This window comes from Oncorhynchus kisutch, linkage group LG11 (assembly GCF_002021735.2).
Source record: "Oncorhynchus kisutch isolate 150728-3 linkage group LG11, Okis_V2, whole genome shotgun sequence".
In the NCBI taxonomy this organism is placed as follows: domain Eukaryota; kingdom Metazoa; phylum Chordata; class Actinopteri; order Salmoniformes; family Salmonidae; genus Oncorhynchus; species Oncorhynchus kisutch.
Window position 1 is genome coordinate 41,001,718 of NC_034184.2, and position 122,527 is coordinate 41,124,244.

At 42.5% G+C, this 122,527-nt stretch overlaps 3 protein-coding genes across 6 annotated transcripts; all 3 read right to left on the reverse strand.

Annotated features, from left to right (window-relative positions):
• Window positions 1–11,648: 11,648 nt before the first annotated feature.
• LOC109899682 (uncharacterized) lies at window positions 11,649–47,696 on the reverse strand. Of its 3 annotated transcripts, none has more exons than XM_020495121.2 (8): window positions 47,296–47,696; window positions 32,731–33,566; window positions 26,825–26,986; window positions 18,203–18,368; window positions 16,120–16,253; window positions 15,834–15,955; window positions 14,107–14,208; window positions 11,649–13,876 (listed from the first exon to the last, which is right to left on the reverse strand). In XM_020495121.2, the coding sequence occupies exons 1-7, from the start codon at window positions 47,372–47,374 to the stop codon at window positions 14,112–14,114; spliced, it is 1,596 nt and encodes a 531-aa protein (XP_020350710.1). In that variant the 5' UTR covers window positions 47,375–47,696; the 3' UTR covers window positions 11,649–13,876; window positions 14,107–14,111. The 3 variants fall into 3 exon arrangements, with proteins under 3 accessions (XP_020350710.1, XP_020350708.1, XP_020350709.1); XM_020495119.2 differs by having other exon boundaries at window positions 14,103–14,208; XM_020495120.2 differs by having other exon boundaries at window positions 11,649–13,900; window positions 14,103–14,208.
• An 18,460-nt stretch (window positions 47,697–66,156) lies between these two features.
• Window positions 66,157–68,247, reverse strand: calhm3 (calcium homeostasis modulator 3). Its single transcript, XM_020493908.2, has 4 exons — window positions 67,697–68,247; window positions 67,436–67,563; window positions 67,137–67,264; window positions 66,157–66,882 (listed from the first exon to the last, which is right to left on the reverse strand). The coding sequence occupies exons 1-4, from the start codon at window positions 67,981–67,983 to the stop codon at window positions 66,430–66,432; spliced, it is 996 nt and encodes a 331-aa protein (XP_020349497.1). The 5' UTR covers window positions 67,984–68,247; the 3' UTR covers window positions 66,157–66,429.
• Window positions 68,248–68,635: 388 nt separating this feature from the next.
• Window positions 68,636–87,023, reverse strand: LOC109899681 (lymphocyte-specific helicase-like). Of its 2 annotated transcripts, none has more exons than XM_020495117.2 (23): window positions 86,892–87,023; window positions 81,657–81,757; window positions 81,388–81,506; window positions 81,147–81,269; window positions 80,797–80,838; window positions 80,679–80,703; window positions 80,502–80,563; window positions 80,369–80,410; window positions 80,013–80,237; window positions 79,733–79,915; window positions 79,438–79,581; window positions 78,968–79,164; window positions 78,765–78,861; window positions 78,509–78,670; window positions 78,249–78,391; window positions 77,744–77,888; window positions 77,457–77,540; window positions 77,191–77,310; window positions 72,332–72,448; window positions 72,060–72,219; window positions 70,193–70,289; window positions 69,967–70,043; window positions 68,636–69,743 (listed from the first exon to the last, which is right to left on the reverse strand). In XM_020495117.2, exons 1-23 carry the CDS (start codon window positions 86,897–86,899, stop codon window positions 69,658–69,660), a joined length of 2,559 nt encoding a protein of 852 aa, XP_020350706.1. In that variant the 5' UTR covers window positions 86,900–87,023; the 3' UTR covers window positions 68,636–69,657. The 2 variants fall into 2 exon arrangements, with proteins under 2 accessions (XP_020350706.1, XP_020350705.1); XM_020495116.2 differs by having other exon boundaries at window positions 81,388–81,509.
• Window positions 87,024–122,527: the final 35,504 nt, after the last annotated feature.

Here is a 122,527-nt window from a genome sequence, read left to right on the forward strand (position 1 = left end):
TTGCCATAGATTTTCAAGCCGATTTAAGTCAAAACTGTAACTAGGCCACTCAGGAACATTCAATGTCATTTTGGTAAGCAATTCCAGTGTATATTTGACCTTGGGTTTTAGGTTATTGTCCTGCTAAAAGGTGAATTAATCTCCCAGTGTCCTAGTCCTTGCCGATGACAAGCATATCCTTAACACGATGTAACACTCGTCTGAAGAAGAGGGAGTGGACATAAGCAAAATGGACCAATAACAAAGAGCAAAAGGACAACGACCAGTTCTGTCAGGTGCAGAAACACAAAACAGAAAATAACTACCCACAAAACACAGGTGGGAAAAAGCTGCCTACGTATGATTCTCAATCAGAGACAACTGATTGAGAATTACACCCGGCCAAAGATACAGAAATAGAAAACATAGAAATAAAGAAACTAGAATGCCCACCCTAGTCACACCCTGGCCTAACCAAAACAGAGAATAAAAGCCTCTCTATGGCCTGGGCGTGACACATGATGCAGCCACCATCATGCTTGAAAATATGACGAGTGGTACTGCCCCAAACATAACACTTTTTATTCAGGACATAATGTACATTTCTTTGACACATGTTAGCAGTTTTACTTTAGTGCTTTATTGCAAACAGGATGCATGTTTTGGAATATTTTTATTCTGTACAGGCTTCCTTCTTTTCACTCTGTCATTTAGGTTAGTTTTGTGGAGTAACTACAATGATCCACCCCCAGTTTTCCATCACAGTCATTAAACTCTGTAACTGTTTTTAAGTTACCATTGGCCTCATGGTGAAATTCCCTGAACGGTTTCTTTCCTCTCCGGCAACTGAGTTAGGAAGGACGCCTGTATCTTTGTATTGACTAGGTGTATTGATACAACATCCTAAGTGTAATTAATAACTTCACTATGCTCGAAAGGGATATTCAATGTCTGCTTTTTAAAAATCCATCTGGATTTGATCTCGACTTCGTCTCAGGCATAACACCCATGCCAATATATCCTTCAAACATCGGCTTCTCGGGCATTATCAGTTAAATATTTAATCCAGCTTGTTTGGTGAAAACAAGCATTAATAATTAGTTCACATTATTCCCAAAGGGGGCAGTATTTAGGCATAAAACATGAGAACCCGGGGGTTACGTGCGATAACGCCCTCCGAAGGGCTGTTCTTAGGCCCGAAAAAAACAGCACTTAGGAGGGCATTATCACATGACAATTCCCGGGTTCGAGGACCTTATTACTTTTATAAAACGGTTGCAAACATGTATATTTTTAAGATGAACAGCATGTTTTCAGTAAAACTTTATTTTATTTAGTAAATTTGTTTTATTTCATCCTTCCACCAGACAATATAGTCTGGACAAGTCAGTTTTAAGTTCGGCAGTTGCTAACCAAACAGACTGGTCATTAATACTCATGTTTTGAATCATTGGCATGGAGCTAGCTAGCTGAGGTTGCATGATAACGAGAGAGACAATAACTAACAATAAATCATTATTTAGTAAATCAATTATAAATAGGCAACAACTTATATTGTTGAGTAAATAAGATAGCTATGGAGGATAGCTAGGCTAACGTTACTTCTGTTTTACTAGCTAGCTAGCCAACTACAGGTAATACACAATGACATTAAACAGCTGAAATGACAATAAACCATGTGTATTTTTGTTTGTTTTACTTTGGTTTATTTAGCTAATTCTTTGGATATATCCATTATAATGATCCTGATAATCATTGAGTTCATATGCATGGCACAGTGGATATCCACCCCAAAAAACAGCTTGCATAGGCACACATTGAGGCGTATATGACTGCATTTAGAGAGGCAGTCCAATTCTGATATTTTTTCCCCCACTAATTTTAACCAATCACATTAGATCTTTCACATCAGCTCTTCATCAGAGCTGTTCTGATTGGTTAAAAAAACATCAGAATTGGGCTGCCTGTCTAAACACAGCCGATTAACCCCCTGTACCAAACCAAATGCTAGGGTAGTAGCATGGGGAAATATTGTTGAGACACTTTTTTTCACGGGGGTAGCTAAAGTTTAAAAATTGATGGGCTGTGGGACAGTGGATGCGCATTGATAAATGTAATGGAACTGTTACAGGCATTACCCGTGGAATTCATGGATTATGGTGCTATAACTCTCTGCTATCAATCAATCAGCATACAGGATCCAAACAACCCGTTTTATAAAGTTAGTTAGTTGAGTAATTTAACTGTAAATAAAGTATGGCATTTGTACAATTGTATCACTAACTGATGGCAGTCACTATGGTTGTAAATAATCTGTAAATGAAAATGCATTGTAGATGCAAAACAGAAAGCTAGGCACTATTGGTTTTACCCCGGACAATCATTTTGGGCATGTTGCTTTGAATGTGCCGAAACACATTTCTGAGGACCGGTAATTTTAGATGGATATATTTCCCTTATATGAATGTAATGCAGCATTAATGTATTTGAATATAATGCAGAATGTTACATAACTCCAAAAAAGTATGTGCACCCTTAACTTATTGAGAAAAGCTCTATCGCAGCATATGGATTTGTAGATGTTACCAAAGTGAACCCAATATTTTTTGTCTTTATAATTAAACATATTTTCAACACCTGATACCAGTTCAACATTTTCAAGGTTGTTGATTTTGGAAGTAGTCACACCATTGCGATGACATTCTGTCAGGGGCAGAACAACAGATTTGTACCTTGTCAGCTCAAGGATTTGATCCAGCAACTGGCCCAACGCTCTACCTGCCACCCATAGGTAAGGTATCTGTGTCAAATTGTGATATCTAAAATATGAGAAATCAGGGATACACAAAAAGAAAATGGTGACCTGTGATTGATGTTGCTTTGGAGGTTCTCAGCCTGTGGTGCAGGTTCTATGGCACATAGCCCTGGGGGAGATGAGGCTCTCTGTTTGGCTCTGATTGGCTCTGAAAGAGAAGGTATTGTATACAAGTCAAGTCCTAATAGCTTTATGATGGTAAGTTATGGGGTCCCGTGTGGCTCAGCTGATAGAGCATGGTGTTTGTAACACCAGGGTTGAGTGTTTGATTCCCACAGGAGTACAAAAATGTATGTGTTCACTACTGAAAGTTGTTCAGGTTAAGAGCACCTGCTAAATGTATGATGGTACACTTGGCAGTCCCGTTCTGGGAGCTAGTGTGGCCTACCACTTCTCAGCTGAGCCATTGTTGCTCCTAGATGTTTCCACTTCACAATAACAGCATTTACAGTTGACCGGGGACGCTCTAGCAGGGCAGACATTTGACAAACTGGCCTGTTGGAAAGGTGGCATTCTGTGACGGTGCCACGTTGAAAGTCATTGAATTCTTCAGTAAGATCATTCTACTGCCTGTTTGTCGATGGAGATTTCATGGCAGTGTGCACGATTATATACACCTGTTAGCAATAGGTGTGGCTGAAATAGCCAAATCCACTCATTTGAAGGGGTGTCCACATACTTTTGTATATATAGTGTATTTCCCTTGCTATGAGATAAGATAAGTCAGTTGGTCAATAGACACTTGATACTGGATTTATTCAGGGGATCTTCTGTTGTGACCTTAAATGACTCCTCTGTAGGCTACACAGATGTGAGAATATTCCAAAACTGGAGGTGAGCGCTCTGCATAGACTTAGAGTTCAATATGTGCAAAGATGACATACCTTGTCTCCGTGACAACCAAGCTGACCAGTCAAGGAACATTAACACTTGGTGAAACGTCCCCCTGTACTCTTATCATAGCCCCTACCTGCCAGAAAGAGAGGATGATGCTTTCATCAATATCAAGTTCAATGCGATCCATCACGCATTTGAGGTAAGCAATCCCCTTACTGGACATGTGTCAGGCAGAGAACGACACATAAGCTGAATATTGTGCCACTCATCCATGTCTGTTTCCTGCACCACAGCACATTCTCAGAGACCCATGGGCCAAACACATCCTGAAGGAGACAGGAAAGAGCCTGGTATGAGGGCTGCTAACTTTAACAGGAAAGTTATGTAGCTAGTAGTATACCCACCTCACCCACTCGAAAGAAATATGTACTGCGTGGAGAATAAATGCTTTGGTAGGTATTCAATACTTGCATCCATTATATTAGCTGGCATCAAGAATATAATTTTTCACATCTACTGTAAGAGCTTGGCATTTATCAAGACAAGCCCTGAAGGTTTTGAAGTTGTAAGTCTCCCTGCTATGTGAAGCGGTGGGTTTAATAGCCCTGTATCTCTCAGTGGGTTTGTACAGTACACAATTCTCTATGCATCGCACGTTTTTTCCTGAATTCCTCTGGAGGTAGGCAATAGGAAACAGCCTATTTTCCTCAGAAACTTCACACAGTAAATATTATATATGTCCCAAGTTAGAATTATGCCATTAGACGCCTCTGAGTGTTTGTTTGGGTGTTGATCTCTGAAGGGCTCAGTGGGTTTTGGTCTGGTATGAGAAAAGCTCATGGCATTCACTGAAAATCCAACACTCGTTAACGAGTACCAAGAGGCAGGGGTGAGCTGCTGTCATAGAGACACATTATATCAGTACCATCCGGGAATACATTTTTCCGTTGATGATAGCAAGCTGTCCAGGCCCTGAGGTAGCATAGCAGTCCCAAACCATGATGCTCCCTACACCATCCTTTACACTGGGGATGAGGTTTAGATGTTGGTGTGCTGTGCCTTTTCTTCTCCACGCATAGTGTTGTGTGTTCCTTCCAAATAACTCAGCTTAAGTTTCATCTGTCCATAGACTATTTTGCCAGTAGCGCTGTGGAACATCCAAGTGATCTTTTGTGAACTTCATACGTGCTTCAATGTTTTTTTTCTACAGCAGCGGCTTCTTCCATGGTGACGTCCCAAAAGGACGTATTGTAGACTCGTCAACAGAGATGTTAGTATCTTCTAGAGATTTCTGTAAGTCTTTAGCTGACACTCTAGGATTCCTCTTAACCTCATTGAGAATTCTGCGCTGTGCTCTTGCAGTCATCTTTGCAGGACAGCCACTCCTAGGGAGCATAGCAACAGTGCTGAACTTTCTCCATGTATAGACAATTTGTCTTACCGTGGACTGACTTTTAGAGATACATTTGTAACCCTTTCCAGCTTTATATAGACAGGAAAAATACAATAATTTGTGTGTTATTAGTTTAAGCACACTAGTTTAAGCACATTAGTTTAAGCACACATTGTTGTGACTTAGATCATGTCAAATTTATGCAGAAATCCAGGTAATTCCAAATTCACATACTTTTTCTTGCCACTGAATCTCTATGGGACATTGTTCATCAAAGCACCATGTGAACCTACACAGTATACTAAAGCTATTAGAGCTACCTGTATTGTTAAAAGGGTCTGGGGAAACGTGATTTAGACATAAAGGGAGCAGTACGATTTTCCCTGCAGTAAATCATCCTTACCAGAAAGAATTTCCTCCATATTTCACTGAACAATGGCTCTGCTCCCTGCCTGCTATCTTTAGAAGCACATGTTGGGCTTTTATTACATCGTTTACGAGTCCATTGTCCAGGAGCACATTCTTAAAGCCAACTCTATGCACCCCATAGATCTCAGAGGGCACCAAGAAAACAGTACACTTGAAAAAAAAATCTCATAATCAATAACGCATACATTTTTAAAATCATATGTGTACTCAGCATTGATTCTAATGAGATTTCTACAGATGATTGGACATACTTTCACAATGGTAAAATGTTTCTTACGGTAAACAGGTGAATGTCAAACCTTTACGTTCTGGTCACATTCAGCACGTAATAAGGTGAACCCACAGTCACTGTCTGTTGGAAAATGTCTTCACAGTCTGTGACGTTCTATGCCTGGTCACAAATTAAGAAGAAGATGGAGTGTTTAATGGTAGGATGAAAAAAAGGAGGGTGTAGGCAAAATAAATTCAATAGTATCAATATTTTTCTTTTATCATACATGTATTACCACATATTACCAGAAGATGTCAGGATGGTTCTGAGGTAATGTATCCATGTGTCTGTGGAGGCCTGGCCTGGACTGTACCATCCACCAACTGTATGAGGTGTTCAACTACACAGACCCAAAGATTTATGTGGGCAGCCTATGGACCACAGAGCAAAACCAAATAATTATACATCCTTCTTAGGGTATGTGACTTTTTGTTTCCCTTCTCTCAACTGTGAGTGAGTTCGCTTGCTTCCTCCCCGGTAGTTCTGTATGCTGAAGTAATTTACTATTGTGCAGTATCCTTTCTATGCCAATAGATCCAGTTGCAGTATTTGTATTTGATACAGACCTACTTAACCATGACGTGACGATCAAATACTTTTCCTTTGCCTTCAGATACCATTCTCTAATTCTGTCTTTTTATCCGACAACATTTCAGCCTGGACAGAAAGAGGTATGAATCTCTGGAGTCGCTGGCTGTGAAGGTCCTTTCTGTTTGGAAAAGGGCTTTTCTGCTTACTATAGTCCTACCTGGATGAAGATCAGTAGTCATTACCTATTAGTGTTGTGATAAACTGAGTTTATAGATGATATGGCCACACATTGATTAATTCAACTGCGCGCAGCTAACTAGGGGGGAACTGCACAGGTGCGCGTAGGACAGGATAGGAAACCCAGTTCTCTGGTGTTGGGAGCAATTGCCTTGTGGACGCTGCAAGGAGAACTCCTTCTTGTGGTAAAGCTACAGCAAGAGCTGTTACCAGTATTTTTGGGCAGAGCCCAAAGAACAGTGGGTGTATAGATGCACAGACTGAGTGTTGGGTATTAGACCGAAGAGTATCGCACTAGCTGACATAGGTTAGCCTGGTTTATGCCGAAGATGGGAGTGTGCGAGCTAGGACAGCGTTTAGTCATTTAGCAGACGCTCTTAGCGACTCTTATTAGTAAGTGCATGCATTTTCATACTTTTCCCGTTGCCAGCAACATGCCCTAACAACTGAGCCACACGGGTATTTGTTTGAAGATTTAGGAGCTGCGTAACCATTTCACACAGACTTTGTTTCTGGTCCTCGGCTGAAGAGTGATTAGTACTAGGTCGGCTTCAGCCGAAGGGGAGGGGTGCTCACATGAACTTTGTTAGGACTTTGGTCTGAAGAAGAGTATGGTTTGCACTGTTCAATAAGAGACGGAACCTGGGTGGAGCCAACAAAAATCATTGCCTAATGGATACAAACATTGCCATTGGCGTTCCGGCTAGGGCTGTTGCGATGACTGGCCTCTATTAAAAAGAGGAGGTTCCCATGAGCTTTCTATAGGCTAGGCTTCCTATATTTCTCAACTTTCCTAATATTAAGCACATTGTTTATCTTTACAACAGGAGTATTGTCTACCTGGCTGGCATGAAAATGAACCACTGGATAAGCTTCCTCCATTTGCTATTTAATAGATGACATGTATTTTTTCCGCTGCCCCTGTTTAGAGACAGGTGCATGATAATGGTCCATTTGAAATCAAGTTTCACACATATATTATTTAGTATATGTAAAGACGAGATTGCATCAAGAATAGTCTGATGGATGACAATATTAGCCTATTTCTTGTGAATTATATATTATCACTTGTGAATGATGACCAGCTTAAGGCAAGAATCCTAGTCACACACCTCATGTAGCCTAGCCCATAGGCCTACATTGGGGCAAAAAAGTATTTAGTCAGCCCCCAATTGTGCAAGTTCTCCCACTTAAAAATATGAGAGAGGCCTGTAATTTTCATCATAGGTACACTTCAACTATGACAGACAAAATTAGAAAAAGAAATCCAGAAAATCACATTGTAGGATTTTTTATGAATTTATTTGCAAATTATGGTGGAAAATAAGTATTTGGTCACCTACAAACAAGCAAGATTTCTGGCTCTCACAGATCAGTATAAAAGACACCTGTCCACAACCTCAAACAGTCACACTCCAAACTCCACTATGGCCAAGACCAAAGAGCTGTCAAAGGACACCAGAAACAAAATTGTAGACCTGCACCGGGCTGGGAAGACTGAATCTGCAATAGGTAAGCAGCTTGGTTTGAAGAAATCAACTGTGGGAGCAATTATTAGGAAATGGAAGACATACAAGACCACTGATAATCTCCCTCGATCTGGGGCTCCACGCAAGATCTCACCCCGTGGGGTCAAAATGATCTCAAGTACGGTGAGCAAAAATCCCAGGACCACACGGGGGGACCTAGTGAATGACCTGCAGAGAGCTGGGACCAAAGTAACAAAGCCTACCATCAGTAACACACTACGCCGCCAGGGACAAAAATCCTGCAGTGCCAGACGTGTCCCCCTGCTTAAGCCAGTACATGTCCAGGCCCGCCTGAAGTTTGCTAGAGAGCATTTGGATGATCCAGAAGAAGATTGGTAGAATGTCATATGGTCAGATGAAACCAAAATATTACTTTTTGGTAAAAACTCAACTCGTCGTGTTTGGAGGACAAAGAATGCTGAGTTGCATCCAAAGAACACCATACCTACTGTGAAGTATGGGGGTGGAAACATCATGCTTTGGGGCTGTTTTTCTGCAAAGGGACCAGGGCGACTGATCCGTGTAAAGGAAACAATGAATGGGGCCATGTATCGTGAGATTTTGAGTGAAAATCCTCCTTCCATCAGAAAGCACACTGCCCGGGCAACCAAGGAGTGGCTTTGTAAGAAGCGTTTCAAGGTCCTGGAGTGGCCTAGCCAGTCTCCAGATCTCAACCCCATAGAAAATCTTTGGAGGGAGTTGAAAGTCTGTGTTGCCCAGCAACAGCCCCAAAACATCACTGCTCTAGAAGAGATCTGCATGGAGGAATGGGCCAAAATACCAGCAACAGTGTGTGAAAACCTTGTGAAGACTTACAGAAAACGTTTGACCTCTGTCATTGCCAACAAAGGGTATATAAACAAAGTATTGAGATAAACTTTTGTTATTGACCAAATACTTATTTTCCATCAAAATTGCAAATTAATTAATTAAAAATACTACAATGTGATTTTCTGGATTTCTCATTTTGTCTGTCATAGTTGAAGTGTACCTATGATGAAAATTACAGGCCTCTCTCATCTTTTTAAGTGGGAGAACTTGAACAATTGGTGGCTGACAAAATACTTTTTTGCCCCACTGTATATGTTTTGATAAGGTTTGTATCACAACTAACGTGGCCAAATAACTTCTTAAAATTAAGCACATAAATTAGCTTTACAAGTGGTGTAGAGTCTAACTGGCAGTGAGTCTAATAAGCAGTGCGAGTTTCAAGTTTGTGAAAGATAATTTTCACAGTAAAAAAATGCACCTTTATAATAAAAGCATTACATACATAATCGCATTTGCAGTCACTTTGATAATGATGTTTTCCCGCTAATGGAACATTTGTGCTTATAGCCTACTGCCTTGTGCACATTGCTGTGCTTGTAATGTGAAGAAATAGCCTAATAGTTTATCAACATTTTAAGCTAAACGCTCTGATCTGTTATGTCAGCCACATTGTGTAAAAAAGTTTTTTTTGGTGCTAGTAATTGTATTCATTTGGGATCTATCACATCCCACAACTGTCTCAGACTATGCTTGGAATATTTATTTCTCGCACAGAATAGAATGGGTACATTTTTGTACTATGGGGGATAGTAGATTGACATAGGCTAGTGCTTTTGATGTTTGTTAGGCCTACTCATCTTGTTAGCTGACAAAAAATAAATGTGGACAGTTCATCCAATATCTTCAATATGGACCTTGGAAATGGATAAGGACGCACGCAGTTGCGTCCCCAATGTCTGTCTTCACTTGTAGCCTGTGAGAAAGACCCATCATGCAAAAGGCATGGATTATTTTAGGGTGCATTACGGCCACACAAAGGGGATGCCACCGGGAAAAGCCAGGCATTAGTAAGTGCTTGTTAAATTGTGAATGAGAGACAGATGATGTGTACAGCCTGCGCAAAAAAGCAGAGCTCGTGCTTTTCAAGCAACTTTTTCCAAATCATCATTAGGATCGAATCATGCAGTCTTACAATGTCTTAAAACTCTAAACATATAGCCCAACATTTGTAGAACAACTCAAGTTAAATTAATAACATTAATAAATAATTAAGCATATAGGAGTACCCATTCTTTTGTTAAGTGCTCAACACAGAATTCCGCATGTGCGCACTCCCTCAAATCGTTTGGTGAAAATATCCTTTCTATTTTAATATCAGCTTTGTTCAATTGTATTCTTTATATTATAAAGTAATGCCACAGAATTGTAAGCAAATCTTGTCTGCTAAAGGAAGTAGTGTAGCCTACAGCCATTTGGAATAGCCAGATCAGGGTCTAACATAAGGACAACTCAGAGTATGTGATTCTGTTCTCCTGAAATAGACTACATTTTCTTCATATCATGTTTCTTTAGACCTGTCTAAAATAAATAATGGATTTATTGTGAAGGTGTCGGCTATTATATTACATGGATTTATTAGACTTTTTTAAAACGTATATGTTTTTAAAAAGTGTGTGGAAGCCAGGAGATGCTAAATGTGTTTATGTTAATTAACGGAAAATTACCATGAGACCGATTCCAGCAACAAGGATTACAGGAACAAGCGCTCCATCTAAATATAGCGCTCTCCACACCACTTCCAATTTCACTCATTTAATAGACCCCCCCCCCTTCCTTAACATTCATAGATAATATCTGATGTCCCTTTGCTTTGTCATTTTATTTTTCCCCCTATGTTTAGTTAATTTTAGACTGTTTAGGGATTACGGTAGAGTGTTTAGGGATTAAGGTGGAGTGTTTAGGGATTAAGGTAGAGTGTTTAGGGATTAAGTGCAGGGACCGGGTGAAAGGCAGGGTAAATTAGGGAAAGCGTAAGGGTACTGGGCTGTCTATTCATGGGTTCTGCTAGCTTTGCTGGGTGATTGGTTGATATTCTATGTGTTTAATAAATGGATTACTGTGAACTACAAACTCTGTGTTGTTTACCAATGCACACTCTACCCTGTGATGGAAAATGTTATGTTTGTGCTTTTCTAATTACCAATTTCTGTGTTCTGTGTTTGTGCTGTTCTAATAACCAATTTCTGTGTTCATGCAAGTGATTGATTGAACGTGCCTGGGACGAATTCTCACTATCAGTAGAGCACTTTGGTAGTACGCCCAGAACCTTGTTTTGAGAACGCAAGGGATATCTCAGTTTCAAGGTCTCAGCTTGGAGAGGAAGTCTTGTGAGGTATTGGTCGGTCACATGCATGAACCAAACGTTAATGATGAATTAATTATGAATAATGAATAAGCTAAATCGTGCAAATATAACTTGTCTGTGTAAACAGTATATAAGAGAACTAACGGGACTGCCCCGGGAGAGTTAACTTCAGACCGGTACTTTATGCATCTAAGTTTGACTGTGACCTCTTCAGCATGCTGTTAATGAACAATGATCCATTTCAGTGTGGATATCGATTGTCCCTGTGTAGAATTTCCAAGAAAACCGCATAGTAGGTTTTACTATAGAATGAATCATAAAGAGAGGGGAATCTCTAAGGGCACACTGTTGAGTGTATCTTTCCACTTATTTGTAAACTCTAGTTTCTAGTGAATGATCTTTACATCTTTCTTTCCATGAGAAACACAATTTGCTTTATATCCTGCAGGACTCGGTGAGTGGTATAAAATTACTAAAAGCACAGCATTTCATGTCATTGAAAATGTCAACTTTATTTCGAAAAATAACTTTGAATAATGATACATTATGCATATTGAGATATTCCATCCATGTACAACTTACTGTGACTCTACAATATACAGATATCACAATCTTTAGTCTTTAGATCCCAGTCCTGACAAAACATGTAGGCCTATCATGCATATTGAAAGCATTTACTGCCTCTCAAGTTGCAACAGATGTATTTTCTACTTGATTAGAGTATTTAGAAGTACATGAATTCCGTATGATACAGCTACAGCTGTGCTACATGTACAGTACTACAGAGTACATTATTATTTTAATAGGAGTACATGTTGACCATGATGAATAACTCATTGGTGTTGTACTATACTGTTGTTCACATTGCTGAAGTACATACTGGATAACTAACTGTTTTGTTCTTTCTGTGGGATTAGTATTTTCAAAAAATGTGATGACCTTCATTCCTGTTGTAAACAACACTGGACAGTTTTGAGCATTTGGAATTGACTTCTGCTGTATTTCAATTAGATGTCAAGGCTTTGAAGTTTCTGTGTTGATCCTTCCTTCTGTAGTTACCCAGTGAGATTTCCAAGGTACCATGGCACTTGCCTGTCTGTTATCAAAGGAAGCTCATAGTGACGTAACTAAGGTTGCAAAATTCCAGTAGCTTTCCCAAAATTCCCAATTTTTCAAGGAAGCCTGTTGGGAAGATTCATTACGAGGGAAAAGCAGGAAATATTCCAACCAGGATTTCTGGAAAATCAGGGAATGTAACCGTGATGTAGAAAAGCTAAAATCACCGTTAGCTTGTCAAACCAGACTTGCATGTCACAATACATTTTTTTTAAATGTCTTGAAGATGAACATGTGCAACAGCAGCCTCTGATAAAATACTGTACATGTTGCAGTGATGCGAAATTATGGGTTTTTTTCTTCACTGTTTTTTTTTTTTACATAAATGTTTGAGAGGAACATTAAAAAACCTTGCGGCAATGCATCACAAACGTTTTCTAGCATCCTCAAAGTGTTTTTTTTTTTATCATAAGGGATCTGGAACCCCTATCTCCAAAAATTATACATTTCCATCATATAAACATAGGAATTTACAGGGGCATAACTCCCCTCCTGTACATACACAGTGACTGTACACAATTAACTTTTGTTATATACAGCACATTCACACAACATCACCACGATCTATTATCCCTGTATAGTGCATGCACACACATCCTCTTAGGCCTACACTCAAAACAAGAAGAGAATTCATACAAAATGTGTTGAATAGTTAAGTACAATCCTCATATGTATGATATGTGTATGTTTCACATTTGTTCAAGGGGGCATGATAACCAAAGCGATTAGTTCACCCAAACACCAAATTACATATTGGTTTCCTTACCCTGTCATGGGACCGAAATTAGTATTTTTCAAGCATCATGTTCAAATAATCTATGTGACTTTGTTGAGTTTGACAAGCGACTTTAGATACTTTCGAATTATTTTTACATTTACATTTTCATTTTAGTCATTTAGCAAACGCTCTTATCTAGAATTTAAATCATGTATTGATTTGGGCATGATGCGCGAATAATATCGGTCCCATGACTTGAATGGGATTTGTGCCACAAATGCTAAAATGCTAGCATTTTGAAACATTTGCAGGGAAACTAAACCAAAGGATGCATTGCTGCCATAGCTTGTCCATAGACGGCTTACAGTGTAAGGAAACCAATGTCATTTTGTAATTTGGGTGAACTATCCCTTTAATTTCACCCCAGAATATTGTCTAGGCTATTTCTTAGTTGGAACAACCATGTCAAAGAGTTGTTGTTTTCGCCATCAACACATAGTACTGAAATGTCACTAACATAACACATATTTAGAGAAAGCATTACAATATGAATTGAATAGAAAAACTATTATAGTACAAGATTAAATCATTTGTATCGTATTCATGTACATTGTGGAGTACATGCATGTCTGTTCTCATATAAATACCAATGTTCCCTTATCTGAAACAATACAATCCCTTAGTTTAGAATTGTATCTCAAGAGAGATGTCTATGACCATCCCTCTTTTTGTTTTCTTTTCACTCCTCACTTAAAGTTTTGTCATCCATCACAAGTGTTATTTCTCACATCCCTCCTTTCACACTACTCTCTCAGTCCAGTCGAGAATCTGTGCGACCTCACCTTCCGGGCATTCTCTTCCCACTTCGGGCCGTCTGTTTCATATCTGGGTAGAAAACAAAGATCATATCTGGGTAGAAAACAAAGATGTTCAGTGTGGGCAGTGTTACAAAAGTGTTGCCTCTTCACCTCTATGGATATCTTTATTACACATGTACGCTGAGAATAGATCGCACGACAGCTGCTAAATCAGTTGTGCTTGTACATGCACAGCATCCTTCCAACATGTTTCACTACGCATTAGCAATATTTTGCGTCAGAACTTTCTGTACCAACAATGGTTATCTGGGCCACTGGAAGTCCAGTTTGTTCTGATGGCCCAAGGCGATCATGGAGTTCCTGTTTCTTCCTGGTAGGTCCACTGGTCCCAGGTCAGGGCTGTAGGGAAATGGGTTATTGTTATTGGTGTGCTCCAATGCTATTACAATGAGCAATGCATTAGTTTGCACAACGCTTGAGAACAGGATGGTTTTTCCACATGCATTTCTTTCCAAGAGAGGGTCTCCCTTTTGATAAATTATGCATATCTCTATATATCATTGGACCACTCTGAAATACATGTGGAATTCTCCAACTCCTCCTTGCATACCTCAAACCTGACACTGCAACCCCTCCGCTATTTTTCTGGGTCCGTGCCCAGCTCCCTCACTCTGAGGAGTGCCCATCCAAGTTGTGGAATACGTTGAAGGGCACAACAAATAGCTGTTCTTTCCTCAAGCTCTTCAACTCCCACCAGATCCTTATGTTCTACAACCCTCAAACAGAATAATACCACAATTCATCCACTGACACAGCCATCTCGCATTAACAAAATAAAATAAAATCTTGAAGTGCCAAGAACCTGTCATAGTTTGGTATTCGTCTAAAGTCGCTAAGGCTGTCAATACTTTCTAACCCAAAATATCCACGTCTTTTTGTCTACTCCAAATATGTTGGCGTAGATTCCTGCTTAGTAGAAGCTGACATACTGTTAGAGGGGGCCAATTGTGTTTTGTTTAACAAATGAGGGAGGTTGGTTTGTTTTCAGTGGTTTTGAGCTTAGGCCATTTAAACCCAGCAGAGCTAGTCACCATTTACCACCAGTGGAGAGAGCCAGTGAACTTGGGAAGTATAATTTTACAAGCTTGTACTCAGATAAAAACACTTAAGCTTATCATATTTGCCTCAGTCATATTGAAATAAACGGTGCGTAGTCGCTCCCTGACACTGAAGAGTATCTGCTTTGTGTACAAGTCCGTTTTTTTGCTTCATTTTGACATTTTCGGGACGCTATTTAAGATAGATTCCAGTGGTCGTGGGCTAAGTTCTCCATGGCGTATGCTGAATGTTGTAAAATATAATATTAAAGCCGTGGTTATTACTCAAGATAATTTGTCAAGGCACATACTTCTGACAGTTGTGTTGACTGAGTAACAATATATTCTGGTTAGTGGTACATTTTATTCTCAAAATCCATTTGATTTTGACGTGTTTAGCTTGGCTGATAATTTGTCACAGAGGAAAGTTAAATCGCTACTTACAAGTGATGTGTTATAACTGCATTTTAAAAAGCAATATAAAAGTAATTTAATTTAAGTAATTATCTCTAAATGGTAAGATGATATGAGTCGGTGTCTATATTCTTCCTAGGAAGCAGTTGAATCATTCTGCAAACACAACCCATGACCTACTGCCAAAGACAGTCTTAACTCCTCTTTCTGCTAAGACTAAATTATCTAGAAATAATAGGCACCTACAAAATATGAAACTAAAGCGAGCTGTGATTAATTACAACTTAACCTCTCCTTCCTTGTAGCATGATTAGCTCAAGATTTTCAAACATCCTTGAAGGAGCAACAAGCGCCAACTGTTATTTTTTATTTTATGAAGTTAAAGGTAATCCTAGTGTTAGTTGCGTGTTTGTTTACAGATACTGTAGTAAGAGATACAGTATTTCGAGTAGACTGAGTGTTTCCTTCGCAAGAGAGCGAAAGAGAGTGGGGGTGGGTGGGGAGTGTCCTCACCGGTAAAGCTGTGGACAGGATCTCTTGAGGAAGGTGGATGTTTGTCCCAGTCTGCTCTGGTTCCTCAGCTTGGTCTTCTTCACCAGATCCTTCACTCTGCCCCATGTGTAGTTCTCACTCAGCTACACAACCAAACACACATCTCTCAGCATTAACGAATAGGCACTTTACCCATTGTTTGGTCGGGTATCATCGAGTTGCGCAGATGTAGATATTTGCACCGTAAACAGGGGTTGAGGGTATTATGCAGAGCCAGTGATTCAGAGGAGGGATGTTAGTGACTCACCCGTCTGTGTGGGGCAGAGAGACCCTCTGTACTGTCAGAGAGATAGGAGCGCGTATCTCCCTCTGTGTAGCTCATCCGATTCAGGCCCCTCTTCCAAAGGGGCACCAGGGGCTGGCATCCACCCTGGTCACTCTCTATAGAGAGTGAATAAATGAATCAGAAGATCTGTTTATACCTGGTTCTAGCATGCATACTTTGTACTGTGTAGACTGGAGATTATTAAAATACGCATTGTGATCTGATTGAGATTTTTCTGACCACCTACGAAGGTAGTCAGGCACGCATTGTGTCTGGAAACCTTACAAGTGTAGACGGATCTGGACAGTGAAACCGTTTCATTCATCATTATCCCACCTTCTTAACTCATTGACAGGTGGCACCATTTGACTTATGGCATCAATATGGGTCTTAAAATAAATAAATACATACATTTTTTAAAGAATAGTTGATCACAATGCAAACACAGTGAGACACATTTTAATACCATGTGTAGACATATTTCTGAAAATGTGGGCACAATCAGAATGTGGGCAAGATCAGGACAAAGGACGCATGTTAGCGCCAGGTATAAATGAGGCTAGAGTCACAAGGGTTGGAACCACTCGCTGCTCATAGTGGGGGGAAACTGTTATGACACATGGTGATGTGAATCAGCAGTCCCAGAGGAACCCCTTCTTTCAACCTGCCGCCACTGCCCACTCAACCTCCCCACGTCCTCAATCTGTTATCGCAGTACCATTCGCCATCCTCCTACTCCCCAGCTCCAATTTCCTGAATCCTGCTTATCGGAAGAGCAAGAAATTCCTGAATCCATGGGACTCAGAATAGAAATGTATATGTTCCCTCCATTTAACTACCTAATCAGTATGTTTTTTTTAAACATTAGATCTTTATCAATCCAAACGCACAGATTTTTGTAGGCTGGAACCCGCTCGATGAGAGAGCTGTCCAATGAGTGAATATGTAGCCCTTTCGAGATTTTTTTTGTGAATTAAAGAACAACATATATTTAGTTTTGCCCGCATTAAGTACACGTTTTAAATCAACGAGGGCTTTCTGTAAATGCAACAAAATCAGATTGCAGCTCTAACATAGTCCGGACAACACTCAGCGCAATGGCATACATAACCGTATTGTCTGCATAGTGATGAATATTACAGGATTGCATAGACCAATATTATTTATGTAAATAGTAAAGAAAACAGGTCCCAATACCGACCCTTGCGGTACACCTTTCGTAATATAGTGGCAACTAGACTTGACACCATGAGAGAGCACACATTGTGTCCTGCCGCAGTGTTCGTTAACTCTTGAGATCCAGCTTGTATTCATAAAGTTTAGTAAATCTGCCTTTAGTTTTAAAGCACCACAGTTACGGAATATCTTACAAAACAAATTACACCTGGATTCCCTGGTGCCTATAAGGAAGTTTAAAACTCTGTTGTTAAATTAGTTTACTGAAGTGTGCAATCATTTCAATGGACTATTATAACTTGTTGTAATAACCTGATGTAATGTATTCATAGCTATCTTGTGTCTTATCTTTTGTTGTTGTGTTGATGGAATCTCTGTCCTCAGGGCACCATTACAAATGAGACACTGGTTTCAATTGGTCTTCCCTGAATAAATAAAAGTAGATAATAATAGTCAGCCCACCTGAGGGAACGTGAGCCACTCTGAAAACAGGAGAGTAAAAACATGATGAAAAAGTGAACATTGGGCGAAATCACACCTGGGGTCGTCGCCCGGTCACATTTTGAAAACCCCTAATGATTTTTAAATAAACCCAGAAAATCAATTTCAGGAAAACTTTGGGCAAACATTACTATAAATTGGTCTTGTGACTGAATGATTACCGCAGGAGCAGGTTATGAAGTGCTAATCTACCTGCCAATGAAATAATACACTATGGTTTTCTGAGGGAAACAAAAGGATTGGGATGGAAAGATTTGATGAGATTACAGTCAAACTGGGACAAAATTACTTTTGGAGAATTTATGGAATATCCATTGGATTTTGAGTGAGGAGAGATGCCTGGATGTAGACTATGGGTTGTTATCATGTTATTAAGTAGTTAACTGACCTCCCCTGGCTGTGAGTCCTGTGTGGTGTGTGACCTCAGGGATGGTGGAGAGGTCAGAGAGGGTGCCGCTCACAGAGGTGGTCAGGAACTCACTCCTAGAGTGTCTTTTCTGTTCATGGAAGGCCAGGCCGGCCGTTCCACAGCTACAGTGCTGCAGGAAGAAGTCCTGGGGGACAGACAGGAAGAAAAGGTACAGGACTGTGAGTAGGAGGCACATGAAATGTATTTTACAATATCCAAATCTAGTTTTGTTGTTTTTCTCACTCGTTGGTCAAGAATGGCCCTCCAATACTGCATACTTGGCTCAGCCAGCAACCATCTGTTACAAATTCAGGAGAGTGAAAATGTGTTATGGCCATCACACTCTTGTATTTCTTGGCCTTATATGCTACCACATTTTTTACAAGAGTCTTTGGGATATCTGAATTTATTGTTATTGTTTTAAACCTACTTCAACTTAATAACTTACTTTAATTATTGTTTTCATACATAGTGTGTATTTACTATTTATTTTCCAGATTGAGTTGGGTTTATGCTAACCTAACCTCAAACTTCTGAACTCAACATTAACTTGTCCAAAGTAGGCCTTCCAATCTATGTGCCATGCCGATACATGTATGGTGATTCAAAGAACAATGAGAGACACTTTCCGAGTCATTGTGTAAAGTTGGAATTTGTCAGGAAAATGTTCACATCCGTTTATCCCAGCTGAGGAAACTCTGGATGTCACATCCACGCTAATGTAAAAAAAATCTAATTTATAACTCAAACAACGCAGGCACCCAGCAGTAGCATAAACAGAATAAGATGAAAGCCTGGAGACGAGTGTTGTTTTTTCCTGCTTCATAGTTAACATTTAAACGTGCCGTGTCACTTCTACAGTAGGGGGATTTTTCATCACGTGAAGGTTACACACACTCGCCACTTGCACAACTTCAGAACCCAGGACCGATACTCAGGAGGCTCATTAGGTGAAGTCACTTCCTAATCTTGTGCAAAATAATTTCCTTCTCCGCACTGAAGTTACCTCTAACCTGGACACAAGATGCAAACTCTACACTAGAATATAATCATCTCTGGGCTTGTTGTTCCTTGTTGGAACTCTGAATAGCCTGTTACGAAACCACTGGATGTTTAAACATAAAAAGGGGTAAATAGCATGATGAATGACCACTGAAGTCACACTCCATGGCTTTGTTTTTGTCTCACGGGACGTTGACCATCGTCTGACTTCCCCGCTGGAACCACGACCACACTCTCCCCTCGGTGAAGACACTGCCTCTACTGAGAAGGGGCTAGGCCCAGGTTCCTGGCCCTGGTTCCATGGGCGAAAACAGTGTGGTCTTTGCACTCTCCAAGGACCTACCCCATCTGTGTGTGCTTAGCCCTTATTTTATTTTATTTATTTTTTATTTTACCTTTATTTAACCAGGTAGGCAAGTTGAGAACAAGTTCTCATTTACAATTGCGACCTGGCCAAGATAAAGCAAAGCAGTTCGACAGATACAACGACACAGAGTTACACATGGAGTAAAACAAACATACAGTCAATAATACAGTATAAACAAGTCTATATACAATGTGAGCAAATGAGGTGAGAAGGGAGGTAAAGGCAAAAAAGGCCATGGTGGCAAAGTAAATACAATATAGCAAGTAAAACACTGGAATGGTAGTTTTGCAATGGAAGAATGTGCAAAGTAGAAATAAAAATAATGGGGTGCAAAATAAATAAAATACAGTTGGGAAAGAGGTAGTTGTTTGGGCTAAATTATAGGTGGGCTATGTACAGGTGCAGTAATCTGTGAGCTGCTCTGACAGTTGGTGCTTAAAGCTAGTGAGGGAGATAAGTGTTTCCAGTTTCAGAGATTTTTGTAGTTCGTTCCAGTCATTGGCAGCAGAGAACTGGAAGGAGAGGCGGCCAAAGAAAGAATTGGTTTTGGGGGTGACTAGAGAGATATACCTGCTGGAGCATGTGCTACAGGTGGGAGATGCTATGGTGACCAGCGAGCTGAGATAAGGGGGGACTTTACCTAGCAGGGTCTTGTAGATGACATGGAACCAGTGGGTTTGGCGACGAGTATGAAGCGAGGGCCAGCCAACGTGAGCGTACAGGTCGCAATGGTGGCTAGTATATGGGGCTTTGGTGACAAAACGGATTGCACTGTGATAGACTGCATCCAATTTGTTGAGTAGGGTATTGGAGGCTATTTTGTAAATGACATCGCCAAAGTCGAGGATTGGTAGGATGGTCAGTTTTACAAGGGTATGTTTGGCAGCATGAGTGAAGGATGCTTTGTTGCGAAATAGGAAGCCAATTCTAGATTTAACTTTGGATTGGAGATGTTTGATATGGGTCTGGCGGGAGAGTTTACAGTCTAACCAGACACCTAAGTATTTGTAGTTGTCCACGTATTCTAAGTCAGAGCCGTCCAGAGTAGTGATGTTGGACAGGCGGGTAGGTGCAGGTAGCGATCAGTTGAAGAGCATGCATTTAGTTTTACTTGTATTTAAGAGCAATTGGAGGCCACGGAAGGAGAGTTGTATGGCATTGAAGCTTGCCTGGAGGGTTGTTAACACAGTGTCCAAAGAAGGGCCGGAAGTATACAGAATGGTGTCGTCTGCGTAGAGGTGGATCAGAGACTCACCAGCAGCAAGAGCGACCTCATTGATGTATACAGAGAAGAGAGTCGGTCCAAGAATTGAACCCTGTGGCACCCCCATAGAGACTGCCAGAGGTCCGGACAGCAGACCCTCCGATTTGACACACTGAACTCTATCAGAGAAGTAGTTGGTGAACCAGGCGAGGCATTTGAGAAACCAAGGCTGTCGAGTCTGCCGATGAGGATGTGGTGATTGACAGAGTCGAAAGCCTTGGCCAGCCTTAGAAGGAGGCAGCCCTCATTTGGGGACTCAGAGGGCCGGCCACTCAAGGCCTTTGACCTCTGACCTCTGAGAAGAGGATTAAACTGTTAAAGGCATTATGCCCCTGTGCACTCGGGAAAAGGGAAGGTCCAGAAGACTCCGGCCCTGGAATGTTCCCTCCATCAAATCCCGTTCCTCAATAACCCATGGACAGCCTGCAGATGGCTCCATTGTCTGAGGTAGTACTGCTTTGAGGATAGGGAAAGGGGGAGCTTGAGTCCGTAAGAGTGAGCTCATGTTCATTGTTCACATTAGAAACTTGATTACAAGTCATCTTCCACTCTAGTATTGACTCTTTCTTGCATCTCAGTTCATCACGAGAAACCCCAAAGCACGCTGGTCCTGGTAGAGAACAGATGAAGCTAGAAAAGAGGGCTCTATGTAGGTGGTAATTGGCCATTGTCTCATTGATCTCTGTGTTTATAGTGAGCCCAGCGGTGACCCTGGTGTTGATTTGAAAGGTGGGGTAGATGTGTGTAGGCACAGGGAACCATGGGTGTCATTCATGGAGCTTAGATGTGCCCCAGCTGACTTGCTCCTCCTTTTGATGTGTCATCTATGGGGTTCAGCTTGTGGCGTAACCATAGAAACACTCACAGCAGGGGAAAGGACCAACCGCTTGGGAGGCCAGCCGGTGTGGTCCTAAAAATCTTCTTTCAAGTCAGGGTTTGGCCCAAAGAGAATAACAACACCAAGTTATCTGGACAAATATCACAATCAAGGTGAAATCATGTCAGAATTTGATGACCTCAAAGAATAGTAAGTTCTGCTAAGAATGTTAAGAAATAGCTTTTGTAAGAGAGGATGCGTTTTCTTTGAATGAGCACTTTTTGGGATCTCTCTCTCTTACTGTGCCCCTTTCCCCCTCTCTCCTTCTTTTTCTTTTCCTCTCTCACTCTCTCTCCGCTATCTCTCTCTCTCTCTCTTTCTCCCTCTTTCTTTTTTTTTCTCTCTCTCTCTGTCTTTGAAGACTTTGTAGTGTATGCTCCTGCTGGGCTCACCCTTTGCTTCAGTGGAAAGCTTTTCCGGACCCCAGGCCCAAACTGACAGGGATAGTTTGGAACCAGCTCTCTCTGAAACCCCCTGAACATAGCCGCTCCGGTAATGTGCCAAAGTCTCAAAAGGAAAGGGAGGCATCCACACAATGCCAAAGTTATTTTCTTTAGAAGCACAGGCAACTGTCACAAGAGAGGGGGCAAAGTTGAATACAATGCAATAGGGTTGGGATAAATCTTGTGCCAATGTTGTTATTTTTCATATTCAAGGTCAGGTTTTCTTATGATGTTGAGCTGAAAACAAAAACGTAAAATTGAAGTAGCTTTGGGACTCTGTGAACTCTACGAGCCTCATTTTCTATTCAAGTGTGTTAAAATGCCACCCATGTGCCCATGTTTTACCATACTGATGTTTTTTAAATGACAACAATGCCACAACTTTTAAAAAGCCATAAATAATAAAAAATGTCTCTCTGGCGTTGGTAAGATAACATTCAGAGCGAACACATTCATCCTGTTTGGGAACGGAAAGTGAGCGCAGGGAGAGCTGGCCTGGGGATTTTATAGGTTACACATTGTTAACTGAGCAGAATTGTAGTTATTTTATGAGAGTTTACTGGAATACTACTCTAAAATGGTGCTTACTACAGAAAAACAAGAAATGTAATTTGCCCTATTTTACTGCTGACATTGTGCTTGCATTTGTACATTTTCATAGACAAAGGTTTAACAAACAAATGTGGCTATCTAATTTTGGACAGCTGTGAGAGAGTGATGTTACAGATACAGTACATGGTTAGCAAACATGGAGATTATTTCAGATATAAACAGATAATTATTTTTTATTTACACCAATTCTGGTAAACCGTCTCGTTTGCACGATGTTGTTTGGGTTCAGATGTAGATTTTTCAGGTTATCATCATGAATGATGCATCATTGGCCCAGCCACATACTCTAACTTCTCTTCTCTCTCTAAACAGGTGACTGGAAAGCCCCTGATGTTTGTTATTAATAAACATAAACATACACGTGCCCCTTTGCCATGCTATAACAAACCCTTTACCGTGCTATAAGGACCACTTTACCAGGCTATAATAGACCCTTTACCATGCTATAAGGACCACTTTACCGTGCTATAACGACCCCTTTACCGTGCTATAAGGGCCACTTTTTCTGTGCTATAAGGACCCCTTTACGGTGCTATAACGACCCCTTTACCGTGCTATAACGACCACTTTACCGTGCTATAACGACCCCTTTACCGTGCTATAAGGACCCCTTTACCGTGCTATAACGACCCCTTTGCCATGCTATAACGACCCCATTGCCGTGCTAGAAGGACCCCTTTGCCGTGCTATAACGACCCCTTTGCCGTGCTAGAACGACCCCTTTGCCGTGCTAGAACGACCCCTTTACCGTGCTATAACGACCCCTTTGCCGTGCTATAACGACCCCATTGCCGTGCTAGAAGGACCCCTTTGCCGTGCTAGAACGACCCCTTTGCCGTGCTATAACGACCCCTTTGCCGTGCTATAGCGACCCCTTTGCCGTGCTAGAACGACCCCTTTGCCGTGCTACAACGACCCCTTTGCCGTGCTATAACGACCCCATTGCCGTGCTACAACAACCCCTTTGCCGTGCTACAACGACCCCTTTGCCGTGCTATAACGACCCCTTTGCCATGCTATAACGACCCCATTGCCGTGCTAGAAGGACCCCTTTGCCGTGCTATAACGACCCCTTTGCCATGCTATAACGACCCCATTGCCGTGCTAGAAGGACCCCTTTGCCGTGCTAGAAGGACCCCTTTGCCGTGCTATAACGACCCCTTTGCCGTGCTATAGCGACCCCTTTGCTGTGCTAGAACGACCCCTTTGCCGTGCTAGAACGACCCCTTTGCCGTGCTAGAACGACCCCTTTGCCATGCTATAAGGACCCCTTTGCCGTGCTACAACGACCCCTTTGCCGTGCTACAACGATCCCTTTGCCGTGCTACAACGACCCCTTTGCCGTGCTACAACGACCCCTTTGCCGTGCTACAATGACCCCTTTGCCGTGCTAGAACGACCCCTTTGCCGTGCTAGAACGACCCCTTTACCGTGCTATAACGACCCCTTTACCGTGCTATAAGGACCCCTTTACCGTGCTATAAGGACCCCTTTACCGTGCTATAACGACCCCTTTGCCATGCTATAACGACCCCATTGCCGTGCTAGAAGGACCCCTTTGCCGTGCTAGAAGGACCCCTTTGCCGTGCTATAACGACCCCTTTGCCGTGCTACAACGACCCCTTTGCCGTGCTTTGCCGTGCTATAAGGACCCCTTTGCCGTACTACAACGACCCCATTGCCGTGCTACAACGACCCCTTTGCCGTGCTATAACGACCCCTTTGCCATGCTATAACGACCCCATTGCCGTGCTAGAAGGACCCCTTTGCCGTGCTATAACGACCCCTTTGCCGTGCTATAGCGACCCCTTTGCCGTGCTAGAACGACCCCTTTGCCGTGCTACAACGACCCCTTTGCCGTGCTATAACGACCCCATTGCCGTGCTACAACAACCCCTTTGCCGTGCTACAACGACCCCTTTGCCGTGCTATAACGACCCCTTTGCCATGCTATAACGACCCCATTGCCGTGCTAGAAGGACCCCTTTGCCGTGCTATAACGACCCCTTTGCCATGCTATAACGACCCCATTGCCGTGCTAGAAGGACCCCTTTGCCGTGCTAGAAGGACCCCTTTGCCGTGCTATAACGACCCCTTTGCCGTGCTATAGCGACCCCTTTGCTGTGCTAGAACGACCCCTTTGCCGTGCTAGAACGACCCCTTTGCCGTGCTAGAACGACCCCTTTGCCATGCTATAAGGACCCCTTTGCCGTGCTACAACGACCCCTTTGCCGTGCTACAACGATCCCTTTGCCGTGCTACAACGACCCCTTTGCCGTGCTACAACGACCCCTTTGCCGTGCTACAATGACCCCTTTGCCGTGCTAGAACGACCCCTTTGCCGTGCTAGAACGACCCCTTTACCGTGCTATAACGACCCCTTTACCGTGCTATAAGGACCCCTTTACCGTGCTATAAGGACCCCTTTACCGTGCTATAACGACCCCTTTGCCATGCTATAACGACCCCATTGCCGTGCTAGAAGGACCCCTTTGCCGTGCTAGAAGGACCCCTTTGCCGTGCTATAACGACCCCTTTGCCGTGCTACAACGACCCCTTTGCCGTGCTTTGCCGTGCTATAAGGACCCCTTTGCCGTACTACAACGACCCCATTGCCGTGCTACAACGACCCCTTTGCCGTGCTATAACGACCCCTTTGCCATGCTATAACGACCCCATTGCCGTGCTAGAAGGACCCCTTTGCCGTGCTAGAAGGACCCCTTTGCCGTGCTATAACGCCCCCTTTGCCGTGCTATAGCGACCCCTTTGCCGTGCTAGAACGACCCCTTTGCCGTGCTAGAACGACCCCTTTGCCATGCTATAAGGACCCCTTTGCCGTGCTACAACGACCCCTTTGCCGTGCTACAACGACCCCTTTGCCGTGCTATAACGACCCCTTTGCCGTGCTAGAAGGATCCCTTTGCCGTGCTAGAAGGACCCCTTTGCCGTGCTAGAAGGACCCCTTTGCCGTGCTATAACGACCCCTTTGCCATGCTAGAAGGACCCCTTTGCCGTGCTACAATGACCCCTTTGCCGTGCTATAACGACCCCTTTGCCGTGCTAGAAGGATCCCTTTGCCGTGCTAGAAGGACCCCTTTGCCGTGCTAGAAGGACCCCTTTGCCGTGCTAGAAGGACCCCTTTGCCGTGCTACAACGACCCCTTTGCCATGCTATAAGGACGTTACTAAATGTGTGCCCCATATGTGTTCCGGGCGGCAGGTAGCTTAGTGGCTAGAGCGTTGGGCTAGTAACCGAAAGGTTGGTCGATCGAATCCCTGAGCTGACAAGGTACAAAATCTGTCGTTCTGCCCCTGAACAAGGCAGTTAACCCACTGTTCCTAGGCCGTCATTGTAAATAAGAGTTTGTTCTTAACTGACTTGCCTCGTGAAAATAAAGGTCAAATAACTAAATAAATGTTTGAAGACTGCAGTGGGCTGGACCCAGCTGTTCTATTTATTAAACACACTTTCCTCCGGCATGACTTACAGCTCCTACTACCGTTCTGAAACCCGCTGGATTAGCACTGGGACCTAATGGTGAGTAATCAGTCACTTCAAGGCATGGCTATCTCTGCACCACCTGGACAGCAGTCAGCTGCAAATCAAAGATCAATGGTCTTAGGTCTGCCCTGCACGACCTACAGCTACGTTCACAATGTTTTTACAACATTTGTAGGAGCTTTGTATCGCTGACAAATTAGCTAGTAACTGAGATAAATCATAATACCGCAACATTAGAACATTCACACTGTTAAGGACCCCTTTGTTTGCTATAACTCATTGAGAGAGATGGTTTGACCATAAGCAAGCTTTGTCTCAGTACTTACTCTCTTCGCCCTCCCTGATCTGACAAGACTAGATATGTCGTGCAAAAGCTACGTGGCGGAAGCCTATCTTTAATAAGACACACAAGTCCAATCCAGATGTTTTAACCTGGGATTCTTCCCAGGGTGCTCACCAATGACCAGCAGACACTCACTGTGTGAGTATGCTGATGAGGATGATAGTGCATAGTATGTGTCTGTATGTGACTCACCTCTTTGGTCTTGGTCATCCTTCCATCCTTTTGCAGCCCACAGATTTGCTTCTGCAGCCTTAGGTTGTGTTCCTGGAGCTGCCCAATCTTCTCAATGAGCTGGCAGATGTGCTCCAGGTAGCCCAGTCCGGAGCCCAGGGGGTTGGAGCTGGCCTGGTGGACCTGAGGAAATAGAGACCATTTGGTTGGTGAGTTTAGTCATTAGGGCTCTGTAGGGCTACAAAAATGAAACTTTACTGCTGAGAAGTAGTGGTCAAAGGTATTTGGTCAAATGATTCCAGAGGTTTATATCACCCTGTCATTCCTGATAACCAGATTAAAGAAAGGGCTACTGATTTACTGAATGGTGCCCCATATATCGGTGGATTTAACAAGGTGACGTTTGATGAATGATGTAACCTGCCAGGCAGGTTCTCCATCCACTCTGATATTCAACACATTTTCATTTTATTCCATTTTTATCATAGTCCTGTTTTTTTGTGGGATATTTTTTGGGGACTTACAAAACACTGTTACATGTGAACCATGTTGACGGAGTCTGTTTTACTACTCCGAAATCATTGTTCAGACTCGCAAATACATTCCCCCGCTGCCGCGTGGGCCACTCGTCTTCACCTAGCTTCCTGTCATCGTTGACCGGGAGGAGACGAGTCAGAAAGTCTGAAAGGGATTACGTGCGACTCATATGAATTCATCTTAGGGTCTCGCCTCATCGTGACGGTATTGCATAATCTATCGACATACCATAGTGGCAGTGGATACGTTTCTAATCGTCTGATGGATGGTAACGGCGAGTGGTTGTTTTATTCCCATGGTAGTTATGAAGATGTTCAAATTTAAACATCAAATTGCCATTGGCTGGAGATGAGTAGGTGAAAGGTCTGCGATGACAATGTGAGATAGAGTGCCTTTGGAGGGGGGGAACAGAGGTTAAGTCATTGCCATTGGTGTGGGAACACAAAGTCAGGTGTGTGCCATTTATTTGTTTGTTTGTTTTCTGGTGTGACTTTTAGCCCGAGAGGCGCAGATGCTCACGTTTGCAGAAATATGAAAAGGACATTTTGAGCCAATATTTATACACTCGTCCACCATTCCACAGTGTCCAAACAAAAGCAGGAAGTAAGCTCAGGTCGAAGCCCAGAAGGCTTTTCCGTGCCACTTCTGTGAAACTCCAGTAAGGGCCATGTCCACTAATGGAAACGCAGGCCAAACAATGGGACAAAAAGTCATAACAGTCAGGAGAACTGACATCACTCATTTCCTCCGACGGAGAAATTAACCTTCTACCCATGACACACGGTCTTGACTTACTACTCATTTCCCAGACAGTGGTTTTGAAGCATTACATTTTGTCAATGGCTCATGGAGACGTCCAGTACTGTCCTAGCTCTCCCGTTATCTCCTCAGATATGCAGGTGTCTGGCCAGGGCCTCAGTGATGATATGTCGGGTGGACAGTGAATTGGTGTCTGTTCCTCGAGCCTGTAGCCTGGTCATCCCAGCTCTGTTTTACAGGGGTTCAATTAAGATAAGGAGGAGATTCCTCCTCACACACAGTAAGTCATGGGCAGAGGATATGAGACAGGCAGTCATTAGCAGTCTTCCTGGCAGAGGCGGTGATGGAAGCAGGTTGGGACTGATCTTATCACCCCTCCATGGCCCTCCTGGTCCCCCGTGGGTCAGGGAAGGGGACTAGAGGGGAAAAGAGAGAGGGAAGATATGCCCCCACTCCCTTCCTCAGAACTTCCTCTGGCCCCTTATGTTGTGAGGGGGTAACAATGTTTCAGACGTGGGAATCGCTGACGTGTGGAGGAAATGTCAGGCTTTGGCCTAGTTAGTGAATTACTTTTCACTTGGCTCTTTCCTTTAAAGTTGTGAGAGTGTGAAATGGAGAGAAAGGAGAGGTGCATGTGCTAAAATGGCATTTATGGGCAGGTCCATTTTCCAAAGCAAATACACAAGACCATCCATTGCCTTGACAATGAGAAACATGTATTTAAAAAAATAACTGTGGATTATTTTTCTATTTTTCATATCATACAGTATCTAATGATTTTATTAATTTAGCAGACATTTATCCCAAGCGTCAGCATACATGGGAATCAAACCCACAACCCCGGTGTCGCAAGTGCCATATGCCCTACCAAGTGAGCCAGACGCAACATAGAAAATATGAGCATGATATGCCAACATATCAAAGTTGTGGAAAACTGAGACTCTCCTCGGGTCTTGGTTCTGGACATTCCACTGCGTCTACTGCATCAAAAAATACTTTCTTAAACAGGACAGCGTTGAAAAGGAATTAGTCGTCAGATGTGGGATGCACACAGAGATAGATTGAAAGACAGAGATTGGGAGAAAGACAGAGAGAGGGAGAAAAGTATGTGCTGTACACGTTTACTCGTTTTCTACCCAGAAAGCCCCATTTATTTTCAGCGCACAGTCCGCGGAGAGAGTTGAGATAATATTCTTGCCTCTCTGCTTTGTTGTTTATCTCCCAAGCCACTCTCTGGGGAACACTATGTGTGTCAGTGCTGGCTCTGTCAAACTTTGACAGGAAAAGGGGATCTTGAGGATTTACAGAGAGACAGAATGTATGACGTAAGGTAAAAATGCCGACAAGGTAAAAATCTGTCGTTCGGCCACTGAACAAGGCAGTTAACCCACTGTTCCCTGGTAGGCCGTCATTGTAAATAAGAATTTGTTCTTAACTGACTTGCCTAGTTAAATAAAGTTAAAATCAAAACATTTGATTGGTTCATGGTGAGATTAATAACCCTAATGATGATAGCTACCTGTCTCAATTAGCCACCAACCACACCTTACCAAAACGCTGGTCTACCTCAGTAGCTCTTACTACCTGCCAACAATAACCAGAATAAGTCCTTGGATGTCTTGCATCAATTCAGCAGCTATACTTCTCATGTACTCTACAGATGCCTTGAGCCAAAGGGCATAAAGGAACGAGCACCACAATACACACAGACCGGCTCATCATAAACAGACGAATCAGTGGAATGCATCTGAAGCCCCTAGGAAGTGTGCTTGGTACTGTACATCATGTGCATGTTTATGGGCTGCAGCTGGGGAATTCGACAACACCGCCATTTTAATTAACCCGGAGTTGCCGTCTTCCCCTGGTCTTCATTATTTTATGACACCATATTTTCCACAGTGTTCCACACATCCTTCAACGGAGGGGAAAATATCCTTTGAATACCCTGTGGTTCCTCCTTTGGATAGAGGCACGCTGAAGATCAGACGGATAGCTAAACACATCCATATGATAAACCTCTTCTCCTCATGGTGAAATATGTCTGCGCTGCACTCTGCACTCTTACGCTGCCCTGCAGCCCTGTTGCTATAGTAGAAGGCAGTGTTATTGGTTACTAACTGACATTACTGTTTTCATGTTCAGCATGAATGATGTTCTTTTCAAAACATTTGATTGACAGACCATCTTGAGGCCATCATACCACTTAAAACTATAAAACAGGGGCAGAGGGAGAGAGAGAGAGAGAGAGAGAGAGTCTTTGATGTTTTTGACTGAGGGTGGGGTGGGGGGGCTTCCAATATCTAAATTCCTGGGGCCACAGAGCCCCATTTGGCAGGCAAAGGAATGGCATTATTAGCTGTGGTGACAAGTGATGATGATGATGATGAAGAGGTTTACCGCCGGACTGCCTGTCAGCAATACACCTCTAAAGTAAGCCACGGAAGGGCCCCCAAAAATAACCGCCACCCGCTGGTAGCCGACTGTTCCCTTAAAGGGGCCCTAGAGGCTATCAAAGGGGCTTTATCTAGGTAAATATGTGAGTAATTTGAGCAATTTGACACCTGTTTGATGCGTCCAGGTAGACCGTCCATCTCTGGGCCCAGGGAGCGGCAAGACCCAGATGAGAGAGAGGGGAGCTGGCTGGCTGGCTGGTTCTCCGGGACAATATCACCACAGTCATCTGCACAGTCACTCAGCACAGATGAACAGGTGCTGTTTGACATGCGGCAGCATGAAATAGGCCCCCGCACTGTAACACATGCCCTCTCCACCTTTCCTTTCAGTCTGTAAGCTACTAGGCCCTGTGTTAAGAATCCCCTGCTGTATGCCATAATACAGCCTTGTCTTCACTGGGTCTTTGAACGTGACATTGTTGTGAAAGGTCTTTGAGGGAGAGATGGGGAAGTATGTGTTAAGAGGTGCTGGCTTTGAAGTATGGCCTAGTTTTTCTAGTTTGGCCACCTCAAATTCTTTAACAGATTAGTTTGCTCATTAATATTGGATTGTTGAACATTTTGTGTATCGTGTAAAGGATGTGAGATCAACTAACAGCTCGTGTGTCATCGAAGATAGGATCTGAGGAGATACCCATCTGTGTCCTGGGAAATTGTCAAAAGGTCACAGATGTCATGGGCATCACTTTCACCTTGCCTTGCTTGACACAGCACACAGCACACCAAACTTTTATAGCTCACGTATCCCTTATTGCCTAAATAAATTGATGACTAGGCTACTTACAGTGAAATAAATGTTACGCAGATTTTTGGGGGAGAAGATCAAAGCATCTCAGACGAAATGCTCACCTTCAGTCAAAACCAAAATTGACCAGACATTCAGATGAGAGAGCATTTGACGCCGTATCAAAGACAGAGCTGAGAGCTGATAGTGATGTGTACAGCAGCACATCAAACAGGTTATTATCGGTTGGCAAACCTCTACAGCTGTCAGGTGCAGCTCTACAAGACAACACTGTTTTCTCGTTTGGAACATGAAAAATAAGATATACATTTTTTCCAAACATGAATGAAAGCATAGCTGTCATTCACAAGCTTTCATTAGGGAACGTGCCTCTACTGGTCCTTTTGAACGGGTAAAGTAGCTTTTTGTTGCTCAGCTATCTCACTAAGGACAAGTTGAGGTCATAGCTATCTTTTTATTTGTACCTTTATTTAATGAGGCAAGTCAGTTAAGAACAAATTCTTATTTTCAATGACGGCCTAGGAACAGTGAGTTAACTGCCTTGTTCAGGGGCAGAACGACAGATTTGTACCTTGTCAGCTCGGGGATTCAATCTTGCAACCTTTCGGTTACTAGTCCAACGCTCTAATCACTAGGCTACCTGCCGCCCCTATAATGGAGGTTCAGTATGAGAATACTGTATTTATTTATTTTTTACCCATAATTAGAGATTTAAGCTGTGCTGTTTGTAAAATCAACAAGCACTTATGATGCTTGATGTTATCTTATTGCAATAATGTGATGCGGTGGTCCACACCTCTATTGGTTTGATTCTAATCTAGCACACTAAACGCAAAGACAAAGTTGAGTCATTTCTCTCGAAATACACCCAAATTCCCTGAAATACTCTCCTGCCCACAGAGATACTTTCCTAGAGCCGTGTTGTCATTAGAGGTTCCATGATTAGCTGCTGACATAGAGACTGGGAAGGGTTGGTAATCAGGGATAATTAGGGAGCATAAAGATCTTTGTTGTCCACCACTCAAAATCCATCAAACTACTGAGGGCATCATGTTTAAATTAGTGAGAAGTCACTAAAGTATCCCTGGTTTGAATCATTTTAAGAGATGTGTGTTTTTCAATGAATGAAAAATGAGGTCCTTGATTCTGTTCAAGTAGCCAACACACTTAATGCTGCAGATGAAAGTACACAGATGGCATAGCTACAACACATTTCCCCATCAATAAACCTTCATCTTTTATACATAAAACAGAATATAAAACATTGGGAGTGCTTCTACACCTGCATTGCTTGCTGTTTGGGGTTTTAGGCTGGGTTTCTGTACAGCACTTTGAGATATCAGCTGATGTACGAAGGGCTATATAAATACATTTGATTTGATTTGGATTTGATTTGAGTAGATACCAAGTGTGGGGGGTGGGGATATCTTTACCTCACTCAGTCTACAGCATTCCTCCATATACTCCTCTAGGCTGTCGCTCGTCGTGCTTTTCCTCAGAGGCCGCTGCTCAAAGTTAACTCCTGTCATATCATCACAGGCCCCTGTAGAGCACTGGCTCTTGGACCTTGTGTTTTCTGAGTTGATCCCGTCAGTCACAGCCCTGTTCTCACCCAGCTCCTCTGAAACCCTGTCACTGTCCTCAGCAGTGTCCTTCAAGGCCCTGTGTTGGGCCCTCTCCATATGTATGTCCTTCTCAGTTATATGAAGGTCTACCCTCTCAACCTCTGTGTTGAGTTCAGCCCCCAACTCCACAGTATTACACTCCAGCACAGCATTGTCTACAGTCGTACATGGTGTGTCTCTTATATCCTCTGTTTGTTTGGTGTCAGAGCACTGTTCAATGGTGAGGAGTGGACCTGGGGTAGGGACAGGAGTATTGAGGTTACAGGAGTCATAGGAGGGTTCCCGGCTGTGGACCACAAAGCTCTGCTCTGAGCCGGTGGGTGTGGAGGGAGAGTTGGTTCCACTGGGCAGTTCCACTCCAGAGTCCTCCGACTCAAACTTGTACAGCATGGGAAGCTGAGAGTCTGAGAAAATGTCAGAGAGGTAGCCTGAGTTTGACTCCATCAAGGGCTTTCCAGGCATGTTATCCAGATCAGCATTCACCTTCAAGCCTTTGACAGGCTCTGAGATGTCCTGCTCAGATACTGACATGGAGATAGTGGATGAAGAATCATCAGCGTTGTTGAGGAGCTTCTCATGGAAGTTGTTGAAGAGCTTCATCTTGGTCAAGACAACCTCATTATCCAGCACATTGTCCCCCTTCCCTGTGAATAATGAAAAGCACAATTAGTAAAGCAGTTTTTTTTGCACATTACCCAAGTTGCCTATTTCGAGTGTTCCCACAAGTGACTTGAATTTCACTCACAATTATCCCCAATGAAATAAAAATGTATGTGAGTGTACGCCGGTTTTCAAGTGTTGCATAGCAGTCTACTCTAAGGGCTACAACAATACCATATGCCAGAAAGCTTCAGGTGCACTAAAGGGATGGTGAAGCAAAAAGTTAACTCTTTCAGATTACAAAATGTACTTTTCTTGACCAGAGACATAGAATACCTGAGAACATCACTAACATCGAATTACAACATCTCTTTCTTAAGGGAAGTGGATGTCAAGAGTAAATGTAAGACTGGAGCCGCTCAGGTATTTGAAATATTCTCTCTTCTTGTGTAAGCAGGAGGATGGTGTTTTTGTTCCAAAGGACTCACAGTTGCATGTCCAATTCCTTTGACCATGAATGACAGATGTACTCTCAAAATATACATCTAAGAGGTATTTGAGGATCTTCCAATGAAACCTGAAGACTGGTTTTATACAAACCAGCATTCTTTAACTCGGGCGTACACAGGACACACACTATTTAAACGTGCCCCACACTGGACTGTCCAGTTTGTCCAGCTTAATACTATGATGGGGTGCATTCATATGTGACATCTCCTCTTTCTCGACACGGGCAATCTGATACTCCTCTGTGTCAATCAAACATTTTCCCCCCTTACTTTGAATTCCAAAACAACAAACTTACATAACACCATCTCCTAGAGTTCTTCATGGGTCCACCCTAACCCGAATACCCGAGACCCAACCCGAGCTGGTCCAAAATTCTAACTTTTCCTTCCAGTCAACGTCGGGTCCTGTTTGATTGTCATTGGGTCTATGTAACTACAGCTGATAGACCTGAATGGCCCCGAATGAACCAGAACACAGCTCTGCATAGCCTATAGCATATTTATTTGACGCTAATAGGGTGAATGTATTGACTTCTAAAAGGCTTAGCCAACATATTGTTACGTTCCCCAGTTTCTGTGTTGTGGTTTGTGTATTTGTATGTATTTCAGGAAATGGCTTCCTGGAAACCCCCAAGCAACTGATTGGTCGACCTCATGGCTAATTGGAGCTGACCCCGCCCCCCCCCCCCCCCCCCATCAGGATACAGCTGTATCCCATTAGACTCATTCTACAGTTATAAAAGCCAGTGTTCTGTTGCTCAGAAAAGGAGGTGATTGCTGAGCGAAGAGAGATGAGGGTGATATCCTGTGTTGGTTGTTGTTAGGAGAGCGATGACTAGTGTGTCCTGTGTTGGTTGAGTGAGAGAGCTGATTGGTTGTCTGTTATGTGTCAATAGGATGCAGTGTTTTGATTATTGAAATTGTTTTTGTTATTCTGTTTTTGTTCCCAGGGGGGAAGGCACCTAGGGAGTGCTTAGGCAAGAGGCCTGCGGGCATACATGACCTGGGTGGACCAGCCCTTGTATTTTGGTTAGTGCACCAGGTGGTGTTAGTTAGGTAAGTAGTAGGTAGGCAGGTAAGGTAGGACAGGGGGCTTTGATATTTACTTTCTTTGCTTAGGTTCCGTCCAGCCCCTTTTCCACAAAAATTACAGTGTGACGGAATAAATTCCCTGTAAATGGTAATTCTCTGCCTTTTGTCATCCTTACTCGCACCTACAGTCGCATACATCTTTCACTTCACGGGGAGTTGAGTTGTAGCAGGGTGTTGCGTTCCCTCTTCCTAGAGGCGTACGTAACACATATTAAGACCTATTCATTAACCAGAAGAGCAACTTGGCTGATAAACATAGTTTTTGTCACTCGGGTCTAAGTCAATGGATTATATATATATATACTCTAGATCACTAATAGGGGCCGCTGTGTTGAAGCCACCATGCCTCCATCTTGGCATACTTTTAAAGTATATTATGTGAGCTAAACATTATTTTATTTTTTTATATATGAAGACATTAGAGATTACTAATGTAACTGTTCCCACGACAACAAGAAAAATACTTAAATACATGTAATTTTGTCTTCAAAACATTTCATGGAAAATACTGTAGAATTCCATTCTTTCCAATGGAAGACTGCTCCTACTGGGGAGTGCCAATATGGCCGACCTGTGGCTTCAAAGCCTCTCAGTGAACACGTTTACATGCGCACAGTATTCTGCATAGTAGCTGGACCTTTGATATCCCGCTCATGAGTTTCCCTGTATCCAAAAATAAACAAATATTCTTAATTTAAATGAATATGGGTTAAATGGAATAGTAACTGAAATCTGGACACTGACTGTAGGTCTATAACCTCTCACATGTAGCATAATATAATATAAACTCCTGCAGAATTATTATGCACTTCTCTCAGTAAAATGATACAACAAATGTTAATTGTGTTTCAGGAACAGGAGTGGAGAAATGTGATTTCTTTCTTTCAGTATCCCCTAAGAAAATGTGAATGCGCACATGTAAATGTGTTATCTTTGACACTGTTATGCAAGCAGACAGTATTTCAACCACATAAAATATGCACCCAAGATGAGCTGAAGTCCTATCAGAAAGGTATTTCATAGTTTTCTCAGCTTTTCATTTCCTTAAAACCGGTCAAACGTATGACATTTGGACATTTTACACAGGACCAATCTGTTTTGGAGTTATTGCTTTTTCTCCCCGGTGCCTAAACGAAACAGTCAACTTTACAGGTGTTGACAAGATTTCTAATGCATTCATTCTATCGATGTAAGATATTATTCTGGTGAGCACTACTTTATTTAGCCTTCTGGGTCAACAAGTTGTGACAGAAGAAAAAATTGAATGTATCTAACTGTAGCGGACAATCAAATGGCCTGCCTAATGTCAGAAATTATAAATCAGAAAGTTGTCTAGATATGGGGTGAAAGTAGCCAATAGGCTATACGGTCCAGTAAGGAGTATCAGCAAAATCAATTATGGAATTATAGGGGATGGAACTGCACAGGTAGCCTACTTTTTAAAGTGATTTCTTTGACAATCAGATGAAAACATCATCACACAACACCCATGTTATGCGAAACTGAGCCTGCGAAAAACAACAGTAAACGAGATAAGATGTTTACATGCCACAGTATCCCCTCTAAGATCAATATATCCCAGGCATCTTAGCCGGGTTTCTCATAACCGGGATACAATCTTTTTCGAGTTATTGTAAACGGGATATGATGTTTACATGTGTCAACTCAAAAACAAAATACTTGAGTATCCCGAATAATAACAGGATATTGGTGTGCATGTAAACGTGGTCAGTGAACAATACATAGTATCAGCAATCCAGGGCAATCCATACATCATTGGTCTAGGTTTGGTTGTCGTCGGATCCATTCGGATTCGGGTCTGATTGTTCTCGGCTCGGTTTGGTTCCGGGGTCCCACCTTTTTTGAAATTATCGTGTCCGTTCGGGTCCTGGTGTGATTGTCCTCAGGTCCCTTCGGGTTGGACCCAAGAAGACCTCCACCATCTCCTTGAGCATCTCATATGTTTGAATTAAATCTGAGTATTACTTTATTCTATTTATTTAGTCCTGTGCTGCAAATCTAACCCAAGCATCTTACGTAATAGCAGATTGTTAGATAAAACTTCAACAATAGAGGCTATTATAGAGGCTATTTAAATTGAAGATCTGGGCAAGGCAAATGTGAGATTAAAAAGGGCTTTGAAGATGTAATCCAGTGCTTTCATTCACTTTAGTGAGGGGAGTTTTTGAAGGAAACATTTGTGAGAGCTAAAAGAAAAGTAAAACTGAATTCATTTGAATATAAATACTAGTTGAATCCCATTACCACCTTACCTCGTTACCAAACAAAACAAAACTTCCTAACATGATGCCTACTTAAATGATGCCTACTTAAGGAGTTGTGGTAGGCCATTTTAAATATTTTACTGCAGTGGGCTGCAGGAATATATAAACACTTCCAGGGGAATTCCATAGCTGATTGTTACGAAATTAGGCAGGCAGAGTTTGTGATTGGATTGGAGGGGACATGGATAGAATGATGGATGATCAAATTCACAGGTGCTCAGGCTGAGTGATGATCCTAAATCCTAATTGGCAGGAAGTTGGTCACTGAGATGAGCACACAAAACTGATTGGAATAGGTGTAACCGCCATGTTTTGTTATAACATTCTACTAACAAACTATTTGGAGATGGTGACGTGTCAGATTTAAAAGCAGCCAGTCAATTACATCTTAATAAATCATATTACAGTGATACTCTTCCCTCATTTTTGAAGTTGAATGAATTTTCTTAGTATGGAATTGCATTTGAATATTAGTGGGGGTTGTGAGGTGGAGATACTTCCACCCTGTTTGCTCGCCTGCTTTTTCTCACAAAACAAAACCCATTGTTTTACTATTTCACTGTGAATAACAGCCACGACAATGGAGGCACACCCATGTTATCCCTGAGAAAACAATCAGTTGTGATAATACTGTTTTGGGGTTAGATAGCAGCTCCTATCAGCCTTGGTTCTGGCTCAGGTCTCTTCCCATTTAAAACAATGGCCTTGTTTTCCCAGTTAGTTCACATTTACCGATTCTGGCCAAAGCTTGTGAATCAAGATGGCGGAGCAGTTACGTGGGTGTTTCCAGACCACAACGTTGGCCTCTTGGAAATATTATAAGATTCAGAAATTCCACTGGTGGACAAATAACTTCAACATTAGTATCAGAAAGCAATACTTGCTAGCATATACAGTCAAATGTAGCCTACATGTGTTTTTCTCTTTCAAATTCTGAGTTCAATGTGTTCAACTGAAGTACATTCAGTCAAAATTCCACTGTTTATTAAAGTAGATATCATGAATGAGTTTTAATGGACAAAATTGCATGTGGTGTACATGTGTCATTTGGTATGTCTCACTTAATTGGAATGAGATGTGTACTTTCTACATGACATTCCCGTAGTGCTAATGTTACATGTGGAAAGAATTTCACTGGCTTAACTCAAGACAGTATTCTCAAAACAAATTATTGCAGTAGAGGCAAGGGAATGTATTTCCTGTTTTCCTCAAACGCCAGGAAAATGTAGCACAACTGTTTCCACTGTGGTCAGAGCAAAAGTACAACTACAGTGCCTTCAGAAAAAAAATCTGTGGAAAGACTTGAAGATTGCTGTTCACCGCCACTCCCCATCTAACTTAACAGAGCTTGAGAAAATGCCCAAATCCAGATGCGCAAAGCTTATACAGACATTCCTAAGATAACCCAAAGCTGTAATTGCCCCCATAGGTGCTTCTACAAAGTGTTGATTCAGGGGTGTGAATACTTATGTAAATGAGATTTCTGTATTCCAATTTCAATACATTTTCAAAAACATATTTTCACTTTGTCTTTATGGGTATTGTGTGTGGATGGGTGAGAGAAGAAAAAATATTTAATCCATTTTGAATTCAGGCTGTAACGAAACAAAATGTGGAATAAGTCAAGGGGGTATGAATATTTTCTGAAGGCACTGTACTACAACACTGTTTATGCCCTATTGTGTCAACGATTACCTAGCAACATCAGATGAAAGACTTGTCCAAGTGTGAGTTATGTCTGAGGTAAGTCTTTCTTTAGCATGTCTCCGGAGTCTGGAGTATACAGCCTTTGATCAAATCAAATCAAATTGTATTGGTCACGTACACGTGTTTAGCAGACGTGATTGCGGGTGTAGCGAAATGCTTGATCTAGCCTGAGCCCTGAACAAAAGCGTATGCAGGATCACATGGTGCTTCCCTTAATAGAGGTTTCACCAATACAAACAACAGCAAGACTGCAAATAAAAACACACATTTAACCAAGCCCTATTGCTCCCAGATGAACACATAGCATGGACACTCCTGAATCCTGAGCAGTCCAATCAGAAGTCTGGGAAATGGATGTCTGGGATGGTCCTCAAGGTTATGACTGTACACTAAAGAACTAGTAAATCTCATATGTATACCCATTTACAGCAGCTTCCTAAGCCTTGATAAGGCTGTGGTCCCTTAGGGGAGATATGGGAGACTGCAGTCCATGTGTAACCCTCTCGCAGTACCGCTCTGACTTTCTCTTCATTGTCTTTATCAGGTCAGTCTATGGTCAGTCATGTGTTATCAATACGAGTGTAATGGGAACTGGTGTATCTCACACGATGGCAACAGACCAGAAGGAGTAGATAGTTAAAGAGCAACATTGATGATCTCCTACATAACAGCTACCAGAGCTGGTTCCATGAGCTCAGTCGAGGTCTCAACTTACTATTGAGAGTAAGAATAGTCAAATAGACCGCACAATTTTAAAATGTGGTTATGCATCAGCGTTTTTTCTCTTGCTATGTCAGTCACTGACAATCACTCAATTAGCCACTGACAGTCACTCAATCAGCTAAACCATTTTTTATTGGTAGTTAGTCTAGCCAGCTAAATAAACGTGTAGTAATCATGGCCTGGTCCAGGGGGCCCACAATGATTTGTTAGTCATTCTCACTCAGATAACATATTAACATGGCATAAGTCATTACAAAATGGGTGGAATTGCAAAAAATTTGCTGTACAACTGCACGTTTATTCTCTCTGCCCCATGGCAAAAGGACTAGAATTGCAGGAAATGTATTATGAAATTGCAGTTTTCTCTTAAAACAAAACATTTTCTCTCCACCATCAAGAAGGGGGCCACTAAAATGTTTTGCCGTGAGTTGGGGAGCCCCTAACCCAATTTTGCTTAGGGCCCCAATGAGACTATAGTCGGCCCTGACAACTAGTGTACTGCACTTCATCCTATAGACAGACACACTGCACAACATGTAGGCTGTTGTATTTTGGTTGAAAGTTACTAAATGTTTGCATCTGCTACTGTAAACTAAAGTCCCCAACTGTCCCACCAAAAATAACTAATCTGAGTTTTCTTTAACTTCTTAGGGCTAGGCCCCTTTTTTCTCAATTTCCGCCGAGTTTTCTTTAACATGCAAGCAAATTGTAAACTGCATTACCATAATGTTTATGCTAGCAGCCAAAGCTTTACTCTCACAAGGTGTGATTCACCTTGTACTTCGAAGTTCACTGACATCCTAGGAATTGATATGCACTAGTATTTAAAGCAGTGCTGGGCTTCTAATTGAGCACAGGGATTTGCTGATGAGGGGGCATTTTTTTCTGTTGTCCTGAGAAGAAAGCAATCTGCATCCAAATCCCTTTGGATTTTCAATTAATGACCTAGAGACCTGGCTCCCTGTTCAGAGAGATCAAACAGCACCTCACCCAGCTCCAGGCAGCTTGGAATGTGACTAATGCAATACAATGTAAGTGCCCAGGAGTATGAATAAAGTGGAGGTATGTGTTTTGTAAAATACAAACAAGAGAAATAGGTCAATGCCTGTGTTTGCAGAATATGTAGAGACCCTATTTCCCAATCAGTTTTCTTCCATAACCTCGACCACAAACTCTTTATTCAATTCCTTATCTTTCAGCAGAAGTACTGGAATGACTTAGTTGGAGAAGTTGACCTGGTTTTGGTCAACTGGTTTTGGCTATAGGTTCTCACTCAATAGCAAACCAAAGAACTAAATGTTTGCTGTGTTTCAGGTTGTCTACACAGAGCAAGCTTAGAGGAAATCATTTCTGAAGTCCATTTATCCAAGCCATCTTTTTTTAACATCACCAATTGACAATTTGATGTGCAGAGTGCTCTGTGAACGCCTTAGGGTCTCATGCCTTATAAAGCCAGGAAGCCCCGTCTGTGTCAGGTTTCAGAAGCCACATTTGCATAGGGAGTAACGTGTTATGTTTTCTGGCCTATCCAGACAAATAATCTATTCCCTCTGAGTGAGTGAGCCCAACCTGTCACATAGGGCGGCAGGGTAGCCTAGTGGTTAGAGCGTTGGACTAGTAACCGGAAGGTTGCAAGTTCAAACCCCTGAGCTGACATGGTACAAATCTGTCGTTCTACCCCTGAACAGGCAGTTAACCCACTGTTCCTAGGCCGTCATTGAAAATAAGAATTTGTTCTTAACTGACTCGCCTGATTAAATAAAGGTAAAATAAAAAACAAAACATGAATGGTGACAGTCTAGCGATTCTGCTCGTTATGGTTTCATCTGGCTGTAGGGTTGTTCCACCTAAAAAAAGATATAATTTGATCTCTGATAAACTAAGATAATTGATTGCACCTAAATTGGCTATTTTAATTTATAGGATTCATTTAATATTCAATTAATATAGTACCTAACATTTGATTTGGACCAAAGTCGGAGTATTGTTTCTTCGCCATTTGTTATGTATTCTCAGTGAATTCAGTGATGTTTTTCCCACCTGTTCACAGAAATTAGTCATTGAAGTTGTTAGGTCTATGTCTTATCCGACATCCTGATATGACCAGGTTCTGTCCACTAGATGGTGCTGTTCCTGCTGTTAGGTGATTTCTTTTTAAAGACCCCCCCCCCCCCCCCCCCCCAATGTTAAAGTTCACCCAAATTACAAAATAACAATTTATAACTAACTATTACCAGAATGGTGAGTTCCAGACCTTTCTAAAACTATGTTATTGTTTATGGCCATCTCATGAAAAATAATTATGTTTGTATTTAGGAGGAAATAGAAGAGGTTTTAAGAGAAAACATATTTTTCTGGGACTGAAGAAACTAGGAACCTATTTTCAAAACCAAGAATGTGGAAATTAATAAAAGGTGGAGATTGTTAAAAATATTATTTTGTGGATTAAAGTTAATCAAGAAACTGGTTCAAGAAATTAGAAAAACAAAAATCTTGCTTTGTGAAAAAAAATGTTTGACTCTTTTCTTCTCTGTTTATGCTATCTTATCCTTACTCATAAATGCAGTAATTGCCAGCTCCTCTGAATTAGCAGCAGACAGAAATGGGACCAGATTGACATGAAGTCACCTTGCTTATTCAACCATGTAATCCAACTACTACCATTGTGATACAATCTGCTTGGCTTGATCCCTCAAATGATCTGGTATTGCACCCAAGCAAGTGTCAACATCATCCAGGTGTCATCAACGGAAAGACAAAACAGATCTGAAATCCCACACTGTAGTTGAACAGACAGCTGAGTCTGCCTGTTTTCAGTAAGGCTGAGTAACCCCACAACATATAATTAGGCTACACACTGTCCGCCCCCCTAGACTCGTCTTTAGCATCCTTTCTGTCATAAAAGACGGAGTCAGGTGTTTCCCTTAACATTAATTTCACATTCCAGACACACAGTTGATTATTGTCAATCAGCTTAGCCAACAAAAATAAGCCCCGGATAATCAACTTCACAGTGATCTCTTTAAAGGGGAGTTCAGATAAATGGATCGCCCTCCCAAATGCCTGGAGCCTCCACTCTACTGTGAGAACAACGGTTTAAGCTCCTGGATGGCTGTCACTCCCTCACAGGGAAAACACAGCCAGTCAGCCAGTTGGCAGAAGCTGGTCGGATTGGGGAGGGGCAAAAATATGTGCTGTAAGGAGGGGTAATATCCATTCCTCCCCTCTTCAGTGTGTGTGTATGTGTGTGTGTGTGTGTCCTTCATTAGATTTCACGGACCCTCCCTGAGGTGTGTTGACCTGTGTATGTGCAGACTCAACATTCCACTACTGCTCTCGCAGTAGGGTGGAAGCTGAGATCCCAACAAACAGATGATATACAACTAGAGAATGACAGATGTTGTTAGGTTGAGCATGTACAGTATATTTTTACTGAAATGCTCCCATTAATTAAACTAGGCCAAGAAGAGTTTCAAATAAACTTTTTTTTCTACTCACTGGAAAGGGTGTTTTCCTGCTTAGTGTTTTTGGAAGTGGGTTTTATCTCCCCACGCAGGTGTGCTTCCCCGAATGCTAAAAGGCGGGCTCCAGTAGCTCAGGCTCTGGGCAAAGGCATGTGAAATCCCCGGGCAAAACTATTAATTCAGTTGGCCCCTTGGATCCTAAGTGGAAAGGTCATAAACAGGTTGTGACAGGCGTGCTATTTTTACGGCCGGGGGGCTTTGGAGAATGTCTGTTCTCTGTTAGCACTTTGAGTGGTTAGTTGGACTGACCATAAGTCTGCTGGTAGAACTTCATGCCCATTACTAGTCACTGTCATGAAATGTTTTTTAATACATGTTTCAACCTCAAGTTGTTATGGATGTAATGATAACTGGAGGTGGATATGCAAGAGACACATTTATAATTCAAGGAAAACACCATTGTGATCCAATTGACCCGAAAGAAAACTAAAAAACATATTTTCCAACATCATTTCAACTGCAGTTCAGGTGACAGAAACAAGATGCCCTGATGAGGTGTGAAATATCACGACACACCTTCCCTCTCAGCCCTTCCCCATCTCTCACCTCATCCCCCAAGGAAACCCACCAGGGCACCTCTCAGCTCCATGTCTCTATCTTTTTTCCCAATTCCACCTCTTCCTTGGACATAATGTCGACCCTAAGTAGGATTCCCAGACTGCGAGCTAGATGCTAGCAGAGACCCCGCTCCCCACTGCTCCACTATAAGACGCCATTAGGATAAGGCAAGAGTGAGTTAACTCAAGTCAAGTCTCCTTGGGGCTAGTTTCCTCCAACAGCTTAGGTCTGGAGTTTGAATCCTCCCACAATCCCCCTCACCAACCAACCCTGATGTTTCTAAATAACACATATTACTTCAACATTGAACACAAATCATGTTTAAATAGGCCATTCCCAATCTTGTTGGAGGTGTGATGAAGGAATCCTACATCGACACTGCTATTGGCTCTTGATTATTGTGATGATCATGAATTATTGTGGCAGGATCACACTGGAAAAAACTAGGGCATCAAGACACAGTTGAACTTCACACATAGTTGAAGTAAATCTGATGTTTAACATGTAAAGTACTCCCCTTACTCCCTCCAGGTGCTCAAATTCCTCAGGATCTGAATCATACCTGTCAGCCTGTCCTCACAGGATGATTCCATTCCATATATGAGTGAATTCCACTGTGTGCCGTTCTGCCTGGTTGTTTATGAGTCAGGGTGATGAATACGGGGAGGCAAGTGGGGACTCTTTTCATTTGTTTATCGCTATAAAGTGGACATTTTAAAACACTGCTGATGTAATTCCTTACTATGTGCTCAAGGAAACGCTATGCACAGAGGGTGTGTTCGTAAATGCATCAGTTATTCTGCGCTCTGGCACACTCAGACGAGAGTGCTCTGAAATCGGAGTAGATAGCCAGAGTGAATGTACAAAGTAAGAGCCCAAGGATGTTTCTGAATGTTTGCTCTCTCACACCCTGATCTGTTTCACTTGTCTTGTGCTTGTCTCCACCCCTCACCAGGTGTCTCCTATTTTTCCACATTATCCCCTGTGTATTCATACCTGCGTTTTATGTTTGTCTGTTGCCAGTTCATCTTGTTTTGTCAGGTCTTACCAGCATGTTTCCCATTTCGCCAGTTCTCTAGTTCTTGTTTTTTAGTCTTCCCGGTTCCGACCTTTCCTCCTGTCCTGAACCTGAGCCTGTCTGCCTTTCTGTCCCTGATTGACTCCGCCTTGGATTACGAACCTCTGCCTGCCCTCGACCTGCCCTTTGCCTGCCCCTTTGTTATAATAAATATTCTGAGAACCAAACTATCCGTCTCCTGTGTCTGCATCTGGGTCATATCCTGAGTTGTGATAAACTCCTTTTACCCAAAAATAATTAGTGTCATTGTATTTCACCTCCTCTTGCAATCCTCGTTCTGTGAACTTAACAGGGATCGAAGACAACAATAGGGCCACACAAGAATACACTAATAAATGCCTTGCCTTGATGTACTGTACACAAAGTGAGTGTTATCTTTACAATGGTTATTTTCATCCAACCCAAGGATCATGGCAAACAACATGATTCCTGCCAAGGGGAATCTAAGCTCTTTCACAACTACAACAATGCTGGAAATTCTCGGTCTCAGGACAAAACAAATTGAGGATCTGAGGGGGGACAATCCTTCCCAACATGTGTTGGTCATACTGTACATAAGCTGAGATCGTTATCTGATAGAGGCGGATTCTTGGAATGTCGACAAACCTGTAAGCTACAGAATAGTCCCATTATAAAGGAGTGGAAGGAGAATGATAAGTTACACTGTATCACAAGAGCCCCATAGATTCTGTGACTATTAACAGGCTAAACACAAGATGATGTCTATGTTTTTGAGTCAGGATATTTCAGACTTTTTCCCCCCTTAAACATGCAATATGTAGCTATTATGCTTTATCAGATGTGATTTGTCAAAGCACTTGGTTTTGCATTGTCATATAATATAAAGCTTTTTGTCTGTTGATTACCATATTTAATGTAATATGATATTCTTCAATTACCACAGACATGAGGATGTGGATTGATATGAACGTGTTTCACAGCTTTTTTCAGAACGGCTCCACAGCACCGACTATTAATGTCCCTTCCTCTTAGAGTTTGGTTATTTCATGACACTGCCGAGTTTTGAAGAGTCAATCTAATTTTTGGTAGCACGTCTGTACAATATGCTTTGCTTTAGCTTGGATTTGTATATAACAAACAGATGGTACATAAATGAGAATCATAAAAAATAAAAAAATGTCTCACTCCCCAATGGTATAGTAATTAAATATATTGCCATTGGAAAGCAAAAGTAATTGTTCTGTCTGGGCTCCAAATTAAAACCATGCTAGGCTATATAAGAGCATATTGTTGCTTATTCTAATCAAGAGACCATTACACTGTATCAAGTCCAGTTCTCCTCAATACATTCTATTGGGACATACAGCAGGAAAATAATCCTTCATCAACAGGAAATGCAAATTATTATGTGGATTATAGATAATGGACATTTCTCTAGGGGTTGATACATTTTTCATGAGGGCAAATATATTGGAAATTTCAAAGTGGAAATTACACATTTAGAAGACTTTAAAAAATCAAATACACTAGAAGTTTGCATTTCCTGCATTTCAGGAAAATTCTCAGCGTGATCAAATTAAGTGATCAAATTAAGATCCTACATCTGTATTTTTTAAATATATTTTTTTATTTAACCTTTATTTAACTAGGCAAGTCAGTTAAGAACAAATTCTAATTTACAACGACGGCCTACCCTGGCCAAACCCGGACAACGCTGGGCCAATTGAGCGCCACCCTATGGGACTCCCAATCACGGCCGGATGTGATACAGCCTGGAATCGAACCAGGGACTGCAGTGACCCCTCTTGCACTGAGATGCAGTTCCTTAGACCGAGAGGCAACAATACTACTTTACTCTCATCTGTTCACTGAGAAAAAGTCCATGTGGATATGAGTCAATATATGTTTGTTTTTGTCTATGTTAGTGGTTCCCAACTCTAGTCCTCGATTACCCCCAACAGTAAACATTTTTATTGTAGCCCGGACAAGCATACCTGATTCAACTTGTCAACTAATCATCAGGCCCTCAATTAGTTTAATCAGGTGTTTTTTGTCTGGGGCTACAACAAAATATGTGTGCTGTTGTGGGTACTCGAGGAGTTGGGAACCGCTGGTCTATGTGATGAGACTATCAGTCTCCTAAAATCCTGACACCATAACAACCCAATGCTAAAGACACCCTCTACTTTCAGACTGAAATTACACCTGTCTCAAACCACAAACACACATCCATCAGACACTCAAATTACAACTTGTGCTGGCAAATCTAGCTGTTAGGATGAGACAACATGATGGCACAAGGGACAGAGACAGGTTCAACATGAAGCATACTGTACCTTTCCTCCAGGGGTTCAGGATGGCAAAGGACTTCTGCCAGCTGAATACCATGCTGGCTTTAGTCCTCCCCTGACTCATAGATGTAATTCCACAGGTTCAGCAACTACAGAAAAAGTGTGTAAAATACCCCCTCCTCCTCAGCATAAAAAACAGCAGTCAAGAACTCCTCATCCCGTCTTGTTATTTGTCTTATTTTCTGCTTATTCCAGCTCCACTGAGGATCTCAAAGTAAACTTCAGTGTTCAGTTCTGTGGGAGGCATCTGTTGTCACAGAGCTGAGTCTGTCCCCTGTTTGCGTCATGGTGCCTGCCTCCTGCTTACCTGTCTGCCGGTCTGTCTGGTAGCGTGCCTGCCTGTGGCTTGCGTCTGTATGTGTGTCAGTGAGCTTCACTCCTCCATCTGAGGAGAGAGAGGGGGCCGGCCTCAACCGACAACATACACCACTACCACAGGCACAGATCCGCTGGGAGGAGTGGCAGCCAGCCAGAGGGAGGAGGAAGGGAAGAGAGGGAGGAAGGAAGAGAGGAGGAGAGGGAGGAAGGGAAAAGACTAGGGAGAAGCATGGGACTCAAATTCAACCTGAGGGTGAATGTCTGAGAATAATAACAGATGGATAGAAGGAGAGAGAAAAGGGTAGAGTGGGTCAATTGCCAGATAAGGTATTATTCACTGAGATATAGTCTTTCAGGATTTTTTGAGGACTCCCCCTTGTCATAGGGAAAGTGAGGGGGATGGAATCTGCATCATGTGTCAATTACTCTATTGGGAAAACAGATATGTTTCACTTTTGCATCTCAGAAGAGAGACAGGGTGGAGAATGTGCTTTGCTGTCTTTCATTATAAATGCTCACATGGGCCAGGAAATACCAAAGGAAAATGGACTGGATGATCCAGTCTGCCTCACAGTAGAGTTCCTAATCTACTTTTACACCAAAATAAAATCCCCAAGTAGATTCTTGACTAGATATCTGACATTTTATCCCATTGTTAAAGCCAGACTGTATTGGCATCTGCTAACATATAACATCTCAACAAAACAATGGATCTGGAAATGTTTCACGACACTTCAAGCCTGCTACTGTACTACCGTTAATTAATGATAGCCAAAGTGAGACGTTTGAAAACATTTCAGAAACATAGGTATGTGGACACTCCTTCAAATTAGTGGATTTGGCCATGTCAGCCACACCTGTGGCTGACATGTGTCTATGTGACCAATGCAATTTGATTTGACTTGATTGGACAGGTGTATAAAATCGAGCACACCGCGATGCAATCTCCATACACAAACATTGGCAGTAGAATGGCTCGTACTGAAGAGCTCAGTGACTTTCAACGCCACCTTTCCAACAAGTCAGTTTGTTAAATCTCTGCCTTGCTAGAGCTACCCCAGTCAACTGTAAGTGCTGTTATTGTGAAGTGGAAACGTCTAAGAGCAACAACGGCTCATCTGTAAAGTGGTAGGCCACACAAGCTCACAGAACGGGAGTGCTGAAGTGCGCAAAGCGTAAAAATCTACTGTCCGCGGTTGCAACACTCACTACCAATCCCCAAACTCCCTCTGGAAGCAATGTCAGCACAATAACCGTTCGTTAGGAGCTTTATGAAATGGTTTTCCATGGCCGTGCAACCACACACAAGGTTAAGATCACCATGCACAATGCCAGGGGTCGGCTGGAGTGGTGTAAAGCTCGCCACCATTGGACTCTGGAGCAATGGAAACATGTTTCCCTAGAGTGATGAATCACGTCTCACCATCTGGCAGTCCAACGGACAAATCTGTGTTTGGCAGATGCCAGGTGAACGCTACCTTCCCGAATGCATAATGCTGACTGTAAAGTTTGGTGGAGGAGGAATAATGGTCTGGGACTGTTTTTCATGGTTCGGGCTAGGCCCCTTAGTTCCAATGAAGGGAAATCTTAACGATATAACGTACAATGCCATTCAAGACGATTCTGTGCTTCCAACTTTGTGGCAACAGTTTGGGGAAAGCCCATTCCTGTTTCAGCAGGAAGCGAGGTCCATACAGAAATGGCTTGTCAAGATCGGTGTGGAAGAACTTGACTGGCCTGCACAGAGCCCTGACCTCAACCCCATCGTACACCTTTGGGATGAATTGGAACGCTGACGGCGAGCCAGGCCTAATCGCCCAACATCAGTGCCCGACCTCACTAATGCTCTTGTGGCTGAATGGACGCAAGTACCCGCTGCAATGTTCCAACATCTAGTGGAAAGCCTTCCCAGAAGAGTGGAGGCTGTTATAGCAGCAAAGAGGGTGTTGTAGAAATTCTTACACAGGGACACTCAAAGTCAATATTAAATGAATTATTGTTTATTATTAGCGAGCTGACAAGGTTCCAACAAACTTAATGCACCATAGTGGCTGTCTGTCAGGAGCTCCACTGGGGCAGTCCCAGCAGTTGTCTTACATACGGCTATACACAGGTTGTCATGGTTCCTCCTGGCACCAGAGGGCAACAGAGACCGCCCTAGAGACTTGTATTGGACTTATTATTTCATGAGTGTGTCCCTGTTAAAAGAGGTGTGTTTTCTGGGCCTCCCGGGTGGTGCAGTGGTCTAAGGCACTGCATTACAGTGCTAGCTCAGGAGTCGCTAGTGCTCTCATCACGCACTAGCGACTCCTGTGGTGCACGCTGACCAGACAGCTAGGTGCACAGTGTTTCCTCCGACACATTGGTTGGCTTCTGGGTTGGATGCGCGCTGTGTTAAGAAGCAGTGCGGCTTGGCTTGGTTGGGTTGTGTTTCGGAGGACGCATGACTCTCGACCTTCGTCTCTCCCGAGCCCGTACGGAAGTTGTAGCGACAAGACAGTAATAATTTCTAAATATATATATTTTTTAAAGAGGTGTGTTTTCTGTGGTCCTTTGCAGAAGCTTGAATTGTTTACCGTGTGCGTTCATTTCCTGAGTGAGTTTTCGAGACTTAGTGTTTGTTGTTTTCTAGTGTACTATGATCCTGCGGCTACTGTTTCTCAGTAAAGTATTTATGTTTATCCTTAACCACTGATTCCTCGTCTGGTCTCTTCTGCACATGGGTCCAACCTCATCACATCACAGCAAGCTTCTGCCACAACATGGACCGAGCAGAGATCACCCAGATCTGGAATGTGGTAGCCTACCAAGGAGCACTGTTAGGACAGCAGCAAGAATATCTATGCCAAATCTCCGGGACCCTTCAGGGACTTGCAGAGTCTGTCACATCTGCTTCTGCCACACCCCCTAGTGGACATACGGTGTCTCCTTGACCTGCAGCCATTCCCCCAGTACACTCTCCCTCTCCCTCTCTCTCTCTCTCTCTCCTCTCTCTCTCTCTCTCTCTCTGTGTGATTGTGTGGTTGGAGACAGGTGTGCTGGAGTCAGAGCAGATCCCCAACAGCTGCAATCTGTTCCATAATCAAGACCTCTACAAATAATCAGTCCAGCCACTTCCTCTCTGCCAGATCGTAATCTCCGTTCAGTCAGACATGCTTACAGCTTTTCGTTGTAATTTAAGATCCTGTATCCTGCTGTGCCTGTTTTCCTGCCTGACACTGTTTATCCTTGTGGCAGCAGGTAGCCTAGTGGTTAGAGCATTGGACTTGTAACCAAAAGGTTGAAAGTATGAATCCCCGATCTGACAAAGTAAAAAATCTGTCATTCTGAACAAGGCAGTTAACCCACTGTTCCTAGGCTGTCATTGAAAATAAGAATTTGTTCTTAACTGACTTGCCTAGTCAAATAAAAATCCTCTCACTGCAGTTTTGCCACTCTGGTTCCTGTTCCACATCTCACTGCTACCCTGTTCTGGATTCAGCTCACCACCACTCCCTTGGATTCCCCTTCGGACCTGTTAACCCTGTCCCAACCCAGCTCACTCCAACCTCTTCCAAAAACGGCAAGCCCCCAACCCAGGAGGAGCCAATGTCCAAGTCTCATCAGCCAGTGCTACAGATGCCGTCGTGGTTCTACACCGGTAGCCCAAGATAATTTTGCACGCCCAATTGTTCAGTTTTTGATTTGTTAAAAAAGTTTGAAATATCCAATAAATGTTGTTCCACTTCATGATTGTGTCCCACTTGTTGTTGATTCTTCACAAAAAATACAGTTTTATATCTTTATGTTTGAATCCTGAAATGTGGCAAAAGGTCGCAAAGTTCAAGGGGGCCGAATACTTTCGCAAGGCACTGTACCTCTCAGCTACCCAGTCACCATCTGTTACTACCCGCAACCCTCCACTGGGACAACTGTCAGCACCAGATTCAAGCCTTTGTGGACTCCAGGGCTGCGGATAATTTAATTGATCAAGACTTCGCCAGAGATTTACAGAGCCCCTGCATGAAATGTCCCATCAATCTGCAGATTAAAGCCCTTGATGTACACCCCATTGGCTCCAGTCAGGTGGAATATCAGACCAAGCCCATTCTTCTGCAGGTTGGGTGAACCACTGAGACTCTTAGTTTTCTGTTGATCACTGCTCCCGAGAACCTCCTTATACTAGGGTACCCCTGTGTAACAGTATAGCTTCCATCCCTCTCCTCGCCCCGAACCAGGGACCCTCTGCACACATCAACAACAGCCACCCTCGAAGCATCGTTACCCATCGCGCCACAAAAGCCGTGGCCCTTGCAGAGCAAGGAGAACAACTACTTCAAGTTCTCAGAGCGAGTGACGTCACCGATTGAAACGCTATTAGCGTGCACCACCGCTAACTAGCTAGCCATTTCACATCGATTACACTTGGCTAGCTCTACATAACCCACTAGTTTCCTGGTCCATGGGACACCTACTAGACTGGGGTATGGCCTGCCAAACTAAATGTCTAAGACCCCCACCAAGAGCCTCATCGTGTCCTCCTGCATCCCTTGAAGACCAATGCTTTTTTCCTGCTCCTCGACCTCCGGGAGGCTTTCAGTAAGAGGCAGGCTGCCACCCTTCCCCTCATCGTCCTTACGACTGTGCCATAGAACTTCCCGAGGTCATCTGTGCTCCCTTTCGAACCCCTGAACCAGCAGTCATGAACAATTACACCCGGGAGTCACTGGAGGCAGGTTTCAATCGCCCCTCTACATCCCCTGCTGGTGCAGGCTTCTTCATGGGTAAGAAGAATGGAGGCCTGCGTCCCTGCATCGACAACAGAGAGCTGAACCAGATTACGATCAAGAATTGTTACTCCCTACCCCTGATGTCCTCCGCATTGGAGTTGGTACAAGGAGCCCAATTCTTCACCACACTGGACCTCTGTAAGTGTTGCAATCTGGTGAGAATCAGGGAAGGAGATGAGTGGAAGACTGCCTTTATTTTTTTTATTTTTTTATTTCACCTTTATTTAACCAGGTAAACTAGTCGAGAACAAGTTCTCATTTACAACTGCGACCTGGCCAAGATAAAGCAAAGCAGTGCGACAAGTGTACAGTCAACACAATAGAAAAAAAGAAAGTCTATATACAGTGTGTGCAAATGGCATGAGGAGGTATGGCAATAAATAGGCCATAGTAGCAAAGTAATTACAATTTAGCAGATTAACACTGGAGTGATAGATGAGCAGATGATGATGAGCAGATGATGGTGTGTAGTAAGTAGTGATTCTGGTGTGCAAAAGTGCAGCAAAGTAAATAAAAACAATATGGGGATGAGGTAGGTAGATTGGGTGGGCTATTTACAGATGGACTATGTACATCTGCAGCGATCGGTTAGCTGCTCAGATAGCTGATGTATAAAGTTAGTGAGGGAAATGTAAGTCTCCAGTTTACGAGATTTTTTTTAACACCCCTAGTGGCCACTATGAGTATTTAGTCATTATTTTCGGATTATCGAACTCTCCGGCAGTCTTTCAAGAATTGATCAATGACACCCTGAGGGACATGTTGAATTGGTTCATCTTTGTTTACCTCAACGACATCTTGATCTTCTCCAAGACCATTCCGGATCACACACTGCATGTCCACCAAGTCCTGAGGCGCCTCCTGCAGAGTCAACTATATCAAGATAGAGAAGTGTGAGTTCCAGGTTTCCTTCCTGGTCACATTACCTCTACCACAGGCATCCAAATGAACCCCGTAAAAATTGAGGCAGTTGCCGACTGGCCCCGTCCCACCTCACTCCAGCATTCCTCGCAACTTTGGTGTGGTGGCAGCGCCTCACACAGTCCTAACCAGTAAGTCCCAGACCCGTTTTTGCTGTACCCCTGAGGCTGACAGGGGGGGTTCCTCTTGGCACCAGAGGGCGGCAAATACCACCCTCGAATCTTTTATTGGAGGTGTGTATTATTATGCCTAGAAGACCAGCATCTCAGTCACCTCTTCACTGTTGAGACTGATGTTTTGCGGGTAATATTTAATGAAGCTGCCAGTTGAGGACTTGTGAGGCGTCTGTTTCTCAAACTATACACTCTAATGTACTTGTCCTCTTGCTCAGTTGTGCACTGGGGCCTCCCACTCCTCTTTCTATTCTGGTTAGGGCCAGTTTGCGCTGTTCTGTGAAGGGAGTACTACACCGCGTTGTACGAGATCTTCAGTTTCTTGGCAATTTCTCACATGGAATAGCCTTCATTTCTCAGAACAAGAATAGACTGACGAGTTTCAGAAGAAAGTGCTTTGTTTCTAGCCATTTTGAGCCTGTAATCGAATCCACACATGCTGATGCTCCAGATACTCAACTAGTCTAAAGAATGCCAGTTTTATTGCTTCTGTAATCAGGACAACAGTTTTCAGTTGTGCTAACATAATTGCAAAATGGTTTTCTAATGATCAAATAGCCTTTTAAAATGATAAACCTGGATTAGCTAACACAACGTGCCATTGGAACACAGGAGTGATGGTTGCTGATAATGGGCCTATGTACGCCTATGTAGATATTCCATTAAAAATCTGCTGTGTCCAGCTACAATAGTCATTCACTGTATTTATGATCAATTTGATGTTATTTTAATCGACAAAAAATTGCTTTTCTTTCAAAAACAAGGACTTTTCTAAGTGACCCCAAACTTCTGAACGGTGACCCCAAACCACTCCGTATTTGGTGTGACCACCATTTGCCTCATGCGACACATCTCCTTTGCATAGAGTTGATCAGGCAGTTGATTGTGGCCTGTGGAATATTATCCCACTCCTCTTCAATGGGTACGTGAAGTTGCTGGATATTGGCGGGAACTGGAATATGCTGTCGTACACGTCGAGCCAGAGCATCCCAAACATGCTGAATGGGGGACATGTATGGTGAGTATGCAGACCATGGAAGAATTGGCACATTTTCAGCTTCCAGGAAATTTGTACAGATCCTTGCGACATGGGGCTGTGCACTATCATGCTGAAACATGAGGTGATGGCGGCGGATGAATGGCACGACAATGGGCCTCAGGATCTCATCATGGTATCTCTGTGCATTCAAATTGCCATCAGCAGTCCGGGTGGCTAGTCTTAGGCGAACCTGCAGGTGAAGAAGTTGGATGTGGAGGCCCTGAGCTGACGTGGTTACAAGTGGTCTGCGGTTGTGAAGCCATTTGGACTTATTGCTGAATTCTCAAAAATGACGTTGGAGGCGACTTATGGTTGCGAAATGAACATTTCATTATCTGGCAACAGCTCTGGTGGACCTTCCTGCAGTCAGCTTTCCAACTGCACGCTCCCTCATAACTTGAGACTGGCTGAGTCACTGGCTTGCTGGGGCTCTCTCATGCCGTCCCTGGAGGGGGTGCGTCACCTGAGTGGGTTGATTCACTGTTGTGGTCATCCTGTCTGGGTTGGCGCCCCCCCCCTTGGGTTGTGCCGTGGCGGAGATCTTTGTGGGCTATACTCAGCCTTGTCTCAGGATGGTAAGTTGGTGGTTGAAGATATCCCTCTAGTGGTGTGGGGGCTGTGCTTTGGCAAAGTGGGTGGGGTTATATCCTTCCTGTTTGGCCCTGTCCGGGGGTGTCCTCGGATGGGGCCACAGTGTCTCCTGACCCCTCCTGTCTCAGCCTCCAGTATTTATGCTGCAGTAGTTTATGTGTCGGGGGGCTGGGGTCAGTTTGTTATATCTGGAGTACTTCTCCTGTCCTATTCGGTGTCCTGTGTGAATCTAAGTGTGCGTTCTCTAATTCTCTCCTTCTCTCTTTCTTTCTCTCTCTCGGAGGACCTGAGCCCTAGGACCATGCCCCAGGACTACCTGACATGATGACTCCTTGCTGTCCCCAGTCCACCTGGCCATGCTGCTGCTCCAGTTTCAACTTCCACCTGACTGTGCTGCTGCTCTAGTTTCAACTGTTCTGCCTTATTATTATTCGACCATGCTGGTCATTTATGAACATTTGAACATCTTGGCCATGTTCTGTTATAATCTCCACCCGGCACAGCCAGAAGAGGACTGGCCACCCCACATAGCCTGGTTCCTCTCTAGGTTTCTTCCTAGGTATTGGCCTTTCTAGGGAGTTTTTCCTAGCCACCGTGCTTCTACACCTGCATTGCTTGCTGTTTGGGGTTTTAGGCTGGGTTTCTGTACAGCACTTTGAGATATCAGCTGATGTACGAAGGGCTATATAAATAAATGTGATTTGATTTGATTTGATTTGAGACATCTGTGGTGTTGTGTTGTGTGACAAAACTTCACATTTTAGAGTGGAATTTTATTGTCCCCAGCACAAGGTTCACCTGTGTAATGATAATGCTGTTTAATCAGCTTCTTGATATGCCACATCTATTAGATGGATCGATTATCTTAGAAAATGAGAAATGCTCACTAACAGGGATGTAAACACATTTTTGCACAACATTTTAGAGAAATAAGCTTTTTGTGCATATGGCAAACTTTTGGGATCTTTTATTTCAGCTCATGAAACATGAGACCAACACTTTACATTCTTCATTGATACTTTTGTTCGGTATAGTTTTCATGCATCTGTCACGCCTTGGTCATAGTATTTTGTGTTTTCGTTATATATTTGGTCAGGCCAGGGTGTGACATGGGTTTATGTGTTGTGTTTCGTATTGGGGTTTTATAGGATTTGGGATTGCTAATGATTAGGGGTGTGTCTAGTTAGGTTTGGCTGCCTGAGGCGTTTCTCAATCAGAGTCAGGTGATTCTCGTTGTCTCTGATTGGGAACCGTATTTAGGGTTTCGCTTTGTATTTCGTGGGTGATTGTTCCTGTCTTTGTGTAGTGTTCACTAGATAGGCTGTATTAGGTTTCATGTTCCGTTTGTTGTTTTCGTATTTAATAGTTATTTCATATATCGTCATTCATTCATTAAAGAACATGAGTAACCACCACGCTGCATTTCGGTCCTCTCTTTCAACCAATGAAGAACGCCGTTACAGCATCTAATTAGCCTATTTCTCAGCGGAGCCGACGGAAGCCCGCCTCGGCCTCCTCACCTAATTGCAGTGGTGTAAAGTACTCAAGTAAAATTACTTTAAAGTGCTACTTTAGTAGTTTTGTGGGGTATCCGTCCTTTACTTTACTATTTATATTTTTTACTACTTTTCCTTCACTACATTTCTAAAGAAAATAATGTACTTTTTACTCTATACATTTTCCCTGACACCCGAAAGTACTGGTTACATTTTTCCAACTTTTCTTTCCAATTCACTCGAGGTTGAAACCAGAGATCTGTATAAAAGGACAAGATGCTCATGTCTCTGCCCTAACAATGGGAGCCTTTGTCCCAAAGGCAGAAAGGCAGGAGACAAGCTTAGGTTTGCATATTATGCCCATAGAAACATTGAGCTTATTCTGGACAGAGTTTGGCAAGAGTGAGACCTCTCGTTTTGCCTCTTCCTCTCTGCTGAAACTGTGCTTTCGGATATTATTCATACCCCTTTACTTTTTCCACATTTTGTTACGTTATCGCCTTATTCCATTAATGTATTTAAAAAAATGTCATCATGAATCTACACACAATACCCCATAATGCACAATACATTTTGGCAAATGTATAAAAAATTAACTGGTTCACATAAGTATTCAGACCCTTTGCTATGAGTCTCAAAATTGAGCTCAGGTGCATCCTGGTTCCATTGATCATCCTTGAGATGTTTCTACAACTTGATTGGAGTCCACCTGTGGTAAATTAAACTGATTAGACATGATTTGGAAAGGCACACACCTGTCTATATAAGGTCCCACAGTTGACAATGCATGTCAGAGGAAAAACCAAGCCTTGAGGTCGACGGAATAGTCCATAGAGCTCAGAGCCAGGATTGTGTCGAGACACAGATCTGGGGAAGGGTACAAAAAATTATCTACAGCATTGAAGGTCCCCAAGAATGCAGTGGCATTCATAATTTTGAAATAGAAGAAGTTTGGAACCACCAAGACTCTTCCTAGAGCTGGCCGCCTGGACAAACTGAGCAATCGAGGGAGAAGGGACTTGGTCAGGGAGGTGACCAAAAACCTGATGGTCATTCTGCCTAGCTCTAGAGTTCATCTGTGGTGATTCAAGAAGGACAACCATCTCTGCAGCACTCCACCAGCCTGTATGGTACAGTGGCCAGACGGAAGCCACTCCTCAGTAAAAGGCATATGAAATCCCGCTTGGAATTTGACAGAAGGCACCTAAAGACTCTCAGACCATGATAAACAAGATCCTCTGGTCTGATGAAACCAAGATTGAACTCTTTGGGGTGAATGCCAAGCATCACGTCTGGAGGAAACCTGACACCATCCGTACGGTGAAGCAAAGTGGTGGCATCATCATTCTGTGGGGAAGTTTTTCAGCAGTACAGACTGGGAGACTAGTCAGGATCGAGGGAAAGATGAACAAAGCAAAGTAAAGAGAGATCCTTGATGAAAACCTGTTCCAGAGTGCTCAGGACTTCAGACTGGGATGACAGTTCACCTTCCAACAGGACAACGACCCTAAGCACACAGCCAAGTCAACGCGGGAGTGGCTTCGGGACAAGTCTCTGAATGTACTTGAGTGGCCCAGCCAGAGCCCAGACTTGAACCCGATCGAACATCTCTGGAGAGATCTGAAAACTCCCCAAATACAGGGGTGTCAAGCTTGAAGTGTCATACCCTAGAAGACTCAAGACTTTAATTGCTGCTAAAGTTGCTTCAACAAAGTACTGAGTCTGAATACTTATGTAAATGTGTTATTTCAGTTATGTATTTGTTATAAATGTGCAACATTTTCTAAAAACCAGTTTTTGCATTGTCATTATGGGGTATTGAGTGTCAATCGTTGAAGTAAAAAAAAAAAACCTACTTCACCTACTTCTGCAACATAACAAAATGTGGAAAAAGTCAAGGGGTCTGAATACTTCCCGAATGCACTGTATGTATCCCAACCAGCCGTGATCGGGGGTCCCATAGGGTGGCACACAATTGGCCCAGCGTCATCCGGGTTAGGGTAGGCCGGGGTAGGCCATCATTGTAAAATAAGAATTTCTTCTTAACTGACTTGCCTAGTTAAATAAAGTTGAAATAAAATAAAAACGTCCCCGGAAAAAGCATCAGAGCAAGCAAAACAGCGCCATTCTATATCTAGCCCATGTATCTGATGCTGTCTGGACAGATATAGTATGACATGACATGACTTTTGATCCAGATAGCATCAGATACATGGTCTACAGATACTGAGACAGAGGACGGGCATGGAGATGCGGTAGGGTGGGCCAGGCCCCCTAGGATTCGCCCATAATGACGGACCTGCCAATGTTTAATTTAAATAGGCTACCAGCTAAATACTGTATATAACTAGGCTAGACTGGATTGTCTACATAATGAAACAATCCCTTTTGGTTTGACGGTGGACTTTGTCGCATGTGCCGAATACAACAGGTGTAGTACACCTTACTGTGAAATGCTTACTTACATGCCCTTAACCAACAATGCAGAGTTCTTCTTTTAAGTAAGAAAATATTTGCAAAATATGACCTGAAGATCACTGACGTCATGATATTACCTAGGTTTTTTCCCTCCAAGTTCCCAATTGTCTTGAAAGCAACATGACCATCATTCCTACAGAACTGTTTTTATTAGCTTAATGTTACATTTTTTAAGGCATGTTTTTTATTTTATTTTAATTTTAAATTTTTTAATCTGAGCGGTAGATATTGGCTTGCTTATTGACTGTGAAAGTGATCTTGACTCAGAAAAGGTTGGTGACCACTGCAGTAGGGGGTAGATATTTTAGTTGTATCAGCTTGAACATTTTGAGTAACTCCACTAGACCACACTTCCACTATAATTTCCCAGTGTGCCTTGCCTTTGAGTAAATTGTAGTTACCACCCATGACTCTATTTGTTAGTGATAGAAACATGGTTGTTGAATTAATTCATTTTCAGTTCTGTGGCCTTCACCAAGTGAGTTCCTAAGGCAGTGTTTCCCAAACTTGGTCCTCGGGACACAAAGGGGTGCACGTTTTGGATTTGCCCTGGAGTTACACAACTGATTTAAAATGATTCAAGTTTGATGATGAGTTGGTTATTTGAATCAGCTGTGAAGTGCTCGGGCAAAAAAACAATTTTGGGAAACCCTGATATAGAGAGCAGCTGTTGCTTCATGACGTATCTCTACCTGAAAATACATGATCTAAGTGATTGATAGTTGGTATTAGGCAGTCATAAAAGTATGCTTATTTACTTTAAAGAACTATAAAATAGCGATTTTGTCAGACAGCATAGGCAGCAGATCTATAGAGATGAGATGATGACTTGGAATAAAATAATAGTCATCAAATAAAACAAATGTAATATACACAACTATACACTATTTTCGTAAAGTAATATATTACAGTAAAAAAATTAAGTATGGCTACTAAGCGATAAGCATTAATGGGCAGTCACTACCATCATGGGACGTTCATTAACTGTTTTATTCTGTGTAGTTGGCGCATTCAACCCACAAAATGCATAGTGCAAAATGTCAAATAAAATCATCTTGAAATTGAAAACTGTGATAATTTTTTAAATAATCTAACCGAAACTGAACCGACCTCAAAAAGCACTCAACACTGTAAGGTTTTTTGCTCCCCTTGACTTTTTCTAAATGATGTTGTATTACAGCCTGAATTCAATATATATATATTTAGTGAATTATGTTTTTAATTTTTTTTATTTATTAATTATTTAAAAATTAAAAGCTGAAATGTCTTGAGTAAATAAATATTCAACACCTTTGTTATGGAAAGCCTAAATATGTTCAGGAGTAAACATTTGATTAACAAGTTACATAATAAATTGAATGGACTGTGTGCAATAATAGTGTCTGTACCCAACACATACAATAAGCTGAAAGGTCCCTCAGGTGAGCAGTGAATGTCAGACACAGATTCAATCACAAAGACCAGGGAGGTTTTCCAATGCCTCGCAAAGAAGGGCACCTATGGTAGATGGGTAAAAAAAGTGATTAATTACACTTTGGATGGTGTATCAATACTCCCAGTCACTACAAAGACACAGGCGTCATTCCTAACTCAGTTGCTGGAGAGGAAGCAAACCGCTCAAGGATTTCACCATGAGGCCAATTGTGACTTTAAAACAGTTACAGAGTTTAATGGCTGTGATAGGAGAAAATTGAGGATTGATCAACATTATAGTTACTCCACAATACTAACCTAAATGACAGAGTGAAATGAAGAAAGCTGGTACAGAATAAAAAATATGCAATAAGATAGAAAATTGAATAAAAAATATGCAATAAGGCACTAAAGTAAAACTGCAAAAAATGACGCAAAGAATTTAACTTTATGTCCTGAATACAAAGTGTTATGTTTGGGGCAAATCCAACACAACACATCACTGCGTACCACTCTTCATATTTTCAATCATGGTGGTGGCTGCATCATGTTATGGGTATGCTTGTAAATTGGCAAGGACTATGGAGTTAAAAAATAAATACATCTATATGTAGCTAAGCACTGGTTTTGTCTGCTTTCCAACAGACACTGGGATACAAATTGCTTACCAAGATGACATTGAATGTTCCTTAGTGTCCTAGTTACAGTTTTGACTTAAATCGTCTTGAAAATCTATGGCAATTTTAAATTGTACCTTTATTTAACCAGGCAAGTCAGTTAAGAACACATTCTTATTTTCAATGACGGCCTGGGAACAGTGGGTTAACTGCCTGTTCAGGGGCAGAACGACAGATTTGTACCTTGTCAGCTCGGGGGTTTGAACTCGCAACCTTCCGGTTACTAGTCCAACACTCTAACCACTAGGCTACGCTGCCGCCCCAAGACAAGACTTGAACATGTCTGTCTAGCAATGATCAACAACCAACTTGACAGAGCTTGAAGAATTTGAAAAAGAATAATCAGCAAATATTGTAAATCCAGGAGTGTAAAGTTCATTGAGAATTACCCAGAACAACTCACAGCTGTAATTGCTGCCAAAGATGATTCGAACATGTATTGACTTAGGGTGTTAGTACTTATGTAAATATTTCTGTATTTAATTTTCTATTAAAAATAATCATTTATATCTAAAAACATTTTTTAATTTTGTCATTATGAGGTATTTTGTGTAAATGGGTGCAATTATTTGTTTTAATCCATTTTGAATTCAGGATGTAACACAACAAAATGTTCGCTACACCAGACCTCCGGCTGCACTTTCCATCACAAGCAAAGAGCCGTCCCCCCACCTGATCCACAAGCTTTTGTCTTGATTTCATTTGATTGAAAGAGTTTGTAAAAGACATCAATGGGACAGACCCAAAATGAAAGCATAAGGGCACACTCATCCACCTACACTTATACAGAAGCCATTGGCTTCACCATACCCACATCTAAGCCTTTAATTTTGTCACTAACTGACTAACCTAAGAATAACCCAATTTAGGGTAATTTGATTCTGGTGGTCAGAAGATCAGAAAGAAGGGCAGTTGAGGTTTTATTAAGCCCCAAATATAGTAAGTTGAGATGGGGGGGTCGTTTAATTTCAGATCAAACTCTCTCGAGGAGGGAGATGACCTCAGCAATCTGATTACTGTCTGTGTTATCATACGGCATTCTGACTCATTTTGAGTAAATCTGACTGTGTGTCTGCAATGGTGCTGCTGCTAAACAAACATATGAGGTGTTCCTGAACTTTAGTCAAGTTATATAGACTGAATGCACCGGGGTGCACCTTTAACCCGAAGCAATAAGATAGGGGCATATTATTTAAGATGTCAGTCTAATATGTGACAATTATTTGTGAAGATAATGGTACTGGCAAATCATCTCTAAAGGGTTATGACTAACATGTCAATCAAGGCAGAAACCTGTCAATATTAATCAGACAATATACTGAATGTTGTTTGATGAATAATTCTACGTTAACAACAACTGTGGTCATAACAGTGCCCACATTAGTAGAAATGAAAGAGCATTGCACGTCCAGTTTCTTTTTTTCTTTTTGTCAGCAAACTTGGAATGAGGTTGTACATTTCTTTTCAATGCTGACACTTCAAAACCCATTGATAAAAGTGTGTGTTGATTTGGAATTCCTGCCATTTCGGTGTGAAAAACATAACAGGTTCTTGAAACCAATTTAAGTTCTGATCCAGCAGCCCCTTTTTCCTCTTGAACTTTAAAAGGCATTTTGAACTACATTTGGCCTTAATGAGATTAGTTTATGCACACATGATAATGATTATAAATCAGAACAAATGTCAGAATGCTTTTATTAATTGTTAAGGCATGTGGGACTTGCGCTGTGTCTTTCACAGTACTTAAAATACGGTGTTTTCGACATGCAGCACGTGGAAAGTTGCAATGTATCATTATCATGTTAACACTGGACAATAATTGATGTTTTGACACCCATAAAAACCAAAGTCCTCAGCACCATAAAAGTATGTCAACGTAAAGAATTTGACCTACTATACAATTGAATACTTTAAAAGCTAAGCACTTACACTTTTAGATGAATATGTTTGTTTTGTTCTGCTTGTGTGAGATAACAATAACAATAGGACCTGTGGGCGAACAAGCTTGAGAAATGCTTCAACATGACATATTTCAGGAGTATAGGAACATGTACAGGCCTTTTTAAAATAACGTACAAAGCTTCCTACACTATGGGACACAAATAAAACAGAGTTGAAGAGCCTTTTGCTAAAATAACAGACGCAGCGATGCAATGAAGGAAATGGTGTTAATGGGTCGTTTCCATACGTTTACAGCTAGCAGTCTCGTTGATAACCTCAGATAACCCGGGCATATTTCTCTCCACCCCCAGCATGTGGGCCCAAAGCCTGCACACGCTGACTCAACAAAGAGCATATTTACCAGCCCAATGGCTGCTCCTTAGCGTGGGGTTTGCAGTCTAAAACTGGCAAGTCATCCTGGGGTTACACTATTGTTTCACAGTTTCTTTGTTATCCTCGTCACACACTGGCATGACTCAGTCCTGTGAAATGAATATAGGCCAGGGTGTGATGTGGGGGATTGTGTATTTTCGGATATCTTACCAAAGGTCAATTTGTGGTTGAATGGGGTTCCCATTGCGTCGATAGACCATGAACCGCAGTAAATATTGCAGAGCCCATGTAAAATGACTTTATTCCTTTATGTACTTTTCTTTCTGTTGGATAACAGATAATCTATGTTTGTTTTTTTAAACAACCTTTTTCAAGCACCTCCTTGATTGAGCAACATCGGTGATTGTAAAAACATATGGGCACACAAAACATTGCTCTTCAGGACATCTTTGCCACAGATTTCCACAACATGGTTAGCTAAGCCTGGGCAAAAACAACCCAGGAATGCAAGAGGCACACGGCAGCAGATAGTTTACGCCCTCTACAAGTTTCCAAATACATACTGTCTCCCTGTCAAGAAGCCTATCACATGCAGTCTAAATGTCTACGTTTGAACAATCAATATGATTTGATTGGTGTAGTCTCTCAATCTTGTGTTCTGGTAAAATGACCAAAAAGTAATTACCTAAGGCAAAAAGCAGGATCACAAAGAGAGGGCCACAGAAAAGGGCTCAGAAAAGGAGAGGGCGAACTTAGGATGGGGACAAGCTGAACTGAAATGTGACACAGATCACTCACTTGCCCTGGGAGAAGATAAGATGGTATAGGGGAGGGGGGGGGGGGGGGGGGGGGCAAGAGCCTTGTCCCTGGACCAAAAGTTGTTTTGTAAAATGATCCACTGTTATCAAGCATGAAGAATTCCAGCTTTGGACTCAGCCTTTTTGCTTGTGGCAGTGGTCTCTGGAGCCATGTCTGTACTGCATTACAAATACAAAAAGAAAACCCCAAACCAGGAAGGCTTTGAGTCAAGCATTGCTACAGTACAACATCCTGAGACTTCAAAGCTTTGATTCCTATAGGAACAATTTCATATCATAAAGATGAAATCGGGGAAACCACGGCACAGGATCCAACTTCCATTAATAAGCACAGGGTTTCCAGCACACCATGTATACATGCAGTGGGAAGTCTCTGCATTCACAGTAGTCTTTGTTGCATAAGACTTTGTCTCAGTTCATTATTTCAGAGTCAGCACTATATGATCATGGCTTGAACCAAAGACAAAAACCCTATTGTCTAGTCTAGGCTAGATATACAGTGCCTTCAGAAAGTATTCACACCCATTGATTTTTCCCCACATTTTGTTGTGTCACAGCCTGAATATAAATGGATTCAATTGAGGTTGTGTGCCACTGGCCTATACACAATACCTCATAATGTCAAAGATGAATTATGTTTTTTGAAAAGAAAATGAAAAGCTGAAATGTCTTGAGTTAAGTATTCAGCCCATTGTTATGACATGTCTAAATAAATCTAGGAGTACAAATGTGCTTAACAAGTCACCTAATATGCTGCATGGACTCACTTTGTGCAATAATAGTGTTTAACGTGATTTTTGAATGACTACCAAACAACTCAACCACAAAGACCAGAGTTTTCCCATTGCCTGGTGAAGAAGGGCACCTATTGGTAGATGGGAAATTTAAAAAAATAATCTGACACTGAATATACCTTTGAGCATGGTGAAGTTATTAATTACACTTTGGAATGTGTATCAATACACCCTGCCACTACATTATACAGGTGTCCTTCCTAACTCAGTTGCCGGAGAGGAAGGGAATTGCTCAGGAATTTCACCATAAAGTTTTAAAACTTTAAAAAAGTTAAAGAGTTTGACTGTGATAGAAAACTGAGGATGTATCAACAACATTGTAGTTACCCCGCAATACTATCCTAAATGACAGAGTGAGAAGGAAGCATGTACATAATGAAAAATATTCAAAAACATGCATTCTGTTTGCAATAAGGCACTAAAGTAAAACTGCAAAAAATGTGTCAAAGAAATTAACATTATGTCCTGAATACAGTGTTATGTATGGGGCAAGCACAACACATCACTGAGCACCACTCTTCATATTTTCAAGCATGGTGGTGGCTGCATCATGTAATGAGTATGCTTGTCTTTGGCAAGGACTAGGGAGATTGAAGAATCCAGGTGTGTAAAGCTCTTCAAGAATTAACCAGAAAAGCTCACAGTGTAATCACTGCCAAAGGTGATTCTAACATGTATTGACTTAGGGATGTGAATACTTATGTAAATGAGATATTTCTGTATTTCATTTTCAATACATTTAAAAAATAAATAATCCTAAAACATGTTTTCACTTTGTTATTATGGGGTATTGTGTGTAGATGGATGAGAAGAAAAAAAACAATTTAATCAATTTTGAATTCAGGCTATAACACAACAAAACGTGGAATACATCAAGGGCTATGAATAATTTCTGCAGGCACTGTAGCTGAAAGCGACTAAAACCATGTGTCCTTTAGTACATATACAGTAAATTACAATAATAATATTTATTGGCACTTTATGTTATGGTACAGAAATTACCAGGGATTCTCTAATATATATATATATACATACATATATATATATATATATATATATATATATATGGTAAAATTATAATTACATAGTAGTAACCTCTGAATTACTTATTTGTTGGGATTAGATGAATCAGGCACCACTAGGGACTATTTGTCAGTCCATCTGTAATTTGCATGTCTTGTATTCATGGAGTATGTAAAATTAACTATGCAAAACTAGCTAGTTTAAATCCCAGCATATTCAAATATTCTGAGGAACAAGATTTCTAAGGTCCGCTCTCTAAAAGTATTTTCGACATAATCATGTTGAATGTATTGTTTGTAGCTTATAGATTCTTATACTATTGTGCACACACACATCTAAACATCTGAGTAGAGGGTTTGTCCATTGTGGTCCTCCCAGGTGACACACACCCTAGGTCTGTAGGCCATCCTAGTGACATCCAGCTCAGGTTTACACTGGAACCATGTTTGAAGCAGTTGATCCATCTGTTCCTGCTTGGTGATCCCATGGAGTCTCTCCTCCTCTTCATCCACCATGTCTTCTTCCCCCCTGTACCTGACTTCGGGTGAGAGAGGCAGTCTGAGTACTGCGTCTTCCCGCATGCCCTCAAAGAACTGCACAACGCACTTTCGGGCAAAATCGCGGCAGTGAAGCACGCAGGTCTCATCGAAGAGCTTCTGCTCGATGTCCAGGTAGTTGCTCCAGTAGCGCGTCTGGAGGTTGGTGGCGTGGTCGTCGAAACAGGGCTTGATGAGACGGCCCAGTGCACCCAAGAGAATGAAGAAGAGGAGGATAGACCAGCCAATCGCCTGTCAGGAAATACAGTACAATGCATTGGCATTCTCGAATGGAGAGTGGAGGACATCAGTCATCAGGGTGATAGTTTCTGACACACCCCGGTTAAGGAATGGGATTTGACTGTACAAATAATGAACAAAAGCCAGCCTACCTAAGTAGGGCAACAACATTTTTTAAAATCCCTTTGAATACTAAACCCATCAACTCAAATACGCATAGTAAAGACATGAGTTTCAGAGGTATTTAAAAACGGGAGTGCACTCACTTGGGAGTAGCAGCGCACGTAGCGTGAAACAGCTTTACGAAATGTGCTGTTCCTGAAGATCATATCCTCCTTGCAGGGCACCTTGGCCATGAGCTTGATCAGGTCCAGGCCAGTATTGTTGGGCATGCCTGTGAAAGTATAGAGTACAACTAAAGTTTGTGTTTGAGTCCAAGTTCAAATGTTATAGTAGACAAGACTACACTATTTTGACTCTGGGTGAGGGTTTGGGTGAAAGTCAGAGTTAGTTACAGGGCTATGAGTTAAGGTTATGATTGACAGGTGTTTCGGGCTATAGCTACCTGAGAAAGGCTTGGGGTCTACACTCATGCTGAAAGCACAGATGAAGATCTTCCCATCCAGCAGAGTGACCAGAATCCACACCATGGGCGCCAGTAGAGCCCTCTGCATCATGGCAGAGAACATGTACCTGCAGAGGGTTAGGAATAACATCACAATTAATTACAGGAAGTAGTAGTCGTTTTTTGAAAGAAAAGCTGTGACAGTAGTGGTCGTAAACACAGGAGCCTGAGGTGGTTTGACAGCAGCACTTGACAACTCACTTGACAATGGCAGGATTTTTGCTTCTCTTCCCAATGGGTCTCAACCATTCTTCCATCATGACCCCTGTGTGTCGATTGACCAAGATTCCCAGGAAGAAGAATATTAAAGGCGGGACAAACATCACCCCCAGTGCGTAGAGTTTGTTGTATTGTGGAATACAGGGGCAGTTGAAGTCAAAGCTGGTGTAGAGCTTCACACTGATCAGGGCCAGTACAATACAGATTCCATTTGATATGGACTCGGAATTGGACTGAAAATACTGCAGAACTAACTTCAGACGGTCCATGGTTTAGCGAGACCGAAAACTTGAGACACACACGTGATAATGATCCGGTAAAGTGGTCAGACTAGGTTAACACACTGTACAAAAGTAACCGCAAACACCTTAGTTTTAAGAACAAGATTTTCCCTACCACAAAATAGTCCTCACTGAAGAATCAACTTCATTCCATTGTTGAATAAAAAAAGGTATTGACCGTACTAGTATTTTTGTTAGGTTGAGTCAAGAGTCAGAGCAGAGGTTGAAAACACACCAGCCAGGTTAGTGTCATCTGACCACACCCCAGTAGTAGGTGTGCAGGTCGGAGCACACTGACAGAGGCTTTAGGAGAGAACAGAGGGTGTGTTTACTAGCTCCTACTGTGCAGGTGCAACAGAGTTCAACACTGTATAACAATTACTGATCTTTGAATGACAGGTGTTTAATGACTTTGCTGTACTCTTATAAGAGCCAGAGCCTTTTCTACCTATTATTTTTTACTCTGAATAACCTCAATGTGAACTGTTCACGTCAACTTTGTGTCTCACATTGCTTCCCAACCACGACACATTGTTTTATTAAATACATGTGAAAACATGGATACTCCTTTCAAAGACAAAAGGTGCATTCACCAGTGCTGCTTACAGACTATGTACCTCTAAGAAATAGAACTCACATGATCAGAACTACACATTCAAGTGTTGGTTTATTTTTAGAAAATGAGTTGCATACAAAACAATTAAAAGGACATGGTCTCAGCATGCATAAAGTGCTTGGAGTTTAGCTCCAACATACAGTGTCAACGAACCCGTTGCGTGAACAAGATAAGAGTTCAGCATGCATTGTGAAAAGTAATTGATTCCAATTCAAGTGGGGCTTATGAATGATTACTTTAAGTGATTTAATCGTCGCACCTAAAATTGGTAAAGGTCCTACCAGCATCCTAATCCACAGCAAAAACAGCATAATGGCAGTACATACAATATGTTTCAAAATACTTCATTATACAGTGGACAAAACATGCTCTTTCCATGACAGACTGACCAGGTGAAAGCAATGATCACTTATTGATGAAACTTGTTAAATCCACTCCAATCCGTTTAGATGAAGGCAGTATTTTTAAACATATTGTGTGTGTGTGCCATTCAGAGGGTGAATGGGAAAAACAAGAACAGGGTATGGTAGGTGCCAGGTGCACTGGTTTGAGGGTCAAGAATCGCAACGCTGCTGGGTTTCACACAACACAAATGTGTAAGTAAAATGGTCCACCACCCAAATCGACAAGTGTGGGAAGCATTGGCGTCAACATGGGCCAGCATCCGTGTGGAAAGCTTGACACCTTGTAGAGTCCATGCCCTGACGAATTGAAGCTGTTCTGAGCACAACTCAATATTAGGAAGGTGTTCCTAAAGTTTTGGACATTCCGTGTATATGAACACTAGCTTCTGGAAGAAAGGATTCGGTCTCCACTATAACCAACAGCATTTGACAAACTCCACAACAAAAAGTAACATTTACCATAGGCAGTAAGGACATCAAAACTTTAGTATAAACAGTAGTTTCAGGAGAATTGGTTGAGTAATTCCTCTGGTTTCTGTCTGTTGGTTCAGTACTACAACGAACATCAGAGCAGTGGACCCGTAGGATCCAGCTCTAGCTTAAGGTACGCCATTATGAGCATCACATCTGCGCCTCTCAAATTTAGGTCAAGCTGATCTCCGATGATTCTTTGGCTTCAATCACCTTGAAAACTCCAACCTTCTGTTTGGAGCTCCTCTTGGCCTTGTCTGGAAAGAGACAAACTGGTTACATTACACACAATACAACAGAGGCCAAACAAAAGCAAGGTTTCATCAGGTGACCATGTTACGGGGAGAGGCACTGGTGCTCTGCAGTGGTAAAGCATCCTGACAATGGCCGAGGACTTTAGTATATTGTGACGCAGGTATGATCAACATCATTCATGATAACAGTAGTTGTGAATTGAATAGAACCCACAGCTTAACTCACCCAGAAGGTCACTGCGGTCCAGCAGAGCCTCCAGGTCCTTGTCACTAATGACCTTCCCCTTGGTGCTTTTCACTTCCCTGAAAAAAAGAAACAAATCATTAGATAACCATAGACTTCTGACCAACCTAATATAAAATATTTCTGAGTTTAATAATGAAAATATAATATGAAAAATGAAAATGTATCGGGGGGGGGGGGGGTTGGGAAATAACAAAAAAACTAGTACTTCTCGTAATCTCTGGTGTTGAGAAGATCCATCAGCTCAGACACGTCGACGCAGCTCTTGGTCTGTTTGAGCTCAGCCTTTCCTCCTTTGAATTTTTCTAAGAAAAAATAAACAAACGGTACAGTCAGTCTGAATTCAGAGAATTAAATTGTCACATTATTTCAAAGAATTCTATTAAATATTATCCCCAACAATTCCCTCAAGCTGATCATGTCACTGTTCAGACAGCCTAGCTATACAGGAAATGTAGTTGATAGTGCATTAGTAACATTGTCTCAAAGTCTAAACCGTTGGGGGGGGGGGGGTGTTTCTACTAGGCTAATAAATATATTGAATGGTTAAGATGATCATACCATGGATAATTTAGTCATTTGATTTGAGTTTTAGGTACACTTCATTTGATAAAATATTGAATTTGGCCTTTACTACTATAGCCCATAGCACACTCATAAATGTATCATAAGGAATACGGTTTAAAGTGTCTGTCCTATATCTAGGAGATAAGGAAGCTCATCCTGATTTTCAGGATGTCTCACGGTCTGGCAAACGCAGGCCGACATAGGCGGATTTAGATGCAGGCCATGCAATAAAACTGTTCTCTATCTAAAATGTACAGATTTTGATGGGGATGTTTTGTATTATGTCACTTAAATAGACACGGGTGAATTCAAGAATTGAATTGGAATTTCAAAATGAACACACCAGACAGGAGTTCAAATACCACTTCAAATATCTCAATTACTTTCAAAGTAAGTATTCAGATATATTTTATTTGAGAAGACAAGTAGTTGAATATTTAAATGTATTTGGAAATACACTTGGCAAGGTTGTTTTTTGTCCTGGATCAAAAAGGGGCTTAGGTGGTTGGCGTGGCAGGGAGCATGGTCGGCCATCTTGGCGGCATAGAGACATGTTAGCATGTAAGTATATTCCCTGTAATTCTATACATTTCTCCATGGAGCCAAGATACAATTTATGACCCCACCCTCGGAGTGGGGCCACGGCCAGGAATCAGCCATTATTGACACGACCGTGGAGCAATTACAGATAAGTGCCTTGCTTTCACCTTGTCGGCTGGGGATTTGAACTACTGACTCAACGCTCTAACCGAGAAGCTACCTGCCACCCCATGTTTCAATCTATTTTCAAATGCATAGGAATGCATTTAAAATATACAGAAAAAAAATATTTGAAACACAAAACGCAACAACTTCATTGATTTTACATAAGAGGAAATCAGTTTAAATAAATAAATAAGGCCCTAATCTATGGACTTCAAATGACTGGGAATACAGATCTGCATCTGTTGGTCAGATAAATTAGAAAATCCTCACAATGTGCCTCAGGATATCGTCACAGTATTTTTGTACGTTCAAATTGCCATCGATAAAATGCAAATTGGGTTTGTTGTCCGTAGCTTATGCCTGCCCATACCCCCACCATGGGACCATGGGGAACTCTGTTCACAATGTCGACATCAGCAAATTGCTGGTTGTCGACATTGGTTGTGAGGCCGTTTGGACATACTGCCAAATTCTCTAAAACGACATCGGAGGCAGCTTATGAAAATAACATTACTTTATTTCAGTTCATGAAACATGGGACCAACACTTTACATGTTGCGTTTTATATTTCTGTTCCGTGTAAATATTTGATAAAAATACATGTTATGCGCCGTGAATATTCAACACTCAAATACACATGCAATTGAATCCAGGTCTGGAACACACGCGCCACAATAGTTTTCTATTCAGACATACTTAGCAGCTCTTCCATGCACCTTCTATTCAGGTGGGTTTCACATTTACCTCAATGTAATAACAGTTTCGATGTGCCCTGGATGTGAGAGGAGTGGTACTCTACTCACTCTTGTGAATGACCATCTTCTCCAGCTTCCTCTTGGCTGACGCTCTCTCCAGGATCTTCTGGTCAATGGTATTGGCAGTGACCAGTCGGTACACCACCACAGGTTTTGTCTGTCCGATACGGTGGCATCTGTCCTGGGCCTGCAGGTCAGCCTGAGGGTTCTGACAGAAGAAGAGTCCATTAATAAACGTGTGGCTCTAGAAAAATCAGTACCAAACATGTAGCAGTAAGCAACAGTTAAGCTCAACCTGAGGGCATGAGTTCTACACCTACCCAGTCACTGTCAAAGATGATGACCGTGTCAGCAGCAGTCAGGTTGATGCCCAGGCCACCTGCTCTGGTGCTCAGTAGGAAGAGAAACACCTCTGGGTCAGAAGAGAACTTTGTCATCTGCAACAACAAAAAAATATGATGGAAGGATAAGCTCACAGCACAAGAAATAGTGAGGGAGAAAGACTGCTACATGATTATAAGTAGAGCTGCATGATATGGGCAAATGCAAATTGAGCAAACACTGCGATTTATTTGCAATATTATTCTAACTCGATGGTGTGAATATAGTGGGCAACTCCAATAGTGTTGTTTAGCATGACGAGTGAAAAAGCCAGGTAGGAGTGTGGATCAGAAAACCAGTCATCTAGTGCGACCATTTTTGCCTCATGCAGTGCGACGTCTCCTTAGCAAAGAGTTGATTGGGTTTTGATTGTGGCCTGTGGAATGATATCCCTCTCCTCTTCAATGGATGTGCAAAGTTGCTGGATGTTGGCGGGAACTGGAACACACTGTCGTCGTACACGTCGATCCAGAGCATCCCAAACAGGCTGAATGGGTGGCATGTCTGGTGAGTATGCAGGCAATGGAAGAACTGGGACATTTACAGCTTCCAGGAATTGTATACAGATCCTGCCGACATGGGGCCGTGCATAATCATGCTGAAAAAGGAGGTGATGGCGGCGGATGAATGGCATGACAATGGGCCTCAGGATCTCATTACATTCAAATTGCCATCGATAAAATGCAATTGTGTTCTTAGCCTACAGTGGGGCAAAAAAGTATTTAGTCAGCCACCAATTGCGCAAGTTCTCCCACTTAAAAAGATGAGGCCTGTAATTTTCATCATAGGTACACTTCATCTATGACAGACATAAGAAAAAAAATCCTGAAAATCACATTGTAGGATTTGTAATGAATTTATTTGCAAATTATGGTGGAAAATAAGTATAAGTTTCTCAATACTTTGTTATATACCCTTTGTTGGCAATGACAGAGGTCAAATGTTTTCTGTAAGTCTTCACAAGGTTCATACACTGTTGCTGGTATTTTGGCCCATTCCTCCATGCTGATCTCCTCTAGAGCAGTGATGTTTTGGGGCTGTTGCTGGGCAACACGGACTTTCAACCCCCTCCAAAGATTTTCTATGGGGTTGAGATCTGGAGACTGGCTAGGCTACTCCAGGACCTTGAAATGCTTCTTACGAAGCCACTCCTTCATTGCCCGGGCAGTGTGTTTGGGATCATTGTCATGCTGAAAGACCCAGCCACGTTTCATCTTCAATGCCCTTGCTGATGGAAATCTCAAAATCTCACGATACATGTCCCATTCATTCTTTCCTTTACACGGATCAGTCGTCCTGGTCCCTTTGCAGAAAAACAGCCCCAAAGCATGATGTTTCCACCCCCATGCTTCACAGTAGGTATGGTGTTCTTTGGATGAAACTCAGCATCTTTTGTCCTCCAAACACAACGAGTTGAGTTTTTTACCAAAAAGTTATATTTTGGTTTCATCGGACCATATGACATTCTCCCAATCTTCTTCTGGATCATCCAAATGCTCTCTAGCAAACGGGCCTGGACATGTACTGGCTTAAGCAGGGGGACATGTCAGGCACTGCAGGATGAGTCCCTGGCGGCGTAGTGTGTTACTGATGGTAGGCTTTGTTACTTTGGTCCCAGCTCTCTGCAGGTCATTCACTAGGTCCCCCAATGTGGTTCTGGGATTTTTGCTCACCGTTCTTGTGATCATTTTGACCCCACGGGGTGAGATCTTGCGTGGAGCCCTAGATCGAGGGAGATTATCAGTGGTCTTGTATGTCTTCCATTTCCTAATCATTTCTCCCACAGTTGATTTCTTCAAACCAAGCTGCTTACCTATTGCAGATTCAGTCTTCAATTTTGTTTCTGGTGTCCTTTGACAGCTCTTTGGTCTTGGCCATAGTGGAGTTTGTAGTGTGACTGTTTGAGGTTGTGGACATGTGTCTTTTATACTGATAACAAGTTCAAACAGGTGCCATTAATACAGGCAATGAGTGGAGGACAGAGGAGCCTCTTAAAGAAGAAGTTACAGGTCTGTGAGAGCCAGAAATCTTGCTTGTTTGTAGGTGACCAAATACTTATTTTCCACCATAATTTGCAAATAAATTCATTTAAAAAAAAATTTTTCTTCTCATTTTGTCTGTCATAGTTGAAGTGTACCTATGATGAAAATTACAGGCCTCTCATCTTTTTAAGTGGGAGAACTTGCACAATTGGTGGCTGACTAAATACTTTTTTGCCCCACTGTATGGCTGCCCATACCATAACCCCACCACTACCATTGGGCACTCTTCACAACATTGACATCCGCAAATCGCTCACCCACACAACATACAGTTGAAACCGGGATTCATCCGTGAAAAGCACACATCAGCATGCCAGTGGCCATCGAAGGTGAGAATTGTCTACGGAAGATGTTACAACGCCGAACTGCACTTAAGTCAAAACCCTGGTGAGGCCGACGAGCACGCAGATGAGCTTCCCCGAGATGGTTTCTGACATTTTGTGAATAAATGATTTGGTTGTGCAAGGCCACAGTTTCATCAGTTGTCCGGGTGGCTGGTCTCAGACCATCGAGCAGGTGAAAACTTTTATTTCAGCTCATGAATTCAACACTTCACATGTTGCGTTTATATTTTTTGTTCAGTCTAGATATGACATCAATCATAAGGTAAAGAAAAATATAACATTCATGCTTCGCCTATTCCTCTCCGACATACCTTTGCACAAACAATAATCTGATCTAGTCCTACAGCACCATAAGCCTGACTACTCATTACATTCTCCCGCTGCTCTGTCTTTCGCACCTATTTCGGCCATCATTGAAGTAGTTTGTGGTGACGATGGGCATTGTACAAAAAAACGAAGACATCAGCGATTGGGTCGCCTCTAACCAATCAGAGTATCAAAGCCAATAACGAATTTTCAACCGCCGCTTTACCTACGTGTGTTCAGGCTCAACCCATCGGTTTCTGGACCCGAGTCTGGGTTAGAGGTCGACCGATTATGATTTTTCAACGCCGATACCGATTATTGGAGGACCAAAAAAGGCGATAAAAAAAAAATTTGTATTTGTAATAATGACAATTAAAATAAGTGTTAATTCAGTATTGTAACTTAATATCAATAAAATCAATGTATCCTCAACTAGATAATGAAACGTTCAATTTGGTTTAAATAATGCAAAAACAAAGTGTTGGAGAAGAACGTAAAAGTGCAACATGTGCTATGTAAGAAAGCTAACGTTTAAGTTCCTTGCTCAGAACACAAGAACACATGAAAGCTGGTGGTTCCTTTTACATGAGTCTTCAATATTCCCAGGTAAGAAGTTTTACGTTGTAGTTATTATAGGACTATTTCCCTCTATACCATTTGTATTTCATTAACCTTTGACTATTGGATGTTCTTATGGGCACTTTAGTATTGCCAGTGTAACAGTATAGCTTCCGTCTCTCTCCTCGCCCCTCCTTGGGCTCAAACCAGCAACACAACAGCCACCACATCGAAGCAGCATTACCCATGCAGAGCAAGGGAAACAACCACCACAAGGCTCAGAGCGAGTGAAGTTTGAAACTCTATTAGCGCGCGTTAACTAGCCAGCCATTTCACTTTGGTCACACCAGCCTCATCTCGGGAGTTGATAGGTTTGAAGTCATAAACAGCGCAATGCTTGACGCACTGCTGGAAAAATGCACAAAAGTGCTGTTTGAATTAATGTTTACACGCCTGCTTCTGCCTATCACCGCTCAATCAGATACTTAGTTACTTGTATGCTCAGTCAAATTATATGCAACACAGGACACGCTAGATAATATCTAGTAATATCAACCATGTGTAGTTAACTAGTGATTATGATTGATTGTTTTTTTATAAGAGAAGTTAAATGCTAGCTAGCAACTTACCTTGGCTTACTGCATTTGCGTAACAGGCAGGCTCCTTGTGGAGTGTAACGAGAGGCAGGTCATTATTGCGTTGGACTAGTTAACTGTAAATTTGCAAGATTGGATCCCCCGAGCTGACAAGGTGAAAATCTGTCGTTCTGCCCCTGAACGAGGCAGTTAACCCACCGTTCCTAGGCCTTCATTAAAAATAAGAATGTGTTCTTAACTGACTTGCCTAGTTAAAGATTAAATAAAAGGTGTTCAATAAAAAAAAATCTTTAAAAAAAATAAAAAAATCTGCAAATCGGCGCCCAAAAATACAGATTTCCGATTGTTATGAAAACTTGAAATCGTCCCTTCCGATTAATCGGTCGACCTCTAGTCTGGGTAGCCAGGTAAACTACACCAGTGGTATCAGACTGTACTAGCTAGCTACGTTTGCGCTGGCTCAATGCCTTTAGCTAACTAGCGATTAGCTGCTAACACAGATTATTTTGGCCCCAACTTGCTTAGACTAACTAGCTGTTTGCAGAGAGTTCTATACACAAAGTAATAGCAGAATTATAAAAATGTGGATTTATATTAAGATGCAAAGTGGAAAGCAGCATCTTTGTCATTAAGATTTTGTTTCGTTGACCATGAGCGAACTTGGAAGGAACAGCAAGTGGGTAAGGCGAGCAACTGCGCTCCTTGAGTGACGGGCCAGGGCTTGGTGTGCGTGTGCAGCGGGAGAGATGGCTCAAGTAGCAAACTATAAAATCGGACGTTAAACACCATGGAGAGGAGCTTCAAAATATTGCAGACATTTACAATTTAAACATTGCAATATCAAATGTCAATATCAAAATTAGATTAATCGTGCAGTCCTAATTATAAGCGCTTTATGACTGCTTTAAAGAGGACAATTCCATTGTGGGGAGTAGACCATGCCACTACTCACGTTCTCTTCTCTGTCGGGATAGGCCATGCTCCCATCCAGTCGGCTGTATTGGTAACCCCGCAGGTAGCAGTAGTCCATTAGGATATCCAAGATGGACGTCATCTGGCTGAAAATCAGCACCTGTCAACAAGGTACACAACAGGTCAGAAGTGGCCACAAACATCTTACAATAAATACATATTCATGGTCAAGTAACATTTTGGGGGATTAAAAATCAATCACTTGACTGAGGACATCAAGTATAACAACTGAATTTGGACGTTTACCTTGTGTCCCCTCTTCTTCAGCTCTGGCAGCATTCTGTCTAGAATGAGGAATTTCCCTGAGGTCTGGACCAGTTGCTCATCAATCTGCAATGGAAAGAGAGTCAAAGGGTGAAACAAGATCATGCATTTACATGAGCTACACCAACTGGCAGTCTAACTCCCTATACACTGACAAAGCCTCTACTTAGCAGTGCTGAGAGAAGTTATGAATGCACCCACAACATTCAATGGCCATGTCATTTCTACATAATTTGGTCACAGCCATTTCAATCGCGCAGGGCCTTTACCTTGAACTCCTGTGTGGCCGGGTCCAGTGGGTACTCTATGAGATAGGGGTGGTTACAGCACCTCTTCAGCAGCATGAGGATGTTCTGCAGTTTCAGGTTGATTTGGGAGTCCAGGGGCATCTGCACGTCAACAACCGGGGCGGGGCTGAAGAGGACCGGGACAGGCAACGAGTTAGTGAGTTGCCCCAGCAGAGGTCTCATGTGCAACTATCAACTGCAAGTCTTTAGTTAATTTATTTTAAAAAGGGAGCACACGTTAAAATGTTTAACATTCAGGGGTAAAAATGAATTGGTACAATCATGTAGTTTGTCTTCATGGACACGTGTGTATCCGATGTATCAAGTCGTATAACAGAAAAGATAGACTTGATAAACTATCATTGGTATGACCAGTGCACCCCCTAGTGAGTAAAGGCACAAGCATACAAATAGAATCATCCCATTTCTATGGGCACCGCAGTGTTTGAGTCACACAGAACACTACCATAGTAGAAGATATTCTGACCTCTGCTCAGCCTCCTTCTGAACCCTCTCCAGGTATTTCTCCAGGTCGTAGGGCGTGTCACCATCAGTCTCTTTGTAGTCCACAGGCCTCCTGGTCCTGCGCTTAGGCCTGCCGTCGGTCGTCAGCACCACTGGAGCCTCCACCTGACACGTCAAAGTCTATTAGAAAGCTCCTTCAAACAAAGTCTGGCCTCTGAAAAGTTGGCAATACATACATTTGCCATTCTATATAACAGCGTAGCAGTGAATTGAGGGCCTTACCTTCACCTGGCCCAGCACTTTGGCGATGGTCTTGTTGACCACAGCAGTGTAAAAAGACTCCTGTTTGACAGTGAGTGGGGCGTACACAACAATCTCCTTTTTGGGCGGCACCTCCAACGTCACATCAGACTTCAGTCTTCTCAGCAGGAATGGCGTCAGAATCTGGAGATGAAAGAGACGGTTTATAGACTACCTACAGGTTTAACCATTTGATCTTCCCCAGTGTATTGCAGAGCTAGTCAGTCAGAGGGCTTACCTGGTGGAGCATGTGCAGGATGTTCTGCTCTCGTTCGTTAGCCACAACATTTTTTGCGTCCGAACCAATGGTGTCGATGTCAAACCACGACTCAAAGCTGTAGAGATATAGGTGAAGCGCAATTAAACTTTTTTTTTAACACGACAAAATAAAAACATTCCATATAGTCCCATTCCAACAGTAGAAACAGACATGTCCCCTACCTCTTGAGGTCGTCAAACACCTCAGGCAGAAGGAAGTTGAGCAGTGACCACAGCTCAGCTAGATTGTTCTGCAGCGGTGTGCCCGTCAGGAGCAGCTTATTGTCCGTGGGCAGCATCTTCAATTCCCTCACCAGTCGGCAGTTCAGGTTCTTGATCCTGTGGCCCTCATCCACAATCAGGTACTTCCAGTGGAAGCGCTGGGGAGGAAAAGCAAGGGGGTTATCAGTGAGAGGTTGAATGGGTTAAATAGGTGGCACAACTTGTAGTACACATGCATAACTCAACTTCTACGCAAATTTACCTTTGATATCAATGCATTATTTGCATGAAAAGGAAAGTTATGCTCATGCCTTTCAAAAGATAAGAGCTTAGTATTGTAAGTTCCAACCAACATCTACATCAGAATACCAAAATAACATGTAACTTCTACAGCCTACATAGAATGAAAGGAGCAGGCGAGTTGGGCCTACCTGCAGAAACTTCCTGTCTATCATGGCAATCTCAAAGGAGGTGACCACCACAGGTAACATGTTGTGAGGTCCCTGGGGCTTACGAATCTGCTTTAACAACGCCATCCTATCCTTAGCAGGTCCATGGTACAGCTGCACTGACACCTTACAACACAAGATGAACAAAGACAATTTAACAGTGAAGTCAGTAATGGCATTGGTGATACAATTTTCATGTCATGTGTATCAATAGCACAACTTCTGTAATACCTGGAATGCTTATTTTTAGCAAGGAGTGTTTTTTATTTTTTTTTACCTCTGGAGTGAAGCGCTTGAACTCATTGATCCAGTTGGGCAGAGTGGACAGGGGGGCCACTACCAGGAAGGGACCCATCACCTTTCTCTCCAACATCATGGCCACGTGGGCGATGCACTGGATTGTCTTCCCCAGACCCATCTCATCTGCCAGGATCCCATTGATACCATTCTCCCACAACATCTGGAGAAAACAAATTACAAACACACCAAGGAGGATATAAAATACTGCATCTGTGATCAAACAAAGAAAATGTGCATAACCAACAGTCCACACTCACCCTGAGCCACTCCACACCCTCTATTTGGTAAGACCTCATGACTCCCCCAGTGAAGAGCAAGGGCTGCTGGGCGGGCACAGCCTGCCCGTTCACCTTCCTGTCTGGGTCCAGTAGATGCTTGGCATTGTCTCTCACAGTCTCCGACAGACGGCCCTTGATGTCAGCATTGGAGTCACTCATCTTTTCGATGTCCTCTGCTTCTAACTTCTTCATCCCAGGGACCTCCTGTTTTTCATGTACAGACATATATTGACATTTGGAGGTACGGTACATCTAAAACACCCTCCAAGTTCCTGACTCTAAGAGTAAATCAGTCCAATAATGTCCCTTGCAGTGAATAAACAAAAGTCCTTTACCTCTTCCTCCACTTTACATTTCTTGGCCTTGGACATAATTTCCTGAAACAAAAACATGGCCAAAAAATAACATGTTAAAAAATGTCAAATAGAGTGAAATAGGCCTTGATTTATATGTTGAGAGACAGTTTACCTCTTTAGACATGACATCAGCAATTTTATAGTCTTCCTCCCTCTTCCTTTTATTTTTTTCAACTGAAAAAACAAAGAAACTTAAGTCGGAAATTGACACTATAGACTGTTTCCACATCAACTAGAGGGGAACTCAATTGTCATGGATGCAAAGTAACGGAACACAAGTGCTACATACCTCTCCCAGCCTTTCTGCCAATGCTCTGTGACAGAAAAGTTAATAAGGTTAGTGATTAAGGACCTGCAGGCAGTAATTGTAACTGAAACAAACAAAAAAATGACAACGTAAAACTCACCTTCTCTGCCTTCTTTTCCAGTTTTTCTTTCTTCAGCATTTCCTGAGTTTACAGGGAAAACAGTTAGATATGGCTTTTAAAAGACTCCTCATACTCGTTGGGTAGATTTGACCATTGCCTTTCCATGCATTTTCTGACCATCAAACATGAGTGAGAAAGCAATTAGGGATAGCTAGAGCAAAGTTCTACATGACCGCAGAGGGGGACTGGGAAGATCAGGGCTAAGGTACATTACTGTGGTCATTTGCTCACCCATCACACATGAGCTGTAACAGGATACGTAGTTGTACAATATGCTGTGCAAGGGCAACTTCTAATGTTCATATCCTTTGCACTGGTATTCGACTTACCTCCTGCTGCTGCTGTTCCATCTTCGTAAGAAGAAATTTGGAATATATGTTACTTTTCTCCAGCAAGTGTTGCAGTCTCTTGAAGCGAATGTCATGAGTTTCCTTCCTCTGAGCTTCTCGAGCCTAGTAAATAAAAAAATAAAAAAAACACATGCCAATGTTGGGCATTAACATCCACACTTGCCAAACAAGATCAATACAGTTTTCAAATATGTTCAAACATTTTTTTGAACAAAGAAACCTTTTTCATAATCTCCTCTTCTTTTTTCTCTCCTTTCTCCACCAACTGCATCTCCTCCTCCTCCATCTCTTTTGTGATGACAACTTCAGACACCGCATTTTCAGCTTTCACACTTGCAGCTGCTGAAAACAAGTGGTGATATGGTTATTATGATATGGTTCATTTACATGAAGGGGAGAATCCTCAATTAGCTAGCAACTTCTAATTATAGATAGTTAGTACATGCCATTTAGCCACCGCTGGCCAATTAATGCGTTAACTTTACTTACAATTTCCAGGCAAAGTCTCCTCCATAGCCGTACCCAGCGGTTCTTCAGATTCGTTAGGCTTCGGACAATGAGGAGACACGCTTCGGGTTTCTTCTTTTACACTGTGTTGTGAGTGAATATTCAATGAATAAGAGTGTGATAAATAGCCTTGCCTGTGTTAACTGTATGGCAAGTTAACAGTTCAGCTAGCTAGCCTTGAAGCTATGAAACACCACACTAATGTTATTAACATTACGCTCTGGCAATTGCTTCGTCCCGTGACTAACCATTGCAAGCGGTTCATTTTGGAAGCCAAGCATCGTTGATCAACCAAATCTAAAATATTCAGTTTCACCAAGATAACGTTTCCAAACAAGAGGCATATCCAATAGCTCTAGGAACAATACTTAACTTCTTTGGGGTAGGGGGCAGTATTGGGAATTTTGGATGAAAAGCGAACCCAAATTAAGCTGCCTGCTACTCAGCCATAAAAGCTAGAATATGCATATAATTAGTAAATTTGGATAGAAACACTGGTTTAAAACTGTTTGAATGATGTCTGAGTATAACAGAACTACTGGCAGGCAAAAACCTGAGAAGAAATCCAACCAGGAAGTGGGAAATCTGAGGTTTGTAGTTTTTGAACTCAGCCCCTATCGAATACACAGTGGGATATTGGTCATTATGCACTTCCTACAGCCTCCACTAGATGTCAACAGTCTTTAGAAACTTGTTTGATGCTTCTACTCTAAAAGAGGGGCTCATAAGAGCTCTTTGAGCGAGTGGTCTAGCAGAGTGCCACAAGCTCAGTCTCGCACGCTCACCTAAAAAAGGTAGCTACGTTCCACTTCATTTCTGAAGACAAAGGAATTGTCCGGGTGGAACATTATTGAAGATTGATTCTATACATCATTTGACGTGTTTCTACTAACTGTAACAGAGCTTTTTTGACTTTGTCTGAAAATAGTGAACTCGCTTTATGAATGTGGATTACTGGACTGAACGCGCTAACAAAAGGAGCTATTTTGACAAATGATGGACATCATCGAACAAAACAAACATTTGTGGAACTGGGATTCCTGGGAGTGCATTCTGATGAAGATCAAAGGTAAGTGACTATTTATAATGCTATTCTGACTAATGTTGACTCCACAACATGGAGGATATATGTATGGGCTCAGAGCTCTACTCAGATTATAGCATGGTGTGCTTTTTCGGTGAAGATCTTTTAAAATCTGACACAGCAGTTGCATTAAGGAGAAGTAGATCTAAAATTCCATGCATAACACTTGTATCTTTTATCAATGTTTATTAGGAGTATTTCTGTAAAATTGATGTGGCGCTCTGCAAAATTACCGGATGTATTGGAACTACTGAACGTAATGCGCCAATGTAAACTCTGATTTTGGGATATAAATATGAACTTTACAGAACAAAACATACATGTATTGTGTAACATGAAGTGCTATCAGTGTCATCCAATGAAGATCAAAGGTTAGTGATAATTTTTTTCTATATTTCTGCTTTTTGTGACTCCTCTCTTTGGTTGGAAAATGGCTGAATGCTTTGTGACTAGTTGCTGACCTAACATAATAATACATTGTTCTTTTGCGGAAAAGCGTTTTTGAAAACAGACACTGTGGTTGGATTAACGAGAAGTTTATCTACAAAATTGTGTAAAATACTTATGTTTGAAGAATTTTAATTAGGCGTCTTGCAGTTTCTCTGGCTGTGGAGAGGTGGGACGCTCACGTCCCGAACGGTCCCAGAGGTTAACGTTACGATTTGACGTCTTGAATGTGTCCTTCGCTATCAAATAAGTGTAAAAAAAAAAAAAAAAAAACGTTATCCAGGGTCTCCCATTTTCCGTATGTAGAAGATCGACGGTTACGTATGTAACCACGGTTATGTGAGTTATATGGATCACTCCAATATACTCCGCGGCAGAGTGATACATCCAAGGTGAGAATTTACAGATTGATCAATATAGCTCACATAACCGTGGTTACATATGTAACCTTTGTTAGGTTTCACTATATTGGATCACTCCAATATATTGGTATACCCATACCAGATTAGTCAGTGCTAGAGGTACCTGGCCAGCCAGCAGCAAAGTCCCAGCGCGTGACCGAGAGACAGTCAATCTGGAAGGGGTGTCCCGGCACAATCCCCGGAAAGGGAAGCGACGCCCTTGGCCTGTCCATCCACCCCGCATGGCAGGCAGATATAGCAGCCAAATACCATCTCAGTGTAGAGGCTGTCAAACACTCATCCAAGCGAGACTGCAGGTATTGGAGAACACACTGCACCCCGCATGACTTGGGGTCTGCAAGGTGTTCATTACACCCTCCTGTAGTCCTAACATGAACCATTGGTGCCGTTCAGTGGCCAAGCCCACAGACTGGAGGTGGTGCGGCCTTGGATGCCACAGAGTTCCCCCGACCTGAGACAGCAGGTCCGGTCTCAGGGGAAGTTGCCATGGTGTACCAAACAGGGACAGGAGAAGTCTTAACCAGGGTTGTCTGGGACAGTATGGGGCCACCGGAAGCAGACGATGCTCTGCCATCCCGGTCCAGCACAGCCTGGATCAGGGGAAAAGGGGGAAATGCGTAAGCTCCAGCCTGGCCAATCGTGAGCCAGATCATCCAAGCCCAAAGGCCCTGGTGGCTGTGACATGGAGTACCACAGGGGGCTGTGTGCATTGTCCAGAGAGGCAAACTGGTCCACCTGCAACCTCCTGAACTTGTCCCACAGGCGATGCACCACCTGGGGATGTAGGCTCCAGTCAAGGTGACGGGCCCTCCAAGAGCATATCCGCTGCCACATTTAGTATGCCAGGTACGTGTGCTGCGCGTAGAGACGCTAGACATCCCTGAGCACAGAGAAGGAGCTTCTGTGCCATAAGATGGAGGCGGTGGGACCTCAGTCCACACTGATGGTTGATGTAAGCCACCACCGTGGTGTTGTCCATTCTCACCAGGACAGGTCTTACCTTCAGGTATGGATGGAAAGACCGCAGGGCCAGCGGTAGAGGTGGGACCTGTAGTGCATTGATGTGCGTGCCACTCCAAGGGGGTAGCCAACAGCCGCTGGCCGACCCGCCTTTGGCCCCCCCCGACGAAAGTCGTCGAGGCAAGAGAAGATGGCCAAAACCGGGAGAAGACCATTTTGGGAAAAACAGGCTGTTGCTTCACCTCACACTGTGCCCCTCTCTGCTGTCGTCCCTTAGCACGAGGCGATGGGGCAGGAGAGGGACCCCACCGTTGTTCCGGTGCAGGTATGTGGCGACAGTCCGTCTGCCTTGGACCCAGGGCCTGAAGAGGTAGCGTGAACTGTCTCAGGGCCTCCAGGTCCCCACGAACGTTATCGGTCTGCTCTATAATGTCATCAACCCGTGGGCCAAAATTAGCCCTGGGGTGATGGGCAAATGTGCTCTGGAGAGCAGCTGGCAGACATGATTGGGCCAGCCAGACACGGCGCCAGGAGGTAACCATCTGCACCATGGCCCGTCCATTGGCGCAGGCCACATCCTTCTGGAGTAGAGAAAGCAGGCGAGACACCTCCATCACTTCCCAGAGGAGCTCCTAAGTACCCTCCTGCAGCCAGGAAAACAGAGTCTGCAGGTAGGCCTGCAACAGCATGGTCGTGTTGGTAAGGCAGCCAAGAGAGCAGAGGGACCCATATGTGGCTCTCAAGTCCACATCAAAGACTCTTTGGGGGAGGGGGCTCTACAGTTAATGTCTCAACAGTGGCAGCCCACCATTCTGCAGGAGAAAGAACAAGAAATCCCTGTAGAGGAATTAGCTGAGAACCCGAGTAAGGTAATTATTAGCAGATAAACTGAAGCAATTCACAACACATACACAACTGCCGACTGGCTTGTTTTGTAAGGTAAATACAGTTTGTGGCAGCGAGAGCCACCAATATATTAATGGATGCATACAGAGTTGTAATGAACGCTAATGAAACACAAGCACGACAAACCACGGGTGGAAGATAGAGATCAACCCCACGCTGTAATTGCAGCACGCAAACAGCCAGTGAGTAACTTCCACGCGAGTTATTAGAATTATCAGTGACTTACCAAGCATGCTTCAGAAAGTTTGTACCTCAAACCATAGGAAAAATGAAAGGGAACGTGTGTCGCTCAGTAGACAATGGACCTGATGGGAGAGCTCAGAGCTTCTGCTCTTTTTCTGTCCATAAGAAACAATTGGAAGCAGCAGGGCAGGCCAGGAGCAAGGAAGGAGGGTGTGGTCAAGCAAGGCATCCCGAGGCTAGATGCCCTAAGGTCTTTATCAGAACAGGCGTAGATTAGTTTTGCCCTTTTCTTTTCCAAACATTAAAAAAAAGAAAAAATAAGAGAAATAAATAATTGAAATTATAGCTCACAACTATGCAGGGGGAGAGGGGTGGGGGCACTAAGGAGTGCATTCACATATATCTACACATTTTTATACACAATTGATTTTATTTTTTCCTTCTTTCCTCTCTTCTAGGTCAGTTTCAGCATTATGCACATGGGTGTATCTGTGGTCCATTTGGCCTGTCCCACCGCTTCCTTCAGTGATGCGTTGTGAGTGGCTCTGTTGATGAACTTCTGGCCAATGATTGACTGTCTATTGTTGATTGATGTCAGTCCATATATGCTGTTGACGTAGTGATTGCTTATACATCTTGGAAGTCTGTAAGCCATTTTTATTGCCATGTTTTGGACTAGCTGTAGCCGATTCATCTGCTGCGGTGAAGCTGTTATCCAGGCTGGTAGGGCGTATTCAAAGAGGGATCGGATGCGTGTGTCACGGCCATGGGATCTATATTTTTATAAGGGTGGACCCCAGCCGTATACAGTAAATCGAAATCCTCACCTCCGAAAGAGTCTTTCCCACCGCGGAGTGATCCAATACAGTGAAACAATCGTTTTTACCCTTACACTACTATGTGGTAGAATGGACTACAATTGCAGCCCACAAGCGGAAAATAGGAGAAATTGCTGTATACAAACGTGTTTTAAAAACACTTATTTGATAGCGAAGGACACATTCAAAAGTATTCACATATAAATATTATTCTAGAGAAACTAAAATACATCTTGGCTGCAAACGTTATTTTGATGAAACCGAATAGTTTAGATTTGGTTGATCAAAGGACGCCAGCCTACAGAAGTTTTTGCAACGAGCCATCGACATGGGTTACTACTTAACCTTATCTAGCTGCTTGGAACAACAAAGTCTTGAAACAAACAGAAGGACTTACCAACTCATATTGAAAAACTGCCAAACTAGATATGTAGTCAACTGTTTACTACTATTTTCCTGGGATATTTGTTTGAAGAACCGTTTAAAGCAAGTTACACAACATAAAGCATGCAGTAGTCTGTGTGTGAGATTGTATAATGAAGAAGGCGGAGCTTCAACATTTCGCGCCAAAGTGGATGCAACCAATGTAAAAGACAGGGGTGTCTGATATTTTGCTAAACAAAGTCTCTATATTTTTGGTTTGCAGAGCATCGAAAGAGAGAAGACTTGCTAGTATGATCATTACCAACATCATATACACATTTTACTCACTACTTAACGGTTTAGAATGCGATATGAAATCGCTTGATGAAACATGTACCCCTTCTTAGGATATCTAGATCCATTGCCTTAATATTTCCCGCAAAACTCTTGTGTTCATTCATTCGTCGACACAGTGGGTGATTCGTTTTGCATGGCCTGGCCAGGCGCCCGGTGTATATGTTAGACCATTCCATTGGTCCTTCAACGGAAATTGCAAAATGTTTCTACATAATATTCAGAATCTCCAGCACCACCCCAACATCAACATATGTGAAAATGGCACGTTTCTATGTTTTTTTTTGGGGGGGGGGGGGGGGATATAGAAGATGATACCTATAATTTGTCACCAGAGTGGTTTGTTTACATAGCAGGTTAGGATAATTAACGTGGCTGGTTAGGTCAATTATCGTGGCAGGTTAGGAGAATGAGGTTATGGTTAGGGGTAGGCTTTGCTACAATGTTGCAGTTGTTGATAAATTAGATAAAGAATGATAGCAGCAAACTCAACTGCATCCTTCAATGTGGCAGAAGGCTTGTTCATAACAAAACCCTTTGATATTGCCAACCACTTTAATAACTTTTTTGTTGACAAGATTAGAAAACTTAGCCATGACATTCAGCCGTCTTCATCGACCTGGCCAAGGCTTTCTACTCTGTCAATCACCATATTCTTATCGACAGACTCAGTAACCTCGGTTTTTCTAATGACTGCCTTGCCTGGTTCAGTGTGTCAAATCGGAGGGCATGTTGTCCGGTCCTCTGGCAGTCTCTATGGGGGTGCCACAGGGTTCAATTCTCGGGCCGACTCTTTTCTCTGTATATATCAATGATGTTGCTCTTGCTGCGAGCGATTCCCTGATCCACCTCTACGCAGACGACACCATTCTGTATGCTTCTGGCCCTTCCTTGGACACTGTGCTATCTAACCTCCAAACAAGCTTCAATGCCATACAACACTCCTTCCGTGGCCTCCAACTGCTCTTAAACGCTAGTAAAACCAAATGCATGCTTTTCAACCGTTCGCTGCCTGCACCCGCACACTCGACTAGCATCACCACCCTGGATGGTTCCGACCTAGAATATGTGGACATCTATAAGTACCTAGGTGTCTGACTAGACTATAAACTCTCCTTCCAGACTCATATCAAACATCTCCAATCTAAAATCAAATCTAGAGTTGGCTTTCTATTCCACAACAAAGCCTCCTTCACTCACGCCGCCAAACTTACCCTAGTAAAACTGACTATCCTACCGATCTTCGACTTCGGCGATGTCATCTACAAAATAGCTTCCAATACTCTACTCAGCAAACTGGATGCAGTTTATCACAGTGCCATCCGTTTTGTCACTAAAGCACCTTTATACCACCCACCACTGCGACCTGTATGCTCGAGTCGGCTGGCCCTCGCTACATATTCGTCGCCAGACCCACTGACTCCAGGTCATCTACAAGTCCATGCTAGGTAAAGCTCCACCTTATCTCAGTTCACTGGTCACGATGGCAACACCCACCCGTAGCACGCGCTCCAGCAGGTGTATCTCACTGATCATCCCTAAAGCCAACACCTCATTTGGCCGCCTTTCGTTCCAGTTCTCTGCTGCCTGTGACTGGAACGAATTGCTAACGAATTGTTAATTGTTTACTCCATGTGTAACTGTGTTGTCTGTTCACACTGCTATGCTTTATCTTGGCCAGGTCGCAGTTGTAAATGAGAACTTGTTCTCAACTAGCCTACCTGGTTAAATAAAGGTGAAATAAAATACAATAAAATACAATAAAAAACAACAAACACAGAGCCTTCATATTCATGCATAATGGACCAAGTAATGAAATACAAGCACTGTAGTTTTGAGTTCTGCAAAGTTGGTGTGGAAGAGGTAAAAACATTGTTGCTATCTATCAACAAGGACTAGCCACCTGGTACTGACAACCTTGATGGTACAGTAAATTGCTGAAGTTGGTAGCGGAATACATTGCGACTCCTGTTTGCCATATCTTCAATTTAGGCCTAGAAGACTGTGTGCCCTCAGGCCGGAAGGGAGGCAAAGGTCATTCCACTGCCCAAGAATAGCAAAGCACCCTTTAATGGTTCAAACGGCCGACCAATCAGCCTGTTACCGATGCTTAGCAAACTTTTTTGTATTTGGTAAAACACCATTTTTTCCAATGTTATTTAATAGAAAACGAATTAACAACAGACTTCCAGCATGCTTATAGGGAAGAACACTCAACATGCTCGGCACCAACACAAATGACTGATGATTTGCTAAAATAAATTGATAATAATAAGATTGTGGGAGCTGTTTTGTTAGATTTCAGTGCAGCTTTTGATATCATTGATCATAACCTATTGCTGAAAGAAATGAGATGTTATGAATTTACATCCTCTGCCTTATCATGGATTGAGAGTTATCTATCTAATAGAACACCGAGGGTTTTCTTTAATGGAAGCCTCTCTAATGCAAATTCAGTTTAGTGCGGTGTACCACAGGACATTCAGCTTGGGACATTGTTTTCTGTTTTTACTCATGACCTTCCACTGATCTTGAAAAAAGCCTGTGTCTTTGTACACTGCTGACTCAACCGTATTCACATTAGCTATGACAGTAAAATAAATAACTGACACCATTAACATAGAGCTCCAGTCCGTTTTAGGATGGGTAACTAGAAATAGTTGCGCTTAATATCTCAAACTAAAAGCATAGTTTCTGGGACAAATCACTCACTCAACCCTAAACCTGATCTAGATCTATTACTGAATAATGTGGCGATTGATCAAGTTGAGGAGACTAAACTGCTGGGTGTAACCCTAGATAGCAAGCTGTCATGGTCAAAACATATAGAATCAAAGGTTGCTAAAATGGCTAGTCTGTCCATGATAAGGTGTTGCTCTGCTTTTTTGACATCTAAATGAACCAGGCAGGTCCTACAGACCCTATTTTTGTGGTCATATGCTTCAAAGAAGGACATATGAAAACTGCAGTTGGTCCAGAACAGAGCAGCATGTATTTCACTTAGCTGTACTGTACATGGAGGACAAATGTCACTAGTATGCATGTCAATCACTCCTGGCTCAAAGTTGAGGAGAGACTGACTGCATCACTATTGTTCTTTGTGTGAGGTGTTGATGGGTTAAATATACCAAACTGTCTGTTTAAGTAGTTGGCACACAGTTTGGACACTCATTGATACTACACCAGACATTCAGCCAGAGGTCTCTTCACAGCCCCCAGGTCCAGAACAAAGGCTGGGAAATGCACAGTTAAATAGAGCCATGCCTACATGGAAATCTCTGCCACCCCAGGTAACTCAAGCTAGCAATATAACAAGATTTTAAGAAAAAACTGGGGTCTGTGAAGAGACACAGACATTTTATATATTTTGAATTGTATTTTTCATTGTATTATGTATTGTAAAATATAGTGTTAGTTATTTTATTTGTTGTATTTTGTTTCCTGTTTGGACCCCAGGAAGAGAAGCCTAATTGGGGATTCTAATAAAATACTAAACCTGTTGTCCCCGACGCAACCACTAGATGGAGGTGTAGGCATACTCCATTTAGCCACAACTGTAGAAACGTAAACAAACCATCTGTAGCACAAATCAGCAGTATCAATAAGTAGGCTATGTTCATCATACTATAACCTATTAGTAATTGAAGACATCTGAATGTAATTCATGTTTTGAAAAAAAGTACGTTGTTTGGACAAGAAAGATTATCCCTTATCATAACACTATCCATTCCAGATGAGAATATTGTGTTACTTTTTCCTCCTCAGTAACCAGGTTTCCCTCCAACCTTTTTACGTGAGTAAAGTCAATTTCGGATATAAAATGACAGGTCTGATGGAAACAGAACATTTTCCGGTAAACTTTCCAAATGTCTACAAAATAAAATACGCTAGACAGTGTTGGTAAAATTAATTATGTGAGAGATGTTGGTGGAGACGCTTTTATGCGCAAATATTTATATAATAACCATCACATCGAAGTAAACTTGGAGACGCGATGACATGTTGTGTGGTCCTGCCACTATGACTTGTCGGCAAAGCATGCAGTTTATTAGGCTACAGATGAAATATATTATGATAACCACAGGGTGGTGAACGTGCAAGGTGATGAGCTTGATGTTCCTTTTCGATAAATATCAAGGGTCTTATAATGGTAACATGATCATCGATGCTTGGCTTCCCTTTGACAAAATAATCTTGCTATTTTGTCCACTATAATCTCATCATGTTGGCCAGTGGTTCCCAACCAGGGGTACTAGAACTGAATTGGCCTATGTACAGGGGGTACTTGAAAAGACTCATGAGTCCATATGGTTACTGGTACAATGCACGTGAAGAGGTACTTCAGGAGTACTCCGGGCAGAGCAAAATTCAGTTCTGTAGTAGGGTAACCAAAAAAGGTTGGGAACCACTGATGTAGGCTATATGTGCGCTTAAGCCAACAGTGGGGAATAAGAGTACAGTGATGGGCCTCAACATCATGATTTAACTGGACAGCACTATATAAGGCAGAACCAAAGTCGTCAGGTCCAGAGTCATTCTCCCTGTCAGGTCCAGCATCAGTTTCTGTGGCAGGACCAGCGTCATTCTCCCTGTCAAGTACAGAGTAATTTTCCTTGTCAAGTTCAGAGTCAGTTTCCCTGTCAGGTCGAGAGTAAGTTTCCCTGTCAGGTCGAGAGTAAGTTTCCCTGTCAGATCCAGTCAATTTCTCTGTCAGGTCCAGAGTCAGTTTCCCTGTCAGGCCCAGAGTCATTCTCCCTGTCAGGTCCAGTCGTTCTCCCTGTCAGGTCTAGAGTCAGTTTCCCTGTCAGGTCCAGAGTCGTTCTCCCTGTCTGGTCCAGAGTCGTTCTCCCTGTCAGGTCCAGAGTCAGTTTCCCTGTCAGGTCCGGAGTCGGTTTCTCTGTCAGGTACAGAGATGTTCTCCCTGTCAGGCCCAAAGTTATCAGCACTAGGCTTTGAGCCTTCAGCCGTTAAGTTTCGCTGTGTCCAGCTCTAGTCGGCCCTCAGTCCACTGCTCTGCCAGGCTATAGGTTCTCTGCCCCACTAGGTCTGCAGCATCTGCCCTCGTTCTCAGCCTGTACCCAGTCGCCTATACTAGCACTAGACTACACGATCCCTGCTCGACTAGATTTGCAGCCTGCACCATGCCTGGCTTGAAATCCTCAGATTTAGTAGTGAGTTCCAATTCCCCTGCCCTGCTAGGCCCTCAGCTCCCTGACCTGGGGGAACCACCATTCCCTGACCCGGGGGGCCTGCTGTCTCTAGTTCTGGGGGGTCGCCTGCCACCTGCCTTGGACGACCCTCAGCCACCTCCAGATCCTTGATGATCATTGCCCAGGGATCGCCACATGGTCCACCATGGGAGTCATCGCTTTCAGCAGTGGTGAAAGAGTCACCAGCCTCAACCACAGCCAGCGAGCTGCCAACAACAGTTGTGGCCGGCATGCAACATTCCGCCACCACAGTACGCGAGCCACTTGCTTCAGCCGTGGCCAGTCTCCGGCATTGCACTCAGTATCTAAGCATAGGGCCCAGCTGACCTGCACCAGCTGAGTTAGAGGGCCCTCCCCCACCCGCTTGGCATTCCATGGGGCGGCCCAGGACTGTCTCTGCGTATCAGTGTGTCAAATTAATTAATCACTGTCTTTTGTTGAATTTATATAACAACATTCCGACCTTGTTTAGCATTATCTAGTCCAAATTTGGCATGATTCCTCTATTTGTATCCATTTGTGTCACTTTCAAGAGGGGCTTTTATTTTGAAGGCAAACTATAAATGCCACTATTGTGGCTAATCCTTACTGTGGCTAGTTTCACATAGGTGTCGGACCATTTAAGACGCGGGAGCCGGATGAAGCTAGTTAGCTTCTTATAACGTTAGCTTGGTCATGTGGTTTGGTAAGAAGAATGCCCCTCTTCCCACAGGTGTTATTACTATCTCTGAAGGTTTAGAGCTTGAGGTAGTCACCTCATACAAGTACTTGGGAGTATGGCTAGACGGTGCACTGTCCTTCTCTCAGCACATATCAAAGCTGCAGGCTAAAGTTAAATCTAGACTTGGTTTCCTCTATCGTATTAACTACTCTTTTACCCCAGCTGCCAAATTAACCCTAATTCAGATGACCATCCTACCCATGCTAGATTACGGAGATGTAATTCATAGATCGGCAGGTAAGGGTGCTCTCGAGAGGCTAGATGTTCTTTACCATTCGGCCATCAGATTTGCCACCAATGCTCCTTATAGAACACATCACTGCACTCTATACTCCTCTGTAAACTGGTCATCTCTGTATACTCGTTGCAAGACCCACTGGTTTATGCTTATTTATAAAACCCTCTTAGGCATCACTCCCCCCATCTGAGATATCTATTGCAGCCCTCATCCTCCACATACAACACCCGTTCTGCCAGTCACATTCTGTTAAAGGTCCACAAAGCACCCACATCCCTGGGTCGCTCCTCTTTTCAGTTTGCTGCAGCTAGCAACTGGAACGAGCTGCACAAACACTCAAACTGGACAGTTTTATCTGAATCTCTTCATTCAAAGACTCAATCAGGGACACTCTTAATGACAGTTGTGGCTGCTTTGTGTGATATATTGTTGTCTCTACCTTCTTGACCTTTGTGCTGTTGACTGTGCCCAATAATGTTTGTACCATGTTTTGTGCTTCTATCATGTTGTGTTCTCACCATGATGTTGTTATGTTGTGTTGCTACCATGCTGTATTGTCATGTGTTGCTGCCTTGCTATATTGTTGTCTTAGGTCTCTCTTTATGTAGTGTTGTGATGTCTCTCTTGTTGTGATGTGTGTTTTGTCCTATATTAATACTGTATTTATTATTTTATTTTTATCCCAGGCCCCTAACCTCGCAGGAGGCCTTTTGCTTTTTGGTATGTCGTCATTGTAAATAATAATTTTTTCTTAATAACTGACTTGCCTCGTTAAAAATGAAATGAACAAGAGAGAGGTTAAACGTATGTCGGATTGTGTGCATACTGGTAGCGAAGTCAGGTGCAGGAGAGCAGAGATTTGTGAACAGGCGCACACTTTATTTAGGCAAAAGTGCAAAACAGTCACAAGAATTATGTTTAACAATAAACATCTTCGTGAAAAATAACATGGAAAAAACAAGCCAGTCTGGCGCATCAACAATACACACGTAACACAAACAATCTTACACAAAGACATGATGGGGAACAGAGGAATAAATACATGTAGATTGATTGGGGAATGATAATCAGGTGTGCAGGGAACAAGACAAAACAAATGGATACATGAAAAATGGAGCGGCGATGGCTAGAAAGCCGGTGACGTCAACCGCCGCCCAAACAAGGAGAGGAGCTGACTTCGGCGGAAGTCGTGACAACATATGCTAAGTCTGGCATAAGCTTATTTCCACACTTTACAATAACTCTGTTGCAGTGGTCTTAGGTAGTCTCTGTATAGGCTATTCCCTCCATCGTGACACTGCTGCCCTGTTGAAGAGCTTGTGTTCTCCATGCAGCACGACAGCACAATGCGCCTTCGGAAAAGCACCCCTCAGCCTCAGAAGATAACCTCTGGAGGCATGCAGCCATAGTCATTATACCCTAATGTAGGCCTATTTGCCTACTAGCCAAATAAAGTGCAGAGCATGCATGATGCGTACAACTCATCATTCCAACATATTTGAACATTTAATTCATCCTTCATTCAGTTCAGTCAGTCAGTAAGTCATCCATTCTGTCATTTGTCTGAGTTGTAACTTAAAGAGAATAGAACAGTCGTATCCATTCGTTTTATTGAAATCCATGTGTGTATTCAAAATTATCTAAATTCTCAAACGTTATTTAGCCTATCACTTTAATAATTCAATGTTTAATATAGGCCCGTTCAAATAATAAATATAGGCCTTCAACTTGTAGGCATTGCAATTTAGGCAATCATTTTGGGCACTGGTGTCTTGCCGAATAATTTTAGAACTCTATTTGTGTTTTATAACTGTTTTTATTATAGGCCTCAGGACAGGTTATAGCCAAGAGTTAATCAATATTTAGTTGTCTCATTTATTGATATGGATACAGCCTCTGCGTGATGGGGTTGTGCAACGCAAATGGTTATAACAAGCCTAAGTACAGAGTGGAATTCACTAATAAAATATCAAAATGCCTAACATAAGGCTGACAGTCCGTGATCCCAAATACTGGAAGAAGTGTAATTCATTAGGTTACTTGATCACCACAGTAGCCCCACGCGGCTATAAAAAATGTATTAAAATAATTATATGGCCATTAAATAACACACTACATTATGGTATATTTAGATAGTGGAATAGGCCTAGCCTAAATCATATTTGCTTTCTATTTTGCTGTGTCTTTAAAGTATAATTCATAATTCAAGTCATTTGCTGAAGGCCCAAGTCTATACTACGCCATCTACTGGTATAATGTCGTTATTGACTGCAGTTCTAAAACAAACTACTTTATTTTGTAAATTAATTCGGAAGCTGCAAAGTAACTCTAAAGTCTGGGCTAGAGTTGCTTGATTGACTAGCTACGTTCGGTTCATGTCCTTGGCAGATGCCACTTTCCTGACAAAAGTTTGTATATATAAAAAAATATCTGTAACCGAGTAAAGGGAGACGTAAAAGTAAGAATTGAACCTGTAAACAGATCAAATTTAACCGTTACGTTTCATGTTTCACGCATGACTTTTCTTATGATCCTAACAATTTACGTATGAATTTTCTTACGATCCTAAGGATACATACGTTCAACCTTTTGGCAGCTATCTGGCTCTATAAAAACTTTACCAGCATCATAGCATATGTATCGGTGAATCGCTGTGACATATGATATACGAATGATAGTGTTCATCAATGTGTAATAACTACGTAAATGTTTTATTAACGTGTTAAATTCTTGTGTGACAAGCAGTCAAGTTTATTTGACACGCAAAGACCCAAACGGCTTTCCATAATCTGGTGCCCGACTACTCAATCATAGACGTGGCACGCAACCAATTCTCAATTCTCAATTCAAGGGGCTTTATTAGCATGGGAAACATGTGTTAACATTGCCAAAGCAAGTGAGGTAGATAATATACAAAAGTGACCATTGGACGAGGAGATGGTATTGATCCATTGTATTAACAGCCAGTGTGTACGTTGCCCATGTGTCGTCACTGGGCTGCATGGAGCATTCTGGGTGATTCTGGGACAAGGAGGGGTCTCCAAGGAGTGAATGGGAAGTCAACTGGGCTCTAGCTCAAAACTAAGCATTAGCATGAATTTCGTGAACAAGAAGTACAACATTTCAAATATTTTCCGAGATGTGAGAATTAACTTGTTCTCTGTAATATCAGTATAGGTCGTTATCAATAAAACGTCACAATAAGGTGTAGAGCGTTTGATTTGCCTGCTGGGGGGCAAAAGAGACCCCCAACTCCTCTAAAACCATTCATAACTGCGTGCCGTTTTCAAGGGATTGTTAAATAAATGTAAATTATTTGGTTGTAATATCATTACCTCTTGGAAGAGCATAGTCAGAACTACACCTTTTCCATGATTCCATCTAAAACAAGTGCGCACATTTAACTCTATCATCAGAGTTATACAGCAAGTAACTGCATGCTTATCATGATCAGTAAACATCAATTGATCATGTCATTTCAGGTATGTTGAGGCTAATATCACGTATCTCTCAATATTGCCCACCATTAATTGAGTATTTGAGTGATATAAAATCAAAGTGAACTACAAGTTTAATTGATGTAGGTTAATTTCCCATGTTTGTGGGCTCTGCCTATCTAGCAGCTGAAGTGCGCATTTGCCGATGTACTGTTAGCTGATAGTGTTTACTTTGCAAGCTACCGGTAGAAACGTTGTAGTGGTAAATAGACATAATCTACTTTTTTTCTCCAACCAACATAGGCCTACCTAGTGAAGTTAGCTAACATTATCCCCTTTTCAACAGTGTTTTTAGCGTGTTTAATCACGATTGCTGCTGACAGGCATGATAGGCTACATTGATTAATGGACCACGTTAAATTGGCTAGCTAGCTAATAACAGACCACGTCAATATGGCTAGTTAGGAAACTATCTTTCAGGGGATAAACTAGGTGGCTATATCCAAATATTGTTCTATTTGCTTGCCGTCTACACTGAGTGTACAACACATTAAGAACACCTGCTCTTTCCATGATAGACTGATCAGGTGAATCCAAATAAAAGCTTTATTGATAACGACCTATACTGTTGATTTAGAATCGTGACGTTACGTACTTTTGAGGAAAATAGGCAGGTTTTGACTCATACCCTGACTTTGAGAAGAGATTGCTGACGTTTAGCAACCGCGTGACGCAACATGACGACGTGAACGCGATTGATCGACAGTCTGCTGGGAGAGGTGTTATACGTTCCTCCATTCATTGCTCAATGGGATTATATCTCCTCCCTTCTCTAATAGCTCTCCCTTGTCTGCTCAGCGGTAGCGGCTTGACTACATTTTGTCCCTATAATCAATATCCTCATGGTGTGACAATTCTGTGTTTAAACAATGAGCCAGCATTTGGGCACCATTGCAGGGGAAGGTTCTCCTGCAATGAGGAAGTACAAAATATATTGCTGGAGCACATGGATTGTAAGCTTTATCAAAAATATGAATACAAATATTGTACTTTTCTGCCGTCATCAAAGAGATTTCTTACATGCTGACCACACCAATCACATACATGTTATTAAATAATTGCACCCACACTGCTTGCGCAGGTCAAAGAGGGTCTTCGTAGCCAGGCACTAAAATAGAACTTGGTTCTATTTGTGATGCAAGTCCCGCCTCTCTCATGTCCTCATTGGTTTTTAAGAGCATATATCCATGTGGGTGATTGAAAGATGAACTGAGGTCCACACTCCAGTCGGTGATGGTAATGCACCTTAAAGTTAAAGTTGGTTGCCAACCTCAATATAAAGTCCAGAGAAGAAGAAGAACCCTGAAGGAGGAGAGATGACTAGAAACTAACTCAGTTTACCCTTTTATCTGAGGATTAATCGTCGGAGTAGAGGACCTTGTGCATTTCAGGTAAAATAACAACCCAATGTTTATATCCCAGGACAAAATAGCTAGCAACAGCAAGCTAGCTAGCTAAATTGCCATAAATGTTTAATGCTTTTCGACCTGTCCCCAAATTATAGTTGGTTCAGAGTTTGTTTTGATATTTCAACCTGCAAGTCCTGATCACCTCTGGTGTGGGTGGACAAAATCAACATGCGCACAATGATGCACACGGTGTGGTCATCATGTTAGACCTTTGGTGTGACGCCTTTTGATTGTATAAGTCTGGGACTTTACTGACATATAAAAGCTATGAGAAAATGTTCTGGTGAAATCAAATGGAAGGCTTATTGTTAACAATAAGGACCAAAATGGACCATACAGCCTGAGATTTCCAACGCCGTGACAGCTTTTTCTGCTTGGTGTGACATGAATGTGTCACATCAGAGGAAATAGCTGCCACTCCAAGGGACATAAATACACTTCTATAATGACTTTTTTTTCATCAAATAACACTTTTTTGTATTAGACTTATTTGTATCCTGTTGCAATTTAGATACTTTTAAGTGGTTCTGAGTGGAATAGTTACATTTTCATTCTACCAGGTATGGTTTCTCACACCCTGCAGGTGACCATTGCTTCGCCGACCTCTGGGTCACCCTATTCAGAATCAGTGTCACTTTGTGTTTTTCAAACCTTGTTATTGGCTCCATTGTGCTGTATACTCCAATAGAACACATCTCGAGTGGTGCCTCAGCTCTCACAGCTTCCACGGCTTCAGCTGTTGGTAGGTTGGTGCCTCCCACTGGGTGCGCATGGGTGCGCTTGGTTCTCCCACTTCATTATGGGCCAGGTACACCTCAATGTTTTGGGGGTCTACCTAAGTGATCCGGCCAGTCTTTTCCCAAAGATTAAGCCATGTAAGTCTTAGTAGACATGGCCTGTACAGTGAAACTGCAAATGGCTCATTAAATTAGTTATGGTTCCTTTGATTGCTCCAACGTTACTTGGATGACTTCAGCAGTTATAGAGATGAGTGGTGTCCGTCCTAACATAGTTGGCCCTGCGATCGTGGTTGGAGCTAGCTCGGAGTCGTGTCCGTCCTAACATAGTTGGCCCTGCGCTCGTGGTTGGAGCTAGCGTGGAGTGGTGTCCGTCCTAGCATAGTTGGCCCTGCGCTTGATGATCCCTGCTCTAGTGCCTTCATCTTATCACTTTTTTTTATTTAACCTTGAACAGTTACAAATGTACTTAAAACAACTTAAGTAGTACTTTAGAGTTTTTTTTTTACTTAAGTACTTTACATCACTGAGTGTTCTACCTCGTTGTTGGAATGCTGAATAAGAGGACCTGGTGTCTGAGTGGAGCAGCTGCCTTCGCCGTCCTAGTCCCTATCATTGGCCAAGCGGCCGTGGCTCCCGTGACTTGGATGATCATCTGACTATTACGACTCTGGAAAGGGGTTAGAGGTCATGGGCATGGCTTGAAGCGCTGCTGCTCTCCCCTGGGCTACCAACAGGAGGCGTACTGGTCCCAGTTCAGCTCCTAAGAGCATGATCTTTTCCATGCACACACCCTGACTTCCGACAGTGTGAAGAGCTACTTTTGATTCGAGGAGAAGGAGAAACGGGAGGAGCACCAGAGCGCCAGCCCCATCTTTAGTACAGTGTGGAACTGGATCTCTGGGTTCTACCTGTACAGGGAGAACAAGGGGACTGCCCCTCTACAGCCACTACTTCAACAAGTGGGCCCAGTACAGTGTGGAGAACAACATTGAGGCCACAGAGAAAGAAATCCTGGTAATCCACAGGTACTGCAGGCTTTTGTACCAGCCCAGCACTGACACATTCAACTGATTAACTTTATAGACAAGTCCTTGATTTAGATGAATGAATCAGGTGGTGTAAGCACAGGGATAGAACCAAAGCATACACACCCAATGGGTACCCAGGACCAGGGTTGAAGAACACTGGCCTAGGTAGATTAGTACTTTACTTGTATTCTCCCACATTGATATGTGTAACCTCCTTCAACTTGTGATAAATGTAAGCAATTGGAATAGACTCAAATATGGACTGAAATAATGTTCCCAACGTTACTGTCATTGTTCCCCATTTACTTCTGTTCTCTTCCAGTTGTCAAATGCTTGTAATGGCTGATAAAGGATTTCTAAGTTTGTGTTTATATGCTTATTGTGTATAGTTCACGGTCCATGTTTAACAGGACGTTGTATGCAAGGTGATTTACCCTCCCCTCAATAGCTTTTCTTTTAGATGGTCAGTTACTGTAACATCCTGCACTTCCAAACATCAGCCAGTAGACAGAGCGCCTTTCTCTCTTTTTTTACTCGTAACTTTATATTTTGCCTGTCTTCCTGATTATCTCTAAGATAGTTGCTAAGTCTGTCAGTTTCTGTGTGTGTTTATCTGATTGCTTATCTGCTTGTCTGTCTGACTATCAGATTCACTGGCTGCCTAATTGTCCCACTGTCAAACACACCTGTCTGCTTATCTGTCTAGGAGCCTTTCATGTGTACCTATCATTTTGCCTGTTTGTCCTCATATCTGTCTATGTTACCACGGTCGAGTTCCTGCCCAACTAAATGTGCCGGTGTTGCATTGCATCAACCAAGGGTTGCATGCCACGTAATTGACTGTGCAGTCAGGCATCAGATTTTGCTATATCATATGTGGTTAGCTGATATGTTCAATCCATGCTTTGTAAGATCTGGCATGCGTCTGCAATTGTGTCAGGCAAGAACTTGACCATCTGTCTGCCTTCTGTCTGTCTGTGATCCTGCCTGCCTTCCCAGCTCCCAACAAACATTCCCACAACTTTAGGGAACCTTTCCTTAAGAGTCTCATTAGGTCATTAACTAATGTTTTCATATGATAAAAAAAAAAAGTAGTTTATTAATTCAACCATTTAAAAAAACAAGCACACATAAAACTTGAAAAGCCATACATGCACATGAGTAAAATCACAGAGCATAACACACAATAAAGTCTGGGACTTATTTCCATTGTGGTCCTCTTGAAACAAGATGGCTAGGCAAGATCGAACACGGTTGAACACTGTATGGCATTGAGATAATAAAACATAAAAACACAGAAGAACATCTATCTCATCATTGCAGTTACATCGTAGGGGTTATTCATATGCAGACAACAGTTTTGACTTTATTTTTAATGTTGCCCAGAGAGGACGTAGTTTTTATGGGCAAAGGCAACTCATTCCAATGTTCCCGTGATGTGAAAGGAATGTTTCCAAGAGACCATTCCCTTAATGTCAAATAGAACTTACCCACAACATGGTTACCATGTTCTCAGAATTGAAGATATTAAATGTTCTAGACACGTTTCATGGGAACATTGCAAGAACATTCATGTGTCCAGTTTTCTGTGGGTTAGGACGGGGTTCTCAAAATGGGGTCCGCAGACCCATGGTAATGCAGGGAGACCACGGCCATATCTCTCTCTCTCTCTCTCTCTCTCTCTACACACACTATCATTCAAAAGTTTGGGGTCACTTAGAAATGCCCTTGTTTTCCATTAATACATACATTAAATGAGTTGCAAAATTAAGAGGAAATATAGTCTTTAATTAAAGAATCCTCCATTTGCAGGAATTATAGCCTTGCAGACCTTTGGCGTTCTAGTTGTCAATTTGTTGAGGTAATCTGACGAGATTTCACCCCATGCTTCCTGAAGCACCTCCCACGAGTTGGATTGGCTTGATGGGCACTTCTTACATACCATAGGGTCAAGCTGCTCCCACAACAGCTCAATAGGGTTGAGATCCGGTGACCATTGCTGGCCACTCCATTATAGACAGAATACCAGCTGACTGCTTCTTCCCTAATTAGTTCTTGCATAGTTTGGAGCTGTGATTTGGGTCATTGTCCTGGAAATTGACTCCAATTAAGCGCAGTCCACATGTTATGGCATGGCGTTGCAAAATGCAGGGATAGCCTTCCTTCTTCAAGATCCCATTTAGCCTGTACATATCTCCCACTTTACCACCACCAAAGCACCCCCAGACCATCACATTGCCTCCACCATGCTTGATAGATGGCGTCAAGCACTCCTCCAGCATCTTTTCATTTTTCTGCATCTCACGAATGTTCATCTTTTTGATCCTCAAACTTAGATTTGTCTGTCCATAAATCTTTTTTCCAATCTTCCTCTGTCCAGTATCTTTGTTCTTTTGCCTGTCTTTATCTTTTCTTTTTATTGGCCAGTTTGTGGTATGGCTAATTTGAGTGTATGTAGACTTCTGACCCACTGGGAATGTGATGAAAGAAATAAAAGCCAGAAATCTTGCTTGTTTGTAGGTGACCAGATACTTATTTTCCACCATAATTTGCAAATAAATGTGATTTTCTGGATTTTTTTTCTCAATTTGTCTGTCATCGTGGAAGTGTACCTATGATGAAAATTACAGGCCTCTCTCATCTTTTTAAATGGGAGAACTTGCACAATTGGTGGCTGACTAAATTATTGTTTGCCCCAGTGTGTGTGTGTGTGTGTGTGTATATACATATATATACATATACAGTGCCTTGCGAAAGTATTCGGCCCCCTTGAACTTTGCGACCTTTTGCCACATTTCAGGCTTCAAACATAAAGATATAAAACTGTATTTTTTTGTGAAGAATCAACAACAAGTGGGACACAATCATGAAGTGGAACGACATTTATTGGATATTTCAAACTTTTTTAACAAATCAAAAACTGAAAAATTGGGCGTGCAAAATTATTCAGCCCCTTTACTTTCAGTGCAGCTAACTCTCTCCAGAAGTTCAGTGAGGATCTCTGAACGATCCAATGTTGACCTAAATGATAAATACAATCCACCTGTGTGTAATCAAGTCTCCGTATAAATGCACCTGCACTGTGATAGTCTCAGAGGTCCGTTAAAAGCGCAGAGAGCATCATGAAGAACAAGGAACACACCAGGCAGGTCCGAGATACTGTTGTGAAGAAGTTTAAAGCCGGATTTGGATACAAAAATATTTCCCAAGCTTTAAACATCCCAAGGAGCACTGTGCAAGCGATAATATTGAAATGGAAGGAGTATCAGACCACTGCAAATCTACCAAGACCTGGCCGTCCCTCTAAACTTTCAGCTCATACAAGGAGAAGACTGATCAGAGATGCAGCCAAGAGGCCCATGATCACTCTGGATGAACTGCAGAGATCTACAGCTGAGGTGGGAGACTCTGTCCATAGGACAACAATCAGTCGTATATTGCACAAATCTGGCCTTTATGGAAGAGTGGCAAGAAGAAAGCCATTTCTTAAAGATATCCATAAAAAGTGTCGTTTAAAGTTTGCCACAAGCCACCTGAGAGACACACCAAACATGTGGAAGTAGGTGCTCTGGTCAGATTAAACCAAAATTGAACTTTTTGGCAACAATGCAAAACGTTATGTTTGGCGTAAAAGCAACACAGCTCATCACCCTGAACACATCATCTCCACTGTGAAACATGGTGGTGGCATCATCATGGTTTGGGCCTGCTTTTCTTCAGCAGGGACAGGGAAGATGGTTAAAATTGATGGGAAGATGGATGGACCCAAAGACAGGACCATTCTGGAAGAAAACCTGATGGAGTCTGCAAAAGACCTATATGTTTTGGATCATTGTCTTGTTGGAAGACAAATCTCCGTCCCAGTCTCAGGTCTTTTGCAGACTCCATCAATATAGGACTCGTTTTTACTGTGGATATAGATCCTTTTGTACCTGTTTTCTCCAGCATCTTCACAAGGTCCTTTGCTGTTGTTCTGGGATTGATTTGCACTTTTCTTACCAAAGTACGTTCATCTCTAGGAGCCAGAACTTGTCTCCTTCCTGAGCGGTATGACGTCTGCATGGTCCCATGGTGTTTATACTTGCGTACTATTGTTTGTACAGATGAACGTGGTACCTTCAGGAGTTTGGAAATTGTTCCCAAGGGTGTATTAGACTCGTGGAGAGCTAAAAAAAAATTCTGAGGTCTTGGCTGATTTCTTTTGATTTTCCCATGATGTCAAGCAAAGAGGCACTGAGTTTGAAGGTAGGCCTTGAAATACATCCACAGGTACACCTCCAATTGACTCAAATTATGTCAATTAGCCTATCAGAAGCTTCTAAAGCCATGACATTTTCTGGAATTTTTCCATGCTGTTTAAAGGCACAGTGAACTTAGTGTATGTAAACTTCTGACCCACTGGAATTGTGATACAGTGAAATAAAATGTCTGTAAACAATCGTTGGAAAAATTGTGGTGTGGTTGAAAAACGAGTTTTAATGACTCCAACCTAAGTGTATGTAAACTTCCGACTTCAACTGTGTGTGTGTGTGTGTGTGTGTGTGTGTGTGTGTGTGTGTGTGTGTGTATATATATATATATATATATATATATATATATATATATATATATATATATATATATAATAATTCATGTAATTTTTTTATTAATATTATTAACAACAGATTAAGATACCTTATGTGGAATAAGTGTGTAATACAATACAATACAATGCAATATCATATACAATACTAAAGGCAATATTATTCCAACCTCATAGTGTGGAAATATACAAAATAGTTTGTATATTTCCACACTGAGTTTGGAATAATATTGTGAAAAGTTGTGATAATGCCCTTTTAGTGTAAGAGCTGTTTGAAAATACCGCCTGAAATTTCAGCCTGTTTTGGTGGGATGGAGTTTTGGCCTCCCATGGTAACATCACCATGTGGTAAACTGACCAGATGAATGCTATGATCCCTTATTGATGTCACTTTTTTATTTAACCTTAATTTAACTAAGCAAGTCAGTTAAGAACAAATTCTTATTTACAATGACGGCCTACCACAGCCAAACCCAGACGACGCTGGGCCAATTGTGCCCCGCCCTATGGGACTCCCAAACACAGCCGGATATGATACAGCCTGGAATCGAACCAGGGACTGTAGTGACACCTCTTGCACTGAGATGCAGTGCCTTAGACCACTGTGCCACTTGGTAGCATGAAGGGGAGGAGACAGGTTAAAGAAGGATTTTTAAGCCTTGAGACAATTGAGACATGGATTATGTATGTGTGCCATTCAGGAAGGTGTTCTTAACGTTTTGTATACTCAGTGTATATAATACACAGAAAAATCACATTTTGGACAGCACTGGGCCTTAAATGCTGCAACAACAAAAAATCTCTGCCCGATGACAAAATGTGTAGAATTTAAAACTGAAGAATTTTCTCTCCAATGCCAAAAGGGCTTTAACTTTTCTATTTGTTATTTTTTTATTCAACCTTTATTTAACTAGGCAATTCAGTTGAGAACAAATTCTTAGTTACAATGACGGCCTACCAAAAGGCAAAAGGCCTCCTGTGAAGAACGGGGGCTGGGATTAAAAATAAAATGAAAATATAGCCGCAGCAAACTGAAAAGAGCCACCCAGGGATGTGTTTGCTTTGGGGACCTTTAACAGAATTTGACTGGCAGAACAGGTGTTGTATGTGGAGGATGAGGACTTCAGTAGGTTTTATTTTTATTTTATTTAACCAGGCAAGTCAGTTAAGAACAAATTCTTATTTTCAATGACACCCTAGGAACAGTGGGTTAACTGCCTGTTCAAGGGCAGAACGACAGATTTGTAGCTTGTCAGCTCGGGGGTTTGAACTTGCAACCTTCTGGTTACTAGTCCAACGCTCTAACCACTAGGTTACCCTGCTGTATCTCAGGTGGGGGGAGTGAGGCCCAAGAGGGCTTTATAAATAAGCATCAACCGGTGGGTCTTGCAACGGGGATACGGAGATGACAAGTTTACAGAGGAGTGTAGAGTGTAGTGATGTGTCCGATTTAAGAAGCATTGGTGGAAAATCTGATGGTAAAGAATCTAGCATGGGTAGGATGGTAATCTGAATCAGGGTTAGTTTGGCAGTTGGGGTGAAAGAGGAGTGATTACGATAGAAGAAACCATGTCTAGATTTAACCTTAGCCTGCAGATTTGATATGACTGAGAGAAGGACAGAGTACCATCTAGCCACACTCCCAAGTGTATGAGGTGACTACCTCGAGCTCTAAACCCTTAGTTAGTAATCACACCGGTGGGGAGAGGGGCATTCTTCTTACCAAACCACATGGCCTTTGTTTTGGAGATGTTCAGAACAAGGTTAAGGGCACCTCTTGATACTACCCATCCCGCATGCAGGAGCGTAATCATCACCTGAAACTAATTAGCATAACACAGCGGACATAAATATCCCTAGAAAATATTCCTATTCATGAAAATCACAAATGAAATATATTGAGACACAGCTTAGCCTTTTGTTAATCACAGTGTCATCTCAGATTTTCAAAATATGCATTACAGCCAACGCAAGTTTTTAAAACACTTTTGATAAACAGGGCAAAATAAAAATTTACTTAAAACAGTTAGGATTAGCTTGATCTCCACCTTTAAGTAAAGGATGAACTGTGGCTGCCTTCCAAGCAATGGGAACCTCCCCAGAGAGGAGAGACAGGCTTGGAGCGGATAGGGTCAGCAACCTTAAAGAAAAAAGGGTTTAAACCATCTGACTCAGATGTTTTTTTGGGGTCAAGTTTAAGGAGCTCCTTTAGCAACTCGAACTCAGTGATCGCCTGCAGGGAGAAACTTTGTAGTGAGGCAGGGGGAAAAGAGGGAGGAGCATCTGGGCTTGTTGCATTAGAGGGGGTGGGAGATGAGGAAATGTTGGATGGGCATGTAGGAATGGCTGAGTCAAATTGGAATCCTGACTTAAAACCTCTACCGGATCTGTGTCCCTAAACTGGGACTGTTGTTGCTCAATATGAGATAATGTGACTAGAAAACGTTGTATACAACAGCCAACTTTCCAGGACATAGACATGTCTTATATGGGCAGAGAGCTTAAATTCTTGTTAATCTAACTGCAGTGTCCAGTTTACAGTAGCTATTACAGAAAAAATCATACCATGCTATTGTTTGAGGATAGTGTACATAAACAAAACACTTTTAACACGGCAGCTAGTTTGACACATTCACCTCTGAATGTACTTACATTCAGAAATCTTCCTCTTATTTGTCATCTTGAGGGTCCCAGGGATAAAATGTAGTTTTGTTTGAAAACATCTATTTTTATATTCAAAAGTAGGAACTGGGTTCTACAGTTTGACCCCACTGCTGTCTCTGGCTCCACACCCACTCCGCCCGGCTGTCTAGATGTGTGAAGGTTAGTGTTTTCTGTAGGGAAGCTAATGATCCATCATGTATGACATTCCTGGGAGTGTGTAAACTAGAATTCTTTATTACCATAACATTTTTGTATAGTCTCTATAGTTATGTACTAAAATGTATAAATTGACCAATTCGGAACATTTAGGCAAACTCCTGGCAGACTTGATGCAAAATATTGTGTCGTGAGGTAATTCTTCACTGTATCAGTCTGACACTTTTCACATACACTGCTGCCACCTTGTGGACAAAATCCAAATTACAATTACATTTCCAATGACCGAAAACAGCTTCTGGACATCAGCAATCACTAACCTCGTTTTGAATGAAGATTTCTACTTCAACAAGTCGGCGGCACATGACATACTGCTCATCCCGGACCAGACCCTAATCCCTGAGACTCAGAAAAGGAAGAGACGGTGTAAGAGAGGCCGACATGCAGGAATCCTGATGAAACTAACTCGGGCGAGTAAATAATCGGACTATACTCTCCGTTCTTTTGGCTAACCTACAATCACTGGAGAACAAATTGGACAAGCTCCGTTCTAGACTATCCTATCAACAGGACCCAAAGAACTGTAATATCCTATCTTTCTTGGAGTCGTGGCTGAACAAGGACATGGATACTTGACATCTAGCTGTTTTTTCTATGCATTGGCAGGATCAAATGGCAGCCTCGGGTAAGCTCAATGGGGGAGGTGTGTGTCTCTTTTGTTAACAACAGCTGGTGTGCGATCTCTAATATTAAGGAAGTTTTGAGGTTCTGCCCGCCTGAGTTAGAATACCTTGTGATAAGCTGTAGACTATACTATTTACCAAGAGTTTTCATCTACATTTTTTGTAGCAGTCAAACCGATGCTAGCACGAAAACCCTACTCATTGAGCTGTATAGGGCCATAAGCAAACAAGGAAAAATGCTCATCCAGAGTCGGCACTTCTAGTGGCCGGTAGTAGTATTTATTTGGATCCGCAAGGCAACCAAAGCAGCAGCTACTCTTCCTGGGTTCCAAACAGGAAACAAAACAACAAATAAAATACATAATATACTTAATATACATAACACTACATCATACTACATAATCTCCTGCCTCTGCCTCAAGCTTCAGAAACAGGAGATGGCTCCCACCCTATGGGTGATTTTAATGCAGGGAAACAGAAATCAGTTTTACCTCATTTCTACCAGCATGTCACCTTTGCAACTAGAAGAGACAAAACTCTAGATCACTCGAACTCAACTCTGGACCTCAAAGCCAGTTCCACCACATTTTTTCATAGTTCCCCTTTAATCAGGGACTGTGTTAGACCTGGGACACCAGAAGGGTGCAATTAATTAGGGTGCAATCTGATCTGCTCCAGATCACCTTTATGCCACACACAAACAAAGCTCTACCTTGCACTCCATTTGGCAAATCTGACAATAACTCTATCCTCGAGATTCCTGCATACAAGCAATAACTCAAACCGAGAGTGCCAGTGATGCACTCAATACGGAAGTGGTCAGGTGAAGCGGATGTAAAGCTATAGGACTGTTTCGCTAGCACAGACTGGAATATGTTCATCCGATGGCATTGAGAAGTTTACCACATCAGTCACTGGCTTCATTAATAAGTGCATTGACGACAACGTCCCCACAGTGACTATACGTACTGTACATATCACAACCAGAAGTCCTGGATTACAGGCAACATCCACACTGAGCTCAAGGCTAGAGCTGCCGCTTTCAAGGGGCAGGACACAAATCTGGACGTTCATAAGAAGTCCTGCTACGACCTCCGATGAGCCATCAACCAGGCAAAGTATCTATACAGAACTAAGATCTAATCCTACTACGCTGGCTCTGGTGCTCGTCAGATGTGTTGGGGCTTGCAAACTATCACGGATTACAAAGGGAAACTGTTGGAGAATAATCAGAATTAGTTGGTAACATAGGTAAGATGTTTTATATTCATCATATGTTTGTAAGTCACTTCTCATCAGAATGTTTATTTTTGTAATACTGTGGCGGGGTTGCAGTATCTGGTCTCTGTCAAGACTAAGTTGCTTGGGCCGGAGAGAGGGGAGAGGTCAAGCGTGTATCTCTTGGCTCCACAATGTCTGTGTGCCAGACAATGTGTCTCTGTGATCTTGTCAAGATAAGATGGATTTGATATATGGCTGTTGATATGGAGGATTTGCTGGGGTCTAAGTTTGAGAAAAGAGCATAGTTTAGGAGACAAAGCTGAACGATAAATTATGCCTAATGCTGTCTGGCTATGTGTGTCTTTGCTATAAAGGATCTCAGTTGCAATGTGTAAGGGACTCTCAGAGAATTCATTGATAGACACTGAATTCATCTGAGAGTCACAGGGTTGTGACGGAGCTCATATAATTAAAGATGGACTTTGTGATAACTAACTCTGACTTGTGTGTGGTTTGCTCTCATGATTTGGTAAATACAGGAAATTTCCACGACAAAACCCAGCCACGAGCTCCCCAGTGACTTAAGCCTACCAGATAAGCTAAATACCTTCGATACTCGATTTGAGGCAAGCAACACTGAACCATGCATGAGAGCACCAGCTGTTTGGGATGACTGTGTGGTCACGCTCTCCGTAGCTGATGTGAATAAGACCTGTAAACAGGTTCAAATTCACAAGGCCGCAGGGCCAGTTGTATTAGCAGGATGCGTACTCGGAGCATGCGCTGACCAGCTGGCAAGTGTCTTCACTGACATTCCCAATCTCTTTCTGACCCAGTTTGCAATACCTACATGTTTCAAGCAGACCACCACAGTCCCTGTACCCAAGAACGCCAATGTAACATGCCCAAGAACGCCAAGGTAACCTATATAAATCACCTCTTAGCACTCATATCTCTAGCTTTGAAATGCTTTGAAAGGCTGGTCATGGCTCACATCAACACCATAATCTCAGATACCCTGGACCCACTCCAATTTGCATACCGCCCCAACAGATCCACAGATGACGCAATCTCTATGGCACTCGGACCCCAGTAAGACAAGCTGTTGCCATTGGGGATCCTAATAAATCAAATCACTCCACACTGCCCTCTCCCACCTGGACAAGAGGAACACCTATGTGAGAATGCTGTTCATTGGCTTCAGCTCAGTGCTGTCATGACGTGGCCCTCTTTGGGTATAGCGAGTACCATCCCCCTCTCTCTCCCTCTCTCTTATCTCCTGTTATCTCAGGTCATAAATTCCTGGAGGAGACTCTCCTCCTGTCCATGCAGAAAGAGATACATGTAGAAGAAGTTCCTTTGTTCTCTCTATCACAGAACTTGAGAACTGAAAAATATCCATGTTTTGGAGAATGTGTCAGTGGAGAAGCCAGCTACGCCCCGGGCCATTTTGTTTCATGTTTATGACCTCATGAAAGACAATACAGCCACATTAAAATAACTCTGTGTATACAGGAGCCTCCGTTATGAGGTTTGCGTCTAATTATTGGATAAAATGAATGTGTAAAAATGAAACTATTTGTGAAATGATGTAATATGATTTTAAACCGTTAATGTGAGAGTATTGTATTTCCTTTAAAGTTGAAGTCATTGGCCCGCCACATGAGCACAGACATTGATCTGGCATCATGGGACAGCCCTTTTCAACTGTTCCAAAATAAAAAACCCACCTGAAGAAATCCTCTCCAGACCATGAATACCTCGGTCAGCTGAGGGAGCGAAGGTTGAGTAGAGACCACAAAAACCTCAGAATAAGCTAAGGTTGTAATGGTTGTTGAAACTCTATTGATCCTGACAAAATAAGAGCAAATCTTAGATACTAATTACTAGTCTGCAGCTAGAAATTATGTTAACCTGAGATGCGAGGACCGACAACTGCCGAAACATCTATTCTATAAGAACATTTCTGAATGTTACTCTGAAGTATCCATTCTAACCACAATAATGGAAGCAGAGAGACGATCAGATGAACTTTCCAACAGAAAGACTGACGATTCCAACAGCGATCATGACGACACACTGAGCGTAAATATACATTGATTGCAATTATTCCCGAATGAGTGAGAGTTCATGGGCAAAGGATTAGCATTTCAATCAATATAATTATCAATTGTGTAGTTACTCTGATCTTTCCCCTCTTCTCAGTCCACACCCACTTCCCTTTGTCTACCAAGCCGTCATATCGGCTTAGCCCACAAGGGAACCTCCCCTATCACTTCCTTGTAACCATATCTGTTTGTTTGTTTCTACATTACTGTAACGGCTTTCTAGGTGTGGTGAAGGAGAGTCGGACCAAACTGCAGCATGTAGATTGCGATCCATGTTTAATGAAAACAAACGTAAATACAAATAAACACAAAACACTACAAAACAATAAATGTAATGAAAACCGAAACAGCCTATACTTGTCAACTAAATACAGCGACAGGAACAAAGACACTACAGACAATCACCCACGACAAACTCAAAGAATATGGCTGCCTAAATATGGTTCCCAATCAGAGACAACGATAAGCACCTGCCTCTGATTGAGAACCACTCCAGACAGCCATAGACTTTGGTAGATAACCCCACTAGCTACAATCCCAAATACATACACACCAAAACCCCAAGACAAAACACACCACAATACAAAAACTCCATGCCACACCCTGGCCTGACCCAATACATGAAGAAAAACACAAAATACTTAGACCAGGGGCCTGTTGCACAAAAGTAGAATTAAGACATCCGGGATAAATGACTCAGCTGAGCTCAATGAAGCCAAAACATGTGCGTCCAGGCTTAATTGGTTGCACAAAGACCAAGCCAGGATGAGCAGACACGGATTCATTAAGCCAGGTGAAACCAATCCTGGATAGGTGCGCGCTCACGGCTCACTCAAATAGACCCCGCCACAGATCACAGATTAACTGATTTACCATGGCAACTAGAGCCGCGTACTTTTCCCCGTCGGAAGCACAAATCCTCATGGAGGCATACGAGGAGGTAAAAGATATAATTAAGAAGAAAGGCAACACCGCCACAGTGATAAAGCAAAGAGAAAAAGCGTGGCAAAGTATTGCAGACCGCCTGAATGCGTAAGTAGTGCACAATAACACACTCACCGCTCCGCTGAAACATCACAATTACAATTCAAATATTTAATTCACATCTCCAAAAATGCAGTTGTACTGTAATTATGAAACGGTTAAATTTTTTTATTGAAATGCACTGCAGATATGAGTGAAATTGTGTAAAGTAACTCCATCACACTGTATAAAGTGTGATATTGATATTGATATTTTTACTGAAAACAAGACAAAAATACCAAGTAATTTTTTGCAGTGTGACTCCATTAAGTGTGTGTGTGTGTGTGTGTGTGTGTGTGTGTGTGTGTAGATTAAACATGAACGGGCCAAAACGGACATGGCAGCAGGTCAAAATCAAATACAAGAACATTCTGCAGAATGGTATGGTCCCTGACTAATATTTAACAAAGCACAAGCATATATTGTACCCAGAAGGTGCCTGCTCACACATTGTCTGTACTGTTTTAGCAGTGAAAAAGAATACCCACAGACAAGGCACGGGTGGTGGGTCACCAAAGGCTGACCTTACCCCAGCAGAGGACATGGCCTTGGAGCTAAATAAAGGCAGGCCCGTCTTAGAGGGGATCCCTGGGGGGAAAGAGACGAGCATAGGTTCCTCCCAAGATGCCACCCGCTTCATTCAAGGTATGTCCTTCCATCTCTACATGGGATACAACCACATTCATATTGAATCAATTTGGACTGTCTGACTTTGGTTTACCTATTGCCTTGCAGTGTCTGGCAGCACTGTGTTCCTGTTAGAGCCACCAGCATAAGCACCAGACCAGATCCAGTGAGTACTCCATCAAAGGCATACTGTAGGCCTGGCATGTCTTGTCTACTAGCTTCAATATGAATCCGATTAAATGTGATAGGGTGAAGGCCCCAGTGCAGCAGCAACAGCACATGATGGAGACGATGATGAGGAGGAGACCATCTCTCTGGATTCCAGAAGGCATGAGGTATCATGTTAAGACTGTGAAAGTACTATTTACTCTACAATGGTGAGGAGCCATCAAAATCAAAAAATCTAATTTCTTTTACAGGACCCAGATGCTATACAGTGGGAAAACCAGCCTGGCAACATAGTGCGTATTAATAAAAGGACACCACATCCTGCCAAATTCCAGCTGCGCTAATTGTATTGTGTTCACAGAGCTCACAAGCTATCAGAAAGTTGTATGGCAACCACCTCCGGCGCCAAATAGAACTGGCAGACATAGACATTCAGTACAAGAAGAAAAAGATGGAAAATCTTGCACTGGAGTTCGAAATAAAAAAGAGGACAATTAGGAAACTGGACCTTGAAATAAAAAACCTTGAGAGGGAGGTGAGATATGCCTTCAATGTACACTGTATGCTAACTGTAACACAAATGTATTAATCATTATTTTTCTTTCCTCCCCCAGCTCCAAGAAGATGACACAGCTCAAAATAAAAATTTGGTATATTCTTGTAAAGTCAAGTGAGCCATGACATATGAGCTCTTATTGTGAGCACACAGGACGGTGGCATCTTTCTAAGGTTTTTTTTATTTTCCCAGCAATCAGTACAACCAAGTCATCGTTATAAGGCATCGCCCTCTTTTGCCCACCCCCCCAGCACCAGGTGTGGCCACTAGCCTATATGAAGGCCCAAAATTGTGTGTTCCTTTCTGCTCTGACAATGGCATGCCCATTCGTGCGAGATGTGGTGGATGAAGAAGCACTTGTGCTGAGGAGAGCCTTCAGGCGAGAAAGGGTCTTCAGGGACCGGTTGGACCCACTGGCCTTCCCTGATGACCATCTATATGAAAGATACAGGTTTTCTGCAGATGGCATCAGGTATCTATGCAGACTACTGGGTCCCAGGATTAAGCACCGCACTGCACGGAGCCATGCACTGAGTGTGGAGCAAATGGTTTGTGTGGCCTTGCGCTTTTTTGCTAGTGGAGCCTTCCTGTACTCAGTGGGGGATGCAGAACAGCTGAACAAGGCCACAATTTGCCGCACAATAAGGAGTGTGTGTCTGGCTATCAAAGCATTAGCAGATGTCTTCATCTCCTTCCCTGGCCACAGAAGACTCTGTGACATCAAAGAGGAGTTCTATAGGATTGCAGGTAAGAGGATCTACAAATTACAGGACAACTGTTAACACATAGTAGGATACTCATTACTTTGTGTGACAGGTTTCCCCAATGTCATTGGTGCAGTGGACTGCACACACAAGGATAAAAGCCCGCTCAGGTGCCCATGAGGCCGATTTTGTGAATAGGAAATCCTTTCACAGCATTAATGTTCAGGTGAACATAACTTTTTGATATTGTCCATTGACGAACACTCTGCATTGCCAGTGATGTGCATTGATTGGTGTAATATTCCTCATCTTATGATTTCAGATGGTCTGCAATGCTGACTGTGTGATCAGCAATGTTGTGGCAAAATGGCCTGGCTCAGTCCATGACTCCAGAATCTTTCGAGGCACTGATAGATTTCAGAGGCCATCACAAGGTAAGCCACACAACCCCTATTTATAACCATCATGGCTGTGTCAAGAATATCACTGTGTTTATGAGGTAGTAATGATGAGATTTTGTGTTGACAGGTGAATTCTCTGGTGTGTTGCTGGGAGACAGGGGGTATGGCTGCCAGCCTTTTCTCCTGACACCTTTCACAGACCCCCAGGAAGCACAGCAGGCCTACAACCATGCCCATGCCAGGACCAGGGCCAGAGTTGAAATGACCTTTGGCCTCCTGAAGGCACGCTTTCACTGCCTTCACAAATTAAGGGTCAGCCCTGTTAGGGCATGTGATATTACTGTGGCTTGTGCTGTCCTCCACAATGTGGCCTGCCTGAGGAAGGAGAGGGCCCCCAGAGTGCCACCAGCCATGGACTGGGACAATCCGGCAATCTTCCCTGATGACGACAGTGGTCGGCTGCTGAGGGACCAATATGTGTTGAATTATTTTAGTTAGTATGTGTGCTTTCAATTTTGGTTAAATATGTCCTGCGGTGGCAGAGGAATTTGGGTTTTTTTGGGTTCGTTTTTTGACGAATTTGGCCTCTTATGATGTTTGTGCGGTATACTGTGTGTAATACAAGGCTGCAGGGAGGCTACTGCATCCATTCATTTGTCTGTTCAGTTGATGTGTATGGATTTGTCCTGCAATTATTTTAGTGTGCAGACATGCAGGGTGTGTTATATACAGACCTTTGAATGTGTATGTATCATTTTGTATAATATGCTTGGATTCTGTGCTTTCCATCTTGTAGAGTCACTGTGACTTCAGTTTCGAAAGGAGCTAATGGTTTACCTGCTTTGTTTTGTCCTTATTCAATAAAGGAACATAATGTTACACATTGTGTTTTTATATTCATATGGAATGTGTATTTGTTTATATGACAGAGTACTAGGGCCACACTGAAGAAAAAGGATAAAGTCATAAATTTATGAGGCTGGTTCTTTCTGCAGAAAAGCTACATATTGTTTTTACAGTTTTGATACTTATGACAATGTGATACTTAATATTCTGGCACATCAGCATGTCTTTGTTTATGAAACCATACTGAAGTACAATTTCACGAAATGCCCCACATCTGTCATTTTAACAACTCCTTTAAAACAACTGGTTACAATATTATGACTTGTGTTTTTTTCCCCTCTGTGGCCCTAATATTCTATCATTTTATATATAGCCTTATAGTCTATGGGAAACTGTAAATTATCTAATGATAGCAACATCTAAAAATCATTTTTTATCCAAAATCATTGAAATTAATGATCACAAACGTTTAAATAATAACAGTGGGTCTAGTTATATGTGATAACAATGTATAGTGAGCAGTGAAATAACTATTGGTTTCCATTTGTGGTGACTGCTGACTGACATTAGGGATGAGATTAAATAGATCCTGGAATTTAGCCTGGTCTGGAGCAGGCTAGCTCCACAGAATAAATCTCCATGGTAATTTATACCATAACATATCCTCCTGCCCCCTATCCATCTTTAGTGCAACCGGATTACGGATCAATTGAGCCAGGATCACCAAGATATCCTGGCTTAATCCCTTATCCTAGTTTTGTGCAACAGGCCCCAGGGCGTGACAATTTCTGTGTTTATTTAGTAAATAAATGGTTAAGACAATTGATGTATGGATGATTCATAGTAAAGGAATGAGACTAACGTGAGGTAAATAATAATTAATTAATTAGAAGACTAATTGATCAGATATTAAAATATCTGAAGAGTTATATTAGGAAAATTATAACTTTAATCTGAAGATTTTCTTTGGTGCCCCAACTTCCTAGTTAATTACATTTACATGATTAGTTTAATCACGTAATAATAATTACAGAGAATTGATTTGATAAAATAAGTCTTCACTTTAATGATGCCAAAGACACGACAGCGCTCAACGCCATAGTGCCCTCCAAGCTCATCACTAAGTTAAGGACCCTGGGACTGAACACCTTCTGCAACTGGATCCTTGACTTCCTGACAGGGCGCCCTGGCCAAGATAAAGCAAAGCAGTTCGACACATACAACAACACAGAGTTACACATGGAATAAACAAACATACAGTCAATAATACAGTAGAAAAAAAGTATATACATTGTGTGCAAATGAGGTAAGGAAATAAATAGGCCATGGTGGTGAAGTAATTACAAAATAGCAATTAAACACTGGAATGGTAGATGTGCAGAAGATGAATGTGTAAATAGAGATACTGGGGTGTAAAGGAGCAAATAAATACAGTATGGATATGAGATAGCTGGATGGGCTATATACAGGTGCAGTGATCTCTGAGCTGCTCTGACAGCTGGTGCTTAAAGCTAGTGAGGTAGATATGTGTCTTCAGTGATTTTTGCAGTTCGCTCCAGTCATTGGCAGCAGAGAACTGGAAGGAAAGGCGGCCGAAGGAGAAATTGGTTTTGGTGGTGACCAAATCAAAAAAATGTATAAAGCCCTTCTTACATCAGCTGATATCTCAAAGTGCTGTACAGAAACCCAACCTAAAACCCCAAACAGCATGTAATGCAGGTGTAGAAGCACGGTGGCCACCCGTGCTGCTATGGTGACCAGTGAGCTGAGATAAGGTGGGGCTTTACCTAGCAAAGACTTGTAGATGACCCTGAGCCAGTGGGTTTGGCGACGAGTATGAAGCGAGGGCCAGCCAACGAGAGTGTACAGGTCGCAGTGGTGGGTAGTATATGGGGCTTTGATGACAAAACGGATGGCGCTGTGATAGACTGCATCCAATTTGTTGGATGCAGACGTTGAAGATTGGTAGGATGGCCAGTTTTACGAGGGTATGTTTGGCAGCATGAGTGAAGGATGCTTTATTGCGAAATAGGAATCCGATTCTAGATTTAATTTTGGATTGGAGATGTTTAATGTGAGTCTGGAAGGAGAGTTTACAGTCTAACCAGACACCTAGAATATGTGGACAACTACAAATACCTAAGTCAGAACCCTCAGGTGGTGAGGGTAGACAACAACACATCCGCCATGCAGAACCTCAACACAGGGGCCCCTCAGGGGTGAGTGCTTAGTCCCCTCCTGTACTCCCTGTTCACCCACAACCGCACACGATTCCAACACCATCATTAAGTTTGCTGATGACACGACGGTGTTAGGCCTGATCACCGGACGATGATGAGACAGCCTATAAGGAGGAGGTCAGAGATCTGGCAGTGTGGTGCCAGGACAACAACCTCTGCCAAGAGTGTGCAAAGCTGTCGTCAAGGCAAAGGGTGGCTACTTTGAAGAATCTCAAATATATTTGTTTAACACATTTTTGGTTACTACATGACTCCTTGTGTTTCATAGTTTTGATGTGTTCACTATTATTCTACAAGGTAGCAAATAGTAAAAATAAAGAAAAATCCTGGAATGAGTAGGTGTGTCCAAACGTTTTACTGGTACCGTACATCAAATCAGTGATCAGTGAGAATAGTCAGATGAACCAATACTTAACAGGGACATGGTGGCATAGCAAGACGATTGGTGTAACATGAACCTGGACAGTTTTATCTCAATCTCTTCATTCAAAGACTCAATCATGGACACTTTTACTGGTAGTTGTGGCTGCTTTGCGTGATGTATTGTTGTCTCTACCTTATTTCCCTTTGTGCTGTTGACTGTGCCCAATAATGTTTGTACCATGTTTTGTGCTGCTACCATGTTGTTGTCTTAGGTCTCTTATGTAGTGTTGCGTTGTCTCTCTTGTCGTGATGTGTTTAGTCCTATATTTATATATATATTTTTTTTAAATAATAATCCCAGCCCCCGTCCCCGCAGGAGGCCTTTTGGTAGGCCGTCATTGTAAATAAGATTTTGTTCTTAACTGACTTGCCTAGTTAAATAAAGGTTCAATAAAAAATCTATAAAAACCAAGAGGTTGTGAGTCAAATCCCAGGTAAGGGGAAACCATGTGTTTGATGTTGTTGATACCTTTCCACTTATTCTGCTCCAGAGGTGGCATAGCAGTTCAGACGTCTTTTGTCCTCGTCTTGTCGTGTCCTGTATATATATATATATTTACAACTTTTTCACATACATTTTATTTTTATTTTCCATCAACTCATCTTCAAAACACTCTCCTGCAACCCGCCTCACCAATGTATATTTATAAAAAAGTATTATTTACCTCAGATCTGTAATCCTCCAAGAAGCTAGCCAGAAACTCCAAGAAGCTAGCCTGCAACTAGCCAGAAGCTAATCCAGAAGCTAGTTCAGAAGCTAGTTGGCTCCTTTACTGGTAAGTCGTTGGTGTTCAGCTAACCACGGTTTGTGGTCATCGGCTATCCTTTGGCTCGAAAGTCTATCGCCAGTTCTGTACGGCGCAGCGCGGCTCGGAGCGGAGCATACCGGACCAATTTTTCTCTCCATGTCCCTGGATTTCGACTGCTCTCTGGACATTCATGCCCGGATCTCACAGCTAGCTAGCTGCTATCCGTGTGACTATCGGCCTTCGTCGATTCCGGAGCAAACATCAATTGTTCCGGAGCTAGCAAGCTCCGTCAATCACTCCTGAGTTCCATCAATCGCACCTGGGCTGCAGTCGCCTATCCGGACCCGTTTTGCTGCCTTCGCGGAGCCCCACCGGGCCTTCACAACTGGACTGCCGACGTTATCTACCCGAAGGGGTTATTCGGCTGGCTCCTCCGTCGCGACGTTACCTGAACGCCCATCTGCGGCCTGCTAACCGTTAGCTGTCTTACCGGCTGCTATCTGAATAGACAATCGGACAATTTTTTTTATTTTTTATTATTATTATTATGTTTTTTTCTTGGGCCTCTATAACTATATCTATTGTTTTTATTTTTGTTGTTGTTGTGTGATTTGGATTGATCCCCTCTACCACACGGAACCCCACTAATCTACTGACGGAGCGCAGGAGGTGGCTAACAACAGACCTCCATCCTATGCTAGCTTGCTACCGATGCCCTGGCTAGCTGTCTAAATCACCAACCAACCTCTCCACTCACCGGACCCTTTTGATCACTCGACTAAGCATGCCTCTCCTTAATGTCAATATGTCTTGTCCATTTCTGTTCTGGTTAGTGTTTATTGGCTTATTTCACTGTAGAGCCTATAGTCCTGCTCACTATACCTTATCCAACCTATTAGTTCCACCACCCACACATGCAATGACATCTCCTGGTTTCAACGATGTTTCTAGAGACAATATCTCTCTCTTCATCACTCAATACCTAGGTTTACCTCCACTGTATTCACATCCTACCATACATTTGTCTGTACATTATACCTTGATGCTATTTTATCGCCCCCAGAAACCTCCTTTTACTCTATGTTCCAGACGTTCTAGACGACCAATTCTCATAGCTTTTAGCCGTACCCTTATTCTACTCCTCCTATGTTCCTCTGGCGATGTAGAGGTGAATCCAGGCCCTGCAGTGCCTAGCTCCACTCCTATTCCCCAGGCGCTCTCTTTTGACGACTTCTGTAACCGTAATAGCCTTGGTTTCATGCATGTTAACATTAGAAGCCTCCTCCCTAAGTTTGTTCTATTCACTGCTTTAGCACACTCTGCCAACCCGGATGTTCTAGCTGTGTCTGAATCCTGGCTTAGGAAGACCACCAAAAACTCAGACATTTTAATTCCAAACTACAACATTTTCAGACAAGATAGAACTGCCAAAGGGGGCGGTGTTGCAATCTACTGCAAAGATAGCCTGCAGAGTTCTGTCCTACTATCCAGGTCTGTACCCAAACAATTCGAACTTCTACTTTTAAAAATCCACCTCTCTAAAAACAAGTCTCTCACCGTTGCCGCCTGCTATAGACCACCCTCTGCCCCCAGCTGTGCTCTGGACACCATATGTGAACTGATTGCCCCCCATCTATCTTCAGAGTTCGTGCTGCTAGGCGACCTAAACTGGAACATGCTTAACACCCCAGCCATCCTACAATCTAAACTTGATGCCCTCAATCTCACACAAATAATCAATGAACCTACCAGGTACCTCCCCAAAACCTTAAACACGGGCACCCTCATAGATATCATCCTAACCAACTTCCCCTCTAAATACACCTCTGCTGTCTTCAACCAAGATCTCAGCGATCACTGCCTCATTGCCTGCATCCGTAATGGGTCAGCGGTCAAACGACCTCCACTGATCACTGTAAAACGCTCCCTGAAACACTTCTGCGAGCAGGCCTTTCTAATCGACCTGGCCGGGGTATCCTGGAAGGATATTGATCTCATCCCGTCAGTAGAGGATGCCTGGATATTTTTTAAAAATGCCTTCCTAACCATCTTAAATAAACATGCCCCATTTAAGAAATTTAGAACCAGGAACAGATATAGCCCTTGGTTCTCCCCAGACCTGACTGCCCTTAACCAACACAAAAACATCCTATGGCGTTCTGCATTAGCATCGAACAGCCCCCGTGATATGCAGCTGTTCAGGGAAGCTAGAAATCATTATACACAGGCAGTTAGAAAAGCCAAGGCTAGCTTTTTCAAGCAGAAATTTGCTTCCTGCAACACTAACTCAAAAAAGTTCTGGGACACTGTAAAGTCCATGGAGAATAAGAACACCTCCTCCCAGCTGCCCACTGCACTGAAGATAGGAAACACTGTCACCACTGATAAATCCACCATAATTGAGAATTTCAATAAGCATTTTTGTACGGCTGGCCATGCTTTCCACCTGGCTACTCCTACCCCGGACAACAGCACTGCACCCCCAACAGCAACTCGCCCAAGCCTTCCCCATTTCTCCTTCTCCCAAATCTATTCAGCTGATGTTCTGAAAGAGCTGCAAAATCTGGACCCCTACAAATCAGCCGGGCTAGACAATCTGGACCCTTTCTTCCTAAAATTATCTGCCGAAATTGTTGCCACCCCTATTACTAGCCTGTTCAACCTCTCTTTCGTGTCGTCTGAGATTCCCAAAGATTGGAAAGCAGCTGCGGTCATCCCCCTCTTCAAAGGGGGGGACACTCTTGACCCAAACTGCTACAGACCTATATCTATCCTACCGTGCCTTTCTAAGGTCTTCGAAAGCCAAGTCAACAAACAGATTACCGACCATTTCGAATCTCACCATACCTTCTCTGCTATGCAATCCGGTTTCAGAGCTGGTCATGGGTGCACCTCAGCCACGCTCAAGGTCTTAAACGATATCTTAACCGCCATCGATAAGAAACATTACTGTGCAGCCGTATTCATTGATCTGGCCAAGGCTTTCGACTCTGTCAATCACCATATCCTCATCGGCAGACTCGACAGCCTTGGTTTCTCAAATGATTGCCTCGCCTGGTTCACCAACTACTTCTCTGATAGAGTTCAGTGTGTCAAATCGGAGGGTCTGCTGTCCGGACCTCTGGCAGTCTCTATGGGGGTGCCACAGGGTTCAATTCTTGGACCGACTCTCTTCTCTGTATACATCAATGAGGTCGCTCTTGCTGCTGGTGAGTCCCTGATCCACCTCTACGCAGACGACACCATTCTGTATACTTCCGGCCCTTCTTTGGACACTGTGTTAACAACCCTCCAGGCAAGCTTCAATGCCATACAACTCTCC

Excerpts from the sequence above, each read along its gene's own strand:
- LOC109899682 (XM_020495121.2), bottom strand. The coding sequence starts at position 47,374 with ATGAGTCAGGGGAGGACTAAAGCCAGCATGGTATTCAGCTGGCAGAAG. Across the intron at positions 26,987-32,730 it reads AATGCTGTAGACTGAGTGAG|GTCCACCAGGCCAGCTCCAA; the intron begins GTAAAGATATCC and ends CTATTTCCTCAG. Across the intron at positions 15,956-16,119 it reads TCTCTGCCCCACACAGACGG|CTGAGTGAGAACTACACATG; the intron begins GTGAGTCACTAA and ends TTGGTTGTGTAG.
- calhm3 (XM_020493908.2), bottom strand. The coding sequence starts at position 67,983 with ATGGACCGTCTGAAGTTAGTTCTGCAGTATTTTCAGTCCAATTCCGAG. Across the intron at positions 67,564-67,696 it reads AAAAATCCTGCCATTGTCAA|GTACATGTTCTCTGCCATGA; the intron begins GTGAGTTGTCAA and ends AACCCTCTGCAG. Across the intron at positions 66,883-67,136 it reads ACGTGCGCTGCTACTCCCAA|GCGATTGGCTGGTCTATCCT; the intron begins GTGAGTGCACTC and ends ATTTCCTGACAG.
- LOC109899681 (XM_020495116.2), bottom strand. Across the intron at positions 81,270-81,387 it reads AAGAGGAGATTATGAAAAAG|GCTCGAGAAGCTCAGAGGAA; the intron begins GTTTCTTTGTTC and ends TTTATTTACTAG. Across the intron at positions 79,582-79,732 it reads TCAAGCGCTTCACTCCAGAG|GTGTCAGTGCAGCTGTACCA; the intron begins GTAAAAAAAAAT and ends TTGTGTTGTAAG.